Raw genomic sequence first — 134,569 nt, 5'->3', positions numbered from 1 at the left:
TTGAAGTCTTAAGCTGGAGCCCTGGGGAAAAAGACAGAGCTGTTTGCCTGATAGTCTTTAGCTGACCTTGTGGAGAGAGGCAAAGCCTAGAGAGCCTCACAGTCTATAGCTGTCCTTGTGGAGAAAACAGGAACTGAGTAGAGATACCCAGGAAGCCTGAACTCTTGCAGACATTGGCAGCCATCTTGCTCCAGCACGTGAAAATAGACTTTGGTGAGAGAAGTAACTTACAATTTATGGCCTGGTATCTGTAAGTTCCTACCCCAGATAAATACCCTGTATAAAAACCAACCAATTTCTGGTATTTTGCATCTGCACCCATTTGGCTGACTAACACACTCATTGATAGAAAATAATTTGATTTTTGAATATAGGTCTTTTATCCTGCAACTTTGATAAACCCACTACTTAGTGCTAATAGTTTTCTGTAGATGCCATCAAATTTTATTTTGTTTTTTGTTTTGGTTACATTTAAAAGGTCTTGTTTAGGAAATATTTTCTTGTCAAAAGAGATTCAAATGCTTTGTTTCAGAAACATTATTTTGCCTTTGTTTTTAAGTCAGCTGATCTGGAATACATTTTTATGTGTTGTATAATATAGGGGCCCAAATGTAGTTTTATATGGATACTCTACTTTTCTAGAACAACTTATTTAAGAGACAGCTCATTCCTCCAGCTCTGCAGTGCTATGTCATTAATAACATGTCCCTAGATGCATAGACCAATTTCTGAGATCCACTTTGGTACCATTAAATTTCCACTTGTACAATACCATACTGTATTACTATCTAAAAATTCATTTAAAACGTATCTTAATATCCTCCCACCTTGTTCTTTGCATTTCTACGTAAAATTTAAAACCAGCTGTTCAATTTAACAAAATAAAAAATTTTACATGGCATGCTAGGATATATAGTTCCATTTTATGGTAACTGGCACGCTTACAATATGGATATATTATTGTGGTATACATCTTACTTTACTTAGATCTTTTTAATTTTCCCTCAATATAATTTTGTACTTTTCTGTATTTCTTAAACATCTTATTGTATTTATTCCTATCAGATTATTTAATGATATTGTAAATGCTCTAACTTAAAATTTTCTTTTCTTTCTTTCCTCAAAGAGAAAACCAACAGAAGAACACTAGCATTTTGATGCAAACACAAGATCTCTTCCAAAGATCTACTTCCTATGTAATAAACAGCTTCTGGTTTGCTATTGGGACCTAGGAGATGAAATGAATCATCATGGGACAATGCATGACCATGAAAATTGATTTATCATGACATGGGTTTATGTGCCAATAATCTGGAATATGTGCAGAGCAGAAGTTCCTTATTAACTCCTAAAGATACAAATAGTTTCATGATCAATTGGCTCGGATTCCCATGGCATCTGTTCCATTATACTCTTGCTTAAGTCACTTCTTTGGTACTATGGCAACTGCAAACAGTTGACTAAGGAAGAACAAAATTGAGTGTGTTGTGCTTTGTCTAGCTGGTACTGGACTACTGTAGCATTACTTCTCTTCACAGGGGTGGTGCTGAAGGACCACAAAGAATTAAAATTCTTCCAGTGTCAGCACTTCTTGGAGGAAGTGATGGTCATATACCAGTGCATGGGCAATAAGCATGGGCTTACTTATATGAACTGAAATCTAGAAGGGGAAAGATTGGAGGGCTAGTGCCAAAGAGATAAAACATTTATGGACATAGACTGTGAGGATACTTGTGTTCCACATAAATGCTCATCAAAAGGCACTCATTTCAGCAAAGACTCTGTGGTAATTTCAAACTGCATATACCTCAGAAAATCATGTTCTTAAAGCTAATCCATTCCTGTTGGTGTAAGCCTATTGTAAGACCTTTTAATGAGGTTATTTCAGTTAAGGCATGGCCCAGAGTGGGTGTGAATGCTCTTACTGGAGTCCTTTATAAGAGAATGAAATTCAGGTAAAGAAAGGGAAATCCAGGAAAGCAAGAAGCTGAAATCAATGAAACCCAGAGGAGAAGGAAGAGACCAGCAGATGCAGCCATGTGTTTTGCCTTGTGGTAGAGGAGCCCAGGATCACTTTCAGGAAGAAAGCATTGCCTTGAAGATGACTTGATTTGCACATTTCTCTCAACCTCAAAACTGTAATCTTGTAAGCTGATAAATTCCCACTGGTAAAAGGCAACCCATTTGATGGTATCTGCTTTGAGCAGCTTGGCAAACTAAAACAGGCTTTAAATAAACAAGTTGACAGGATGGCACAAGCCTGTGGATGTCAGTCAATCTCTTTTCCCAGCTCCATCCTCATTTGCTCAAGGCTTTAATGAGCAGGGATAGAGGAATACATGAGACCAAGAATTTCCCTTCACCAAAACTAATCTGGCTATCTCACTACTGAGTGCCAAACCTGCAAAAGCTAAACAGAAGCCGGATGGCTCCTTTTTCTAGAACGGGCCAGAACCTTTCTGCTAGCATATGGACTACATGGAAAACTTTCATAATGGAGGGGACCATGATGGCCACAATGGAGGGAAACTAGCAATCAAGAGAAGGATTTTCATTATTGTCCAGCTTTGAGGAATGTACTGAATGCCTTTTTCCTTACAATCCCAGGCAATGGTGCTTCTAAATAAATAATCTTAAAGCAAATTAAATAAGGTAATAAACTCACACCCACAAGGTTTAATCATGGATCTTACCAAAGAAAAATAGCTGATCTTAATAGAATGTTAATCAGTTGTAGATTTACATAGTGCCAGGTGGCAGAAAAAACCTTGTGATGTTTGGGTATTGTACAATATGTTGCTGTTTCTCTAATAACCAGAACAGATGGGTCTGGGAAAAAAAAGGATGGTGTGGGTACTTTCAATACTTCATGTCATCAGGCTGGGTAGAAAACCCTCATACCAATTTCACATTTTTTGCTTTCTATTACCATAAATTTGGACTTGGCTCTTTTTAAACTTTTAGTTCCATTGGAAAGCTTCCACTAGGGGATAGAATGACTCCAGTGACCTTGTAATTGAATTTCCTACACTGCATGGTTATCAAAAAGCTGGGAGGAGTATGTTTGGAACTTAGAGGGATCTTCAACAATGGTTCTAGTATTTCCATGTCCACCTGTAAACCCGAATGAATTCCTACAGCAAACCCAAGGAGACAGGATGAATACTAATTTAGATTTTTCAGAAATTAAGGTTTGTGTTTACCTCAACTCCCAGCTGGGAGCAGAGTAAAATATAATAGTGTGGGCATATGTGTATTCACTGTAATATTCTTTCAGCTTTCCTGTTTGCCTGAAATTTCAGAGTAAAACATAGGACAAAAAAAAAAAAAAGTGGGGAATCCAAGCTGAGATAGTATATATGAGCAAAGGGAACTTGAAATAGTAATTAGTCTTATGATGAATTGCAATAAGAATTATAGCAGCTCTGCATACTTTCTTTTTTTTTATTCCTCCCCTTCTCTCACCCTACTGTGTTTGCTGTCTGTGTCCGTTCACTGTGTGATCTTCTGCATTTATTTCTGTTTTTTGTCTTCTCTTCTCATTTTTCAGCTCTAGGATTCACCAGGATTCGATCCTGGGGAACTCTGATATGGAGAAATGTTCCCTATCACTTGCATCACTTCAGTTCCTGGTTTCTGGTGTGCTTCACCTTGGCTCTCCCCTTCATCTCTCTTTTGTTGCACCATCATCTTGCTGTGTGAGTTACTTGCATGGGCACTGGCTCTCCACTTGGGTACATGGCTCATCATGTGGGCACTGGTTCACTGCACAGGCAAGCTTTCTCTTTTTGGTTTTTGTAAGAGGCCCCAGTGGTTGAACCTGGGTCCTCCCATATAGTAGGTGGAAGCCCTATCACTTGAGCCACACCTGCTCCCTATCTGCATACCTTCTTACCTATATATACATAAATTAATTTACTTTTGTCCCTCTTGTCTGTGACTTACATAAGGCATTTTGATGATGGTTAAAAATAAAATTTATAACAGGATAGAATAAACTAGACTGAAAATATTGACTATAGAAGAGGAAGCCCATTCACTAGTGACTGAAAGAACTTCACATTTCTTCTTTTGGGAGATGACTTTTTTTTTTAATTTAATATTTCATTATAGATGATTTAAAACCTGTGCTAATGTATAGAAAACAGAACCCTTAACTACAATTCTCAATTGCCTCTGGGTTCACTGTGTTATTCAGTGCCTAGATTATTCTTTAGCTTTCTTTCTATTGACATTTACTTCCCCAGACTACTTTTTTTTCAGCCACAATCCCATTTATAAACCAGTTGCTACTCACTATAATGTATTACTATCAACTCTATTCATCTGCACACTTTTACAGTCAAGTTAATTAAAACTTCTACATACATTAAGCATCCATAGTTGTTCTCAACCCTCCTCTTATCTCCTAATAACCTATACTTTAGGTTTTAATTCCATGTGTTTATTATTTATATTTAGTTCATATTAATGAGACCATGCAATACTTGTCCTTTTGTGTCTGGCTTACTTCACTTAGTATAATGTCTTCAAGACTCATCCATGTTATCACATATGTCCCAGTTTCATTTCTTCTTACTGCAGCATAGTATTCTATCATATGTCTATACCACATTATGTTTATCTTTTCATTGGTGGATGAACACTTGGGTTGTTTCCATCTTTTGGCAATTGTGAACAATGGTGCTATGAACATTGGTGTGCAGATGTCTGTTTGTGTCATGGTTTTTAGTTCTTCTGGATATATTCCTAGTAGAGGAATTGCTGGATCATATGGCAGTTCTATATTTAGCTTCCTGAGGAATGACCAAACTGTCTTCCATAGAGGCTGCACCATTTTATACTCCCACAACAGTGAAGGAGTGTTCCTATTTCTCCATATCCTCTCCAGCACTTATTGTTGTCTGTTTTTTTAATAACAGCCATTCTATGTGGTGTTAGATGATATCTCATTGTTGTTTTAATTTGTATTTCCCTAATAGCTAATGATATGGAGCATTTTTTTTATGTGCTTTTTGGCCATTTGTATTTCCTCTTTGGAGAAATGTCTATTTAAATCTTTTGCCCAGTTTTAAATTGGATTGCTTGCTCTTTTATTGTTGAGTTGTATGATCTCTTTATATAGAATGGAAATCAAACCCTTATTGGATAAGTGGTTTCCAAATATTTTCTCCCATCAACTGGGCCACCTTTTCACCTTCTTGATGAAGTCCTTTGAATCACGAAATGTTTACGTTTGAGGAGGTCCCATTTATTCATGTTTTCTTTCATTGCTCATGCTTTTGTTTTAAAGTTTAAGAATCTACCACCTATCACCAGGTCTTGAAGATGTTTCCCTACATTTTCTTCTAGGAGCTTTATTGTACTTCCTTTTATATTTAGGTCTTTGATCCATTTTGAGTTAATTTTTGTATAAGGTGTGTGATAGGGGTCTTCTTTCTTTCTTTTGGGTATGGATATCCAGTCCTCCCAACACCATTTGTTGAATAAACTGTTCTGCCCCAACTGGGAGGGCTTGACAGGCTTGTCAAAAATCACTTGGCCATAGATGTCAGGGTCTGTTTCTGAACCATCAATTCAGTTCCATTGGTCTATGTGTCTATCTTTATGCCAATACCATGCTGTTTTTACTGCTGTAGCTAGGTAATATCATTTAAAGTCTGGAAGTGAGAGTTCTCCAACTTCACTTTTCCTTTGTAAGATATTTCTGGCTATTCAGGTCCTCTTACCCTTCCAGATAAATTTGATAATTGTGTTTTCCATTTGTTTAAAAAGTGCTAGTGGAATTTTTAATGGGATTGCATTGAATCTGTATACCAATTTGGGTAGAATTGACATGTTGATGATATTTAGTCTTCCAATCCAGGAGCATGAATGTTCTTCCAATTATCTAGGTGTTTTAAAATTTTCTTTTAGCAGTGCATTATAGTTTTCTGAATACAAGTGCTTTGCATCCTTGGTTAATTTTATTCCTAAATATTTGATTCTTTTAGTTGCTATTGTAAATGGAATTTTTTTTCTTGACTTCTCCTCAGATTGTGCATTATTAGTGTATAGATTTTTGCATTTTGTTCTTTTATCCTGACACTCTACTGAAATCATTTATTAGCTCTAGCAGCTTTATTGTAGATTCTTCAGGACTTTCTAGATATACAATCATATCATCTGTGAATAGTGAAAGTTTTAATTCTTCCTTTCCAATTTGGATGTCTTTTATTTCTTTTTCTTGCCTGATTGCTCTAGCTAGAGCCTCTAGCACTATATTGGACAACAGTGGTGACAGTGGGCATCCTTGTCTTGTCCCTGATCTCAACAGGAAAGCTTATAGTCTTTCAGCATTGAGTACAATGTTAGCTGTGGGTTTTTCATATATGACCCTTACCATGTTGAGAAAATTTCCTTCAATTCCTAACTTTTGGAGTATTTTTACTAAGAAAGGTATTTTGACAAATGTCTTGTCTGCATCAATTGATAAGATCACGTGGATTTTCTTCTTTGATTTATTACTGTTGTGTATAATGCTGATTGATTTTCTTGTGTTGAACCAGCATTGCATGCCTGATCTAAAACCCACTTTATCATGATGGATAATTCTTTTAATGTGTCATTGGATTCATTAGCAAGTATTTTATTGAGAATTTTTGCATCTGTATTCATTAGAGAAATGGGTCTGTAATTTTCTTTTATGGTAATATCTTTATCTGGCTTTGGTATTAGGGTGATATTGGCTTCATAGAATGAGTTTGGTAGCATTCTTTCTTGCTCAATTTTTGGAAGAACTTCAGTAAGACTGGTATTAAATCTTTCAATGCTTGGTAGAACTCATCTGTGAACCCATCTGGTCCTGGGCTTTTCATTTTGGGGAGCTGTCTGATGACTGTTTCAATCTCTTTACATGTGATTGGTTTGCTGAGGTCTTCTATTTCTTCTAGTGTCAGTGTGGGATGTTTGTACATTCCTAGGAATTTTTCCATTTCATCTACATTGTCTAGTTTTTTACCATAAGGTTGTTCATAGTATCCTCTTATGATCTCTCTTATTTCTGTGGGGTCAGTATTAAGGTTCCCCTTTTCATTTTTTATTTCATTTATTTGCATCTTCTCTCTTTTTTCCTTAGTGAGTCTAGTTAAGGGTTTGTCAATTTTGTTAATCTTCTTGAAGAACCAACTTTTGGTTTTGTTAACTTTCTATTTTTCTTTTTGTTCTCAATTTCATTTATTTCTGCTCTTTGTTATTTCATTTCTTCTACTTGCTTTAGGATTAGCTTGCTATTATTTTTCTAGTTCCTCCAACTATGTAGTTAGGTCATGATTTTAGCTTCTTCTTTTTTAATGTAAGCATTGAGAGCTATAAATTTTCCTCTCAACACTGCCTTTGCAGCATCCCATAGGTTCTGATATGTTGTATTCTCATTGTCATTCATCTCGAGGTATTTGATTTCTCTTGATATTTCTTCTTTGACCCACTGATTATTTAAGAGTGTGTTGTTTAATCTCCATATATATGTGAATTTTCCCTTTATTTGCCACTTGTTGCATGGAATATCTTTTTCCAACTTTTCACTTTCAATTTATTGGTATCCTTGGGTCTAAGGTGAGTCTCTTGCAGACAACATATAGATGGCTTATATATTTTTTATCCATTCTGCCAGTCTGTGTCTTTTTTTTAATCCTCCACCCATTGTGGCTTTTTGTTCTCTGTGTCCATTTGCTGCATGCTCTTCTGTGTTTTTTGCTTGTCTCCCTTTTTGTTGTGATGCCTTGCTATGTGGGTTCTCCATGGCACATGGGGCAGTTATCACTCTGTGGCACTGGTGGGCTAGCAGCACTCTGCGGCACTTGGGTTGGTAGCTCTCCACAGCATGTGGGTGAGCCTGCCTTCACAGGACACGAACATAGGGCCTCCTATATGGTAGACAGGAGTCCAACTAATTGAGCCACAACCATTTCCCCAGTCTGTGTCTTTTGATTGGGGAGTTTAATCTATTAACATTCAATGTTATTACTGTAAAGGCAGTTCTTATTTCATCCATTTTGATTGTTGCATATTAACTGTCATTTTATATTTGACACTTTTAGTTACTGTTATTGATACAGTTGTCATTTCTAGACTCTCTTCCAGGCCTCTCTCTCCTGTCTTTTCTTTTCAGGCTGTAACATTCCCTTTAGTATTCCCTGCAAAGCTGGTCTTTTTGTTATAAATTCTCTCAGTTTCTGATTATCGGTGAATATTCTAATCTCACCCTCATTTTTAAAAGATAACTTTGCTGGGTATAAAATTATTGGCTGGCAGTTTTTCTTCTGCAGTATCTTAGATGCATCATACCACTGCCTTCTTACCTCCATGGTTTCTGATGAGAAATCGGCACTTAATCTTATTGAGTATCCCTTATATGTTATGCATTGCTTTTCTCTTGCTGCTCTCAGAATTCTCTCTTTGTCTTTGGCCTTTGACATTCTGATGAGTATGTGTCTTGGAGTTGATCTATTTGAATTTATTTGGATGGGAGTATGTTTTGCTTCTTGGACATGGCTATCTATGTCCTTCAGTAGGGGTGGGAAATTTTCTACCATTATTTCTTCAAATATTCCTTCTACTCCTTTTCCCTTCTCTTTTCCTTCTGGGACACACATGGCACATATGTTTGCATATCTCTTGCTATCTTTTAGTTCCCTGAGACCCTGCTCATTTTTTTCCATTCTTCTCTTCATCTGTTCTTTTGATTGTTTGCTTTTGGAGGCCATGTCTTTGAGCTCACTGATTCTTTCTTCTGCTTCTTCACATCTGCTGTTATATGTCTCCAGTGTATTTTTAATTTCATTTATTGCACCTTTCATTCCCATAGGTCTGCTATTTTTCTATGTATGCTTTCAAATTCTTCTTTGTGCTCATCCAATGTCTACTTAATATCCTTAATCTCTTTAGCCATCTCATTTAATTTATTAAGGAGATTTGTTTGAACATCTAAGATTAGTTGTCTCAACTCCTTTATGACATCTGCAGACTTATCTTGTTCCTTTAATTGGGCCATCTTTTCCTTTGTAGTGTGGAGTGTAATTTTTTGTTGGTCTTTCCACAGCTGGCTTGCTAGATGTATTTCTTCTGGGTGCAATTTCTCCCTTTAGTTTAGGGATTTCTTATCCTTTCTCCCTTGCTGGTTGTGTTGTAGGAGCCAAGGATGTAGTTGGTGCTGTGAACTATGGATGCTGAAGCTGCCCACGTTGCCCCAAGAAGTAATGAAGCTTCTCCCACCTTTCTACTCTGTTAAGGGTAGGGACAGAGCTGAAGCCATGTATAATAATCCAAGTTGGGCACAACAGGACTGTCTAGTCACATGGAGACACTGATGAAGCTTCACATCCCTTCCTCCCCTACCTTAGACAGGGATGGAGCTATAGTTTTGGTCAGTAATCTATACTGTGTGGGTCCAAAATGACTGAAGTTGCTCAGGTAAACTGATGTAGCACCAGACCCTCTCCCTGCCAGGGGTGGGAATGGACCATTGGGAGTGCCCAACAATCTAATCTATGTGGGCCAACTATGCCTGCAGTTGCCCTGAGAGACTGAGGGAGTACTGTCCCTGCTGCCCTTTAGGGGGTGGGAACAAAACCACAAATGCTCAACAGTTTAGTCCTGTAGGCTGAAAGTACCCACCATTGCCCAGAGAGACTGATGAAACACCCAGCCCCCTCTATCCTATTGGTATTGGGGCTGGTTCTATGGGTGCTCAACAGTTCAGTCCCTTTAGGCCGAGAATACCTGCCATTGCCCGGAGAGGCTAAGGAAACACCAGCCCTCTTGTATCCTCTTAAGGCATGGGGTTGGATCCACAGGCACCCAATAGTTCAGTCCCTGTTGGTTGAAAGTACCCACCATTGTCCAGAGAGGCTGTGGAAACACTGGACCCCTCCTATCCTATGGGGGGTAGGGGTGGATTGATAGCATCCAATAGTCCAGTCCATGCAGACCAGAGGTCTGCCATTGCCCAAAAAGGCTATGGAAAGACCAGTCCCCCTCTTTCCTATTGGGGTGAGAGTGGGTCTACAAGTACCCACCAGTCCAGGCTGTGTGGGCTAAAAGCATCTGCAGTTACTCAGAGAAGATGGGCAAACACAGTCTATCTCTTGTCCTGTTGGGGATGAAGGTGGAACCATAGGTGCCCAATAGTCAGACTTGTGCAGCTCAAAAATGTCTAAAGTTGCCCTGAGAGGTTGAGGCAACATCAGGCCCCTCCTATCCTGTGGGGGGACAGAGGTGGAGATGGACTCAAAGGCACTCAACAAACCTGAAAACTCCTGCCATTGCCAGGAGAGGCTGAGGATACCCAGTTCCTCTCTTATTCTCTTGGGATGCGGTGATGCAGCCCCAGATGTCTGACTCTTCAGCATGTGCCAGCAGAGAGCACTTGCAGTTGCCTGGAGAGCCTAGCAGTTCCCACCAGCTACCTCTCTGCTGGAGGTGGGGCTGGAGCCTAGGCTAGGGTTGCAATCCCATCTTGGTGGAAAGAAACCAGTCCCTAACTTCACTGGATTTCAGTCAGCCAGGCTTCCTCTCATGCTGGGGGTGGAGTTAAAATGGCGGCTACTGGACTCTTTCCCACTTGGACACACTCAGACCCTAGCTGTCTCTAAGACTATACTTTAGCCAGCCAAGAACACTAATCAGTAGCTGAGGTCAGTGGACATCTATCTCTTCCTCCACCATTTATGGGAAATGGAGCTTCCAACTCCAGCTATGGAATAGCTCCTGAGGCAGTATGCACCCCTAGAGAAGGATGGACACCAGCCTCTGTGGTGTGGCTTGTAGCTTCCCAGAGAGGTGGTGCAGGTCCCCCCAGCTTCCTTCCTGCTGGAGGTGGGACTGAGGTTTAGGCTAGAGCTGCAATCCAACCTGGGTGGAAAGAAGTTGGTCCTTACAAGCACTATGATTTGCAGTCAGTGCTGCTTCCCCTCATGCCTGGGGCACAGTCAAAATGGTGTCCATCAGCTTCCTTCTGACCTGGACAGGCTCAAAGTTTAGTTGTTCCTAGGATTCTACTTCAGCCTGCTGAATCCACTTATCAGTAGCTGAGGTCGGTGCCACATCGTGTTTTCCTCCTGTTTTTATTGGGGGAAAGAAAACTTCCAACTCCAACCACGGAATAGCTCCTGAGGCAGCTTGCACACTATGGGCACCGACTTCCATGCATGGAGTGCGCTACTCATGATTCCTCTGTGCAGATGGGTAGTCTCCTCCTTCCACACTCTCAAGGATGTTGCAGCATACTCCTATGGTCTCTTGGGTTCTCCAAACAGGTGATTTAGGTACCTCTGGGTGACCACCAACTGTCCTAATTCATGAGCTGACTCTAGGAGTTCCTTACTAGCCACCATCTTGACTCCACCCCCTTACCAATAGTATTTTAATACTTCTGGATTTTTGCTTATCTAATAGGTATGAAATAATATTTCAGTGTAGTTTAATTTTTCTCATGAGCAAATGGAGTACCAATTTATAGATTTAATTTAAGGGATGTTTGCTTTTCCTGTGAAATGTCTATTTATTGCTTTTGCTTTTTATTATACTAGGCTGTAGGGTTTTTATCATCTCAATTGTTCATTTTTATATACATTAAGGATATTAGTCTGATGTAAATAGCAAATTTCCCCAATTTGTCATTTTTATCTTGTTTATATTTATTCCTACAGAAATTTATGCAAATGTATTGATTTCCTCTTTCTTGTGGGTTTTTGAATCCTATTTATTGATGATCCCAGTCACAATTTTTAAAGGAATTTAACCATGCTTTCTTGTAGTACTTGTAAAGTTTGAGATTTTTGTTTGTTTTGCATTTAGAGCTCTTGATTTGTTAGGAATTTATTCTGATTTACATTACCAAGATTAAATCTAATTTAATCTTTCCAAAAGGCAATCCAGCTATACCAACAATTACTTAAAAGACCTTTTCCAAAATGGTCCCAGTGGAATGACTACTGCAGAAAAATGGGAGGGAAAAAAATAGGCTGCACCATGAGGTAGACTGTAGACTAGAGAATACATTAAAACCTTCTCCTCAGGCATTTAAAGAGATCTAGAAATGTACCATGAAGAAAATGGGAGCCACAGGCATGCACATTAATACCTAGCTCAACAAGGTAGCCTGGGCCAATAGAAAAAGGAATGTCCCATAGTTATCTGTATATGGATGCCCAGAAAATGTAATGTGGATAAAGGTTTACCAAAAGAGTTCCAAGTATTATTTTTTCCAGTATAATTGTTACCTTAAAAAAATGTAGTCAACATGAATGAAAATTAATTGGGTGTTTATTATAAAAGTTAAATAACAGGAAAAAAAAATCCTTTCCCCCACAAGATGTGAAATTCCATAGATGATATGATCTTGGGAAGGAACTATCTATTAAAGATCTGAATTATAAATGTGCTAAAAATGTGTGTACATATACTCATCATTTATCAGTACATGTAAAACTAAAAGGTACCAAGAAAATATGCATTTTAAGAAACTGGTCAAGTACTGAACTGACCAAGTACATTTTTAATCATTTATCTCTTGCTAAATCATAGTATTTATATCTAAATCATAGTATTATAATCCATCCAAATCAGAACTTCAACATTCTGGGTAAATATCCTCTATTATATTAATCTTTCATTAAATACTGTGTTTATGAACTATTGCACTATTTTTTTTTTTTTTCAGGTAAGTTCACATGTGAAATCACAAGTGAATCATTCTGGAATTTGTTCAAGGGCTGCATGCTCCCCCACCAAATCTTGTTTTAATATCAGAATTATAATAATCTTTTAGCATGACCTGACAAATTCTCTATAGGATTTTGTTCCTTTAAGTTGTAGCCAGCACAATTTTTTGGTACTACATGAATTTTTTAAATAAATAAATTTTTCCACTTAAATGTTTTAGCCTTTTCAGTTTTCATTTTTAATCTTTTCTAGAAAATAATCCATCCTCTATTTTAAGCATCTTGTCAGTTAAAGTTTTATATACATTTACAGTATTTAAAAATATATCCTCCAAATATATAGTTGTATCTTGTTTCTCCTTTCTTGTAATCTGATAGAAGCATTGCCAAAGCCTAGTAAAGAGTTTTCTTCAGAGAAAAAGATTTTGGTAAAACCTCTATGTAGATCTTTATTCCATGATCTCTGCTTATTTTCATTAAACCCTATCCATCAATTCATTTGGGGTATTTGTTCTCACTCTAGCTTGTTGAGTAATTAATTAATTCAACAAATATTTGAGAACTTACATTGTGACATGCACTGTTTTAAGCATTGGAAATACAGTGGTGACAAGAAACAAACCACCCTCAATATTCTTGGTTTTATATAGAGAGCAATTTCTGTTGAGAACTTCTTTGGTCACATTAGTAGGATTCAATACACAGGGGTTTCATTATCATTCATTTGTAAAGAATCTGTATTTCAGTTTTTAATTGCCTTTTAATTTGATAATTGCTTATATTGGTATTACTCAATTTCTAAGAGGTTAGAGTTCATTTGTCTATCCACTTACTAATTTCTAAATTTTGATTGTGGTTTTGAAAAAAGGGGTATTAGTAACTTTTGGCTTTAGAAATTTTTAAGAGACAAATCAGTTCAAATGCCTCAGTTTTTGATTGCTGAGTACTCAACAACCCCACTTTCACAAAAAATTTTAGGCTTTATTTATAGTGTTAATTATTTGGTGCTGCATACGAGATTAATATTGGAGCAAGGGTTTCCTACCCTCATTATATTCTATTTTTTCTTCAGGATTAACATTTGACTTCTCAAGACACAGATACAGATGGTGTGGTTGTCTATATTCATTATACTCTTAAGGTTCACTTCTCATAAAAATTGTGAAAATCATTAAGGTATTAAATGCTCAAATTCATTTAGCCCTTCTAATTTTCACAAGTCTGCAAACAAAGTTTTGGGTAGAATTGTGTTCCCCAAAATGATACACTGAAGCCCTGACACCCAATAATTGTGAATGAGACCTTATTTGGAGATAGGTTCTTTTTTGTAAATATGATCAAGTTAAGCTGAGGTCACACTGAATTGGGGCAGGCTCTAATTCAATATGATTGGTGTCCTTATAAGAAGATAAGAGATAAAGATATCAAAGGACAGCATGTGGTGACTGAGGCAGAGATTGAAGGCATATTGCTGCAGGCCAAGGAATACCAAGAGTTGCCAAAATACCACCAGAATCTAGGAATAGTCAAGGAAAGGTTCTCCCCTTCAGGTTTCAGAGGAAACATGCCCCCACTGACTGCTTAATTTCAGACTTCTAACCTCTAGTACTGTGAGACAATTTCTGTTATTTTAAGGCACCTACATTGGGGGTATTTTGCTATGGCAGCCCTAAGAAACTAATACAGACACATTTCAATTACTTAACCAAAAATAAAGATGTAAGATGTGGTGAAACCAAGATACAGGTATGCCAAATAAGCTGTATAACATGGTTCAAGGCTTTTGCAAATTAATTACAATATGAAAATTAGCCAATGGCATGACTTTATGGAAATGCAATAGGATTAGTGGTAAAGCTTTTCCTAATGAAGTAGATTTAAATTCCTTATATAGAACATCTTTGATGTGGCAAATGCTTTGAGAATGACTAAAAAGGGATTCACACTATTGTCATAACCATAAGGCTTTTTTAAAGAGGTACTGGGAATTGAACCTGGAACCTTATATATGGGAACCAGGCACTCAACCACTGAGGTACATCCACTTCCCTTCATAGGGCTTTATCCTAATATTCTGCCACTGATGACCAATCAGTAAATGCTTTCCTGTACTATATAAATTGCATTACGACTTCACTTATGGGATTTCTTGAGAATGAAATAACTGACACCAATTAATAAGTCATCAATAAAGGTTTCCTTACATTTATATTTAAAAGATTTCACAAGAATGGTATAAAGTGAGAATTCTGAGAAAAGATCTCAAAATCTTTATATTCATAGGGTTTCTGAAATGTGTAAAAAATCTGGGGTTGAGCAAAGTTTGAATCATGACTAACAGTATTATCATAATCTTTCCATACATAGAGATTCTCACCATTGTGAATTTTCTGTTCAGTAAAATATGAATGGCGGCTGAAGATCTGCCTACTTTCCTTACATTCATAGGGTTCTGTGCTAGTATGAATTTTCCTATGTCATGCAAGCTATGATCCCCAGATAAAGGATTTCCTACACTCTTGACATACATAAGGTTCTTCACCAAGTATGAATTCTCTGATGCTGAGTTAGCTGTGAACCCCAGAGAAAGGCTTTTTCACATTCTTGACATTCATATGGTTTCTTGCCAGTATGAACTTTTTATGTCGCTTAGGTTCTGATTCATGAAAAAAAGTTTTTCCACATTCCTTACATTCATAGTTTCTCTCATCAGTGTGAATTTTCTGATGTTGATTAAACTCTGAGCCATGAAGAAAGGTCTTTCCACATTCCTTACATTCATAGAGTTTCCTCTCACTATGAATTTTCTCGTGTTGGGCAAGATATGAAGGCCAAATAAAAGTCTTTCTGCATTTCTTACATTCATAAGATTTCCTACCAGAATGAATTTACTGATTTCAAGCAAGGTGTGAGCTCCATATATAGTCTTTCCCACATTTCTCACATTCATATGGTTTCCTGACAGTATGAATCCTCTGATGTGGGGCAAGATTTGATTATGAATAAAGGCTTTTCACATTCTTTACATTCATGGTTTTTCTCACTTGTATGAATTCTGTGATTTTAAGTGTGAGCCATGAGTAAAAGCTTTCCCACACTCCTTGCTTTCATAAGGTTTTTCATCAGTGTGAATTCTCTGATGTTGAGAAAGGTCTGAGCTACAACAGAAAGCCTTTCCATGTTCCTTACATTCATAAGATTGTGATGGAGTTGGACTCAGAAGTAACCTCTCTATACATGACTCTTCTGTCACTTTTACTGAACATGTGATTGACACTGAAGTTTGTGTATGCTCAGGAGACTTGAATCTCTGGACTGTCCATGTGCCAGCTGGGACCTGAGCCTCAGTAGAGTTGCAACACCTACTTTCTAGTTCATTGGACTTATCCAGATCAGCTGGTGTAGAGGTAGGAATGGACAACTACCTCACAAGGGAACTGAGAGTGTCTACAACTGCAAGCAGGAGAATCACATCCATCAGTTATGTGGGATCTAAGCCCATTATTCTATTTAGATGGTGGACATCACCATCCCAGGGTCCAAAGGATGGAAGAATATAATATGGATTGGAGTGGACTTGCTGATATTCTACTATAGAAGAGTGTTACTCTAGAAATGGAAGAAATTGTATCATTGATATGCAGATGGTGGCCATGGGAATTGCTGAGGACAGGGAGAAGGAGGAAAAGGTGTGATATGGGGCATTTTCAGGACTTAGAGTTGTCCTGAATGATATTGCAGGGACATTTGGAGGACATTGTATATCCTGCCATAAGCCACTAAATTTACTGGGGGAGAGTGTGTACTACAATGTAAACTATGGTCCATCCAGTGTGGCAGTGCTCCAGGGCGTATTTACCAAATGCAATGAATGTGCCTTACTGATGAAAGGGAATGTTGATGTGGGAGGAGTGGAGGTGGTGTGGGAAGTGGGGTATATAGGAACCTCTTATGTTTCTAATGTAACATTTTATGTGATCTATTTATCTTTTTTTAAAAAGACAATAAAAAAATAAAGCCAGGAAAAAAGAAAAAAAAAAGAAACCATGGAGGGGAGAAGACAGTAGAATGATACATTAAAAGTTGTGATAGAGAAAAACTGCCAGCCAAGAATTCTTTATCCAGCAAAACTATCCTTCAAAACTGAGGGTGAGTTTGAAGTCTTCACAGATATACAAAAACTAAGAGTATGTCATCAAGAAACTAGATTTAGAAGAAGTGCTAAAGGGAGTGCTGCAACCTGAAAATAGAAGACAGGAGAGAGAAGCAAGGCGAAGAGACTAAGTAAATAATGCCTTCACAGTTCAGTAATAATTGTTAATGGATTGAACTTCCCAAACAAAAGATAAAGGACAGGCAGAATGGATTTTTAAAAATCAGCTATCTGTATGCTGTCTACAAGAGAATCTCTTTACATTCAAGGAAACAAATAGACTGAATGTTAAAGATTGGAAAGAGATGTTCCACACAAACAGTAATAAAAAATGAGCTGGAATAGCAATAGTAATATCAGGCAAAATAGTCTTTAAATACAAAACTTCTATGAGAGATAAAGAAGGACATTTATATTAATAAAAAGAACAATTAACCAAGAAGAAATAACAATATTTATGCACCTAAGCAGGGTGTCCCCAAATACATGAGGCACACACTTGCAAAACTGAAAAGAGAAATAGATGTCTCCACAATAATAGTTGCAGCCTTCAATACAACACTCTCATCTTTGGATAGAACTGAACAAAGGATCAATATGGAAAAGGAGAACTTGAATAATATAATAAATGAACTAGACCTTACAGACATATATAAAACACTGAACTCTGAAACAACAGGATACACATTCTTCTCAAGTGCTCATGGATCTTTCTCCTGGATAGACTGTAGGTTGGATAAAAAAATAAGCCTCAAACTTTAAAAGACTGAAATTATACAAAACGCTATCTTTGATCATAATGGAATGAAGCTGGAACTCAACAACAGGCCGAGAAAGGAAAAATCTCACAAATATTTGGAGGTTAAACCACACACTACTAAGAGATTAGTGCCCACGTGAGAGTTTAACTGCACATGGATCCAGTCAGCTATTTCAGTGCAAGTCAGGATTGGAAGTGCAGTTATCCAAAAAGGATATGTGGAAAATTCTTTTGTCTTATGGCCTGGGCCCATGTATATTACCTGCTAAACTGGCAAGTTTTTTTACATGATTTATTTGAGCTAAAAGAGAAAGCCAGCCTGAGCTAAAAGTAGCAGATTGAAGGAAAAATTACTTCAAAGGTTTCATGGAAGCTGAGGTCTAGACCAAAGGCATCTTCTCAGGTCAAGAGAGCAAGCTTACCCATGTGGGTGGAATGTGTGTGTATGCCCTGGCACTTGCAGAGGGTGGGCCTTCTGCTCTTTTGTTCAAGACCAGTGTTATCACCCCGGGTTTTTTGGATAACTGGGGGATTGCAGAGAGTCTGGCTGCTACCTCAATATTTGTTGAAGGTGAAGCCTGGAGACTGGCTACCATCGCAATGCTTGATAAGGGTGGAACCTTCACCCCAGTATTTGGGGAGAGCAGCACCCTCATAACTGGGGAGAGCATGGCCACTATGCAAGTAGTTGGAAACGGTGGGGCTGAGGATCCACTAAACCCAGATGAAACAATGTTCTAGAATGACTGTGATTCTCAGGGCTTGAAATCTAATAGAACATGCCCTGCAGGGTTTTTATATACATATATATATTTTAAAGAAGCTTTAGATTACATAAATGTAACATTAAAAATGTAAGGGTTTCCCATATGCCCACTCTTCTCCCTCCCACAGTCTCCCACATTAACAACATCCTTCATTTTGTGGCACACTTGTTACAACTGATGAACCCATATTGAAGCATTTCTATTAACCATAGACTATAGTTTACATTGTAGATCACCCTTTGTCCCAAACAATTTGATAGATGCTTATAAAACATACAATGCCCTGTATCCATCATTGCAAAGTCATGAAGGACAATTCCAATGTCCCCAAAATCCCCCCATATTACACCTACTCTTCCTACTTCTTCCCCTCAGAACCTCTGGTGGATTCTGCCTTTATATCAATGATAAAAGTTCTTCCATTGCTAGAATAATAAGTATATAATAGAATAGTCTATTTAGTCCATTGTTCATTCCCCAATTTTGAGGATTTTGGGGTGGTGATACCCACTCTATTTCTAATTGAGCGGGGTCTTAAATCCCATGGGTCAGATGTTTGGAATTATCTTGCTTGCACTTGCAGACACTCTCTGTTCCTTGGGATGGGCTTTGTAATCTCCTGGTTAGTTGTCCTGGGTGAGTCCAATGAACAGGAGAGTAGGTTTTGCAACTCTGCTGAGATTCAGGGCTCAACTGAATGAAGAGGCAAATCTATGGGAGATATATTTAACAAGTATATTGCTAATTATAGGTTCAAAGAAAAGGGGCAGAAGAGTCATGTGGAGGGAAACTATAAATGAGTCTAACTCTGTCATACTGGGGAGCATAAATTCCAAAGTAAGGTCCACTGACATGGTGATGAATTCTTGAGCTTGTCTGCCTGCTTATAGTGTCTGGATGTCTCTTGAGAACAAAGGAGAACTGCTAATTGAGGCACTGTTTACTGTGGCAGTCAATGAGATCCTGCTGAGACATGCATAAGGATAACCTCTGGAATGACCGCCTGATTCACTTTGAAATCTCTTAGCCATAAAAACTCATTTGTATTTAATATTTCCCTCTTTTTCATCAAGGTCTTTTTCCAGATGCATAGCTACTTGGCCCTTGGTAATAATCCCTTGATGCCAGGGAGGCTCATCCCTGTCAGTCATGTCCCATGCTGAGGGGAAGGTAGAGTGTTTTTTTTTAATTTTTAATTTTTAAAAATTTTATGTTTATTTCTCTCCCTTCCTCCCCCCAGTTGTCTGCTCTCTGTGTCCATTCACTGTGTATTCTCTTTGTGTCCGCCTGTATTCTTGTCAGCGGCACAGGAATCTGTGTCTCTTTTTGTTGCATCATCTTGTTGTGTCAGCTCTCTGTGTGTGCAGTGCCACTCCTGAGCAGGCTGCACTTTCTTTTGTGCTGGGCAGCTCTCCTTACGGAGTGCACTCCTTGAGCATGGGGCTCCCCTATACGGGGGACACCCCTGTGTGGCACGGAACTCCTTGTGTGCATCAGCACTGCATGTGGGCCAGTCTACGCAGGTCAAGGAGGTCCTGGGTTTGAACTGCAGACCTCCCATGTGGTAGGCGGATGCCCTATCCATTGAGCCAAGGCGATTCCCTTGTTTTTGTTTTTATTTTTTTATGAGTTTTTTTAAAAGATTTATTATTTATTTATTTATCCCCCCCTCCCTTGCAACTTGTTTGCTGTCTGCTTTCTGTGTCCATTTGCTGTGCATTCTGTGTCTGCTTGTCTCCCTTTGTTGGGTCATCTTGCTGCACCAGCTTTCCATGGGTGCAGGCCATCAGCTCGTCACAAGGGGGCCCTGGGACGTGAACCCAGGGCCTCCCGTATATTAGACAGGAGCCCAATCAATTGAACCACAGCCACTTCCCAAGGCAGAGTGTTTTTATGTAGAGTTTGGCTTAGAGAGAGGCCACATTTGAGCAACGAGGCTTTCAGAAAGTAACTCTTAGGCAATATAATATTACTAGCTAAGTTTCAATTTCACAAGAAAGATTCGTAAGTACAATTATCAATACCAAGGACCTGGTATAATGGTCTGTTTTCCTTCACTAAGCACTGCCCTTGTACTCAGGGGATTTTGCTGTACTATTAGAGAATGTAGCAGAACTCCCCAGGATGGGAATTCAATATTCTTTCAGTTATTGTGTGGGCCTCCACCCACTGAGACTACACCCCTTGAACACTTGAATATATTCATATACCTTAGAGGCATGCTCCAGGTGCACCCTTCCCCATACATGTCCCATCACCAACATCCCAGACCAGTGATCCTCAGTTGTGACCTTTCTGTGATCCAAAAGCTCTCCAAAAATGAAGCCAACAAAATAACCAAAAAATCTAATAAGAAATTGAAATAACAATAATAGTTTGAAAAATAAACTAAATACAAAAAAAATATTTTGAAATAATATAAAAATTTTTTAGACATTGTGTCTTTCATCACTCTAAGATCTATTGTACTTTAAGTACAGTGACATTTTCTTCTGTATATTCCCCCAGTGTTTTATTTTTTTCATATTATCTTCAAACAAGCTTTAGGATACAGAAAAGTCACATAGAGAATATAGGGGATTTCCATATATCATTCTTCCCTATTAATAACATTTTACATGTGGATGGTGTATTTGTTACAACTGATGTACAAATATTGAAGCATTGCTATTAACCATGGTCAGTGGTTTGCTTTATGGTTTACATTTTGCATCATACACATTTATAGGTGTTGATGAAATTTAAAATGGCCTCTATCCATTTTGCAAGATCATGCAGAACAATTCTAATGCCCTAAAAATGCCCTATGTTCCATCTATTCTATTCTTCCATCCCTTTCCCCTTGGAACACCTATGGTACCCACTAAGTTTCACTTTTTGAGGAATAAGATTCATAGTTACTTGCAATAATATCAACAGTTTATATATTGGCTGTTTTCTTTTATTACGCACTGCTTCTGTTCTCAAGGAATTCTTTTTCCTCTAATTGAGAACATAGCAGGACTCCCCAGAATGGGAGTTTAAATATTTTCTTGTTTATTCTGTAAGTCTCAACCCACTGAGATAATACACTGTGACAAGATGAACACTTACTTATTCCACAGAAGCATGCCCCAGGTGAGTCCTAGCCCATATATCCCCCCACACTCGACGCACTACAGCACTAGCCCTTCCCTGCCATATTTGCCAAAAAAAAAAAAAAAAAAAATACAAACATTCCCAACATTGTAATTTTAACCACAGACTTGCAAATCCCGAGTTCATCTGCTGTTTCCCCCAACCCTCCCCCCAGTTCCACTGATAGTCCAACCCAATCCCCTCACCTTACTTCCCCTCACAGACCAGCACAGCTGAACCTAATCATCACATCACTGCACCACTCTCATGCCCATCCACACCCTTCCACCTTATTATAGATTTTACCCATTGGTGCATTAGCTCACCACCCTCTACTCCCTTTCTGCCTCCTGTAAACCTGTCTTCCAAATGCTAGCTCTGTAAATCTGCACAATTTGTTTAATTCATATCAGTTAGGTCATGTAATATTTGTCCTTTGATGCGTGGCTTACTTTACTCAACATAAGGTCTTCAAGATTCATCCATGTTATCTCATGTGTTAATACTGCATTCCTTCTTGCAGCTGAATAATAACTATTGCATGTATATACCAAGTTTACTTATCCATTCATCTTTTGATAGATATTTGAGCTGCTTCCAACTTCTGGCAATAGTGAATAATACCTCTATGAACTTTGGTGTGCATATATCTGTTTGTATCTGCCTGCAGGGTTTTGGAATTGTTTGGGACCTATTACCCCTGTTTTCTTTCCAGTTTCTCCCTAAGGAAATCTGAATGTTTAACCTATGCCATCTCTCCCTTGTATTTTGGAAGCAGGTAACTTGCTTTCTAGGTTTCATAGTCCACAGTTGCAGGGGAATTTTGCCCCAGGACAGACTATGCCTATGATCAATTTTGATGAAACTTCATACTTAGCATCACTAATGTAAGGACTTAAGGCTTTTAGGGTATTGTGATGGAATGAATGTATTTGTATGTGGAAACAACATGTGTTTTTGGGGCCCAGAGTGTGGAGTGTGGTGGTTTGAAACTGTATGTACCCCAGAAATCATGTTCTTAAAGCTAATCCATTCCTGTAGGTGTAAACCTATTGTAAGTAGGAACTTTTGATGAGGTAATGTCAGCTAAGGTGTGGCCCAGGGTGGGTCTTAATCCTCTTAGTAGAGGCCTTAAAAACAGAATGAATATACACATGGGAGGGGGCAGGGTGGAGAGAGAGAGTGAGAAAGTCATGGAAGCAAGGAGCTGAAATCAATGAAACTCAGAAGAGAAGGGAGATACCAGGAGATGCTGCCGTGTGGCTTGACATGTGGCACAGGAATGAAGGATCACCAGCACCCAGTCTTTGGGAAGAAAGCATTGCATTGATGATGACTTGATTTGCACATTTTCCCAGATTCTAACAGTAAGCAAATAAATTCCCATTGTTCACGCTCAACCGTTGCATGGTATATCTGATTTAAGTAGTGTGGGAAACTGCATACACCCAAAAGAATTGAGAGCAGGCACTTCAACAGATATTTGCATACCAATATTCAGAGCAGCATAATTGTTAAAAGTGGAAGCAAATCAAATGTCTGTCAACAGATGAATTGATAAATAAATGTGGTATATATATACGCTTTTAGTTTGCCAAAGGGCTGCCCATGCAAAGTACCAGAAATGTGTTGGTTTTTATAAAGGGCATTTATTTGGGGTAAAAGCTCACAGTTCCAAGGCTGTGAAAAGTCCAAACCGAGGCACCATAAGAGGTTCTTTCTCATCAAAGTCAGCTGCCATATGTTGAAGCAAGATAGCAGGTGATCTCTGCCTTTTCCCTTGGTCTTCCTTTCTTAGGCTCAGGACCTCTGCTTTCTTCCCAAGTTCAGCTGTAAGACACCAGATATATAGCAGGGTTGGTCTCCTCTTGAGCTGATCTGTGAGCCCAGCCTCTTGGGGGCTTTGTGCTTCAGCAATCTCTCACACTGCATAATCAAAATATGCTGGCTTGGGAAACAGATCTGGCTCAACCAGTTGGGTGCCTGCCTACCACATGGGAGGTCCTGGTTCAGGTCCTGGTGCCTCTTAGAAAGAAGATGAGCAGGCACTGCCCTCACCACAATAAGCTAGACACCGCTTATGCTGCAAGCCGATGTCACAAGCCAGCAGACACTGCATCTGCCAGGAGCAGATGCGGCTCAAACTATTGGGCACTCACCTCACATGTGGGAGGTCCCAGGTTTGGTTCCCAGTGCCTCCTGGAGAAGGCAAGCAAACAATGAGCAGACAGATGAGAGAACCATCTGTGTGAGGGGTGGATAAAAAAAAAAGAAAGTAAATATATAAATCTTTTAAAAGTATATGCTAGCTTACTTTGTCTTTCATTTCTGCATGTGTGAGTGCATTTATATCAGAACCCAGCAAGGGGGCTGGGGTTCAACCTGAGTCATGCCTCCCTGATGTAGTTCAATCCAAAGTCCTAAAGTGATCTTATCTAGTAATACTATCAAATGTCTCTCAAATGAATTTAATGCAATCAAAGGGTATCACACCCAGAGGAATAGATTAATTTTAAAAAAATCTTTCTCATTTTGGGATTCATAAAATAGTCCCAAACTCCATGTATACAATGGAATACTATTCATCTGTAAAAAAGAAATGAGGTTGTGATATATGAGATAACATGCATGAACCATGAAGACATTATGGTAACTGAAATAAGCAGACACAAAAAGACATATATATGATCTTACTTTCATGAAATAATCAGAATATGCAATTTCAGAATCAGAAAGTAGAATACAGATTACCAGAGCCAAGGGTGGAGGTGGAGAAAGGGAAGTTAATGCTTAATTGGTATAAGTGTTTGTTTGGGGTGATGGAAAAGTTTTGGTAATGGAGAGAAGAAAATTGTGGCATAACACTGTGAAGGTACTTAACACCATTCACTAGTATATTTGAAAGTGGTTAAAATGGTGAATTTTAGGTGGTATACATGTAACCAGATAAAACATTTTAAAACACTCACCAGGAAGCAGACATGGTTCAACTGATAGAGTGTCCACCTACCATATGGAGTGTCCAAGGGTTCAATACCAGGACCTCCTGACCCGTGTGGTAAGCTGGCCCATGCTCAGTGCTGCCATGCCCAAGGTGCTGTGCCATGCAGGGGTGCCCCCATGTAGGGGTGCCCCATGGGCAAGGAGTATGCTCCGCAAGGAGAACTGCCCCACATGAAAAAAGGGCAGCCTGCCCAGGAGTGGCGCTGCATACATGGGGAGCTGACGTAGCAAGATGACACAACAAAAAAGAGACACAGTTTCCCACTGCCGCCTGATGATGCAAGCACATGTAGAAGAACACACAGTGAATGGACACAGAGAGCAGACAAAGGGGGGAAGGAAGGGGAGAGAAATAAATAAATAAATAAATAAATCTTTAAAAATAAAAAAAATTAAAATAAAAAACTCACCATAGATCTGTAAAATATAAAGAGTGAAGCCTAATGTAAACTATGGTCTATAGTTAATTATGTAATTACATTATAACATTGATCATGAGTACCATGCTAACTCCAAATATTAATATTAAGGAAAACTATGTGTGAGAGGGGAGAGTATATGGCAACTCTATACTTTTGGCATGATTTTTCTGTGAACCTACAACTGCTGAAGAAGAAAAATAAAATCACATTGAGACCTATCAGTATTGCAAAATTGAAAAGTCTGATAATAACAAGTGTGCCAGAGTAGAAGGACAAAGAAGAATCTTTTATATTGTTGTTAGAAGTATAAATTGATACAACCATTTTGGAAAACTGTCTGGCAGTATCTATACAGGTAAGTATATTGCTTTCTATGATCCAGCAATTACACTTTTTGGTGCCCAACAGTAATTTTTTTTTCTTTTTAATTTATTTCTTTATTTTTAATGTCATTAAAAAAATATGAGGTCTGCATATACCCCCCCATTCCCCTCACCCCACTCCTCCCATAAACACAACCTCTTCCATCATCATGGGACATTCATTGCACTTGGTGAATACATCTCTGAGCACTGCTGCACCACATGGTCAATGGTCCACATTACAGTTTACACTCTCCCTCAGTCCACCCAGTGGGCCATGGGAGGACATACAATGTCCCGTAACTGTCCCTGCAGTACCACCCAGGACTCCTCCAAGGCCTGAAAATGCCCCCACATCACATCTCTTCTTCCCATTCCCACCCTCAGCTGCTACCATGTCCACTTTCTCCATCTCAGTGTTACATTTACTTCCACTACTAATCACATTAGTTCCACAACAGAGTATCAGTAAGTCCACTCTAATCCATACTCTATTCCTCCATTCTGTGGACCCTGGGATGGCTATGTCCACTCTACTCATCTATCGAGAGGGTGCCTCGACTCCACTTGGACGATGGATACAATTCTCCTGTTTGCAGTTGTAGGCACTCTTGGCTTCCTGGTGTGGTGGTTGACCTTCTTCACCTCCCTGTTAGCTGGCTGGGGTAAGTCCAATAAACCACAGGGTAGGAGTTGCAAGTCTGTTGAGGCTCAGGGCCTGGCTATCACATGGACAGTCCAGAGATTCAGGTCCCCCAAGTATACACTAAACCCCAGCGCCAACCACAGGTCCGGTAAAAGTGACGGGAGAGGCTTGTGAACAAAGATCACACCTGAGTCCAACTCTATCACACTCAGGACCACAAACTCCAAAGTAGGGCCAACTGACAGGGCACTGAAATCCATCTGCCATGACCATAGAACCTGTGGGTCTCTGTAGCCCTCAGAAGAACCAATACCTGGGGTTGTATCTACTTTAGCTGTCTCTGGGACTCTGCTGAGGTGTGCATAAGGGTGACCCCTCTGATGACCTCCCAGCTCTTTTTTGGAGACTCAAAGCCATATAAACTCATTTGTCCTTTCCATTCTCGCCTTTCATTCAGGATCAAAAAGCATTTTTAACTCCTGCTATTACATGTAGGCTGAGATATTCTGCTGGTCTGAGTTGACCCTTTTATTCAAGGTCGTTCTCCAGCCACATCATCAGCTGGTACTTGGTAGTAATCCCTCGGTGCCAGGGAGGCTCATCCCCAGGAGTCATGTCCCGTGCTGGGGGGAATTTACATGCTGAGTTTGGCTTCAAGACTGGCCACATTTGAGCAACATGGAGGCTCTCAGGAGGTAACTCTTAGGCACCCTGCAGCTCTAGGCCTAGTTCTTATTTCAGGCCCACAGGCCCACAAGCATAGTCATTAGCATCAAGGGCTCATTGTTTGGCCATCCTTCCTTATTGGTCTTAGCCATTGCACTCAGAGGATTGTTGCTATTCCACTGGGGAATGCAACAGAGCTCCCCCAGCCAGGAACTCAGCACTCTCCCAGCCATCATTCCCAACTGTAACCATTATGAAAATATCCAAACATTTTTATGCACCCCACACTATGCCCTGGAGAACTCCCTCCCAACAATGCGACCCCCCACCAATAATACCCCACACCAGTATTCTTCCCCCACCACCATCGAACCCCTTTGTGGTCCAAAACCTCCCTGAAAATGAAGCCCAATATATTGCCAGGCCCAACAGTAATTACTGCTACATCTACCAAAATATATTTGTAAGAATGTTCATAAGAGCTTTATTAGTAATAGCCAAAAACCTGAAAACCACACAAATGTTTACCAACAGAAAATGAATAAATCATGGCAAGGGTTGGCAAAGTACAACCCACAGGTTAAATACAGACCGCTATCTGTTTTTGTTCAGCCTAAGATCTAAGAAAGGTTTTACATTTCTAAATAATTGAAGAAAATAAAAAGAATAATAGTATTTTGTGACTCATATAAACCACATGTAATTTAAAAATCAGCGTCTATAAGTGTGCTGAAGCAGTGGTGAGACTCAGGGCAGATAACCAGTCTGGACTGCTGACCAGCAGAAGCTAGAACAGGTGGAGCCGCAATTGCCTTAGGTGGAAGTTTCCTGTGGAGTGAACTTCCTGCACTCGTTGCAGGAACCCTTCAAAGGGAGATAGTTCAGGTCCTTGTTAAGGTCTGTTTGTCCTGAGCCATAGGCTGCCAATATCAGAGTTGAGGAGAAATACAAACCTCTTCCACGAGGGGGACTTTGACCATAAGGAAGTCCTGCTCGTGGGTAAAATGGCAAACTTTCTTGTAGGCCTTTTCATGATTCTATTCCATTCTAATTGTGTTGTGTTGTCTAAAAAAATGAAGTTGAAGAGGATATCATTTCATAATAGTGAAATAGGCAGCAGGCAAATGAAACTGTTTACTGGGTTACACGTAAGACTTGGTTTATGGTACTGGCTAGTATCTGCTACACATATGAAGACTTAACTACTCAGTGATGCCTAGGCACAAACCCGCACAACATTTTGAGGTAAAAACATAGTATGTTAAAAAAAAAATCAGTGTCTATAAATAAAGCTTTATTGGAACACAGTTGCACTCATTTCTTTACATATTGTCTAAGACTGCTACAAGACAGAATCAGGTAGTTGTGATAAACTATTGGCCTACAAAGCCCAATAATATTTACTAACTGACCATGTACAGAAAAAGTTTTCTGGCCTGTGAATTATGGTATAATCACACAATAGAACACTATACAGCAATGAAAAAGAAGGGATTATTGCTGCATACAATAACGGGACTGAACTCAGAGTCATAATGTTGAGTGAAACAAGCCAGACACATGATTACATAAGATTACATTCCTATGAGTTTCAAGAACACACAAGACTAATCTATGGTAAAAATTAATTAGTGGTCACTTCTGGGTGAAGCCTGAGATTGGGAGGTAGGGTGCACCAGGGAACACTCTGTTGTCTTGGAAAGGTACTTTACCTTGATCCATGTGTGGTGATTGCCTGTATCTGTAAAAATCTATTGAGCTGTATATGCAATATTTGGGGCTCTACTATATGTAAATTAAACCCTAATAAAAAAAGAAAGACTGAATTTGTATTTTCTTTTTATCTCTATATTTCAATATAAAACTAACTCTTCAAATTATTTGCTAGATGAATTACTAAAGAACATTCTCTCCCAAATCAAGACACTAGGAATATGGAGCTGTATAAATTTAAATTAATTAAAACAAAAGAAAATTTAAAATTCAGTTCCTCAAACTAACCACATTTTAAGTGCTCAACAGCCACATGTATGTACGGCTCCTGTACTGTACAGTGAAGATACAGAACATGAAATCCCTTATTGCAGAAAGTTTTATTGGGCAGCACTAGCTTTCCTCAGTTTCCAGGTGAGAAAATTTATGTTTAAAAATATCAGTATTAAACAGAGCTACATACAATCATGCCTGTCCTCACAATCCTATGGTCACACATTTCTTTTCCTTTATTCACTGCCACAACATGCAGTTTATCATTCACTTAACAATTCCATGATTTCATAGGAATGTATTCTAAAATCATAACCATACTAACAAAAAAAGCGTTCTCTTACAAGTTGTAAGGTATTTAGTCACATACTAAACTTGACTGATAGCAGACATTATCCATAAAGCCATAAACCACACTGTGTTCCCCAGGCTCTCTCACACACAATCGCAAATGGATCACCTATTCATCCATTTACAAACCCTCTCAGTCTCAGACTAAGCCTGACGCATCTCACTGGCGCGGCCACAGTCTTCCTCCATCCCCTCCCCTTCCCGCAAAGGATTCTCGTGGGCGCGCGCGCACACACACACACACACACACACACACACACTGGTGCAGTAAATGTCACTCTCTCAAGCCCCTTGAGCAGCTAACAAGCTGTCACGGTCACTGCCTCCAGCTCAGAGCTCTGAAAAAAATCTGGACTCTGCCTCCCGTCCTTTCGCCCCGTTTCCAGCCCTGGACTACATTTCCCTGCAGGCATCAGGGCAAGACTCAACCTCTGGCGACTTCTCTGTAGAAGTACTCTCATTTCTGAAACCTGTGGGGAAATCACTCGAGTACAAGGGGACAGGTGGGCTTCGACCGTGGCAGTGTTAGATCCACACTGCGAGCAAGGAGCCGCCCAAGAGCCGCAAGGGCGCGCCCAACTCTGGCCCGCAGATTGAGTATTGGGCCCTGCTACTGGGCCTAAATTCTGCAGGATGCGACAGGTTTCTTGCTTTAGACTACATGTCCCGGAGGCCACTGCGGCCCTGCGCCACTTGGTTCACTTACGCCATTACATCTCGGTGCAAGGATAGGATCTGCAGCAGCCAGGTGAGCGACGACCTCGCCGGGACCCACCTGCCGCAACTGAGTTAGAACAGCCAGAAAGAAGTGCCATGCGTGTTGCTGGGAATGCCGGGGGGCCGGCCGGGACTCGGAGCTGACAGGAAAAAGGACCACCAGGGCTCTGAACTACCTTCCTCCGAGTTCCCAGCGCCTCAGGCTGTTTCCTTCTGGCAGTTGGCCATGCGGATGCGGGTTGGCGGCTCCCCTTCTCCGCCTGCAAAATCAGGACCTGCACTTTGGTTACCGGTAGAAGCTAGTGGGGATCGTGGAGCGTGTTGGTTTGTCTCTCTGTGTGTGAGGTGTGTGATTGCGTTTGTGTCGCCATTTCTGTGGCCGTGTCCTGGACTCACTTGCAGGTTTCTAATGCCTGTGGTCGCAGGGCCTTCCCACGCCTATGTACTCTTCCCTCCTCTGACAGGGACAGCGTGCGGCTAGCTGAGAATCATGCGATTCCAGCTGCTGCTGTGCCTCATCTTCTTGCACAGAGATCCATGCTCTTTAGAACCCCCTGATAATGAGAATTGACAACTGGAAGGGTCGTAGGAAAGGGAGAGAAGACTACCATAATAGGATGCCCCATTCTGCATTGAGAGCCTTGTTGGAAACGCTAATCCTTCTCTGGTTGAAGTTGTTGTGGTCTCTGAGAAAGGCCTTATGATTCTTCTTTCTTGCCTCAGTTCTGCATTTTTTAAAGGACGTACATAGAACAAAAGAAAAGTATATTGCTCATCTGATAGACTTGCCTAAAGTAAGTTGTCGTGTGTGTTTGTGTGTGTGTGTGTGTATACATTTTTCTTTCTCCAGTCAACCCATTGATCGACATTTGAGTTGTTAACGCCTCTTGGCTTTCGTAAATAATGCGTCTGTGAACATTAGTACGCAAGAATCTGTTTTGAACCCCTACTTTCACAGCTTTCCGTTCTTGGGCATATATTCTTAGGAAAGGAATTGCCAGGTCATGTAATATTGTATGTATAACTTTTTGAGGAACCACCAAACTTACCCACAATGACTGCACCTTTTTATATGCCCACCAGCAATACACAAGAATTCCAGTTTCTCTGCATGCCGGCCAATACTTGTTATTTACCTTTAAAAAATAACAGTCATCCTAGTGGGTGTGAAATGTTAAGTTTGTTTTGATTTGCATTTCTCTAATGGCTAATGATGTTGAGCATCTTTCAATTGGCTTATTGGCTTTTTTTATATATCTTTGGAGAAATACTTATTTGAATCCATTGCCCATGTACAGTTGAGTTGTTCATCTTTTTCTTGTTGAGTTTTAGGTGTTCTTTATATATTTTAAATAGTAAACGTTTATCAAGATATATGATTTTGTAATATTTTCCCCTATTCTATAGGTTGTCTTCGCACGTCCTCAAAACATCCTTAGATGCTCAGAAGTTTTTAATTTAGATGAACATCAGTTTATTTTTTCTTTTGTTCTGATGATTTTTGTCTCATCTATGAATCCATTCCTTAAGCAAGGTCTTGAAAAATTTTCCCTGTGTTTTCTTCTAAGAGTTTTATTTCCTAGTGCTTTAATTTAGGTCATTGACTCATTCATAATTATTTTTTGTATATGGTGTTAGGTAGTGGTCCAGTTTAATTCTTTGGCATATGAATATCATTTTTCCCAACACATTGTTGATACTATTTTTTCTCCACTGAATGAACTTGAAAAACTTACAAAATCAATTTGCCATTGAATTATGGGTTTATTTCTGGACCCTGATTTCTATTTTGTTGTCCCATATCTCTGTCCTTATGCCAGTATGACACAGTTTTGGTTACCATAGCTTTCTGATAAGTTTTGAAATTGCGAAGTGTGAATCCTCCAATTTTGTTCTTCATTTTCTAGATTGTTTTGGCTATTTAGGGTTTTTTAGTTTGCTAAAGGCTGCCAAGGCAATATACCAGAAATGGGTTGGCTTTTACATTTTACAATGGAGATGTATTAATTTATAAGCTTACAGTTCTGATGCTGTGAAAATGTCCAAGTCAAGGCTTCAACAGGCAATGTTTTTCTCCCCAAGGACCGCTGCTGGTAGTCCTGGATTCCTCTCTCATATGACAAGGCACATGGTGGCATGCGCTCATCTCTTCCCTTTACTCCAGGCCTGGTTGCTTTCACCTTCTGGTTTCAGTGACTTCCTCTCAGCTTCTGTGTTTCACGATCTCAGCTTCTGGCTCCCTGGGCCTTCTCTCAGCTTCTAGGAGTTTCTCTGTTTCTGTGGGCCTTCCTCTCCCTGTGTTTATCCCATTTATAAAGGATTCCATTAAGAGGATTAAGACCCTGGGCCACTCCCTACTGAAGTAATCTAATCAGATGCCCTTAATGGAAGCAATCTAATCAAAAGGACCCACCTGCAATAGGCTCACACCCAGAGGAATGGATTAATTTAAGAATGTAATTTTCTGGGGCCCCTTGCAATTCACTTGAATTTCAGGATTGGCTTTTCCATATCTACACAAAAGACAGTTGGGATTTAGAAGGGATTATGACGAATGTATAGAAGTCTTTGGGTAATTTTGATATCTTAATAGTATGAAGCCTTCTAATCTATGAAAATGTTAGTCCAGTAGGATTTTAATAATTTATAATTGGAAATCTTTTTGGTTTAGTTTCAGTTTGAATTCTCTTATTAAAGTAAGGTTGAAAATCTTTTCAAATGTTTAATGGCCATTAACTTTTCCTGTGAATTGTCTTTTTTGTTCTTTGTTCATATTTAATCTTGATTTTTTATGTTTCATATGATTGTTTTGTATAAAGCTCTTTTTATCTCAGGAAGAGTCATCCTTAGTGGTGTAAGTTGCAGATATTTCCTCTCAATTTTTCATTTGCCTGTATTTGTTTTCTTTCTCATATGCAAATTTTCATTGTAGTAATATTTATCCATTTGTTGTTTTATTGTTCTCTGAATGTAAGACACAGAAGGCTTTTCCCCTTTCCAGTTAGATCAGAGATTGTTTCATACACCTGTATGTCTTTATTTGCCAGTAGTAGTTTTCTAATGATCGGAACTTCATAGTATTTTTTAAATCGCAGCTATTTCTTTTGCAGGCATTTTCTGCCTATTCTTGTTCTTTGTTTTCTTAATTTTTGAATTTAGTTTTAATGTGTCTGTGTCCATACTTGTTAGTATTTATATTGGAATCACATTTAATTTCTATTTTAATGTACATAGTATATATCAAATATCCTAACAATTTTGGCAACATTATTATGATATATCATTTTACCCATTTTCAGTGGGGACAATATTTCTCCTAAAGAGGTAAATTTGGTTTTGGGGGGCAAAATCTTAAATACCACAGTGGTTTGTGGTCCTCCAAAGCTGACCTCTAATCTACAAAATCTTATTCTTCATTATTTACTTTTTGTCATTGGGTTTTCTTGAATGTCACGTGAGCAACATTGACATTGAGTTTATGGAATGTATATATAGCAAGATCAATGTTACAGTACTATGGCAAATTCTCTCAATTGTTCAATCTCAAAGTCGCATTACAAGTTTGCAAATTGTTGCTTTGCACATTGGCTGCCCTGTGGATGTGTGTGTTTTTTTGCTCCTAGATGTTTTTGTGTGTGACTTGGGTTTTGAGAATTAAATATTAATAGTTTATATTTTATTGTTCTACAAAAGTTAATGATTTCGCCAAATAAAAAACAATTCTGGACTTGTGTAAGGAGATCTTTATTCAAAGGGATTATTTCAGTTATGGTAGAGGCACTATTGCAGTAGGGAGAACACTCTGACCTTAAGATCTCTAAGTGTCCCTATGGTCAAGCAGAAAGGAATTTTCTTTTATAGGGAGGAGTAAACAAAGCTAGAAAGAATTGGATGTGAGAGATAAGTGGGTGGATAATTGAGCAGATGATGTTTTGTTTATCACCAGTCAGAGAGAGGCTTCTTGGGAGAGGCTATTATGAGTGCTGTTCTGCATTCTGATGCTGGCTCAGGCTCAAGGGTGGGCGAAAGTTCAAGAACCTGGGGGAAAGAGAGAAGTCTGGCTAAAGTTTGGTCAAGTTAGCAGGTAGTTTGTCCAGACTAGCCAGGAGAGTCAGTTAGTTCAGCTAATAATTTATGAATCAAAGAATGAGAATTTGGAGGGTCTGTGTCTGGCCTTCTCCATGATAAGCCGAGGGGGTCATCCTTGAGTGTTATCTAAGTCATATGGGGAAGGGTGGTTCTTTGTAGTGAGCCCTGTCCTGGGACACAAAGGGTGGGAGGATATCTTTAACCCTTGGTGTTTTCCACAGGGCTTATGTAAAGTTCAACATTGTTAAACTCATCATTAATGATATGAGGTGCTAAAAAGCCAAAATGGGGAGAATATCTGAATGAAGATCCATCAGCTAAAGTTTCTCCTATCTTGTGAAAGTTAAGAGCTGAGATGAAGAAAAATAAAATTAAAGATGTTAATTTTTCAATTAATTTAATTGTGCCAGAAAAATTGTTCTGAATATTTTAAAAAGTTGATTGCTTTGCTCTTATGTATTTCTATAAATTGCTAATTTATATTTGTAATATGATATAATTTATATAAATTACATTGAAAGCTACTTAGCAAATACAGTTATAAAGTTATGTTAAATGTTAATATTTCCAAAGAAAATTGTGCTAGAAATGTTAAAAAGGCAAGGATGACTATTTACGGACTACTATGGTAGGGGAGAAGTGAAACTGAAATTCAAGGTAGGCAGGAGTTGTTTGAGTTTTATTGTCAAATCACAGGCAGTGGAAAAGTACTAGAGGGCCATCTAGACATTTGGATCTAAAGTTGTGTTTCTTTGCAGGCTGAACTTTCTGACAGCTGTAAGATTAGTTTTAACAGATTTGGCCTAGTGGTTAGGGCGTCCACCTACCACATGGGAGGTCCGCGGTTCAAACTCCGGGCCTCCTTGACCTGTGTGGAGCTGGCCCATGCGCAGTTGATGCGTGCAAGGAGTACCCTGCCACGCAGGGGTGTCCCCGTGTAGGGGAGCCCCACACGCAAGGAATGTGCCCCGTAAGGAGAGCCGCCCAGCGCGAAAGAAAGTTCAGCCTGCCCAGGAATGGTGCTGCACACACAGAGAGTTGACAACAAGATGACACAACAAAAAGAAATAGATTCCTGTACCGCTGACAACAACAGAAGTGGACAAAGAAAAACACGCAGCAAATAGACACAGAGAACAGACAACTAGGGCGAGGGGGAAGGGGAGAGAAATAAATAAATAAATAAATCTTTAAAAAAAAAAAAAAGATCAGTTTTAAGGTAGACCAGTAGGAAGGGAGCAGGTAGGGTCAGGGCACAGCAGCTTTGTCAAGTAAAAAGCTGTTGTGCTCAGTTCCTCCTCCTCTTCAAGGGAAACATAATTTTTCAGTGAACAACTAGGAAGGCTTTTGTTTAGGTGTTTTTTGTTGATGGTGGAAAAGTTGAGCCATTATTGAGAAGTGGAGGCAAAAGGTCTGTTATTTTAGTGTCAGCCATCTTAAAAGAGGGATGTCTAAAAGGAAGAAGAGAAATATTAATATAAAAGGCTGAGATGGGTGGATGAAAATCCTTTTATTATGTAACATTATTTGTTGAGTTTTTTGAAGCTAAGATGTAGGTGTTTTTGGTGATGTTGTCCATGGTCATGGTTACCTCTCATATAAGGGCATGTATAAGCTGAGCATTTTCTAGACTTTTATGATGTGCCCGACATAGCTTGTCTAGGCGGAAATCCAGCCCATGCATCATCTTTTGAGGTGGTGAGTCTTGAGGTATATATCCTATCATTGGGCTTTATCTTGCAGTGTTATTTTTGGTCCTAGGGAGGAGGCCAGGGCAACCTACAGTCTCAATAAGGACCTGCGCAGTTAGATTTTAGTTTTAAATGATATAAAGACAAGAGTTTTGCTGGAAATTTTATAAGGAATCTCAGATTAGACTTTAAAAGCCTCTCAAGGCTATGAAGTCAAGTACTTGCTGTCATATTTTATCTGCAATTCTGTATAGATGAGGGAGAACACTTTTTTTCCTGAGGTCTCCAAGATATGGTTCCAGGCCTGTCAAGAGGCAACTTTTCTTAATCACTTATAAGACTGGGAACCGTGTTGGCCAGATACAAGGCCGGTTTTTCTAAGAAGGCTTTGCAAGCACTGACTCTATAAGGTCTACCTTCTTTTTTTCAACTAAACTTCTGGCCATATATCATTACAAGAGTATAATTTTAAAATATGACATATAGTCACAGCTTTTTTTATATAAACAATGTTTTAAATTATGTCTTTTTAAGGAGGACAGATTTTTTAAAATTTATGCAAATACATTGTCATGAAAATAGGAATATTTAGTAAGAGTTTCTGAATTTTGAAGGATCAGTCAGGGAGAAAATGACAAATCTTTTATTCTTGTTTATAAAAGAATAGTTTATTAAATGGTTGTGAGTTATGGTTTAAGGTAAATGAAAAGTTTTTTTTTAATCTAGAAAGCAGTACATTAAGGCATCAGATATATATATTTATATATGTATGTACATCTATCTATCTATCTATCTATCTATCTATCTATCTATCTATCTATCTATCTATCTATATCTTTTTATTTTAAGAGGTATCAGGGATTGAACCCAGTAACTTGCACATGGGAAGCAGGCACTCAACCACTGTGCTATATCTATTCCCCAATGAAATTTGTTTTCCTTTGTTTGTTTGTATTTAGGAGATACCAGAGATCTAACCCAGAACCCTATATGTGGGAAGCAGGTGCACAACCACCTGAGCCATATTCGCTCCTCAACAACAATATTTTAATCATAATCATCCTCTGTTAGGTCATGTAGTCTTACATAACTGATTTGGTTTTCATTTGATCTTGGGTGAGCAGTCCCATGAACTCATCAGTTTCTGTTTACTAGAAATCTTGGACTTAGTCTACTAGTATGGTCTCAAAGTTAGTTAAGCAATGTCATTAGAAGCATGAAGTGTGTACCCCAGAGTACCTAACATCGTTCTTTCTTGGGTCTCTGAGATTCTCTTTTGTTGACAATGAAGCACTTTGTCCTGCCTGTAGCTGATTATAAGCACTTTTAGGGAAGCATCAGTATAAAACAAAGAACTATCTGTAGATGTTTAAATAATAAATAAAATTTTTAAATGGCAGTGGTCATTCTTTTTCTATGAAACTTCTACCGCATAATCAGTCATTTTATGTTAGGACAAAATTATTCTTTTTTCCTTCACCAAAATACATCGCAGATACCTTGCTTGCTGACTTTAGTGTAAGCAATCTTGGAAGTTTAGGAAGAACATACCTGAGTGGATTAATATGTATGTTTGCATTGTTCTTTATGCCAGCCAGAAGATATAGCTGTTTTTACTAAAGTAACAATATCAAACTAGGCTCATTTGTCTAAGATTTATCTAAATTATGTAGCTTGACTTGAATTCTTATCTTTAAGCCAATTGAAATGAAGCTTTTTAAAGGAATTTTAAAAGTTAATTTGGTAGTGCCAACCAGAGATAGGAAAAATATCATACACAGAAACATACATGCAAATAAAGAGCTTATAACTTTAATTATAAAAATTTTTAGCCACAAGTCAGACATAAACACAGAAATATAAATGTCACTAATTTATATAAAAGAGCTGGCTTTTGACTTTGCCAAACTATATATTTTTACCAGGATTGTGCTCCTAGTAGATGGACAAGTTGAAATTACTAAGCTTCCCCACCAGTGTCCATGGAGGAGATTTTAAGATTTTTCCCCCTAAATGTGCAATATTACGGAGGCTGTGGACTAAATATTGGGTGAGGACTGAGAAGACACCTTGCTCTGAAGGGCACTGGAAGAGGACTAGCAGGACATCTGGTAGAAGAGGGGAGCGGAAGGTCAGGAATAAGTTTGATATTTGGGATTGTGAGGGTCTGAAGTTGTTTGTTTTTGCTATCTGAGCTGAGTTTTTTTCAACAGCTCTAGTATTAGTTTTAAGATAGTCGTGGCAGGGAAGGGAACAGATAGGGTCAGGGCCCTCAACTAAACTTAATATAATCAAAGGATATTGTCGTTCCTTCTTTGGTGCCGGGGCCCTTTGTCCCGCAAAGGTGCCTTAGCTATGTAGAGGGGTCCCTCTGCCGGTCCGAGAGAGGATGCCCGCGCCCTACGGATGGAGGCACAGGGGTAAGGCAGGGAGAGTTTAAGTCACACAGACACGAACAGTCACACAGACACTTGCAGACAGTCACAGAGACGTGCACACGGAATGAGATTCTGGAGACAGCTGGATGGGAGGAAGCAAGTCCGTTTATTGTAAAGGGGGGGAGGCTATTTTATACTCTTTTTTGAAGGATCGTGTAAAAGGTTGATTGGATGATATTGAGTGAAGTGAGATGCACATCAGAGCTCTAGTGCTGGTTGCCGTGCCCTTATTGGGTCTGTGCTCACTCGGTTTCAGTTGCCTTTTCCTGGAAATGGGCTGGTTTCTAGTATATGCTGAGTCATTGCCCCAGGCGCTCTTTTGTTACTTTAGCGCAGTTTGGTTGGGACTTCCCCGCTCTTTTGTTCTTCGAGCCATTTGGTTGCTCCAGGCGCCATTTTGATAGCTCTAGGTGCCATCTTCTGTTAGGGACTTTCCAGTGGGGGGAATTCCCACAATTTCTCCCTTTTGTTTTTAGGCAACTCGAGGAGGCTTATGTCAAGGTGACCGTGCCTGTGTTAGGTTGTCCTCCTCTGAGGATCTTACCCGTCATTGGCTACTGGCCAAGCTCTTCGACTTGGGGAAATTACTGAAGTGCTTTTGCTAGCACCAGATTATTTGCACATCCCATGGCTGTTACGCTTGCAATTTTCTTCGAAAGCACTGTCTGGCACAGGTGAAAATCATGAGCAACAGAACAAATATGATTAGCCCTATTCCTAAAGCTGACAGGAAATGCTGTGATTTCCACCAATTAACTGGGTTAAATTTTGTAATACATGAAATCATGTTTGAAAAAATATCCTTATCATTGGTCACATGAATTTGATTTTGAGATATTTCTAATATTTTTTTTTGTAATTCAATTATTTCCAAAGAGATATTACTTTTATGGCCTAGCAAATGATTCTCAATTTTTCTCCATTCTATATCAGATGAATTATAGGCAAGAGGAGTAATACAAAAGTTGCTTTCATTCTAATTACATTTCAATCCCCGTAAGTTTAAATTATATAATTGATCTCCAATATGCAAAATAGCTGATTCTAAATTATTAACTCGATTATTTAAAGCTACTACAGCAGTAGCAGCAGCTATAATGATTTCAATCAGTCCAAAATGCTTATAATAAGCAGTCCAATAAAGCATCTAGTCCGTTTCAAGAATTCTTGTACCATATGTAGCAAAAATTGACTTTTAGGAGACAACTGCCAAATCCGCATTATTCTCACAGGTATCCAGATGCCTTTTCTTCTTTTGGCCATCGCTATTTCTCCATCCTGCAACACACTTTCTGATAGACATGTATACATGGCACCATTTTCATAAAACAATGAGTCATTCTTAATAGTTATTTTACCAGTTATGAAAACAAATGGATCTTTAACACATGCTTTAAGATGATATGTTTGATTAAGGGTCAAATACTGTTTTGTCTTACTTATATTTCCTAACCATTCATAAGTAGGTGCAATCCCAAGAAATATATTCTACAAATTTTTTTGTAGGTTATGACTATGAGTGTCATTAGCCCAAGGGGCCGGTATCCATTTTTTTTGTAATGTTAACAGTTCCTGCCACAATAGTATAAGGAGAGGGCATACCGGCCTAAAGTCCATAGGCAGAAACAAGCTGCAAGTTCACAGTTCCAGGATTTGTAAAGTTAATGTGATGCATGGCTGCAATTGCCACAGGTCTCAGTGAAGTATTTTATCCTCTGGCAATATTTCTACTTTTCCCCCTTTTTGTTTTTGTAAAGTAAGGAATACAGTTTAGGTGGTTTTTTGTTGTATTATTCCCCAGAGCATTTGAATTGTGCATCTGAGGGCTCATTCTTCTCAAGAGCAGAAGAGATCTGATGTGACAGTCATTGGAGTAAGCATGAAGGAAGTTATGGGGGATGTCTATGAGCTGTTGGCCAGTAACAGACAGGTGGAACTGCTGGGCTACGCATCACAAGGTTTGGTACTCTCGATGTTTGTTTTTTCAGTGGAGCCACTTTGCCTTTTTTTAGATTCTAATGGTAGGGCCCTGGATCTTTACAAAGGCATCTGTGTTAACAGTTCTAAAAGGGATGTTAGCGGGGTGGGCAGGAACATGACAGTCACCTGTTACTACCAGCAGGTATCCCAGATGTTTTTTAATAGATCTGAGGGTGATTTACAGCAGTCCACCATTTCTGTCTTGTTTTTAGTATTTGCAATCCACCCCTGGATAGGGATGGCAGTTTTCAGAGTGACCAGACACTATTGGGTTAAATCTTTCACTTTTAGCAGGACCTCCTATGCTGCACACAATTGCTCTTTTATATTGTACTTTTGGCCTTCTTCCAGAATTGTGATTAAGACCCAAGGGGTTACTTGTTTAGATTTACCTTTGCCACAAACTCCACTCAAAGCCAATATTGGTGCTTGCCACATCCAATTCATAGGGTAAGTTAATGTCCACAATTTACTTTTATTTTATTATTATTTAAAGCAGCTTCCTGGAGGTTTTCCTACTTCTGTGAAGGACTTTTCTCAATTAACACATACAATGGTTTTAATATTTGAGTTAAATGAGGGATGAAAGATTTTTAGTATTTTAATAATATTATAGATTCTATTAACATGAGAAAACATTGTACTTTATTAATTACAGCAGAAAGTATTGTTTTATCTTACCCAACTAAACAACATATAAGAATTTGATAGAGGGAAACGGACTTTGGCCCAGTGGTTAGGGCGTCCGTCTACCACATGGGAGGCCCGCGGTTCAAGCCCCGGGCCTCCTTGACCCGTGTGGAGCTGGCCATGCGCAGTGCTGATGCGCGCAAGGAGTGCTGTGCCACGCAAGGGTGTCCCCCGCGTAGGGGAGCCCCACGCGCAAGGAGTGCACCCGTAAGGAGAGCCGCCCAGCGTGCAGGAGGGAGCAGCCTGCCGAGGAATGGCGCCGCCCACACTTCCCGTGCCGCTGACGACAACAGAAGCGGACAAAGAAACAAGACACAGCAAAAAGACACAGAAAACAGACAACCGGGGGAGGGGAATTAAATAAATAAATAAAAATAAATCTTTAAAAAAAAAAAAAGAATTTGATAGAGCAGCAGGGACTTTGCATCTTGTTCCAATTGTTTGCCTAGTTTAGGCTCTTAAGATAAAATATTATTGTCTCTGGTGTTTCTTTTAATTCTGAAAAAAAGGATTACTGGTTAATGTCATTTGTAGGGTTTCAGCCACAGATTTTTTCTACGCAGCTAGATTATTATCACCATACCAGGAGAGATGGTTTGGCTATGCACATAACCCTGAAAAGCACTGCAAAAGTCCATTGTTTGGTTTTCCACAGATAGAGGAATGCAGGCTGGCTTGACCTGTCTAAGAAGACACTAAAGAAAGTTTTAGCAAGTTTTAAAACAAAGTGATAGCAACACAGCTGGACATTAATATCTTAAAACAAACTAGCAGTATTTGGGATTGCTGCATTCTACAGTGTTGTTATTTTAATTTATGATAAGAGGTTGTTTCTGCAACACCTACCCTTTTATAATAATTAAAACCATAATTAACCACATTGTACTTCTCTTTAATATTATGCTGAAATATTGGTAACTTTATACACTCTTAAGCATTCATAGGAAACTTTTACTCATACAACTTTAATTAACAGAGGGTTAAAGAAAAAAATATCTGTTAATTTTATAACACTTTTAAACACCTTCCGTTCGACTTATATTAAATGAACTTAATTATTACTTTAATTTATTATTTCAAGGTAAAAGAACAAATCTCTTGTAATTAGTTTGGAATAAAAGGCTACTTTTCAGGATTTGATTTGAGAAAGCAGGTTTGAACATTATGTTCCTTTAAAAGAGGTAAGACCTTTCCTTTTTGGAACACCAAGGAAATGATGAGATTAAAGCATAAAAAGCTAATTTGATAAAACAGATTTTCTTTGTATACTGATTATTCAGGATAAACTCTTTTACCAAAATAGATTAATGACTTGAGAGATTTTGAGAAAGAACAAAATTTTAAATTTTGATTCATACTACTTGATGCTAAAGCTTTTAAAACTTTATAGATAGAACCATCAAATCTTACTCAACTTTAATCATAAAAATTTCTTTTCCACAAACTTTTTACACTTTCAGTATTCATTCAGGTTTTGTCGCACACTCTATTCTTTCCCAATAATCAATCATTTTATTTTAGGACAAAATCATCTCCTGTTTCCTTAACAATAAAAATACATTCCATACATTCCACATATGTAAGTTACCAGGCAAACGTCTTACAACGTATAATTATCATTAACACTAAACAAGCTTGTTAAAATAATTAATTTTTCTTCACTTTAAATACTTAGTAGCATGCAATACCAGAAACAGTCTCCTAGAAGCAAGTTGGCAGGGGAGGTTGGCGGCTGACATGTTTTCCTGTTATAAAATTACCTTTTATTATTATTATTATTATTATTAATTCAGGTTTGTTTAATAATGACTTTTTGGAATTAGCCATTTAAACACTTTAATTTAAACAATGCTTCATTAAACTTCTTAGAATTATTTATAACCATATAGACTATAATTATATTATTTTAAGACAATTTTTACCTTCACAGAACATATTTCCTTATTTAAAGTTATTACAATATTTTTTACAACTTGCTACATGCATTTAAGTTCCAAGAGTTTATGAAAATTAGCCATCCTACTTTAGGATAAAACACACCTTTTAGAAAATCTTATTAAATTTCGGTCAGCATTCCCACAAACTTTTAACCTTCTTTAATATTTATTTAAGTTTTACATCCTTCATTTTATCCTGTGAAGAGAAATAAACTATTTATTTTAATCTAGGCAAGAATAACTTTTTATGAAAAGATTTATAGTAATTTTGTTAATCAAGACTTACAATTTTTATCATTGTAGTGATCTTATTAACATTTAAACTTATGTATTAATATAAGTGCTTATTTAATTTTTGGCCATTTGAATAGAGCTCTTTAAAAATTTTTTTACTTATTTATATTACCATCCGGAGGTATCATAATATACACTGACATTGAACAAACAGACACAAAACAATTATAGCACATTAACAGAAACATACAGTTTACAATTAACTCATAATTCTTACTTTCTTGGTATAGCTGTTTTTAAGTTTTCCATTATATCACATCTTAGATTTCACTTTTTAAGATTTCTTCTGGAATCCATGTTGCCTGTAACATGCAAGCTTGTACTTGGAAACATTTTTATTAGTTATCAGCAATCAGTTAAGATAACTTGTGCAGCATAAATGTAGTTAGGCTCTAATTTAGCAGTTTAGACCGTTAACACACATTTTTGGATTATTACTCTGTAAGACTATACTGAGACTTGAAGTTCACGAGTAAACTACTGATTTAAAACTGAAAATTCCTTTTTAAATTTTGATAAAAATTTCGTACTAATTTTATTATCTTGGTTAAATAAGCCCAATCAGAATTAGCATGGAAACAAAACAGAACACCAATGTTGCCTTGTTTTTCTCTTTTTTCAGTGGCTTAATTCTGTTAACCCCCACTAGCCCACAGCTACATTGTCATGTAGAAAGCAGGGGGCTGAGAGGTTGGAAAGGGGGATAGCGGGGTCCTCAGTGGAAGGAGCGCCAGAGAGGGAACTGTATATAGCCAAGAGAGCAGGCATGAGGCCGAGGGGGATAACTTTGCCTTCATGCACTTCAGCTGAGAGCACGTGTTTAATTAATTTTGCCCAAGTAGAGGGTTCCCAGATGGCAGCAGTGGAGAGCCAGGGATTGAAGCGTACTACTATGTCCCAATATTGGTTCAATTCTTTTTCTGAGATTTTTTTACTTGGTGGCTAGCGAGGAGAGAGTGCAGAGCGTGAGCTTGAGGAGCATTTTCAGAGGAAGAAAGGTTTCCCATCATGATTTACCTTACCTGGAGACAGGAGAGACGGGTTCGTGCCCCATGTTGGGCGCCACTTGTCGTTGTTCCTTCTTTGGTGCCTGGGCCCTTTGTCCCGCAAAGGTGCCTTAGCCATGTAGAGGGGTCCCTCTGCCAGTCCGAGAGAGGATGCCCACTCCCTACGGACAGAGGTGCGGGGGTAAGGCAGGCAGAGTTTAAGTCACACAGACACGAACAGTTACACAGACACTTGCAGACAGTCACAGAGACGCACGCACGGAATGAGACTCTGGAGACATCTGGATGGGAGGAAGCAAGTCCGTTTATTGTAAAGGAGGAGGCTATTTTATACTCTTTTGAAGGATCGTGTAAAAGGTTGGATGATAATGAGTGAGGTAAGACACACGTCAGAGCTCTAGTGCTGGCTGCTGTGCCCTTATTGGATCTGTGCTCACTCAGTTTCAGTTGCCTTTTCCTGGAAACAGGCAGGTTTCTAGTATATGCTGAGTCATTGCCCCAGGCGCTCTTTTGTTACTTTATTGCCGTTTGGTTGGGACTTATGTGCTCTTTTGTTCTTTCCCACGGTTTGGTTACCCCAGGCACCATTTTGATAGCTCTAGGTGCCATCTTCCGTTAGGGACTTTCCAGTGGGGGGAATTCCCACAGGGTATCACACCCAAAAAAATAGATTAGTTAATAAACACAATCTTTCTCTTTTGGGGAGTCATAAAATAGTGTCAGACTGTCACACCATGCAATGGATTGGCTTAAACAATTGGAATTTATTGGCTCACAGTTTTGAGGCTGGGAGAAGTCCAAAATCAAGGTGTCATCAAGGTCACCTCCCAGAAGACTGTGGCATTCTAGGGCTGGCTGCTAGCAATCCATGGTCCTTGGCTTCTCTGCCATAGAGCAGTGCGCATGTCAGCTTCTCTTAGCTTCGTCTTCTGGGTTCCTTTCACTTTCAGCTTCTGGCTGCTCTCTCCAGGTTTCTCTGTCTCTGTGACCTTCCCTATAAGGCCTTCATTAGTAGGATTAACACCCATCCTGATTCAGCTGGGCCACACCTTAAGTGAAGTAAACTCACGAAAAGGGCCTATTTATAGGGCTCACACCCACAGAAATAGGTTAAGTTTAAAACATGTTTTTCTGGGGCTACTGAGATCCAAGCTTTACCCTTTTCCTGTGCTTATAGCTTTTATTAATTTCTCTTGTCATTTTACTAGGCTGACTAATCCATCTAATACAGGGGTAAGTAGTAGTGAAAATACTTCATTCTTGCCTTGATTCTATCATGTTAATAGGATAGTCATCAATTCCCGTTTTTGAATTGTTTTCATCGTTGATAATAATGATTATGGGAAATGTTTTTTGGTATTTATGTACATGGATTTCCTCCAGATATCCATTAGTATCAAGAATTTTATTAATGGTTGTCCTATGGTCAAACCATTTTTTTTTTTAAGATTTATTTATTTGTATTTATTTCTCTCTCCCCTTCCTCCCCCCACCAGTTGTCTGCTCTCTGTGTCCATTCGCTGTGTGTTTTTCTGTGACCGCTTCTATCCTTATCAGCCGCACTAGGAATCTGTGTTTCTTTTTGTTGTGTCAACTTGTTGTGTCAGTTCTCCGTGTGTGCAGCGCCGTTCTTGGGAGGCTACACTTTCTTTCCCACTGGGTGGCTTTCCTTATGGAGCACACTCCTTGCGCATGGGGCTCCCCTACGCGGGGGACACCCCTGCATGGCAGGGCACTTCTTGCGTGCATCGGCACTGTGCATGGGCCAGCTCCACATGGGTCAAGGAGGCCTGGGGTTTGAACCACGGACCTCCCATGTGGTAGGCAGACACCCTATCCATTGGGCCAAGTCTGCTTTTAAACCATTTTTATTTTACTTGAAAAGCCCCACTTAATCATGCCATTTTAAAAAATGTGCTATCAGATTCTGTTTGCAAATTTTCTCTTTTTTTCCTGGGCACTTGAATGGATTAAAATGGGTTGTGATTATCTCATTTTTGAAAAGTTGGTCGAATTTCCCTGCAAAATTTTCAGATTGGCACTTTTTATGGAAGATAGTTTTTTGATGTATGGTAATTGATCTCTTTGAACTTTTTAGCTTTGCTGGGGTCAGTTTTATATTTCTCCAGAAAATTACCCAGTAATATACTTTTTCTAATTTATTTGCATAAAGTTGTAAAAAGTAATTTCTTAAGGTTTAAAAAATCTTTTTCAAAAAGTAGCTAATTTCCCCCTGATATTTCTTATTTTGTGCATTCTTTCTCCTTGAAAAAAAATTAAGACAACTAATTTTTTTCTTTTGTGCTAATTTTAAACATGTATATATTAATTTTAATAGTTTTTCTCTTTCTGACTTCTCTTTGCATATTTATTATAAATTTTTGGTGTATATTGCTCTTTATCTTTTTTTTGAGCTAGGTATTTAATTTTTAAATTTTTCATTCTTTTATTTATATTGTTAAATATTAAGACTATGAACCTTACTTATATTTGAATTTTTTCCCTTAGTTTTTGATAGGTAGTATTGTCATTATCATTAATTTTCTAGAAAATCTTCAGTTTCAGTTCTATTTTCCAAGTCAAAAAGCCTTTAAAGTTTTACTAATTTCAATTTTTATTGCATTGTGATAAGAATATGGTAATATTTATATTTTATGAAAATTACTAATATTTTCCTTGTTACCTAATATAGAGTGAATATTCCATTTGCACTTAAAGAAAAGGTATATTTGCTATTTTTGGCATAAAAAACTAGATTTATATCTGTAAGATCTATGTCACTGATTATGCTATCCATGTCTTCTCTAGCCTTTCTTGTTTTAGGTTCACTTGAAAAATTCTGGCTTTTCTCCTCCTTTGCTTATTTTGGTTTGTTTGTATTAACTTTATTTAGGTTAGTTATATACCATGAAATTCACCAGTTTAAAGTATATAATCCAATCATGTTAGTAAACATACAGAATTGTGCTACATAAAGTTTTAACTCTTTAATGAGGGAAGCAGCAAGATAGACAAAATGGCTGCTGATTTTTATTTATATGCAGAAAGAGAGTGTGCACAGTATATGTGTTTGTACAAAATGAAAGGAATAAAATTCTTAGGATAGATAAAAATTGGATAATTTATTACACCTTTTGATTACCGTCTCTTTCTGGCTGTAAACCTAACATCAGTTTCTGGAGATTAATCTTTAATTTCACTGGGTTTTAAATTGTCTACATTGTTATCGTTTGTGGATTGATAATTAGACATACTGTAAAAAGAAAAGTAAATTCCCCAAGAGTGTCAGATAAAGGTCAATTAAGAAATATTAAGGATCTGCTTTTTTTTTTTTTTTCCAGTCTGGCTTCTTAGAAACTGCCCTACCAGAGAGGTCAGCAAACATTTTCTGTACAATGCCAATAATAAAAATATTTAGCTTTGTGACCCATATGGTCTCTTTCTTTTTTTTTTTTTTTTTTTGAGGTACTGGGGATTGAACCTGGGACCTTGTACATGTGAAGCAGGTGTTCAAGCACTGAGCTACACCTGCTTCTCCATATGGTCTCTATAGCTATTCAACTCTGCAATAGCACAACTGAATCATAGACATAGAATGAACGTGGTGATTGTTCAATAAAACTTTACTTACCAAAACAGGCAGTTTGCCTGTTCTAGCAAGCTGTTTTAAGAATTAAGCATTTCCACATTGGAACCGTTGTTTTCTTTCTTAGGACTGTGACCCAGTTTCTAGGAATAGCGGTCACCCTAGGGTAACTATGAGAGTCCCCCCAGAACAGAACTTAACCTGCTTTATCCTAACTTTCCTTTTATAATTCTGCCCCAGTCGTTCCCCACAACACCAGCTCAGAATAGACTTCCATGCCCACAGGGGTTTCTCTAGATTTTGCTTCCAGGAATCCATAATCAATGTTTCCCTCTATGGTTTCTCCAGGGTTGATTTTGGGGGAATGGGCCAGCAGCCCAGACTAATTCCTCATCTTGGCAGAATTTAAAATTCAGCTATGCCATTTCTGATTTGGAATATAGACAACTGACTTAACTTACCTGAGCTTGTTTCCTGGTCTATTGAAATGGGATCACAGGCATAACCTAATAATTAAATATTAATGTAAAGACCACGTTCTCAGCTCTTTCCAGCTCTCACACTGCCAGGCAAGAAAATGGTCGTGACTGGAACTACAGTATGCTACACAGGAGAATTCTGGGAATTGTAGATTAGGATGAGGCTGTGACTCCACATACTCAGGCATTTGTGTTCTGGTAGACACTGTTCTGGACCTTTTGACCCTGCCATGTCTGTCAAAGTTTCTGTGAGTCTGGCTAATGTCCATTATATCTGAAAGGAGGCTATATTTTGGTCTCTAAAGGCCCTTCCTGGATGAAAAGGTTGGAAGCAAAGTGCCTTACTTAGTGTGTGGAATCCGGTGGAAGCTGTGCTCCTGAGGATGCCCCGTCCTACGTGGAGATAAATATATCCTGGGTAAGTAGCACCCTCTGAGGTTTTGTTCAGCATCATGGGTTTGAGGGAAGGTCTGGCCTAAATCCCTTCCGCTGTAGCTGGCTTCCATTGGATTTGAGGGATGGTTGGGATTTGTCTGGGCAAAGTAAAGGTAATTCTGACCATCTCATTTTGTGAGCTCTGAAGCAAGCCTGATCTCATGGCTTCTCTTTCTTCTCCAGTTCTGACTTCTCAGGACTCTGCAAATCTCCAGGAAAGGAATCAGAAAATTGATCAGTTCCAACAATTATAAAAACCATGCCCCATGTGAGTTGCTCTTTGTTCTCTCCTTCCTGAAGTGCAGTCATTTTCTTATGAGGTGTGAGCACTGGATTTATTTATCCTAGAACTTTCTTTCCTTACCTACCTCCAAAGAGAACTGCTCCCAAATTTCCCCCATTCAAGTGAGTAATAAAAGCAAAGAGCTCTGTTCTTCTTTAAAGTGTTTTTCATCTCTCCAAAGCATTTGGATATTCATTCAGGAAGTCATTTTACATTTCCTAAATGCTCAGTCTTCTGCCAGGAGCCTTGAGGGAGCAGTATAAACCACTAGTACCATGGCGTGATGAAGCAGAGATGAACGGTTCAGTGGGACACCTGGAAAACTTTTTACCTACAGAACTAGGTTTGCCACTTGAAAGTAATAGTACATGAGACCGAGTTCCCAATCTCAGTGTGTGGTAAGATTTTCACTGAGACTTTTAACTTATGGTGGGTAACTAAGTACTGATAGGGGAGAAATCCTATTCCTTATATTAGTTTCCTACTGCTGCTGTAACAAATTACCACAAACATAGTGGCTTAAAACATTACAAATTTATTATCATACACTTCTGGAGGTCTTAAGTCTGAAATTAATTCCCATGGGGTTAAAACCAAGGTGTTGGCAAGACTGTGTTTCTTCTGGAGGCTCTAAAGAAGAGTCCATTTCCTTGCCTTTTCCAGCTTCTTGATGCTACCTACATTCCTTGGCTTGTGATCTCCATTTTCAAAGCCTGTAATCTCATCATTCCAACCTCTGCTTCTGTTGTCACATCTCCATTTTTTACTCTCCTGCCTCCCTCTTTTGCTTATAAAGACTCCTGTGATTACAGTGGGCCCACCTGGATAATCCAGGATGATCTTCCTATTTTGGTATTTTAAACTTAATCACATGTAGTCCCTTTTGACTTATAAGGTAAATAGTAAATAGTGACTTATAAGGTAAATAGGTTCCAGAGATTTGAATACAGAGATCTTTGGTGGGGGTGGAAGAGGGGCATTATTCCAGCACCATGCCACTCTTGCCCAGGAACCAATGAGAGGTGATCAGCAGTCAGGATCCCCTTAGAGTTGGCTGGGATTGACCACTCCTGATGATGTTTGTGTTCACATGGACTGACGTCCATTGACTTGCTGTAGCCTAGGAGCATGGAAAGTGTGAGCAAGTAAAACCTGCCAGTGCATACTCTCTTAAGGATTATAGGTCTTTAGAGCTCAAAGACATTAGAGACTTTGTCCAGTTTAAATACTCACAAGAAAGCAGATCATTAGAGCAATATAATGGCATTATCATACATCTATTATAGGCTTTGCTAAGATGAGAAAAATATTCAATGGTATAATACTATGACATGATGAATCTGAGCCTTCTAAAACTTATGTCCAAATTCTATTTTCTAGTCTAGAGATTTGGTAAAAATTATTTGGAAATATTCCATCAATTTTGTTTGTCTTTTTTCTTGAAAGAGAAAGGAGAAGGAAAGATGTCATATTTATTGACAACTTGACTATTTAGTTAATTTATTTATTATTTTTTAAGAATTTGAAAATGTGCTGTGTGGCTGTATACAGTGTTTCTTTTAATTGAGAAACTACAGTTATCCTGCCCTTTTTATTCCTGGAACTTTCTGGATAATGAAATTGTCCTGTTCTTCCTAGGATGTTTTGTCTGTGAGAATAGACATGCTCAAGGAGTGTGTTGATACCCTGATTCAGGCACCTCATTCCTTCACTGATTACTAATGTTATAGTTTCCAGCCATGGCCTATTGTTTATTGTATCATCCCCTTCATTCCATGCCCTCCTCTACCTTTTCTCCTTTGATCTCAAAATCGTTACCATATTGTCATGAATATTGAATGGGTTTGTCGTTGCAGTGGTTGATGACTTTCAGGGACGTGGCCGTAGACTTCTCTCAGGAGGAGTGGGAATGCCTCAACCATGCTCAGAAGGACTTGTACAGAGATGTAATGTTGGAGAACTACAGCAACCTAATCTCACTGGGTAAAGCCATTTTCAACAGAATTTGTCTGCTATAATTTCTGCTTCCTTCATTGTAAATTTCTGATTTCTGTTCCCTCAGGTAAGGTTTGTGTTTCTAGAGGTAGAAATAATAGCTGCACTGTATACCTTCTTCTCCATCCTTCAGACTTTCACACCTTCAAACTTTCACGCTTTCCTCTGTCACTTCCTATCAATGTCTGTCTTCTGTGATGATCAGTGTAGGAGATTTGAATCTAATATCATGCTGTCAGCATAGCATGACCATGTCACATTTATTTTCTCTTAAGCTGGATGTTCAGTCCCTAAGCCAGATGTGCTGTCTCTATTGGAGCAAGGCAAGGAGCCCTGGATGGTGGTGAGAGCCATGACAAGAAGACAGAGCTCAGGTGAATAAGGACTGATCACACAGGGGAGCTGCGAAGACATAGGATTGTTGACATGTTCATGTGAAGTTCCTCTCAAAGGCCTATGGAAAGAAGGCCTGAGAGCTAGGGAGATCAGGAAGGCTATATCAATTGAGTTCTCAAAGGAACTTCCCTCCCATTCCCATTTACCACTCTTCCTCTCTCTTACATTCCCCTTTTGTTTCAATGAAGAGCTACCTTTGCTGTCTTTCAGGGACAGTCTTTTTAATTATTCTTTGAATTGAGTTTTTCCCCATTTGCTCTTTTGCATGGAAACTTGGATATGTATCTATAGCCAGCAAAGGTTTATAGACCGTTTACTGTGGTTTTAGATTAGATTGTCAGGGATGGCCTCTCAGGGGAGGTAACATTTCAACTGAGACCTGAATAAAGGTAGCCATGCAAAAATCAGGATAGTTTTGTTCAGTCAGAGGAAAGAGAATGCAAAGGGTCTGAAGAGGTGCTGAGATTCATATGATGGTCAACAAGAAGGCATGCTAGCTAGAGCAGGGGAGTGAAAGTAGAAATAAGAGATGAGGACAGAGAAGTAGGGGGAAATCAGATCATTTAGAGTCTTGTAAGCCATTGCAAGAAGTGAAATTGTCTTCTAAGTATGATAGAAAGACATGACAGGATTTTGTACAGGTAAAGAAGGGATCTTGGTTTTAAGATCACCCTGGGTATATGAGAATGGGGACAGGAATGGAAACAGGGAGAGCGATTAGAGGAGTCTACATTAGAGATAACAGTGACTTGGAATGGGGTGTAGATTCTCGTTATACATTTTGAAGATTAGAACTAATTTGATTTGCTGATAGATTAGGAATAGGTTTGGAAGCCTACAGAAGGAAATCAAGAATTATGCCTTTTACATTTCCCTTAGATATCCATGTTGAGAAGTTTGATAAGCATTTGGAAACCTGGGGGAGAAGTCAGGACTGAAGAGATAAATACAGGATTAATCTATGTTAATTAATCAATGCTTTATGATATGGATGAAAACTCGGAGGGAGTTGGTTTACATGGAGGAGAGGTACAATTCAAGAACTAAACTAAATGTGGAGCATTCCCACATTTAGTTGGGAAGAAGAAAATGGTCTAGGAAAGAAAATTGAGAAGGAGTAACCTGTGATCTGGGAATTAATCAGGAATGCAGTATACTAGAAGCCAAATTGCATACAAAAAGTTGGGAGTGGTTAACTGTGAAAGATGTTGCTGAGAGGACAAGTAAAATGAAAGCTGAGAATTGACTCCTGGATTTGGCAAAATGGTGTTGGTTACTGAGACAAAGTAGATTTGGAAATGAGAAGAACATAAAATGATTGTAGAGGCTTAAAAAGAAATGGGAAGAAATAAATCAACATTAAAAACGAGGGTGAAACAGTGAAAGAGTTAACTCACCAGGCAGTGTTGAAGGTCCATCTGAAGAGTTTCGAAAGTTACAAATAGTTTAGAAATATTTTAGAAATTTTTTATTATAGTGCTATAATATTTATGGAGAGAAGTGTGACTCTAGTTTTTATATGCAGTACTATTTCAACTGCCTGAAAATGTGTGGAAGACAGCCTGAAGGAACTCTGGCTAGATGTTAATTATGGGCATGAGAGGGCAAACAATTATAGACAGGAAGTACAGGCACATGTTTGGAAGAGTTTTTCTAGGAACTGGAACTGAGAAATGGAATAGGAGCTGCAGGGTGAACTATAGGCTCAAAGGAGAGTTTTTCTGTTTGTTGTGTTTTTTCAACAGAGAGTCTTTAAGATGGAGATAAATGTTAGAGAGATGGTATAGGGGTAAGTAATCTAGAAAAATGGGTGGTAGTGGTCTAAAGGATAGCCTGAAATTTGGCTTTTTGGGAGAGCGTGGGTGGGGTAGGATGGAGGACAAATCGTGCCTCAGAGGAAGCAGTGTGCTCAACTTTTCAATGGGAGCAAGAAGGTGAAGAGAATAATCGGAGGGGCGGGTTGAGGCTAATAGAGAATTTTGCAGAAAGTATATGATGATTTTTAGAAGGCCTTCTGGTCAGAGGAGAGTAGGAAATGGGTTGGAGTAGGGAATGTCCAGACTTGTAATGGCATGAGAGTCCTAGAATGATCAAGGACTCAGGAAGGTAGGACTTCCTTCTGAGGGATTGGTCCTCAGTGATCTCTTTGGGAATGGTAATTGATTATTTCTGTTATAACTTCAGGGTGGTGGGGTTGTCACACTGAGGCTTATGAAAATTTAGCCCTCTTGAGCAAAGGCAGTCTTAATAGCAGGCTATGAAAGTCTTAAGAACACCCAGAGCTTGGGGGTCTCCTTTGTAGACTATGGTAGGTGAATGCCTTATCAGAAGAAAGAATTATAGGTGCTGCCCTGCTAGGAATCTGTGGGACTGGGGAGGCTTCTGCAAAGCAAAGATGTGTAAAGTTTTATGTGAGCCCTGAAAGGATGGAAGTGGGTAGGGAGGCCAGAGGTAGAGGGAGCAGCATTCCTGGCAGAGGTTACAGTGTAGCGAGGCTGTAGGTGGATGGAGCTTGGTGTGTGTGAAATATAAGAAGGCCCTGTAAGGACCTTGTGAGAAGCCTGGTGAGGGAGAGATGCCAAATGTGAGGGTGAGAGGCTGGCAGGAGCCAGCTACATAGCCTTCTAGGGGTTATGAAAACAACTAAATAGGTAGTAAGTAGCATTTGTTTTGTTGCTGTTGTTCAATAAAATAAAACAGAAGAGAAAATAAAATACCACAGAAGACATCACTTGTAGCAAGATAATACTTATGACATTTGTTTTTTTGTGTTTGTACATTCATTACCCCATAGTATGTATTTCTTACTGTGAGGTTGTTGTAGTCAAACAAAGTTTGAAAAATTTTGCTGAGAACTTTGGACTTTATCCCCAAAACATTGGCAAGCGATTGAAGAATCTTAAGCAGGACAGTGACATAATGTGATTTTTACATATTTAATATATCACTCTGATCACAAGGTTGCAAGATGGAGATTAGAACAAAAGGTCTCATGAAATTGTTGGATAGCTTGTTGTTGTACTGCAAATTTGGGCTTCCACAGAGTGTTGGCGGTAGAATGAGGAAGAAGAGAACAGGTTCAAAAACTGTTTAGCTAATAGAATCGGCAGGACTTCTTGGGGGCAAGAAGAAGATAGTCTTCCCAAAATGACTTACGCTTTTCAGACTCCCATTTTGTTTTCTTGCATCAACACCCCTTTTTATGTCCCAATACTGTCCTCTATTACATTGGACAGTCTATATAAAGTCTTGTCAGAGAGTCTGTGTCTGCTGCTCCAGTCACGTGGTAGCATTCCCTGCATTCGAAGATTACGCTTGTCTTCCAAGTTCTTTGTTCAGAATAATGTAAAATTTTCTTTTGTATAAACATCACTCTTTCTAGAGCATTACAGAAGTGCTTCCCCCAGAAACAAGAGAACATTTGGCCTTGGGTATAAGGTTTTGTAAAGGAATGTCTGAAAATAGGCATGAAGGGGGAAGCAAGCACTGTGTATGTAGGCTGTGTGCTAAAGATTAGTTATATGATAAAATAGGAATTATTTTGTGCTTAAGGAGCTTGAGTAAAGCGATTAACAGGTAAATAAGTGAAATATGTTACTGGAAGTGCAAAAATGAGGAATAAGATAAGATATAGAGAATAAAGACATGATCCTAATTTGTGTTATCAATGTCAGGCTTTCTGAGCAGCTGGCATTTAATGTAGGGCATTTCTGACAAGAAGGAGCTAGCCATGCAGAGGGCATTCCTGATAGATCAAACAGCATGTGGAAGAATCTGAAAGGGGATAGAAATTTGATGTTTCAGGAGATTCAATGAAACAAGGTTAAAGACTTGTTTCTCAATGTAGGAATGGCTGAAAATGAGGTTAGAAAGGTAATCAAGGATTGGATCATGCAGGGGTTTGTAGGGCATGAATAGGAATTTGGATTTTAGTCTATGTACAAGGGGTAAGCCACTGAAAGACTTTAAGCAGTATTTTCAAATTTTGTTTTATATCAGAAACATCTGGGGAGATTGAGAAATGAGTGAAGATTTGTATTTTTTAAATTATTAACAAATATTGAGTATCAACAGTGTGCAAGTAATGGTCCTAGGTACTAGAGATAAAACAGTGATTGAAACAATGTCCTAGCTTTGATGAACTTAACATTGTGCTTGGGAGAGACAGACAATATGCAAGCTTTACAAATAGTATATCCATTATTGATAAATGCAATATAAGTGCATTTATATATTGGATGTTTTTATAATGTGGCATTTGAGCAGAAAAAGAAATGAAGTGAGAGAGCAAACTATGCATATATCTGGGAGAGGAACATTCCACAAAGAGGGAATAGTTAGCACAGAGATATGAGCTTGGCATGTTCAAAAAATAAGGAGGCCATTGTGGGTAGAGCAAAATGAATAATTAGAGTAATAGGAGATGACATCAAAGTAGTGCCATGTAGAGTCTTGTGAGCCATAGTATGGATTTAGGATTTTATTCTCAAATGGTAAACCATAAGATTTTTAACTGGGAAGTAATATGATACGAGTTATGTTTTAAACTGATTCTTGTGGATGCTGTGTGAGGAATAGATGGTAAATGCAAGGGTGAAAGCAGGGAGACCAGTTAGGAAGTTACTGCAATAAGAGATGGATGGCTTGGTCTAGCACGGTAGTAGTGGAGGTGATCAGATTCTTGATAAATTTTGATGAGAAATATGATAGGACTTACTGATTGATTTATTTTCTGGCCAAACATCTCTTTGCTTGTTTGTTTCAGGGGAAGAGGAGTGGTGGGAGAAAAGGTTTTTTTGTTATTTTATAAGTTTCCTTTTTGATTGTAATCCATTCTGAAGTTTGAGAACCATTGATGTAATCTGCATTGCTAATTACCTATAAACTTTCCTCATTCTTTAAATGTTGCACAAAATATTGCGTCTGTTTAAGCTATTCTTTTCTTAAGGAAATTAGTTTAATTAAATCTACCATTTTTACCTTAGAAGTTTCATTTGTCTGAGGAATCTGAAACAGCAAGAACTTGTTTTCTTGTTATCTTACAGACTTTGAATCCAGGTGTGAGTCCAAGAAGTCATCTCCAAAAAAGGGAATTTATGAAATGGAGTCAACCTGGTGGAAGATAATGGGAAAATCTAACAGCCACAACCTTGAGTACAGTGGTCCTGGAGACAATATACAGTTCAAAGGTCCGTTTGAGAGTCAACAGAGAAATCAGGGACAGCTTTTCATGCATGTGAAAATTACCTGTGAAGAAAAGGCCCCTCAAAGCCACTCCACATCCCCTATGTTTCATGAGATAATTCCTATCAAGGAAAAATTGTATAAAAGTAAGGAATGTAAACAAACTTTCAGCAATCTGTCATGCCTTACTGAACATAAGAAAACTCATGAGAAAGAAAAACACCCTGAAGTTAAGAAAGGCAGGAAGACCTTTAATAAACCACCAAGCTATTTTCAACATCAAAAGATTCAGACCGATGAGAAACCATATGTGTGTATGGAATGTGGAAAGGCCTTTGGTCGTAGTTCTGACCTGATACAACATCAGAAAATTCATACTAATGAAAAACCCTATCAATGTGAAGTATGTGGGAAGTCCTTCATTCGTGGCTCACAGCTAACTGAACATCAGAGAGTTCATACAGGTGAGAAACCCTGTCAATGTAAAGTATGTGGGAAGGCCTTTATTCGAGGTTCACAGCTAACTGAACATCAGAGAGTTCATACAGGTGAGAAACCCTATGAATGTAAAAAATGTGGAAAAGCTTTTAGTTACAGATCACAGTATACTCTCCATCAGAGAATTCATAGTGGTGAAAAACCCTATGAATGTAAGGAATGTGGAAAGGACTTTATTGTTGGCTCTCAACTTGCTTACCATCAGAGAATTCATAGTGGTGAGAAACCCTATGAGTGTCAGGAATGTGGAAAGGCCTTCATTCGTGGTTCACACCTTACCTATCATCAAAGAGTTCACACTGGTGAAAAGCCATATAGATGTAAAGAATGTGGGAAGGCCTTTTTAAGTGCTTCCCAACTTAATGAACATCAGAGAATTCATACAGGTGAGAAACCCTATGAATGTAAACAATGTGGGAAGGCCTTTATTCGTGGGTCCCAACTTACTTACCACCTGAGAGTTCATACAGGTGAGAAACCCTATAATTGTAAAGAATGTGGGAAAGCTTTTACTCGTACTTCATATCTTACTAAACATCAGAGAATTCATACAGGTGAAAAACCCTACAAATGTAAGGAATGTGGGAAGGCCTTTATGTATGGCAAACAACTTAGTGAGCATCAGAGGATTCATACAGGTGAGAAACCCTTTGAATGCAAAGAATGTGGGATGGCTTTTATTCGGGATGCATATCTTACTCAGCATCAGAAAATTCATGGTGAGAAACATTATAAATGTCAGGAATGTGGGAAGACTTTCTTTCGTGCCACACAACTTACCTATCATCAGAGAATTCACACAGGCGAAAAACCCTACAAATGTAAGGAATGTGACAAGGCCTATACTTACGGCTCGAAACTTAGTGAACACCAGAGAATTCATAGAAGTGAAAAACCCTATGAATGTAAGCAGTGTGGGAAAGCTTTTATTCGTGGCTCACACCTTACTGAACACCAGAGAACTCATACTGGTGAGAAACCCTATGAATGTAATGAATGTGGGAAAGCCTTTAGTCATGGCTCAGAACTTACTCTACATCAAAGGATCCATACTGGTGAGAAACCCTATATTCATGTCCAGTGTGGGAAAGTCTTTAGACGTCATTCACAACTTACTCAACATGTGAAGCTTCATAATTGAGAAAGCCAGTGAATGTGATTTAGTATAAAAAAGATTTTACCTGTATCCTATTGTTCTGGAATATTAGAGAACCCATGCAATGATTGATTGTAATAAAAGTAGGACACACTTTTACTTCTGTATAGAATCTACCTAATTTTAGAAAGCCAGTGTTAACTTAATGAATACAGAAATGGCTTTTGGAAGCCCTTGAACATTTTTTTAAAAATTGCTGTACTGTGGGTTGTAATGCTGACACACATCCTTTATTAAGTATCATCTCCATTTCATCACTTCCTAAGTGTGAAATTGGATAAATTACTTAACCTCTCAGTTTCTTTATTTGTAAAATAGCATAAAGGTATTTTGAGGATTGAGGTAATAAATGTTAATCCCTTTGAACTGTATCTACTACTCAATGTCACTATCATCATTGCTGTCTACATCATTATTATATGGTATTAGAGAAGTGAAATGGCTGGAATATTTTATGTGTACAGTAAATATATGTAAGCATTCTATTGCCATTTTTCCCTATTTGAACACAACATAATTCATTTTGGAATAAAAATTTTAGAATTAAATAAAAATGTGATGGCCTCCGTTCAGAGCTAAGAAATTTGGCCTCCCTGGAACATTCATACTGGAAAGAAGTGCTGTGATAGAAATGACTTTAGGATTGTTGAGCTTTTATTAAAAATAAAAAAGAGATGATTTTTCTACAACAGATTCCAAAAGCAGACGTCATGTAATCCACATTTTCCATTTATATCTTTATGACAAAAGTAGTTGTGAACAAAATGTTAGCCAATATAGCTCCACTTTTTTATAATGGTATGAATTATTTTCTTAAGAAATAAAAACCAAATTTACCAACTACAATTATTCCTCATTATCCTCATCTATTCTGTTCCTGAAAATATGTTTAATAGTGGATTTATCAAATTTGCTGTATTTCAGAACCTATATTCCATTATTTTAAGTGGAATTAATGTGTTCCCTGCTCAACCCTAATCGATTTTCCCAAATATAACTTAACTTAAACTACCTACATGACTTTGGTCAAGGATTTCTGAATAATATTAAGCATTTAAAAAACCCATTTAACAGTTAATAGTAGATTCATTTTTAGGCCTTTTACGATGATTTTGATCAATGTGAATTATGAACTTTTCTTATACACTTTGAGGAATAGTGAATTATGTTAGATACATAATGAACATACATGCATTACAGTAAAAGAAAAGAAACTTTTAAATAATGAAGACTTCCATTTAAACTAAAGAGTTGTTTATCATGTTTGGTGGTCAGAAGAGAATTGGTATTTAGTTGGTATTTAGTGGGCAAAGGTGAGTGAGAATGAGCTGGGAAGCAGTAAATGTCTAAGGTTCTTCCAGATCTTGTTCTAAGGATCTGGTGGACAATATTTGCCAAACTTAAGACTTTTGAATGGAGCAGCTATGAACCACATCCAAAGCCACTGATAGAAGTACTGAAACAAACGTTTCCCAAAACAATACCTAACTTTTCTACATGCAGTACTTCTGCTGTTTTCTATTATATTGTTTTTGATAAATACTGTACCTCAATCAGTCTTCACAGTTTAAAACAGGCCATGACTTCTGCTTTGAATAACACTAATTTTAGATATATATTGCAAATTATAATCCAATTGTTAATTCACCATTTTAAAAACTATAGCAAAAAACAATAGGATGACTAAGTACCATTAGAATTCCATAGTAGTGACCCCTGTGATGCCACTGTAGCCAAGCATTCTTCATCTCTGAAGTACATTTCAGTCATATTGGATGACTGTTATCACAGCTCAGTCACTCGTGATTCAGGAGTTAATATTATTACCAAACTTAAGTTTTAAAAATTTAGAGGAAATTTAAGTAATGAAATGTAAATAGACTCTTAGGTGTTATAGTAAAATAAGTCATTGCTAATCTCTACCAGGTAATATTTTGCATGTTAAAAGCCTTTTGTAGACAATACCCTGAGCCAGCTTCTCACAAATACCGAAGTAATAATAAACTCCTACCTACTATTGGAGAGAGAGTTCTGCCTTATTGTATATGAGGCAGTACATAATCAGATTTCCTTACTGGCACTATGAAACCTGCTTGGAAAAAATCAAGCAAAAAGATTGTGATTAGACTGGCAATTAAGGAAAAAAAATTACATTTGTTATTGCTTTGCAGTCTTTTTTTTTTTAAGATTTATTTTTATTTCTCCTCCCCCCCCGCCCCCATAGTCTGTTCTTTGTGTCTATTTGCTGTGTGTTCTTCTTTGTCCGTTTCTGTTGTTGTCAGTGGCACAGGAATCTGTGTTTCTTTTTGTTGCGTCATCTTGCTGTGTCAGCTCTCCGTGTGTGTGGCGCCATCCCTGGGCACTTTCTTTTACGCTGGGTGGCTCTCCTTACAGGGCACACTCCTTGTGCGTGGGGCTCCCCTACGTGGGGACACCCCTGCATGGCACGGCACTTCTTGCTTGCATCAGCACTGCGTGTGGGCCAGCTCCACACGGGTCAAGGAGGCCTGGGGTCTGAACTGTGGACCTCCCATGTGGTAGACGGATGCCCTAACCACTGGGCCAAGTCCGCTTCCCTGCTTCACAGTCTTGACCATCAATTCCTTGTCTTCTATAATAATTAATATTCTTGAATTTTGAGCACACTTTGAGAAACACTTTTTAACCAAAATGAATATTAGTGGAAATTTCAGGTATTTGTGATAATAACAATAGAACTGAGGATCTGGTGTGATCTTTTCATTTCTTTTTTTTTTCATTTCCAAAGTCTTTGTATATATATTTATGTTTATTATAAGTACTTCATTTTCTCTACATTTCACCAAATATGGGCACCACTGTTACTTCACATTTATTGTGTGTTGAAGCTGTAAATAAACACCACAGAAAAGCATGTCCTTAAATCTAATCCCATCCTGTAGGTGTGAACTCATTGCAAGTCATAATTTTTACTGAGGCTTTCAAGTTAAGGTGTGATCCTGCTCAATCAGGATGGGTCTTAATCCTATTACTTGATTCCTTTTCTTATTTAAAATATTTTTTATTTATTTTTAAAAGATATGTAGATTACATAAAATGTTATATAAAAAATATATAGGGAATTCCCATATGCCCCACTCCCCACACCTCCCACTTTTCCCACATTAACACCTTCTTTCATTTGTGTGGTGCATTCATTGCAATTGCTGAATACATTTTGGGGCATTGCCACACAGCATGGATTATAGTTTACATTGTAATTTATACTCCCTCCCACTCCATTCTGTAGGTTACGGCAGGATATATAATGCCCTGTATCTGTCTTTGCAATGTCGTTCAGGACAATTTCAAGTCCCAAAAATGCCCCCACATTACACCTCTTTTTCCCTCTCCCTGACTTTAGCAACTCAAGTGGCCACTATCTCCACAACAATGATATAATTTCTTCCCTTGCTAGAATCACAGTAAGTCAAAGTAGAATACCAGTAAGTCCACTCTAGTCCGTATTTTATTCCCCAATCCTGAGGACTCTGGGATGGTGATACCCACTCCACCTCTAATTCAGAGGGGGTCTTCAATCCCATATGGCTGATGGATGGGATGCTTTTGTTTGCAGTTGTAGACCCTTGGTTCCTTGGTGTGCTGGTTGTCCATCTGTTTTCTGTTCTTAATTCAGTCATTGAAATAGGGAAATTCTCTGTAGCTCAAGTTTCTGCAATACTCCTTCCCCATTCTGTCATAATCTAGTTCACTTTAATGAGCTTTGTTATTAGATTTTTTAAAGGGAAACTTGAGTAAATACTATTTCAGTAATTTATATTTATTTCAAAATCAAGTTTTCAAAGTTGAAGTTTCCCTTGTAAGGTGGTGGAAAACAGGAAATACATTAAGCAAAGAATTATTAAAGGCAGACAAAAGAAACCACATTTATTGCAATATTGTTTTAGTTTCTCCTTTTAATATTTTATGAGTTGCAATCTTAGGAAATATTATAAATTTTTTTTTTGAAAGTCATTACTTTTCTCTTGCAAAATTACATAACAAAATGTACCATATACCAGGGGAAATAGTGCAGTGATTTAAACAAAAAGTTACAGGAACTACCCCCAACTACTGTTAAAACTTTGTGTGTATTTTTGATTTTATCTCTATGCTGAACTATGGTCTGCATTTGAGTCTAAAATTGCATGTTTTAATGGGATAATATATATTAATCTGTAACTTGCTCTTTTTTTGTTTTAACTTTTATTGTAGAATCTTTCAAATATATACAAAATTGGAGTAGTAAAATGAACAGCCATGTACCCATCATTTATCTTTATGAACCACTCTCTTTTTTTTTTTTTTTTGCCTTCTTTCATCTTCCACTTTATGTTGGAATATTTGAAAGCCAACCTATTTCATATTTCCCCTACCTATTTCAGTATGTATCTTGAACAGGTAAGGAATTATTTAATACCCAGTCTATTCTTAACTTTCCTTGATTTTAGTTGGTTTCTTTGAATCACGATTTAAATAAGGTCTACATAGTGCATTTGTGTAGTATATCTCTTATACACCTTGCTTTTCTAAGTGCAGAATAAAACATAGGAACATAATAATAGCAATGCCATGATATACTGCCGATTGTTCCCATGTGAGTTTTCAGATTGCTTCTTTACTGTTGCGAGATAGTGAAATAAATTTTGTTATACACTTACATGTTGGTGCTTTTAGTTCTACAGAATATGATTACTACAAATTAGACTGCTGAGTAAAAATCTTTTAACGGGTTATGTCCAACTACTTTTGGAAAGAAATAATTCTCATTCTTATCAATAGTGTACAAGAAGAGTGTTCATTCGCCATGACATCACTAGGCCCTGAATTAAAGGGGTGGTGGGGAACGATGGAGTAATAGGTTTCGATCCTTGACAGTAGAGAAACAAATGAAGTTAGCCCTTTGATCACACCAGCTTTCTACCTGGAGGCACATTCGGGATGATGGAGTGGAGAAATGTCCTAAGCAGAGCACACAGGTCCTACTGTCTTAAGGAGATGTATACTGAGGGGGGTGGAAGATGCAGGACAGAGTCCTTGAAGAGCAAGCTATACAGAAAACAGTCCCAGAAATCAGCCCAGCAGTCATGTGGAGTCTGCTGAATATTCATTGCACATGCATAAGGTCAAATTTCACAGGATTGTATAAAGAGAATTCAGGAAGCTGAAACTTGATAAATGCCCAGAGCTAACATGGCCCTAGGACATGTGCAAATTCTTGTCCTGATGATCATCTAAGGCATTCTACAGAAACCCTGGAAAGGTCACACATTAACAGCAGAACCATATTATTTCTGGATTAAAGACTTCAGATCTGCCTTAAAGAGTTTTAAAAACTACAAAAGAAGACAATTTTCAAGTAATTTAACTGCCTGCTAGAACAAAGTTCAACACTTAGAAAAAAATTAAAAGTAAAACTATTCAGCACTCAACCATGTAAATTTCACAGTGTGCGGTATGGTTTTAGTTTGCTAGACTGCCAAAATGCAATATACCAGTAATGGGCTGACTTTTAACAATGAGAACAAGTTTAACAGCTCTGAAACATGAAAATGTCCAAATCAAGGAATCACTAGGTCATGCTTTCTCCCCGAAGACCAGCTGCTGGTGATCCTGGAGTCCTTTGTCATATGGCAAGACATGTGGAGGAGTCTGCTGGTCTCTCCCTTCTCTTTTGGGTTGCTTTCAGCTTCTGGCTTCTAAGACTTGCTCTGTTTCTGTGGATTTCTCTGTGTGTCTATATTAATTCTGTTTATAAAAGACTCCATTAAGAGGGTTAATACCCACTAGGGCTATGCCTTATTGAAGTAACCTAATCAAATGGGCCCTTAGTGAAAGTAACCAAATTCAAAGTTACCACCCACAGGAATGGATTAATGTTAGTTAGGTAGATAGAGATAGAAAACAGATGATAGATATAGATTATTTTAAAAGGGCTTTTATATCCTTCCACTCAAAACAGACCTACCATTTGAGAAAAATGTTACTTTGAGAGAAAGTCAAATTTTAGTTTTGCATCAGTATACCATTCAGTAAACAAATCTTAGCATAGATAACAGGTTGAGATGTTAGCCAACAGGTATTTCTGCTATAAAGTTACTTTTTGTTATCAATATCAACATAGATTTTAATTTACAATCTGCCAATTGGATTATTAAGTACTCTCATCCCAAGACTATTAAAAAAGTTTTGAATTGGGGATTATAGGACAAACTATAGAAACTAAGATTTATTCTATAGTAATTCCTCTGTCCCTATCATTCTTAATTTTCAAATATAATAAAGTTCTAAGCTAAACTTAAATTTTCCTATCTTATTGCACCTAGCCCTTCCCCCATAGCTCTCAAAGAATAGGCTGGGGGGGGGGGGCCGCGCAGGGTATGTCAAGGAGTCTAGGAAAAAACCCCACCCCTCCCCAGTAGTTTCTATACTCAGATTTCTATATGACTGTGGCATTTTTAGATTATTTTTGAGAATCCCCAAAACAGAAACATTATGTTTGCAAATGAATCTGTTCCTCTGGGTGTGATACCACTTTGATTGTATTAAATTCAGTGAGGGGGCCTCTGATTAAGTTTACTTGATAAAATCATTTTAGGGCTTCTGATTGGGTTACATCAGTAAGGTGTAACTCAGGTTAAGTCCCTGCTCCCTTGGTGGGCTGATATAAGGACAATCAAGAAGACACATGGGAAGAGTAGAGAACTTTGTCATTTTGGTTCTGCCATGTGAGAAAAAGGAGAATGCTCAAACAGCTAAAAGCCATTTGCATGATAATAATAGCTGACATTGGGAAGAGAGTCCAGACTGATTTAGAAAGCCATGAGAATCAAGTCCTATGCCAGCTCATAGGCAAGACTGGGAAGAAGCTGGACCAATGGAGCCTCAAGAGGAAGAGGAAGCCCAGGAAGGAGAAACCAGGCAGAGCTCGGCGACCATCTTCAACATGTGATAACTGACTTTGGTAAGAAAGCAACCTTGAGTTGGATGCTTTAGGGACTGTAAGCTTTTACCCCAAATAAATGCCCTTTATGAAAGCCAACAGATTTCTGGTACATTGCATCAGCACCCCTTTAGCCAGATTAATACAATGAACTTTTCACCCTGCTTGGCTGTTTTTTAGAGAGGTATGTGTATATGAACAAAAGAGGTCAGGGTTTTGATGTAATGCCATGAAGGCCTGAATATAAGGCACCTTGGTCCACTTCTCCTGTTGCTTACAGAAAGAGTAATTGGAGTATGGTATTGTAATTAAGGGATCCATTTTTGGGCCATGATTCTCTGATTTATATTGTGGCCATGCAATATTACAGAAAATGAGAGTTTTTTCCACTTTAAACTGCCCAGCTTAAAAGCACTCCAGTGTTTCAAGAGGCACCCAAGGGAGGAGTCTGTAAGTATAAAGGGGTTATTACACATGTCCTGGTCTTTTGCTAGGCCCAAATTGTCTTCTCCTGTCCATCGGTCATCAAAAGCTGATGTCAGGTCCTGCGAGGTCTTGGAGAAAGACCTCAAACTATGGTAGGAGGGTTCTTGACACAGGTGTGGGAAAGAATTCAAGGACTACTCATATAGTAGCAAGAAAATTTTAAGTAAATGTGCACACTCAAATTGTGAGTGTGGTGTACTCTTAAGAATTGCACAAGATACCAGGAATGGATTAACTTTAGGAACAGTCTTCTGGGATCCCTCCAACTCCAAACCATCACACTCCACCCTCCGGACCCAGAAAGACATGTTCTTTCCATAAGCAAATTCATTCATACCATCACAATATTGCACAAAGCCTTTTAATTGTATTAAATACAAAGTCTCATCAAAGTCAGTAATAGGTATGATTGGTCCTGCAGCACAATTCCACACAGGTTGTGGACTTGTGAAACTGAGAAAGGGCAGTCAAATGTTCCCATTTCCATAGGGAGGAAAACAGGAGGCACAGTTCTCAAACAATTCCATAATCATGCAGGGCATACTCTATTAGGTTTCAAGATCTGAGAGTCTTCTATGGAATGATGTCCTCAGGGCCTGATGGAGCAGCAGTCCCAATCTTTGCAAGTGTTTACACAGTGAACATGCTCTCAGTCCCACCCTCATCAAGTACTGGCCCAACTCTAATCCTCACCCCAAGAATACTGGAGTGGTGGCAAACTCTCCCCAATTCTTGGAGAATAGGCTCCACCTTCTGAGAAAATAGGTGGGAACCAGACTCTCCACAATCTCTGGGGTACAACTCAACCATTTTAGAACAGTGGGGTGGTGGCCAGACTCTTGAATCCCTGGGGAATGTCCTCCACCCTCTCTGAAAATAGAGGTGACAGCACTCCTCCTGAACAACAGGGCAGAAGACCCACCCTTTTCAGACTCTGGGGGCATACTCACCCCTTCCACACACATGGGTGGGCTTGCTCTCTTGGCCCAAGAAGATTTCTTCAATCCCTACCTCAGTTTCCAAGGTTCTGCCTTTGAAGATATTTTTCCTTTAATCTGTCCCTTTAAGTCCATATTGGCAGTGGTTATATCCATACAGATCTTACAAAAAAACTTGTTGGTTTTACATGTAATGCACAGGGGTCCCAACTGTCTTCAGACCTTCAGACCTTCCACAAATCCTTCCTGGATAGATGCATTTCCAATCCCACTTTGCACTGAAATGACTGAGTAGTTCCATATTCAGTTAAATCCTCACATGGGGCACTATTCTCCTGTGACTTGCTTTTCAGATACTCAGAATTTTCCAAACCATCCATTTCTGGTTTCTTTATGTCCAGGATTTCAGTTCCTAGCTTATCCTTTTCCTATCACATTTAACTCTAAGCTGCAAGGAGAAATCAGGCTGCATTTTCCACATTTAGTTTGGAACTCTCCTCAGCTAAATATTCAAACTCATCATTTCCAAATCCTGTTGTCCATCCAAGACCAGGACTCAATTTTGCCCAATTCTTTGCCAGTTTAAAACAAAGACCACCTATTTCACAATTTGCAATGATACATTCCTTATTTCTGTCTAAGCCTCACAGGAAGTACCTTTAGTATCCGTATTTCCATGAACAGTCTCTTTTTTCTTTTTAAAATCAATTTTATTTATATATATTCATAAAGCATACAATCATTCTCTTTACAATCAATAGTAATCATAGCTGTGCCTTCATCACCCCATTATTATTTTCTTTTGTGTGTATTATATTAGCAGTAATAATATTAGTGGAGTACCAAAAGTCTCTTCAAAGCACGCTAGGTCTTTTCAATCAAGCATCTCACAGTTCTTCCTGCATATACAATCAATAAGCCACTACCATCATTTTTGGTATTTGCAATAGCAGCACCCCACTTACCTGGTACCAAAATCTGTTTTAGTTTGCTAGGATGCCAAAATGCAATATACCAGAAATGGGCTGGTTTATAACAAAGGGGGTTTATTAATTTACAAGTTTACAGTCCTGAGATCATGAAGATGTCCAAATCAAGGCATCATCAGGTGATGTTTTCTCTTTGAAGACTGGCTGCCAGCAATCCTGGATTCTTTTGTCACATGGCAAGGCACATGGTGGTATATGTTCATCTTTCCCTTCTCTTCAGGATTGCTTTCAGTTTCTGGATTCAAGGGCTTTCTCTCTGCTTCTGTGGGTTTCTCTCTATGTCACTTTCTGTATTTATCCCATTTATAAAGGACTCTTGTAAGAGGATTAAGACCCATCCAAGGCCATACTTTACTTACCTTAATGGAAGAAACCTAATCAAATGGTTCCACCTACAATAGTTTCACACACACAGGAATGGGTTTACTTTGAGGACATAATCTTCTGGGGTTCATCTAGCTTCAAACCGTCATAAGCATCTATGTATAAAAGCAGAAAAATGCAAGGCAAAACTAGGACAAATCAATCAAAACAAATAGACTCAAATGACAGAGAAAATGAAAATGAAATTATCATGCAAGAATTTTATAGACGCTATAAAAAATATGCTCAATATTCTGAATAATTTCTTCAAAAGCATGAACATAACAAGAGACAGGGAAGATACACAAAGAATCAAATGGAGGGAAGTGGATTTGGCTCAACAGAGCATCCACCTACCACATAGGAGGTCTAGTGTTCAAACCCAGGGCCTCCTGACCCTTGTGATGAGCTGGCTAATGCGTAGTGCTGATGAATGCAAGGAGTGCTGTGCCACATAGGGATGTCTCCCGTGCAGGGGAGCCCCACACGCAAGGAGTGTGCCCTGTAAGGAGAGCTGCCCAGCATGAAAAAAAAAGTGCAGCCTGCCCAGGAGTGGCTCTGCATACATGGAGAGCTGATGCAGCAAGATGATGCAACAAAAGGAGACACAGATTCCCAGTGCCATGACAAGAATCCAAGTGGACACAGAAGAACACACAGCGAATGGACAAAGAAAGCAGACAACTGGGGAGGGGTGAAGGAGAGAGAAATAAATAAATAATAGATCTTTTTTAAAAAAAGAATCGAATGGAACTTCTAGAAAACTAAGTAAAAATATCTAAAAAATTATTTTCACTGGAGATTAAAGACCATAGAAAATTAGTGAGTTTGAAAACATTCCAGGAAAAACTATGACAAATGAAGCACAGAGGGGAAAATATTGAAAGAAAGAAAGTCTCAGTAAACTGTGGGGTAAATATAAAGCATTTAATGAGAATCATTTAATGAATAATGAGAGGATGAGGGAAGAAAAAGGTAAGAGCCAAAGTCTGGAAATAATCCAAACTTGATGAAACTTATAAATTCATAAATCCAAGATATTTTTGGAAGCACAAAAATTTTTTTCTGTTATCCTTAAATATAAAGAAAGCCAAGGTACATCATATACAAATACCTAAAAAAATACAGTGTAATAGAAAATCTTGAAATCAGCAAGAGAGGAAAAAAGGCAAATTATGTACATAAGAATGGAGAATAAGGTGTACAAATTTATTATCAGAAAATATGTAAGCCAGAATACAAAGGAATGGCATTTATATAATGACATGGAAAAAAACCTGTCAACTTAAAATTCTATACTTAGCAATAATATCCTTCAAAAAGTAAAATGAATCAAAGTATTTTGTAAACAAACAAAAGCTAACAGAATTGATTCATCACCAACAGACCTACAAAAAAACATCAAAAGAAAATTTCCAGGCAGAAGGAAAAACAGATGGAAATTTGAATCTATACAAAGGGATGAAAAGCAGCAGAAAAGTTAAATATGAGTATGTATAATCAACAATTTTTTCTCTTCAAAAAGACAACTGACCTTTTAAATCAAAATTAATAACAATGTATCATGGGATTATATTTATAGAAGTTGAACATATGTAAACAACAGCAGAAAAGATGGTGGGGTAAATAAAATGGAAGCATACTGTCTTAAAGTTCCCACAATACACACAACATATAATAATGTATGAAGATATACTTTGTAAATTAAAGAAAGTGGGGTGGAATTATATTCAATTAGCCAATGATGAAAATAAAATGGAATGTAAAAGTTAATCCAAAGAAGGCAAGAAGAAGAAAATAAAGGAACAAAAAGCACAAATGTTTCAAACATAAACAATGTACAAGATGGTAAATACATACCCAAACATATCTGTAATTACAAAAGATATTAATACTCTAAACACTCCAGTAAAAGACATACTGTCAGATTCGGTAAAAGACATGACACAATTTCAAGAAAGACGTTAAAAGTAGAAAGTATATACCTATATATACTTAAACTTACAAAAAATATGCCATGAAAACATGAATCATAGTAACACTGAAATGGCTATGTTGGTGTAAAACAAATTGACTTCAAAACAAGAATTTACCATGGATATAAAATGATATCTTATGATAATTGTATTAGCCAAAGGGGGTTAATGCAAAGTACCATAACTCTGTTGGCTTTTATAGAGAGTATTTATTAGGGGTAGAAGCTTATAGTTACCAGGCCCTAAAAAGTACAACTCAAGGTACCATAAGAGATACTTTCTCACTCAAAGTCTGCGCCCATGTGTTGATACAAAATGGCAGGCAATGGCTGCAAGGGTTCAGTCTTCCTCCTTCCTCTTAAGGCTGTGTGGGCCCAGCTCTGATCTCAGCTGTAGGCTGGCATAAGTCTCATCTTTTCCCAGGGCCATCTGTTTTCAGGCTCAGCCGCTTTCTCTCCACAAGGCCAGCTGTAAACTATCAGGTGAGCAGCTCCATCTCTCCTTGGGGCTCTAGCATCAAAACTAAAACACTCTCCTCTGCCATGTCATTTTCTCTGTGAGACCTTGCCTCCTTGGTGGACATCCTATTGACGTAGCTGAATCAAAGCCCTAATCACAATTTAATCAAGTAATGTGAAACCCCTGAATCTAATACAATCTAATACACCCAGTGGAACAGATGAGTTTACAAACACAATCCAATATTTATTTTTGGAATTTATAAACAATGCCAAACTGCCACAAAAATAAAAGGGTCAATTCACCAAGAAGACATAACAATTGTCCCAGTATATGCACCCATTTACAGGGCTTAAAAATACATTAAATAACAACTGATAGAACTGAAGAAAAATAGGCAAACCCACAAGTATATTTGGAGTTGTAAACACTGTTCTCCCTGTGATTTATAAAACAAGAATATATAATATCAGCAAAGAGAGAGAACACTTGAAAAACACTATCAACCAACTTCCCCTAATTTATATTGATAAATCAATTACCAAACAGCAGCAGAATACACATTATTTTCACACTACTAAGAATATTCCCCCTGTATAAGTCAGGGTTCTCTACGCAAACAGAACTGACAGAAAATGTTTGTAAATACTATGAGAATTTATAAAATTGTTTCATGTGACTGTCGGTATGCACAAGCCCAAATTCCATAGGGCAGGCTGTAAGCTGGGGATTCCAATGAAAGCTTTCAATGATTTCCCCATGAAAAGCTTTCTGGCTGAAGTAGAAATGAAAATTTTCTTCTGGCTGCTGAAATCATCACTTCTCCTTTGAAAGCCTTCAGCTGATTGGATGAGACATCTCATATTGTTGGAGGCAATTTCAGTTTATTGTAGATGCAATCATCCATAGAGGCAATGAACTTAATAATGATTTAGTCCACAAAATGTCATTACAGTAACACCTAGGCCAGTGCTTTATTTTTTTATTTTTTTATTTTTTTTCTTCTTTATTTTCTTTTAAATGTTACATTAAAGAAATATGAGGTCCCCATATACTCCCACCCCACCCACACCACCCCTCCCACATCAACAAACTCTTCCATCATTGTGGCACATCCACTGCACCCAGCAAATACATTCTGGAGAACCGCTGCAGCACATGGACAGTGGTCCACATTGAAGTCCACACTCTCCCCCAGTCCACCCAGTGGATCATGACAGGACACACAATGTCCAGCATCCATCCCTGCAGCACCTCCTAGGACAACTCCAAATCCTGAAAATGCCCCCACACCATATCTCTTCTTCCCTCTCCCAACCAGCAGCAGCCACCGTGGCCACCCTCTCCACATCACTACTGCAATGTCTTCCCTTACTAATCACAATAGTTCTCCAGCAGAACACTGGTAAGTCCATTCTAATCCATACTCTATTCCTCCATCTTGTGGACCTGGGATGGCTATGTCCAGTCCCCCTCTACATCAAGAGGGGGTTTAGATTTGACATGGATGATGGATGCAATTCTCCTGCTTGCAGCTGTAGGCACTCTTGGCTCCCTGGTGTGGTGGTTGACCCTCTTCACCTCCCTGTCAGCTGGCCAGGGTAAGTCCAAGAAACCAGAGGGTAGAAGCTGCAACTCTGCTGAGGCCCAGGGCGTGTAGGCTAGTGCTTTTTTGACCAAACCAATGGACACTACTACCTGGACAGGTTGGCATGTGAACCTAACTATCACATCCCCAAGACTCATTATACGCGAGCCATAAAACAAGTGTCAATAAATTGATAAGAATTAAAGGAATATGGAATATGATCTCCAACCATAATGGAATTAAAGTAGAAGTAAATAACAAAATCTGAGATTATTTGGAAATTAAGGTACAAAATTCTAGCCCCTGGGCCAAAGAAAACAATCAAAAAAGAAATTAGAATGTGTTTGGAATTGAATGAAAATGAAAGTACAGAATGCCAAAGTTTGTGGGATCTAACTAAACCAGTGCTCACAGATATATAGCTTTAAATACTTATATTAGAAAAAAAAAAGGAAGGCCAAATCAATGAATTAAGCTTTCACCTTAAGAAGGTAGAAAAAGAAGAAAATAATCAAACTGGAATTCAGTATGAGAAAGGAAAGAAGAAAGGTAAGAATAAAAATCAATGAAATAAGATATCAGTAAAAATGGTGGATTAAGATCATTTTAAAAGAGGCTGAATACCAGTAAGAATCATGAGATTTGTGGGGTTTTAACTTGCCCTATTCATTTACAGCAAATGAATAACAGAAGTTCCAGAGTGATAAAAGAGAGGAGGGCTGAAATGTTACTTCAAGAAATAATGTTTGAAAACTTCACAAATTTGTTGACAAGCTTTTATCTACATGCCCAAGAAGCTCAATGAATAAGTAGGATAAACTCATAGAATATCATAGGATAAACTCAATAATATCAGCAGGGGATTTTTTAAAATCAGAAACATGGATATCAGAAGTCAATGGATTAATATATTCAAAGTGCTTAAAAGAAATGTCAACCAAGAATTCCTGATCTGGCAAAGCTCTCAGAAATGAAGGATAAATTAATACATTCCTAGATAAACAAAAAACGAGAGATTTCATTGCTAATAGAACTGCCCTACAAGTTGAAATGAAAGGACATGAGACAGTAACTTGAATCCATAAGAAGAAATAAAGATAACACCAATAAAAGTATTTACATAGGTAAACATCAAAGATAGTATAAATGTAGGTTTTGTTTGCAGCTCCTTTTTCCTCCTACCTCATTCAGAAGACAACTGCAAAAATCAATAAGTATAAACATGTATGCTGGGTATATAATGAAAAAAGATATTTGTATGGCAATAATATTACAAAAGAAAGAGGAGGGACTAGATCTACACAGAAACAAATTTTTGCATAGAATTGTAATTAAGTTAGTATTAATCCAAACTAGATATTTATAAATTAAGATATCTAATGTAATGCTCAGGGAAACCAATAAGAAAATAAGTGTATATATAAAGAAATGTCAGTATTGTATATTTGTTACAGTTCATGAGAGAATGTTTTCACATTTGTTATATGGTTCTCTGCCTTGTTCAGTCAATCCAAAGTGTACACTCAGTGGATCTCAGTTTCATTGCAGAGTTGTGCTGTCATCAGCTCAGTTCACTTAAGAATGTTTTCATTAATCCAAATATTCCTTAAGTTTTTAGAAAGCTAGAGGATATGACAGAGCTTTCTTTGGGTTGCAGAAGCTAACAAAAGCAAACACCTTTCTTATCTTTGCAAATTGGCTCTGCTTTTGGCTGGTGCTCTGCTTCAGAGTTAGCCCTCCTATCAAGATCAGCCTCAACCAAAGTGCAGCGCAGGATCCTTTCTATCTTTCCTGAGACTGCATCCTGTCCTGGGCTTTTGTTTGTTCCTGGCCTTAGGAATTCCCCTATTTACAGGATTCCAAATGTCTCCTCTATTCCCTATGAAATAGACTTTCTCTCCCTCCCGGGAGCTTTATTGTGTGTCTTAAAAGCAGGTAATCCTTTGTCCCAGGCAGCTCTGACTTGTTGCTTACACTGCTTTGGCCGTCTACAAGCTGTTTTTGCCGAAAGGGTAAATTCTTGAAGGATGAGCCAGAAAAGAGTTTTTTTGGTTCATTCTCTCAGTCTGTCATCCAACAGATTGATACCAACGTACAAACACCCCAGTATGTGCATAGGGGTTCCTGTTCTCCCTCTGGAACAGGATCTTAGACCAACAATGGGAGTGCCGGCTGGCTCCACACTGTGCTAGGAAAGAACTATTAGAAAGAACAGTAAGGGCACCACATGCTTCTCCTAGAATTTTTAAAGTTGCATTTTCTTGATTTGGCACTTACCTAGCTACAACTCTTTAACTGTTTTCCTTAGTTTTTAAGGAATATGACTCTGCCAAAGTTAGGTAGTTGTTCAAAGACTTTGTGGGCAAAATGACACTTTAGATTGTCTTAAGCCACTACCTTAGTTGACCAGAACTCCTCCTCCATTTATTTTTTTATGCTTTTGGCTTTTTGCTCTATTTTCTAGTAAATTTGCTTAACTTTATCTGCCAACACTTAGTCTTAGTTTTTAATCTTTGCTAAAATATTCTTGATTTCTGAGTAATGTTTCTGTTCTTAGAATTTTCCAGTTGTGTATGATCTGTTTTTTCCAACTCTTCTGAGACTATTGATGATAAATTATTTTTCTGTTTATTTTAGCCTAAATCTGTTATATTAGAAATTTTGCTTAAATATCCAGTAATCCTTTGAAATCTATTCATATTTAGAATTGGGGCATGCAGACGTTAACCAAAGCTCCAAGTGTAGGGTTGTGGCAGTACACTGTGGTTTCCTGTATAATTGGACTATTTGTTGTGAAAATTCTGTTATCTCCATCTTAAGACTATGTTATCCTACTGTTCAAATTGTTCAAAGAATTCTCTGAAAATTTCCTGCATAGAAGACATAGATTTAGCTTCTGATTTCTGCAAGTTGACTGGAAAAGCTTGTTGAGGGTGATTGTATCTCAGCATTTGGCATTAAATGAATACTCTTTTAACTATATTGCCCTACCCTGGAATTTTCCTGTTAACCTGCAGTCCACAAATTATCTTTTTCCCCTCTTAATGAATAATCTTATTCTCTTTGGTTTGGGTCGGGGAGAAGCAGTTCACCAGATATATTTAAAAGGGATTGGCTCTGGAGATCTAATAGGGTCTTAAAGTATTTTAACCAGTTATTACTACCTTTACTCTCACTTTAAACAGCATCCAGTAATCCCTTTTCTTGTATCTTTTTGGGGTTTTGAAGTATTCCACTTTTTTCCCACTTCTCATTTAGAATTCAGCTTTTTGTATTGGTGAAGATAGTTATCACTCATTCATTTACTTTCCATTTTTCAAAATGTTGTTGCAATTGTCTCCTAACTCATTCTCTTTTTTCCTTTTGAATTTATGCCATTTTGTACCATGTATGTCATTTATATGGGCAGGGAAAGAAAAGAACCACTTGTGTCCAATCTGACATCTTTAAACAAAGTCTCAGCTAGATTTTCTTACAATCAAAATCAACTTTCCAACTCCAAGACTTACTTCATCCACTTCATGCTGATTACATTCAGTTTCCTTTAAGTTCTTAAGATTTTAAGACTCAATGGCTTAAAGTACCATTCACACTCTGTTTGCATTTTCCCCCTGTTATTCTGTTCCACACTTTTTGACATGTTATTTTCCTTGTTGTCTCAGGAAATGTTTCTTTCTCCTTGAAATCTTCTCAATTCCTACTAATGAGAATTAAATGCCTGTTCAGAGCCATTCAAAAATATTTGTCTGGAATACTATTACACATGTTACAGTATTCTGTCTTGCATTATGCTTAGTATTTATGTATCAATATCTGGAAACACTTTGTAGGTCTCTAAAGCACAGGGATAGTTTTACTCTCTCACTCTCTATAATATGTATCTCATATTTTAGCCATAATGAATGAGAGATGTTCAGATGTGTCGTAGGGTCATATTCTCTCATATTTTTCCATTCCTGTAAACTTTCTGGTCCCTCTGTTTAAAATGGCCTTCTACCCAATACTCAGTATATCCTCTTCCTCAAATATATTTATTTAAGTAACATATTTCATTAACTCCCTCAAGAATGGTGAGATACACTTAAACTTTTACCAATTCTATTATGGCACTTAACATACTATGATATTGTAGTTTAATCTTCCCCTGCAGCAGAATCCAGCCTACTTACCACTTTAGGTTTCTACAGCACAAGAAGGTACACTAAAATGTTTGCTGATTTGAACTTCTTGACCTATTCCATTTGGATAACCATCCAAAATCACCTGGAATTTTGGATGTCACCCAAATTATCTGTGAATCTTGTCACTTTCAATTATAATTACACATTTATTTATGAGCATTCTTTGAATTTAAATAAGTGTTTTGGACCAAAAATGATAATTGTGATCAAGGAAATATAAGGTCAATTCCTATTTGAATGATAATGAATCTTGATTGTCATTTAAACATAATGATGTCTATTGTCATTTATAATACCATTCTTTATTTTATTAATTTGGTTTTATGAATATAGTTCATTTTCAGTGACATTTTGAAAGAAATTTTCTTCAACAGAATTTTCAATGTGCACAGATATAATTGATTATAAGAAACACAACATATTTTATATTTTTACCATAGTTTCACCTCATTTCATGTGTATTATATATGGAATACACTTGTATTGAGTGTATATTTATTTATTATTAGTAATTCTAATACCCCTATATGCACTCCTAATTTACCTACATTTGCATAGATATTTCAAAATAATTTGCTGGTTCTAAAGGATTCTGTACGTTATTGCTACTGACATGGGCTAGTTGCTAAAATGAAGATGTGATGATGAAGAACCAAACTATCACAAAATAGAGAAAATGATGACTCCTATTGCCCTTGGATCATGTAAGAAAAGAATGCAGAGTCTCTATTTTTCCTTTGCAATTTGTCTAAACATGACAAGTTGAGCTAAAGATCTCTGCCTTGCTCATCAGTCAGCAAATATATCTTAAAGAAGAAATAGTTTTCATCAGAGCTGACTGATGAGTAGAAGAAGCTAGGAATAGAGTACTGCAAGGAGGACTAAAGTAAATGGTAAAGATAATGCCATGTGAAATTGAATAAAATGAGAAAAAGTGAAGTAGATTGAATAAAATTAACTAGAAGATTGGACAGGAGAAGATTACACTAGACCACAAAGAGATGTAAAGAGACAGAAATGTAGGAGCAGGGAAAATCAAGAATCTTATGGTCAGAAATTTTATAGTTGCAAATAAGAGAAATACAACTGAAGCTGACAACAATATCAATTTAAGAGTGTGTGTGTGTGCATGTATGTGTTTGGGAAGAGGAGCTGTTATGTAAATGAAATATCTGTAATATAAATCATGTTGGATCAAAATGTTTAACTATAAAGAAAATGAACAACAAGGATACTATAATGGTACATTATAAAAGATCTATTTAAGTCAAAGGAAGGCCATAATGGAAGAAAGGAGCAACAAAAAAGATATTAAATATAGAAACAAATATGAAATATAGAAACAAATAACAGAAGTCCTTTTTCAATAATTTCATTAAATATAAATGAAATAAACACTCCAGTAAGAAGGCAGAACTTGGCAGAAGGATTAAAAATGATTTAAAAAGGATTAAAATGATTCAAATAAATATTTTTAGTTGACCCATTTTAGATTTAAAGAGATATAATCTAAAAGCAAAAATTTGGAAGAAAATATGCTATACAAAGAACAAACACAATAGATCTCAAATTGATATATACTAATATCAGATAAAATGGAAATTAACACAAAATTACCAAAGATGGATATTTTATAACCTGATAAAAGAGTAAATCCATCAAGAAGAGATAATGATTATAAATATATATGCACCAAACAATACAGCCCTACTTTCAAAATAGAAAAAAAACTTCTAAACAGAAGATCAATAAGGAAATAGAAGACATGAATAACAGTATATAGACCAATTAGAACTAGCAGACACATACACAAGACTCCACCCAATATGTCAGAAAACACACTGTTCTCCAATGCACAAGGAGCATTAGGACACTTAACAAGTTTGAATAAATCTTGAAAGACTGAAATCATGTAAAATATTTTCTCCAACCATAATGGAATGAGGCTAGAAATGAATAGTAGAAGTACTGGAAAATAAGCAAATATGTCGAAATTAAACACACATTTAAGGAACAAATTTGTCAAAGAGATAAACACAAGAAAATAAGAAAATACTTTCAATATAATCCAAAAACACACATATCAAATCTAATGGGATGCAGCAAAAGTTTTGTTCAATGTGAAATGTAAACCTGTAAACACCTACATTAAGGAAAAAACAGGTCTCAAATCAGTAATGTAATTTTAAACTTTAAGGAATGAGAATAAGAAGAGCAAACAAAAATTAATGGAAAGGAAAGAAATAAATACTCATGGGAAAATAAGCAAAATAGAGTAATTGAAACCAAAAGTTGGTCCTTTGAAATGATCAGCAGAATTGACAGACCTTTAGCTAGACTAAGAAAGAGAGAGAAGATGCAAATAACTAAAATCAGAAATGAAGGTGGAAACATTACTGCTAATCATACCAAAATAAAAAAGAATATAAGAGAGTACTATACTATAAAATTGTATGCCAGCAAATTGTTAACCTAGACAAAATGGGCAAATACCTAGAAACTCATAAATATCTAAACTGACTAAAAAGAAATAGGAAATCTGAAAACACCTGAAACAAGTAAAAGCAAATAAGTAATTGAAAACCTTCCAGCAAAGAAAGTCCAGCACCAGAAGCATCACTGTTAAATTCTACCAAAGATTTAAGGAACAATTAACACCAAACATTCTCAAACTATTCCAAAATTAACACCAAACATTCTCAAACTATTCCAAAATAGAAGAGGAGGGAAATATTCCAAACTTATTTAATGAAGCCAGCATTATTCTGTTACCAAAGCCAGATCAAGACATTGCTTTAAGAAAATAACTGACTGGTACCCTGTAACATAGATGCAAAAGTCCTCCACATAATATTGTGAACCAATTCAATAGGATATTAAACTGGTATACGCCATGACCAAATAGGATTTATCCCAGGATGCAAGGATGGTTCAACATAAGAATATCAATGTAAAACACCATTTTAATAGAATGAAGGAAGAAACGAACATGATCAACTTAATTGATGCCCATAAAGATGTCTGCCAAAACGAAACACTTTCAAGATCAAAATACTCAGAAAACTAGGGTTAGATGGGAACTTCCTTAACATAAAGGCATTTAGAAAAACCCTACAACTCATACTTAATGGAGGAAGACTTCAAGCATTCTCCCATAAAATCAGAAACAAGACAGGGATTCCATTCTTGCCACTTCTATTCAAAATTTTACTGAATTTCTAAGTAGAGCAATTAGGCAAGAGAAAAAATTGAAAGGTGAGGTTAAAGTAGAGAAGTGGGAAGTTTACTCATCATTCTCTCCACTGTGACAATGAATGAGTTCAAAAGAGATTAGAATTAACTAAGTGGTAAACCTGGAACCAGAATGAACATCTAGAACAAATCCAGGATGCCAAAAGAAACAACAACAAACTGCCAAGAATTCAGCCTTTGTAAGTAGAAGAGGAAAACAGTGACCAGTCCTCATTCCTCAGCCTGGCAGCAGCTCTGGAAACATTGACAGCTGCAGCATTGTGTCCCAGATTCCAAGAGCAACTGACTTGGATCAGGGCAGTCAGTAGAAGTTTTATCTTCCAAAAATAGGAGTTTTGATTGAGGTTTGTCTGGAGAATCCCTGAAAGACTTGCATTAGAAACTGGCCTGACTACTGGCCCTCTGGGTAGCAGCAGCTTCCAGACTCCTACCAGCATCCACCAAGACATAATGGGCCAGTGGACCATTTTTTTCCATTGGTGTTTGATCTTTTGTGTGGGGATATTTGCTGGTCTGGAAGATCCCTGAGGGCCTAGCTCAGATGCTGGCCTCAGTTTTGGACTCATTGGAAGCCGTGAATTTTGGCATCACACAAGCCTCCACTGGATTTAAAGAACCAGTGCACTTTGTTGTTGTTATTGTTGTTGTGTTCCTTCTTTCTCTTTCTCTTGAAGTCTGGTCTGGTGTATCCCTGAGGCCCAATATGAAATGAGCATCTACTGAGAAATAAAGAGCCAGGGACCTATTTTGTTTTATGTTTTTGTCTCTGGTTGTTTGTTTTCTTACTGCTTTTGTGTTTTTTGGTTTGATGGGTCCTTGAAGGATGAAAAAGGATGTTGGCATATGTTTCAGCCTTGACAATAGCTTCCAGCACGTAATGACAGACTTGGAGAGGCGCCTTTTATATTATTTATTTTCTATGGTTGTATTAATCAGCCAAAGGGGTGCTGATGCAAAATACCAGAAATTGGTTGGTTTTTATAAAGGTTATTTATTTGGGGTAGGTGCTTACAAATACCAGGCCATAAAGCATAAGTTACTTCCCTCACTGAGGCTATTTTCATGTGTTTGAGCCAGATGGCTGCCAACGTCTGTGAGGGTTCAGCCTTCCTGGGTTCCTCTCTTCCAGGGTCTGCTTCTTGGTAATAATCCTTCAGTGCCATGGAGGCTAATCCCCAGGCACAATGTCCCACAGAAGGGGGAAGGTAATGCATTTATATGTTGAATTTGGCTTAGAGACAGCCCACACTTGAGCAGCAAGGAGGGTTTTAAGAGGTAACTCTTAGGCAGCATATAATACCAGGCTAAGTTTCAATTTCAAAAGAAAAGGTTCATAAGTACAGTCATCAATATCAAGGGCCTGTTGTGATGGTCCATCATCTTTCACTAGGTACTGCCCCTGTACTCAGGGGCTTGTTGCAGTCACATTAGAGAATGTGGCAGAGTTCCCCAGGATGGAATTTTATATTCATTTAGTTATTGTGGATTTGGTTATTGTGGATTCACACCCACCATGACAATGTCCCATGACCACTTGAAAACATTCATATGCCCTAGCGGTATGCCCCAGGTGAGCCTCCTCCCATCCATCCCCCTTCAGTGACCCGGACAACAATAACCTTCCTCTGCCACAGTTGTGAATCTTCTGTGACCCAAAACTTCTTCAAAAATGGAACCAGAAAAATAACCAACTAAAATTAATGAAACAATAATAATAATTTTTAAAAAAATACAATACCAAGCATCTACTAGAAATGCACCTGGACAAAGACCTTCACCAAAAAGGTGAAAGGGTAAATACAAGTGAGTTTTTGTGGCTAAGAGATTTTAAAGTGAGTCATGAGGTCATTCCAGAGGTTATGCTTATACATGTCTCAGCAGGATCTCATTGACTGCCAAAGTAAATATTGCCTCAAAAGCAGAGCTTCTGAGGACTCTGGAGACTATAGACAGGTCAGACAGCTCAGGAGTTTGGCTCCCTGGCAGTGTGACAGAGCTGGATTCATCTGTGGTTTCCATACACAAGGCTTTTCTACCCCTTCCATCTGAACCTGTATTTAGTGCTTGTGATGGTTAGGCTATTGTGTCAACTCGGCCAGATAATTGTGCCCAGTGGCTTGGTCAAGCAAGCACTGGGCTAACTGTAATACAAGGGCATTTATGAACTTTAGTGACCATTGACTTTACTGCAGTGGAAAATCTTAGATAGCTGGTTATAATTACATCAGTTAGGGAGACTGCCATCAGGAAGAGTGATGCTTAACCCAATGAGCTGAATGCCTTAAAAGGGGAAGTGATTCCAGGATTGAGAGAGAATTTCCCAGCTCATCTTTGGACAGCCAGCATCTCCCAGAACTCATCGAGAATCCTCACTGGACTTTCATTGGAGCTCCTGGTTGCAACCTGCCTGTGGAACCTGGACTTGTGGATCCCCATGGTTGCATAAAAGACTCTTAAAAATCTCTTACAGTCAACATATATTCCTTGTTGGTTCTGTTTCCCTAGAGAACCCTGACTAATACAGTACTAGACTTCATAGGTGTATGGTCAAGAGACTTAACTCTTTGGGCTGTCCATGTGTCAGTTGGTTCCTGAATCTCAACAGAGTTGAATCACCTACTCTCCAATTTATTAGACTCATCCAGGAGAACTAACAAGGAAATGATGAAGGACAATGCCCATCCCAAGGAACCGACACAGTCTGTAACTACAAGCAAGTTAGTCTCATCCATCAGCCCCATGGGACTAAGCCCCTTCTCAATTAGAGGCAGAGTGGGCATCACCATCCCAGCATCCTCAAGACTCGGGAATGAATGATGGACTAGAGTAGACTTACTGTTATTCTACTATAGACTTATTATTCTAGAAATAGAAGAATTTTTTATCAGAGATGTGGAGGCAGTGGCCACCAGAGGTTCTGAGGTGAAGGAAAGTGAAAAACAGGTGTAATATGTGGGCATTTTTCAGACATGGAATTGTCCTGAATGACATTGGAATTAAGAATACAGACCATTACATATTTTGTCTGGAACAGAGTGTAAACTCTAATGTATGCTATGTAAACTGTAATCCGTGCCTAGTGGCAACTGCACCAATGTGTGTTCAGTAATGAAGGATATTGTTAATGAAGGGTAGAGAGTGGGGCATATATGAATCCCATTTATTTTTTATGTAACATTTATGTAATCTAAAGTATTTTTAAACAATTTAAATGTATTTTAAAAAGAGATCTGAGGTAGCTATATTAAAATCAGACAAAATAGACTTTGATTCAAAAACTGTTACAAAAGAAAAATAAGTAATATTATGTATCAACTAAAATGTCAATACAACAAGAAGTTCTAGTAATTATAAACATATATGCACTTAACAAGAGACACCACAATTTATGAAGTAAACATTAATAGAATTGATGAGAAAAATATAAATATACCACTTTCACTAATGGATAAAAAATCTAGAAAGAAGATAAACAAAGAAATCAGGGACTTAATAGATGTAACAAACATATATAGAAGACTTTACCCAACAAGATCAGAATACACATTCTTTTCAAGTGCACATGGACCATTCTCTGGGATAGAACACAGAATATACACCAAAAAATCTCAGTAAATTTAAACATATTGAAATCATATAAAGTAACTTCTCCAAACACATCATAATGAAGCTGGAAATCAACAACAGATGGAACACTGGAAAATTTACAAATATATGGAAATTAAACAGTACACACTTAAATGACCAACAGGTTAAAGAATAAATTACAAGGGAAATTATAAAATACTTAGGGATGAATGAAAATGAAGACACAACGTATTAAATTAAAGGATACAGACAAGGCAGTGATCAGAGGGAAATTTATAACCATGAATAATTATATTTTAAAAGAAAAAAGATCTCAAATTGAGAGAAAGTAGAAAGAGAACAAACACAATTTAGCAGAGGAAAGGAAATAATTGAGATTAGAGGAGAGAAAATGAAATAGAGAAGAGAAAAACAATTGAATGAATCAGCAAAACAGAGTGAAGTTTTTGAAAAATCAATGAAATTGCCAAAACTTTAGCTATACTAAACAAAGGTAAAATAAACACATAACTAAAGTCATAAAGGAAAATGGGGATATAATACTGACCTTCCAGAAATAAAAAGTTTTATAAGAGAATTCTATGTCCAATTGTATGCCAATAAATTAATCTTGAAGAAATGGAAAAATTTCTAGAAATGCAACAATTACCTATATTGACTCATGAAGAAATAGAAAACATAAAACAAATACAGAGATTGAATCAATAATAAAAATTTTCCACCTAAGAAAAGTCCAGAAATAGATGGCTTCACTGATAAATTCTACCAAGCCTTTAAAGAAAAATTAATACAAATCTTTCTCAAACTCTTCCAAAATATTCAAGAGGAAGGAACACTCCCTAATTCATTCTATTAGGTCAATATTATTCTGATACTGAAGCTTAGGAAGACAAAACAAGAAAGGCAAATTACAGACCAATTTCTCTTAAGAATATAGATACAAAAATCCTTAACAGCATATTTGCAAACTGAATCCAACAGCATATTAAAAAGATTACCAAGTGGGATTTATCCTAGGAATGCAAAGGTAGTGTTTGTGAAAATAAATCATATAAGTACAATGAAGGGAAAAAACCCACATGATTTATTTCTTTAGATGTAGAAAAGGTGTCCAGAGAAGGCAGGCCCATCCTGGCATTTTGGCTGCAATGCTAGTGCTTGTAGAGGGGGGAGCTGCTGCTCCAATAGACCAGGAAAACAAAATGTCATGCCATAGATTACTCTCACTCATTGAAATCTAATGAAATTTGCTTATAGGATTTGGACTTGCTGGGAACCCATGACTTCTTTTTTCCTTGTAATTTCTCCTTTCTGAAATGGAAACTTTGTAAGTAGATAACTTATTTTCTAGGTTTTCTGGGTCTACAGATGGAGAACTATGCCCCAGGATGGACCACAACCATGACTGACTTAATGATATTTTGGTTTTAGCATTGTTACAGAAATGGGTTAATGCTTTTGGGATGTTGGGATGGGGTGAACATATTTTGGGAAGGACATGGCTTTGGGGTCCAGATGGCAGACTATTATGCATTGAATCATTTCCCCCACAAAGACATGTTCAGGTCTCAACCCCCAGTTCTATGGATATGAACACATTTGTAGACAGGACCTTTAAAGATGTCATTAGTTAAGGTGAGGCCAAACTGAATCAGGTTGAGCCTTAATCCAAAATGACTAAAAGCTGTTTAAGTTGAGGGAAATTAGAGACAGCAGTGGAAGACAGGAGACAGATGGTCATGCAATGGAGGTAGAGAATGAGTAAGGATTTCCAGAAAGCCACCACCACAATGCTACAGACTTCAGAGAATGTATGATCCTGCTGCCTTTTATTTTGAACTTCTATTCTCCAAAACTGTGAGACAAATTCCTGTTGTCTGAAACCAACCAGTCCGTAGTTATTTGTTATAGCATACCGAGAAAACTAAGACAAGCAGTACTTGGTTTATTTCTTGGAGGCCTTTTATAAACATGGCAAATGGGAAGTGGTCAAGTGTTCTGATCTACCAGCAAGATTCTAAGATCATTTTTACGGCCCCTTTTAAAAAACTCTGGGAGAATTACAGAGGCAAAAACTTGTATCAACCAAAAAGTTAAGCCAAATCCTTGATGCAAATAGTACCATGCATTAGGATTTATATCAGGGGTATGGAGTTGAAAGGAACAAAGTAGAAATATTTCATCATTAATACATTCTCTTCCTCCCCTGTTTTTGGGAAGTGGAGCTTTCAATTCCAGCCCATGTAAACTCATGTGTCTTTACCATTTCCCCCTTTTAGTTAAGGTCTTTTTCTAGTTACATCACCAGCTTGTGATGGTAGTAATCCCTCAGCACCAGGGAGGCTCATCCCCAGGAGTCATGCCCCACGCTGGGAGGAAGGTAATGCATTTACATGCTGCGTTTGGCTTAGAGAGTGGCTACATTTGAGCAACATGGAGACCCTCAGGTGGTAAATCTTAGGCACCCTGCAGCTCTAGGCATAGTTGAAATTTCAAGCACAGGCTCATAAGCATAGTCATCAGTTTTGAGGGCCCTTCATTGGACCATCTGTCTTCACTGGTCTTTGTCCTTGCTTTTGGGGGATTGTTGCTGTTCCACTGGGGAATGCGACAGAGCTCCCCAGGGTGGGAACTCAGCACTTCCTCAGTTGTCATGTATAACTGTATCCATTATGACTATACCAAATGAACATCTGAACATAGCTATATATTCTATATGCATGCCTGGAGAACTCCCTTGAGAATTCTGTTTATACTCAGGACATAAGGCCTGTATAATATATATGAGTGCAAAATTTTTATTAAATCCAATTTATCAATTTATTCTTCAAGGATCATACTTTCAGTGCCAAATCTAAGAAATCTTTGCCTACCTAATTGATTGTCCTAGAAATTTTATCGCTTTAGAATTTATATTAGGTTTATGATACATTTTCAGTTCATTTTTTGGTAATATGGTGTGAAGTATAAATCAAAGTAATTTTTTATGCATTTTCATAGCACTATTGGAAAGGCTATCCTTCTGCACTGATTTTCTTTTGCACCTTTGTCAAATTCAGTTGTCTAAGTGCATGAGTTTATTTCTGGACTCTCTCTTCTGTTCCACTCATCTAGATGTCTAACATGATCCTAGTACTACAGTCTTGAATACTGGGGTTGTATAATAGGGCAGTGTATGTGTACACCTTCCAACTTTGTTCTTTTTCTCTAAAGTTGTTTTGACTATTTTAGGTTCTTTGCATGTCTATGTGAATTTTAGAATCAATTTTTCAATTTTCACAAAGAACATCTGTTATTCTGATTGTTATTTCATTGACTCTGTGTAGATCAATTCAGAAAGAATTTGCATCTTAACAGTATTGAATCTTCTAATCTCTCTCTCTTTTTTTTAAAAGATTTATTTATTTATTTAATTCCCCACCCTCCCCCGGTTGTCTGTTCTGTGTCTATTTGCTGCGTCTTGTTCCTTTGTCCGCTTCTGTTGTCATCAGTGGCACGGGAAGTGTATGCGGCGCCATTCCTGGGCAGGCTGCACTTTCTTTCGCGCTGGGCGGCTCTCCTTACAGGGCGTACTCCTTGCACGTGGGGCTCTCCGACGCGGGGGACACCCCTGCGTGGCAGGGCACTCCTTGCGCAAATCAGCACTGCGCACGGGCCAGCTCCACACGGGTCAAGGAGGTCCGGGGTTTGAACCACGGACCTCCATGTGGTAGATGGACGCCCTAACCACTGGGCCAAGTCCGTTTCCCAGAATCTTCTAATCTCTTAACATGGTATACTCCTACATTTTTAAAGTCTTTAGTTTCTCTCAGTAGTGATTTTTAGTTTCCATGGCATATATCTGGCAACTTTATTCGGGTAATCACTATGTATTTCATCTTTTTAATGGTGGTATGAATGGCATTTAAATTGCTAATTGTTTATTGCTCATATATAGAAAATAATTTGATTTTTGAATATAGTTCTTTTATTCTGCAACTTTGATAAACTCACTTTTTAATGCTAATAGTTTTTTGTAGATTCCATCAGATTTTATATTGTTTTTTATTTTGGTTACATTTAAAATGTCTTGTTTAGGAAATATTTCCTTATCAAAACAGATTCAGATGCTTTGTTTCAGAAAAGTCATGTTGCCTTTGTTTTTAAGTCAACTGATCTGGCCCGAATGTAATTTTATATACATACTCTATTTTTCTAGAACAACATGTTTAAGAGATTGCTCATTCCTCCAGTTCTGCAGTGCTTTGTCATTAATGACATGTCCCTAGATGCATAGACCAATTTCTGAGATCCACTTTGGTACCATTCAACTTCCACTCGTACAATACCATACTGTATTACTATCTAAAAATTCATTTAAAACCTGTCTTAATATCCTCCCACCTTGTTCTTTGCATTTCTACATAAAATTTAAAATCAGCTATTTAAGTTTAACAAAATCAAAAATTTTACATGGCATGCTAGGATATATAGTTCCATTTTATGGTAACTGGCACCTTTACAATATTGATACATTATTGTAGTATACATCTTACTTTATTTAGATCTTTTTAATCTTCCCTCAATATAATTTTACTTTTCTGTATTTTTCTTAAACATCTTGTTGTATTTATTCCTATCAGATTATTTAATGATATTATAAATGCTCTAACTTAAAATTTTCATTTTCTTTCTATCCTCAATGGGAAAACCACTAGAAGAACACTAGTATTTTGATGCAAACACAAAATCTCTTCCAAAGATCTATTTCCTATGTAATAAACAGCTCCTGGTTTGCTACTGGGACCTAGGAGATTAAATGAATCATCATGAGACAATACATGTCCATGAAAGTTGAGTTATCTGTCATGAACTGGGTGTTATGTGCCCAGTAATCTGGTGTATGTGCAGAAATTCATGATTAACTCCTGAAGATACAAATAGTTTCAGGATCAATTGTCTCAGATTCCCATGGCATCTATTCCGTTATACTTCTTGCTCAAGTCACTTCTTTGGTCCTATGGGCAACTACAGTTGACTAAGGGAGAACAAAATTGAGCATATTGTGCTTTGCCTAGCTGGTACTGGACTACTGCAACATTACTTCTCTTCACAGGGGTGGTGCTGAAGGACCACAAAGAATTAAAATCCTTCCAGTGTCAGCACTTCTTGGAGGAAGCGATGTCCATATACCAGGGCATGGGTAATAGCTTTGGGCTTACTTTTATGAACTGAAATCTAGAAGGGGCAAGATTGGAGGCTAGTGACAAGGAGATAGTACATTTAAGGACACAGAATGTGAGGATATTTGTGATCTACAAAAGGCATGCATTTCAGAAAAGACTCTGTGGTGATTTCAAACTCTATGTACCCCAGAAAATCATGTTCTTAAAGCTCATCTATTTCTGTTAGTGTAAGCCTGTTGTAAAACTTTTAATGAGATTTCTTCAGTTAAGGCATGGCCCTGAGTGGGTGTTAATCCTCTTACTGGAGTCCTTTATAAGAGAGTGAAATTCAGACAAAGAAAGGGAAAGCCAGGAAAGCAAGAAGGTGAAATCAGTGAAACCCAGAGGAGAATGGAGACCAGCAGGTGCAGCCATGTGTTTTGCCTTGTAGCAGAGGAGCCCAGGATCACTTTCAGGAAGAAAGCATTGCCTTGAGGATGACTTGATTTGCACACTTTTCTCAGCCTCAAAATTGTCAGCTTGTAAACTAATAAATTCCCACTGGTAAAAGCCAACCCTTTTTATGGTATCTGCTTTGAGCAGCTTGGCAAACTAAAACAGGCTTCAAATAAACAAGTTGACAGGATGGCACAAGCCTGTGTATGTCTGCCAATCTCTTTTCCCAGCTCCATCCACATTTGCTTAAGGCTTAATGAGCAGGGAGAGAGGTATATATGGAACCAAGAATTTCCCTTCACCAAAACTAATCTGGCTATTCTAACTTCTGAGTGCCAAACCTGCAAAAGCTAAACAGAAGCCTAATGGCCTCTTCTAGAGAGAGCCAGAACCTTTCTGCTAGCATATGGATAACATGGGAAACTTTCATAATGGAGGGGATTGTGATGACCACAATGGAGGGAAATAGGCAATTAAGATAAGGATTTTCCATAATTTTCCAGGATTGAGGAATGACTTTTCCCTTATAATCCCATGCAATGGTGCTTCTAAATAAATGATCTTAAAGCAAATTAAATAAAGTAATAACCTCACACCCATGAGATTTAATCATGGATCTTACCAATGAAAAATAGCTGGTCTTAATGGAATGTTAATCATTTGTAGATTTATATAGTGCCAGGTGGCAGAAAAAAACCTTGTGAAGTTTGGGTATTGTACACTATGTTGCTGTTTCTCTAATAACCAGAACAGATGGGTCTGGAAAAAAAAAAGGATGGTGTGGCTACTTTCACTACTTCATTTCGTCAGGCTGAGTAGCAAGCCCTCATATCAATCTTAAATTTTTTGCTCTCTATTCCCATTAATTTAGACATTGCTCATTTTAAATTTTTAGTCCCATTGAAGGAAAGCTTCCACCAGGGGATAGAATGATTCCAGCGACCTTGTAATTGAATTTTCTACTTTTCATGGTTACCAAAAAGAAGGCTGGGAGGAGTGTGTTTGGAACTCAGAGGAATCCTCAACAATGCTTCTAGTGTTTCCATGAATGAATTACTATAGCAAATCCCAAAGGCAGGATGAATACTAATTCAGATTCTTCAGAAATTAAGGTTTGTGTTACCCAGCTAGTAGAACCCCCAGCTGAGAGTAGAGTAAAATGTAATAGTGTGGGTTTATGGGTGTTCACAGTAATATTCTTTAAGGTTTCCTGTTTGCTTGAAATTTCAGAATAAAACATGGGACAAAAAAAAAAAAAGTGGGGAAATCCAAAATGAGGTGGTATATATGAGCAAAGGGAACTTTAAATAGCTATTAATTAGTCTTATGATGACTTGCAATAGGAATTATAGCAGCTCTGCATACTTTTTTTATTTCCCCCCCTACTGCTGCCCCATTGTTTTTGCTGTCTGTGTCCATTTGCTATGTGATCTTCTGTATCTATTTCTCTTTTTTTTTTTTGTCTTCTCTTCTTGTTTTCCTCCTCTAGGATTCACTGGGATTTGATCCTGGGGTCCTCTGATGTGGAGAGAGGTTCCCTATCACTTATTCTACCTTAGTTCCTGGTTTCTGCTGCACTTCACCTTGACTCTTCCCTTCATCTCTCTTTTGTTGCATCATCATCTTGCTGCATGACTCACTTGCGCAGGCTCTGGCTCTCCGCATGGGCACTCAGCTCGCCACATGGGCACTCGCATGGACACTCAGCTTACCATGTGGGCACTGGTTCACTGCATAGGCAAGCTTTCTCTTTTTCTTTTCTACAAGAGGCCCCAGGGATCGAACCTGGGTCCTCCCATATAGTCAGTGGAAACCCTATCACTTGAGCCACATCTGCTTCCCATCTGCCAACTTTCTTACCTACATATACATAAATTAATTTACTTTTGTCCCTCTTGTCTGTGACTTACATAAGGCATTTTGATAATGGTTAAGAATAAAGTTTATAACAGGGTAGAATAAACTAGAGTGGAAATGTTGACTATAGAAAAGGAATCCCATCCACTAGTGACTGAAAGAACTTCACACTTCCTCTTTTGGGAGATAAACTTTTTTTTTAATTTAATGTTTCATTATAGATGATTTAAAACATGTACTAACGTATAGAAAACAGAACAAATAGCTCATCACACAGGTTTAACACTTATCTTTGCCATTCTTTTTCATCTTTCCTCTACCCACTTATTTTTCATTAGAATATACAAAAGTGCCATTTTACTCACAAATAACTAATGTATCTCTGATAAAAAGGATCTTCACTTTAAACAGAACTGCAATATATCACATCCAACCAAAATTAACAAAAATCATTAATAAATAAAAAGCCCATTTTACTTTTCCATGATTTCCTCAAAAATATATTTTTATGGTTAACTGTTCAAATCTGGACCTAAGGATGTTCCACACTTTACATCTGGTGGATGTTTCTTGAAGTCTCTTTGGTCTGTAGCAGTACCCTTTCACACACCCCCATTTTTCATGTTATTTATTTATTGAAGAAATTTGGTCGTTTGCCCTGTAAAATTTCTCACTTTCTGAATCTGGTCAATTATTTCTTTACTAAATCACTTAAGTACTTTTCCATTCACTTTAACTTCTATAAATTGGTAGATCTACAGGCTAAATTAGATTAAGGTTTTACATTTTAGGCAATAACATATGTAATAGTTTGTACCTCCCAATGGCATCATATCTGGAAGCATAAAAATGCCAGGTTGTTCCAATTTAGTATTGCTAAGATTGGCCAGAAGGTTCAGCTGTTGTCAGCTTAAAGATGACTTTTGAAGTTCCTTAGCATTCGTTTACTAATGGCTTTAGTAACCCTGGATTGCTGCCAGTTGCATTATTTTATTACCAAATGTGATTTTCTAAGTCTGTCATTCTTTCTAAATAGAGGAGATGACTCTTTTATAATGAATTTCCCCCTCATTACCTATTTGATTAGAACTTGTACAGGAAAATCATGGTAAATGCTTGCCTCTTTTATCAATTATCAGAAAGAGCTGGTATTATGGCAAGCCCCAAAAGGGTGCTATCACGTTTTAAAAGTTTCAAGTTTAGGAAGTGTTATCTACATATACTGTTTCAATCCTTTGTAATACATACCTTTTTAATGCTCAGATGATCTCATCTTTGGCCAGTAGTTCCCTCAGTTTGACACGATCCTATATCTTTGGTAGCTTCCTTGTTTTTAACACTAAAATGTTACAGGATAGTCTTATGCAATTCCCTTCCCTTGACTTGCCTTATGCTATTTTCCCATGGAACCTTTATTTCTTTTAGTGGGAACTGGAATTTAGTGACCATAGACCCTAAATATTTGGGGTGCACATTGCTTGTAGGTCAAGAATGCTTCTAATCCATAACAGTGGACAGAGCTAAGGAATATGTATTTCCAGTTCAAATTAAAGATGACAGTGCTTTTTATTTGATTTTCTATTTATGTATTTCTTCTGCAAAAAAAAGAGACATCTTGAAAAATTAAAATAATTTTGAACCCACCTTAAATAATACCAGTATTATGATTAATGAAAGATGAGGGTATGCTGTGTAGATTTCTTTGTGGTTCTCACTGTCCTTGAGCTATAGATCCCAATATTTATACTCAAAATTATTTTAATGTCATTTGAAATTATTCTCTATGTTATTATGCCATCAACTGATATAGAATCAAATTATTTGGCTTTGGTTTGTTTTCAATATTGTGGATTGTATTTTTCCCTATTTGATTTTAAAATATATGCCAATATGTAAAATATTCCAAAGTCCAAATATAAAGCAAAATATTTTAAAAAATGACTAGCTTCTATTTTTGCCCTCTCTCACCTGCTATTTCTTCATTTTGACTGGGTTTTGGCTTATTCTCTATTATTTTTGAAAGCATGACCTTCTTCTCTTCCTTTCACAAAAGCTAGCATAATATGCATATCACTCGATAGGGTCCTGTTTTTGATTTAAGATATGCTGACGATCACTCCATAATAGTATACAACTGCACAATACCCCATTGTGGAGATGTATTATCATCAGTGCAGTCAGTCTCCTGTTGTGGAACAGGTGGGTTGTTTCCAGTCTTTTGCACTTATGAATATTAAAACAAATTCTTTCGTGTATATTCCTCTTGTAATTTTACCAGTGTATCTTTGGAATAGAAGGGTTCTAGGTCATAAGATATATGCATATGAGATTATATATGAACATTCCAAAATTCCTTGAGTTGTACTACTTTGCATTCTCACCAAAAATGTAGGAGAGTTCCTTTTCTTCATTCTTGCCAATAGTATTTTAATACTTTTAGATTTTTGCTTATATGATAGGTATGAAATAATATTTCAGTGTAGCTTAATTTTTCCTATCAGCAAATGGACTATGAATTTATGGGTTTAATTTAAGGGATGTTTGTTTTTCCTGTGAAATATCTATTTATTGCTTTTCCTTATTTTATATTAGGCTGTAGGGTCTTTATCATCTCAATTTTTAGTTTTTATACATATGAAACATAGTAGTCTGACATAAATTGCAAATTTCCCCAATTTGTCATTTTTATCTTTATATATATTTACTCCTACAGAAATTCATGCAAATTTATTGATTTCCTTTCTTCTGTGTTTTTGAGTCCTAGTTATCAATGACCCCATTCAAAATTTTTAAAGGAATTTACCCATGATTTGTTGTAGTATTTGTAATAATTGTGATTTCTGTTTGTTTTGCATTTAGAGCTCTTGATTTGTTAGAAATTTATTCTGTTTTACATTGCCAATAATAAATCTAACTTAATCTTTTCCAAAAGGCAATCCAGCTATAGCAACAGCAATTACTTAAAGGCCTTTTCCAAAATGGTCCCAGTAGAATGACTACTGCAGAGAAAGGGGAGGGGAGAAAATAGCCTGCTCCATGAGGTAGACTGTAGACTAGAGAATACAGTAAAACATTCTCCTCAGGCATTCATAGAGATCCAGAAATGTACCATGAAGGAAATGGGAGCAGCAGACATGTACATTAATACCAAGCTCAACAAGGTAGCACAGGCCAAAAGAAAAAGGAATGTCCCGTACATATCTGCATATGGATGCCCAGAAAATATAATGTACATAAATGTTTACCAAAAACTTACAAGTATTGTTTTTCCAGTATAATTGTTACCTTAAAAAAATTCTAGGCAAGATGAATGAAAATTAATGGAGCACTTATTATAAAAGTTATATAACAGGAAAAAAAATCCTTTCCCCCCACAAGTTGTGAAATTCCATAGATGATATGATCTTGGGAAGGAACTACCTATTAAAGATCTGAATTATAAATGTGCTAAATATGTGTACATATACTCTTCATTCTTCAGCACATGTAAAACTAAAAGTACCAAGAAAATATGGGAAGTGGACTTGGCCCAGTGGTTGGGGCGTCCGTCTACCACATGGGAGGTCCACAGTTCAGGTCCAGGCCTCCTTGACCGGTGTGCAGCTGGCCCACGCGCAGTGCTGATGCGTGCAGGGAGCGCCGTGCCACACAGGGGTGTCCCCAGTGTAGGGGAGCCCCACGCGCAAGGAGTGCACCCCGTAAGGAGAGCCGCCCAGCATGAAAAAAGCTCAGCCTACCCAGGAATGGCGCTGCACACACGCAGAGCTGACACGGCAAGATGAGGCAACAAAAAGAAACACAGATTCCCATGCCGCTGACAACAGCAGAAGCAGACAAAGAAGAACACACAGCAAATGGACACAGAGAACAGACAACTGGGGTGGGTGGGGTGGAAGGGGAGTGAAATAAATAAAATAAATCTTTAAAAAAAAAAGTACCAAGAAAATATACTTTTCGAGGAACTGGTCAAGTACTGAATTGACCAAGTACATTTTTAATCATTTATCTCTTGCTGCCATGTCTAAATCATAGTGTTATAATCCATCCAGATCAGAACTTCAACATTCTGGGTAAATATCCTCTATTATATTAATCTTTCATTAAATACTGTGTTTATGAACTTTTGCACTATTTTTTTTTTCAGGTATGTTCACATGTGAAATCACAAGTGAATCATTCTGGAATTTGTTCAAGGGCTGCATGCTCCCCCACCAAATCCTGTTTTAATATCATAATTATAATAATCTTTTAGCATAACCTGACAAATTCTCTATAGCATTTTGTTCCTTTAGGATATAACCAGTACAATTTTTTGGTACTATATGAATTTTTAAAATAAATCTTTTTTCCACTTAAATTTTTAGCCTTTTTCAGTTTTCAGTTCTCATTTACAGAATTTAAAAATATATCCTCCAAATATATAGTTATATCTTGTTTCTCCTTTCTTGTAATCTGATAGAAGCATTGCCAAAGCCTAGTAAAGAGTTTTCTTCAGAGAAAAAGATTTTGGTAAAACCATTATGTAGATCTTTATTCCGTGATCTCTGCTTATTTTCATTAAACCCTACCCATCAGTTCATTTGGGGTATTTGTTCTTATTCTAGTTTGTTGAGTAATTACTTAATTCAACAAGTATTTGAGAACTTACAATGTGATATGCACTGTAAGGATTGGAAATACAGTGGGGACAAGAAACAAATCACCCTCAATATTCTTGGTTTTATATAGAGAGCAATTTCTCTTGAGAACTGCTTTGGTCACATTAGCATGACTCAGTTAATAGGGGTTCATTATCATTCATTTGTAAAGAAGGTATATTTCAATTTTTAATATCTTTTTAATTTGATAATTGTTCATATTGGTATTACTACATTTCTAAGAGGTTAGAATTCATTTGTCTATCTACTTACTTATTTCTAAATTTTGATTGTGGTTTAAAAAAAGGGTTAATAGTGACTACAGGGACAATTACTGGACATTGTAGGTCCTCCCATGGCCCGCTGGATGGAACGTGGGAGAGTGTGGGCTATGATGTGGACTATTGACCATGAGGTGCAGCGATGCTCAGATATGTATTCACAAATGCAATGAATGTGTCATGATGATGGAGGAGAATGTTGCTATGGGGGGAGTAGTGGCGTGAGGGGTGTGGGGGGTACATGGGGGCCTCATATTTTTTGAATGTAATATTTTAAAAATGAATTTAAAAATTTTTAAAAAATAGTGACTTTTTGCTTTAGAAATTTTTTAGAGACAAATCAGTTCAAATGCCTCCGTTTTTAATTGCTGAATCCTCAACAACCCCACTTTCACAAAAAGTTTTAGGCTTTCTTTATAGTGTTAATTATTTGGTGCTGCATATGAGGTTAATATTTGAGCAAGGTTTTCCTACCCTCATTATATTCTGTTTTTTCTTCAGAATTAACATTCTACTTCTCAAGACACAGATACAGATGGTGTGATTGTTTATATTCATTGTACTTAAGGTCCTCTTCTCATAAAAATTGTGAAAATCATTAAGGCATTTAAATGCTCAAACTCATTTACCCTTCTAATCTTCACAAGTCTGCAAACAGAATGTTTTGGGTTGAATTGTGTTCCCCAAAATGATACATTGATACCCAATACCTGTGAATGAGGCCTTATTTGGAGATAGGGTCTTTTTTTTGCAAATATGATAAAATTAAGATGAGGTCACACTGAATTGGGGCAGGCTCTGTTCCAGTATGATTGGTGTCCTTATAAGGAGAGAAGAGATACAGATATCAAAGAACATCATGTGGTGAGTGAGGCAGAGATTGAAGGCCTATAGCTGCAAGCCAAAGAATGCAAAGGGTTACCAAAAAGCCACCAGAATCTAGGAATAGTCAAGGAAAGGTTCTCCCCTACAGTTTTCAGAAGCATGCCCTGCTAATTCCTTGATTTCAGACTTCTAGCCTCTAGTACTGAGACAATTTCTGTTATTTTAAGGCACCTAATCTGGGGGTACTTTGCTATGGCAGCCCTAAGAAACTAATACACAGACACAGATTTCAGTTAACCAAAAATAAAGACGTAAGATGTGGTGAAACCAAGATACAGGTATGCCAAAAAAGCTGTAGGACATAGTTCAAGGCTTTTCCAAATTAATCACAATACAAAATTAGTCTCTGATATGACTTTGTGGAGATGCAATAGGATATAATTAGGGGTAAAAGTTTTCCTAAATGAAGTATATTTCCTTACGTAGTGATCTCTGATGTGGAGAATGTTTTGAGAATGACTAAAAAGGGATTCACACTATTGTCATATTCATAGGGTTTTTTAAAAAGAGGTAGTGGAGATTGAACCTGGGACCTTATATATGGGAACCAGGCATTCAACCACTGAGCTACATCCACTCCCCTTCATAGGGTTTTATACTAATATTCCACACATGATGACCAATCAATAAATGCTTTCCTGTACTATATAAATTTCATTATGACTTCACTTATGGGATTTTTTGAGAAGGAATTAACTGACACCAACTAATAAGTCAGGAATAAATGCTTCCCTACATTTATATTGAAAAAATTTCACAAGAATGAAATAAAGTGAGAGTTCTGAGAAAATGTCTCAAAATCTTTATATTCATAGGGTTTCAGAAATGTGTAAATATTCTGGGGTTGAGTAAAGTTTGAATCATGACTAAAGGCATTCTCGTAATCTTTCCATTCATAGAGGTTCTCACCATTGTGAATTTTCTGTTTGGTAAAATATGAATGGTAACTGAAGATCTGCCTACTTTCCTTACATTCATAGGATTCTGCACTAGCATGTCGTGCAAGCTGTGGTCCCCAGATAAAGGATTTCCCACACTCTTGGCGTACATAAGGTTCTTCTCCAGCATGAATTCTCTGATGCCGATTAAGCTGTGAACCCCAGGGAAGGGCTTTTCCACTTTTTCACTTTCATATGGTATCTTGCCAGTATGAATTTTTTTATGTCAAATAAGTTCTGATCCATGAAAAAAAGTTTTTCCACATTCCTTACATTTATAATTTCTCTCACCAGTATGAGTTTTCTGATATCAATTAAAATCTGAGCCATGAAGATAGGTCTTGCCCACCCTGGGGATGGGCTGTGGGCCAATTGATCAGAAAACTTAGATCTAAGGGACTGGTAGCTGTGCAACAGTTTTACTCCTGGTAGGCTGGCAACCTCAACCTCAACCACGTCCTCACCAAGTGCTAAGTCAGCTGAGAATTAAGAGCAAAGAATAATCTTAGAGCAGCAGGGAAAAACTGGAAAAAATGCTGCTTTAGGGAAGCTTCAATTGGGGGAGACATCAAAGAGAAGATTGGAGGCCTTCAGGGTTTCTTCTCCAGAGCACATTGGAATTGATATAGTCTCTTCATAGGTCCCCTGAGCCTATTTTGACTGGGAAACCACAGCTGGAGAGGTTGTCTCCAGGGGGACACATCTACCAAAATTACCCCTCCAGGAAACAGTAGCGAGAGAAAACAAACGTAGTAAAATTATACAAAGGGAAATAAAAAACAAACAGAAGAGAATAACATTCACAGGGGAGGAACAGAGGAAGCTTTAGGAAAAAGCCAACCAATAAGAAAGACATAGGCTAAAGAAAGAAAATGATTTAAAAAATCAGATGACAAGACACCAGCAAAAAATTACAAACCAGACTAAGAAATAGGAAGATATGGCCCAGCCAAAAGAACAAATTAAACCATCGGATGAAACACAGAATTTGAGACATCTAATCACAGATATCCAAACAAATCCCCTTAATAAATTCAATGAGATGGCTAAGAGAGTAAGGATATTAAGAACAAGCTAGTTGAATACAAAAAGAATTAGAAAGTTTCCAAAGAAAAGTAACAGATCCTATTGGAATGAAAGACAAAATAGAAGAGATTAGACAGCTTGATTTGCTTAATTCATATCAGAGAGGTCATGTAGTATTTGTCCTTCAATGCTTAGCTTGCTTGACTCAACATAAGGTCCTCAAGATTCATCCATGTTACACCATATGTTAGTACTGTATTCCTTCTTACAGCTGAATAGTATTCCCCAATGGAACAGCAACAATCCCCCAAATGCAAGGGCAAAGACCACTGAAGAAAGATGATCCAATTATCATCCTTGAAACTGATGACTATGCTTATGAGCCTGGGTGCTTGAAATTATAATTATAACTAGAGCTGTAGGGTGCCTGAGAGTTATCTCCTGAGAACCTCCATGTTACTCAAATGTGGCCACTCTCTAAGTCAAGCTCAGTATGTAAATGCATTACCTTCCCCCTAGCATGGGACATGACTCCTGAGGATGAGCCTACCTGGTGCTGAGGGATTACTACCATCACAACTCGTGATGCAAGTAGAAAAAGACCTTGAGGGGGAAATGGTAAAGACAAATGAGTTTATATGGCTAAGAGACTTCAAAATAAGATAGAAGGTCATCAGATAGGTTACACTTACACACATCTTAGCAGGATTCCAGAGACAGCCAGAGTAAACACAACCCCAGGTACTGGTGCTCCTGAGGGCTATGTAGATAAACAGGTTCTACGGTCATGACAGATGGCTCTGGAGTTCATTGCCTCACCAGTGGGCCCTACTTTGGAATTTGTGCTCCTGATTGTGATGGAGTTGGACTCAGATGTGACTTCTCCATACATGCCTCTTCTGTGACTTGAATGTCACTTCTGAAACTTGAATCTCTGGACTGTCTATGTGCCAGTCTATGGGCCCTGAGGCCCAGCAGTGTTGCAACACCTACTCTCCAGTTCATTGGACTTACCCAGGTCAGTTGACGGGGAGGTGAGAATGGCGACCCACCACACCAGGGAACTGAGAGTGTCTACAACGGCAAGCAGGAGAATCACATCCATCAGCCATGTGAGATCTAAGCCCCTTCTCAATTTAGAGGTGGAGTGGACATCACGATCCCAGGGTCCACAGGATGGAAGAATATAATATGGATTGGAGTGGACTTGCTGGTATTCTACTATAGAACTGTTGTAACTCTAGCAATGAAAGAAATTGTATCATTGATATGGAGATGGTGACCATGTGAGTTGCAGATGGCAGGGAGAGCAAGGATGAGGTGTGATATGGGGCATTTTTGGGACTTGGAGTTGTCCTGAATGATATTGCAGGGACAGATGCAGGACACTGTATATCCTGCCCTAACCCACTGGATGGACTGGGGGAGAGTGTGAACTATGATGTAAACCATGGTCCATGCAGTGTGGCAGTGCTCCAGGGTGTATTCAACAAATGCAATGAATGTGCCTTACTGATAAAAGGGAATGTTGATGTTGGGAGGAATGGGGCTGGAGGGGGGGGGGGGGAGGGGTGGTATATGGGAACCTCTTATGCTTTTTAATGTAATGTTTTAAGTGATCTATTTATCTTTTTTTTTTTAAAGACAATAAAATAATAAACCCATTAAAAAAAAAAAAAAAAAGAAACCATGGAGGGGAGAAGACAGTGGTATGATATATTAAAGGTTGTGATAGAGAAAAACTGCCAGCCAAGAATTCTTTATCCAGCAAAACTGTCCTTCAAAACTAAGGGTGAGTTTGAAGTTTTCACAGATAAACAAAAACTAAGAGTATGTAAAAAAGAAACAGGATTTAGAAGAGATGCTAAAGGGAGTGCTGCAACCTGAAAATAAAAAACAGGAGAGAGAGGCCTGGAGAAGAATATAGGAATGAAGATTATTAGTAAGGTAACAAAAAGGGTAAGAAGACAGATAATAGTAAGATAGATCAATGTAAAGTCAAAAGATACAACAGATGAAGTAAGTAATGCCTTTACAGTAACAGCAATAATTGTTAATGAATTGAACTTCCCAATCAAAAGACAGACAGCAGAATGGATTTTTAAAAATCAGCTATCTATATGCTGTCTACAAGAGAATCTCTTTATATGTAAGGACACAACTAGACTGAATGTAAAAGGTTGGAAAAAGATATTCCACACAAACAGCAATCAAAAATGAGCTGGAGTAGCAATACTAATATCAGACAAAATAGACTTTAAATACAAAACTGCTATCAGAGGTGAAGAAGGACATTATATATTAATAAAAGGAACAATTAACCAAGAAGAAATAACAATAATAAATATTTATGTACCTAATTAGGTGCCCCAAAATACATGAGGCACACACTTGCAAAACTGAAGAGAGAAATAGATGTCTCTACAATAATAGTTGCAGCCTTTGATACAACACTCTCATATTTGGATAGAATGGGACAAAGGATAAATATGAAAACAGAGAAGATGAGAAATATGATAAATGAACTAGACCTTACAGACATATATAAAACACTGAACTACAAAACAGCAGGAAACACATTCTTCTCAAGTGCTCGTGGATCTTTCTCTTGGATAGATCGAGTATATATTGGATCACAAAACAAGTCTCAATAAATTTTAAAAGACTGAAAATATATAAAGCACTATCTTTGATCATAATGGAATGAAGCTGGAACTCAACAACAGGTCAAGAAAGGAAAAATCTCACAATTACATGGAGGTTAAACAACACACTATTATGAGAATAGTGCCCATGTGAGGGTTTAACTGAACATGGATCCAGTCTGCTATTTCAGGGCAAGTTGGAATTGGAAATACAATTATGCAGAAAGATTTGTGGAAAGATCTTTTTTCTCATAGCTTGGGTCCACGTATATTACCTGCTCAACTGACAAGTTTTTTACATGATTTATTTGAGCTAAAAGAAGCACACTAAAGGAAAAATTACATCAAAGGCAGAACCTGGGAAGCTGAGATCTAGACCAAAGGCATCTTCTCAGGCCAAGAGAGAAACCTCACCCATGTGGGTGGAAAGGGTGAGTATGCCCTGGCACTTGGAGAGGGTGGGCCTTCTGCTCTTTTGTTCAAGAACAGTGTTATCACCCCAGTTTTTTCAGGTACCTGGGGGATTGCAGAGAGTCTGGCTGCCACCTCAATATTCGTTGAGGGTGGAGCCTAGAGCCTTGCCACCATCCCAATGCTTGATAAGGGTGGAACCTTCACCCCAGTATTTGCGGGGAGCAGCACCCTCGTGTTTGGGTACAGCATGGTCACTAAGCAAGTACTTGGAAAAGGTGGGGCTGATGCACCATCAGACCAAGAGGATGAAACATTGTTCTAGAAATGACTCTGTGACTCTCAGGGCTTGAAATCAAATAGAACATGCCCTGCAGGGTTTATATATATATATATAATTCACCCACTTCCTCTGATAGTGCAACCCAATCCCCTCACCCTACTTCCCCTCACAGACCAGCACTGCTGAACCTAATCACATCACTGTACCACTCTCATGCCCATCCACTGCCCAACCACACCCTTCCTCCTTATTATAGATTTTGCCCATATGTGAATGGGCTCACCACCATCTACTCCCTTTTTGTTTCCTATAAACCTATCTTCCAGACTCTAGCTCTGTAAATCTGTTCAATTTGCTTAATTCGTGTCAGTTAGGTCATGTAATATTTGTCCTTCAGTGCCTGGCTTACTTTACTCAACATAAAGTCTTCAAGATTAATCCATGGTATCCCATGTATTAATACTGCCTTCCTTCTTACAGCTGAGTAATAACCATTGCATGTATATAAGTTTACTTATCCATTCATCTATTGACATTTGGGCTGCTTCCAACTTTTGGCAATAGTGAATAATACCACTATGAACTTTGGTGTGAATATATCTGTTCATATCTGCCTGCAGGGTTTTGGAATTATTTGGGACCCATTACCCCTGTTTTCTTTCCAGTTTCTCCCTATGGAATCTGAATGTTTATCCTATGCTGACCTCTCCCTTGTATTTTGGAAGCAGGTAACTTGCTTTCTAGGTTTCACAGTCCACAGATGGAGGGGAATTATGCCCCAGGAAAAACTATGAAACTTTGTACTTAGCATCACTAATGTAAGGACTTAAGGCTTTTAGGGTATTGTGATGGAATTAATGTATTTGTATGTGGAAACAACATGTCTTTTTGGGGCCCTGAGTGTGGAATGTGGTGGTTTGAAACTGTATGTACCCCCAGAAATCATGTTCTTAAAGCTAATCCATTCCTGTAGGTGTAAACCTATTGTAAGTAGGAACTTTTGATGAGGTAATGTCAGCTGAGGTGTGGCCCAGGGTGGGTCTTAATCCTCTTAGTAGAGCCCTTTATAAATAGGATGAATACACACACAGGAGGGGGCAGCGTGGAGAGAGAGAGAGTGAGAGAGAAAGTCATGGAAGCAAGGAGCTAAAACCAATGAAACCTAAAAGAGAAGGGAGACAGCAGGAGATGCTGCCATGTGCCTTGCCATGTGACAGAGGAATGAAGGGTCACCAGCAACCAGTCTTTGGGAAGAAGCATTGCATTGATGATGCCGATGATGCCTTGATTTGGACATTTTCCCAGACTCTAACCATAAGCAATAAATTCCCATTGTTCAAGCCAAACCATTTCATGTTATATCTGGTTTAAGCAATCTAGGAAACTAAAACACCATATGACCCCACAATTCCACTGCTAGGCATACACCCAAAAGAATTGAGAGCAGGCACTTTAACAGATTTTTGCATACCAGTACTCAGAGCAGCATAATTGTTAAAAGTGGAAGCAAATCAAATGTCTGTCAACAGATGAATGGATAAACAAATGTGATATATACATACAATTTTAGTTTGCCAAAGGGCTGCCCATGCAAAGTACCAGAAATGTGTTGGTTTTTATAAAGGGTATTTATTTGCTGTAAAAGTTACAGTTCTAAGACTGTGAAAAGTCCACACTGAGGCACCATAAGAGGTTCTTTCTCACCAAAGTCAGCTGCCACATGTTGAAGTAAGATGGCAGGTGATCTCTGCCTTCTCCTTCGGTCTTCCTCTCTCAGGCTCAGGACCCCTGCTTTCTTCCCAAGTTCAGCTCTAAGCTATCAAGTATATAGCAGGGCTGGTCTCCTCTTGAGATGGTCTGTGATCCCAGCCTCTTGGGAACTTTGTGCTTAAGCAATCTTCTCTCTCACACTACATAATCAAAATATGCTGGCTCGGGAAGCAGATCTGGCTCAACGAGTTGGGTGCCTGCCTATCACATGGGAAGTTCCAGGTTCAGGTACTGGTGCCTCTTAGAAAGAAGATGAGCAGATGCTGCCCCCCACCATAATGAGCTAGACACTGCTCCATCTGCAAGCAGATGTCACAAGCCAGCAGCCACTGCAGCCACTGGGAGTGCATGTGGCTCAGGCTGTTGGGCACTATGTGGGAGGCCCCAGGTTTGCTTCCTGGTGCCTCCTGGAGAAGGCAAGCAAACAATGAGCAGACAGATGAGAGAACCATCAGTGGGAGGGGTGGATAAATTAAGAAAAAAAGAAGTAAATAAATAAATGTTTTTAAAAAACTATGCTGGCTCCCTTTGTCCTCCGTCTCTGCCTGTGTAAGTCCATTTATATCAGACCCAGCAAGGGGGTAGGCACTAAGTCTGAGTCACGCCTCCCTGATGTAGTCCAATCCAAAGGCCTAAAGTGAGCTTATCAAGTAATCTTATGAAATGTCTCTCAACTGAATTTAATGCAACCAAAGGGTATTAAACCCAGAGGAATACATTAATTTATAATCTTTCTCATTTTGGGCTTCATAAAATAGTCCCAAACTCCATGTATACAATGGAATACTATTCATCTGTAAAAAAGGAATGAAGTTGTGATATATGGGATAACATGCATGAACCATGAAGACATTATGGTGAGCTAAATAAGCAGACACAAAAAGACATATATATGATCTTACTTTTTTGAAATAATTAGAATACGCAATTTCAGAATCAGAAAGTAGAATACAGATTACCAGAGCCCAAGGTGGGGGTGGGGAAAGGGAAGTTAATGCTCAACTAGTTTAAGCGTTTGTTTGGGGTGATGGAAAAGTTTTGGTAATGGAGGGTAAGAGGATTGCAGCTCAGCACTGTGAATGTAATTAACACCAGTTACTAGTATATTTGAAAGTGGTCAAAACGGTAAATTTTAGGTGGTATATATGTTACCGGAAAAAAATATTTTTAAAAACTCACCATAGACCTGTACAACATAAAGAGTGAACCTTGGGAAGCAGACTTGGCCCAGTGGTTAGGGTGTCCATCTACCACATGGGAGGTCCGTAGTTCAAACCCCGGGCCTCCTTGACCCCTGTGGAGCTGGCCCATGCACAGTGCTGATGCGTGCAAGGACTGCCCTGCCACGCGGGGGTGTCCCCCGCGTACGGGAGCCCCAAGTGCAAAGAGTGCACCCTGTAGGAGAGCTGCCCAGCATGAAAGAAAGTGCAGCCTGCCCAGGAATGGTGCTGCACACACGGAGAGCCGACACACAAGATGACGCAACAAAAAGAAACACAGATTCCTGTGCCGCTGACAACAAAAGCGGACAGAGAAGAACACGCAGCAAATAGACACAGAGAAGAGACAACTGGGGATAAAGGGAGAGAAATAAATAAAATAAATGAGTCTTTAAAAAAAAAAAAGTAAACCTTAATGTAAACTACAGTCTATAGTCAATAATGTAATTATAATATAACATTGATCATGAGTACCATGCTGTCAGCCAAAGGGGTGCTGATGCAAAATGTCAGAAATTGGTTAGTTTTTATCAAGAGTATTTATTTGGGGTAGGAGCTTACAGATACCAGGCCATAAAGCATAAGTTATTTCCCTTACCAAAGTCTATTTCCACGTGTTGGCGCCAAGATGGCTGCTGATGTCTGCAAGGGTTCAGACTTTCTGAGTTCCTCCCTTCCAGGGTCTTGCTTCTCTCTGGGTTCAGGTTTCATCTCTTCCCAGGGCTTTCTCCTTCCTGGGCTCAGGGTTCCTCTCTTCCTGGGGTTTGCTTCTCTTTCCTTTGTGAGCTTACTTCCCAGCGCTCCAGCTTCAGCCTTCGGCGTCAAACTCCAAATCCAAACTCTGACATAAAAAACCCTGAACTCTGTCCTTTGCCATGCCTTGCTGAGGGTGGGGACTCAACGCCCTAATGATGTGGCCCAATCAAAGCCCTAATTGTAACTTAATCATGCACAGCTACAGACCAGATTACAAACATAATCCTATATCTATTTTTGGAATTCATAACCATATCAAACAGCTACACATCGTAATCAAAATACTAATATTAAGGAAAACTGTGTGTGAGAGGGGACAGTATATGGGAATCTACACTTCCTGCAATATTTTTCTATAAACCTACAACTGCTGAAGAAGAAAAATAAAATCACATTGAGACCTACCAGTATTGCAAAATAGAAAAGTCTGGTAATAACAAGTGTGCAAGAGTAGAAGGACCAACTGGAAACCTTTTATGTTGTTGGTAGAAGTGTAAATTGAAACAACCATTTTGGAAAACTGTTTGGTGGTATATATACAGGTAAGTATATTGCTTTCCATGATACAGCAATTATACTTTTGGGTGCCCAATAAAAATTAATGCTATGTCTATCCAAAATATATTTGTAAGAACGTTCATAACAGCTATATTAATAATAGCCAAAAACACAAATGTTTACAAACATAAAATGAATATATCATGGCAAGGGTCAGCAAACTACAGTCCTCAGGCTAAGTGCAGACTGCCATCTATTTTTGTACAGCCTCGAATCTAAGAAAGGTTTTACATTTCTAAATAGTTGAAGAAAATCAAAAGAATAATAGTATTTTGTGATGCATAGAAATCATATGGAATTTTAAAATCAGCGTCTTATATATAAGAGTGCTGAAGCAGTGGTGAAGCTCTGGGCAGATACCCCGGCCCGGTGCTGACGAGCAGGAGCTAGAACACATGGAGCTGCACTCACCTCAGGCAGAAGTTTCAAGTGGCATGAACCTGTGCACTCATTGCAGCCCTAGGCTGCCAATTGTTCTGGTAAACAATCTCCCAAGTCAGTGAAGGTCCATCAGATTCGTATCAGACTTGAGGAGAAATACCTGCCTCATCCAGGAGCAGGCCTTTAACAATAAGGGAGGCCTGCTTGTGGGTAAAATGGCAAACTTTCTTGTAGGCCTTTTCATCATTCTATTCCACTCTAATCCTGTTGTGCTGTCTAAAAAGATCAATGTGGGAAGCAGACGTGGCTCAAGTGATTGGGCTTCGACCTACCATATGGGAGGACCCAAGTTCGATTCTTGTGGTAGGACAGTGAAAAAGAAGAGAAAACATGACTGCACAGTGAGCCAGTGCCCTTGTGGTGAGCCAGTGCCCAGGTGCGTGGCGAGCTGAGTGCCCACGTGGCAAGAGTGCCTGCGCGGTAAGCCAGTGCCCGTGCATGTGAGTCATGCATCAGGATGATGACGCAACAGAAGACAGACAAAGGGGAGAGTCAAAATGAAGCACAGCAGAGACCAGGAACTGAAGTGGTGGCAGCCAAAAGGGAAACTGTCCGCAAATCAGGGGTCCCCAGGATCGAATCCTGATGAATCCTAGAGGAGAAAAAATGAAAAGAGATAAAAGAGAAAGAGATACAGAAGATCACACAGCAAATGGATACAGACAGCAAAAACAGCAAAGTGGGGGCAGGGTAAGGGAAGGAGGCAATAACATAAACAAACAAACAAATAATAAATAAACAAATCTTTAAAAAATAAAAAAATAAAAAGATGAAGGTGAAGAGGATATCAGTGCTTAATAGTGAAATAGGCATCAGGCAAATGAAATTGTTCACTGGGTTATGGGTAAGACTTGGTTTACAGTATTGGCTCGTATCTGTTAAACATATGAGACTTAATTATTCAGTGTTGCCTATGCACAAACCCACACAACATTTTGAGGTAAAAATATAGTGTATTTAAAAAAAAATCTATGTCTATAAATAAAGCTTTATTGGAACACAGTAACACTCATCTGTTTACATATTGTCTATGACTGAGACAAGACAAAATCAAGTAGTTGTGGTAGAAACTATTTGGACTACAAAGTCTAATAATATTTACTAGCTGACAGTATACAGAAAAAGCTTTCCAGCCTGTGAGTTATGGTATAATCACACAATAAAACACCACACAGCAATGAAAAAGAAGGGATTATTGCTGCATACAATAACAGGGACTCATCTCAGAGTCATAATGTTCAGTGAAACAAGCCAGATGCATGATTACATAAGATTACATTCCTATGAAGTTCAAGAGCACACAAAAGTAATCTATGGTGAAAATTAATTAATGGTCACTTCTAGGCGAGGCCTGAGATTGGCGGGTGGGGTGCACAAGGGAACATTCTCTTGCCTTGGAAAGGTTCCTTATCTTGATTCATGTGTGGTGACTGCCTGTATACGTAGAAATCTATTGAGCTGTATATGTAATATCTGGAGGTGCTACTGTATGTAAATTACACCCTAGTAAAAAAAGAAAGACTGAATTTGTATTTTCTTTTTATCTCTTTATATTTCAATATAAAACTCACTCTTCAAATTATTTGCTAGATGAATTACTAAAAAACATTCTCTCCCAAATCAAGAGGCCACTAGGCATATAGAGCTGTTTAAATTTAAATTAATTAAAGTCGAAAAAAATTTAAAATTCAGTTCCTCAAACTAACCACATTTTAAGTGCTCAACAGCTGCATGTAGCTAGGGCTCCTGTAGTGTACAGTGAAGATACAGAACATGAAATCCCTTATTGTAGAAAGTTCTTCCGGGCAGCACTAGCTTTCCAGTTTCCAGGTGAGGAAAACGGCCGTTTAGAAATATTATTAAACAGAGCTTCACACAATCATACCCATCTTCACAATTCTATGCTCACACACTTCTTTTCCCACATACACTGTCACAACTTACAGTTTATCATTCACTTAACGATTTCATGATTTCATAGGAATGTATTCTAAAATCACAACCATACACACAAAAAAGCATTCTCTTTACAAGTTGTAAGATATTTAGTCACATACTAAATTTGACTGATAGCAGACATTATCCACAAAGCAATAAACCACACTGTGTTCCCCAGGCTCTCTCACACACAATCGCAAATGGATCACCTATTCATCCATTTACAAACCCTCTCAGTCTCAGACTCAGCCTGATGCATCTCACTGGCGCGGCCACAGTCTTCCTCCATCCCCTCCCCTTCCCGTAGAGGATGCTTGGGCGCGCGCGCGCGCGCGCACACACACACACACACACGTGCAGTAAGTGTCAATCTCTCAAACCCAAAGAGCAGCTACCAGGCTGTCACCGCCACTGCGTCCAGCTCAGAGTTCTGAAAGAATTCTGGACTCTGCCTCCCGTCCTTTCGCAGCGTTTCCAGCCCTGGACTGCATTTCCCTGCAGGCATCAGGGCAAGACTCAACCTCTGGCGACTTCTCTGTAGAAGTACTCTCATTTCTGAAACCTGTGGGGAAATCACTCGAGTACAAGGGGACAGGTGGGCTTCGACCGTGGCGGTGTTAGATCCACACTGCAAGGAGCCGCCCAAGAGCCGCAAGGGCGCGCCCAACTCTGGCCCGCAGATTGAGTATTGGGCCCTGCTACTGGGCCTAAATTCTGCAGGATGCGACAGGTTTCTTGCTTTAGACTACATGTCCCGGAGGCCACTGCGGCCCTGCGCCACTTGGTTCACTTACGCCATTACATCTCGGTGCAAGGATAGGATCTGCAGCAGCCAGGTGAGCGACGACCTCGCCGGGACCCACCTGCGCAACTGAGTTAGAACAGCCAGAAAGAAGTGCCATGCGTGTTGCTGGGAATGCCGGGGGGCCGGCCGGGGCCCGGAGCGGACAGGAAAAAGGACCACCAGGGCTCTGAACTACCTTCCTCCGAGTTCCTAGCGCCTCAGGCTGTTTCCTTCTGGCAGTTGGCCATGCGGATGCGGGTTGGCGGCTCCCCTTCTCCGCCTGCAAAATCACGACCTGCACTTTGGTTACCGGTAGAAGCTAGTGGGGATCGTGGAGCGTGTTGGTTTGTCTCTCTGTGTGTGAGGTGTGTGAGTGCGTTTGTGTGGGCATTTCTGTGGCCGTGTCGTGGACTCACTTGCAGGTTTCTAATGCCCGTGGTCGCAGGGCCTTCCCACGCCTATGTACTCTTCCCTCCTCTGACAGGGACAGCGTGCGGCTAGCTGAGAATCAAGCGATTCCAGCTGCTGCTGTGCCTCATCTTCTTGCACAGAGATCCATGCCCTTAGAACCCCCTGATAATGAGAATTGACAACTGGAAGGGTCGTAGGAAAGGGAGAGAAGACTACCATAATAGGATGCCCCATTCTGCCTTGAGAGCGTTGTGGGAACACTAACCCTTCTCTGGTTGAGGTTGTTGTGGTCTCTGAGAAAGGCCCTATGATTCTTCTTTCTTGCCTCAGTTCTGCATTTTTTAAAGGACATACATAGAACCAAGGAAAAGTATATTGCTCATCTGAAAGACTTGCCTAAAGTAAGTTGCCATATGTGTCTGTGTGTGTGTATATACATTTTTCTTTCTCCTATCAACCCGTTGATCGACATTTGAGTTGTTAACGTCTCCTGGCTTTCGGTAAATAATGCGTCTATGAACATTAGTACACAAGTATCTGTTTTGAGCCCCTACTTTCACTGCTTTCCGTTCTTTGGCCTATATTCCTAGGAATGGAATTGCCAGGTCATATAGTATTGTATGTACGTAACTTTGAGGAACCGCCAAAGTTATCCACAGCGGGTGCACCTTTTTATATTCCCACCAGCAATGCACAAGAGTTATAATTTCTCTGTATGCGGGCCAGTACTTGTTATTTACCTTTTAAAAGTAACAGTCTTCCTAGTGGGTGTGAAATGTTATCATTGTTTTGATTTGCATTCTCTAATGGCTAATGATGTTGAGCACCTTTAAATGGCTTATTGGCTTTTTTTTAGATATCTTTGGAGAAATATTTTGAATCCATTGCCCATGTACAGTTGAGTTGTTCACCTTTTTCTTGTTGTGTTTTAGGTGTTCTATATATATTCTGAATATGAAACGCTTATCAAGATAAATGATTTTGAAATATTTCCCCCATTCTGTAGGTTGTCTTCTCACTTACCGGAAACATTCTTAGATGCACAAAAGTTTTTACTTTAGATGAATTCCAGTTTATCTATTTTTTCTTTTGTTGCTGATGATTTTTGTCTCATCTAGGAATCCATTGCCAAAAGCAAGGTCTTGAAGATTTTTCCCTGGTTTTCTTCTAAGAGTTTTATGCTTAGTGCTTTAATTTAGGTCATTGATTCATTCATAATTAATTTTTGTATATGGTGTTAGGTTAGTGGTTGAGTAATTCTTTGGCATGTGATATCACACCCACAGGAATGGATTAATTTAAGAACATAATTTTCTTGGGCCCCTTGCAATTCAGTTGAATTTCAGGATTGGCTTTTCCATGTCTACACAAAAGAGAGTTGGGATTTAGAAGAAATTATGACGAATGTATAGAAGGCTTGGTAATTTTGATATCTTAATAGTATGAAGTCGAGGCAAAAGGTCAATTATTTTAGCGTTGGCCATCTTGAAAAAGGAATGTCTAAAAGGCAGAAGAGAATTACTAATATAAAAGGCTGTATTAAAGTCTAAAAGATGGGTGGATGAAATCTTTTTATTATGTAACATTATTTGTTGAGTTTTTTGAAGCTAAGATGTAGGTGTTCTTGGTGATGTTGTCCATGGTCATGGTTACCTCTCATATAAGGGCATGTATAAGCTGAGCATTTTCTAGACTTTTATGATGTGCCCGACATAACTTGTCTAGGCAGAAATCCAGCCCATGCATCATCTTTTGAGGTGGCAAGGCTTTTGAGGTATATATCCAATCATTGGGCTTTATCTTGCAGTGTTATTTTAGATTCTAGGGAGGAGGCCAGGGCAACCTAGAGTCTCAAAAAGGACCTGGGCAGTCAGGTTTTAGTTTTAAATGACACCAAGTCAAGAGTTTTGCTGGAAGTTTTCATACGGAATCTCAGATTAGACTTTTAAAAGTCTCTCAAGGTATGAAGTAAGTCATGCATTTGCTGTCAGATTTTACCTGCAGTTCTGTATAGATTAGCGTGAACTCCCTTTTTCTTGAGGTCTCCAAAATACGGTTCCAGGCCTGTCAAGAAGCAACTTTTCTTATTCACTTATAAGGCTGGGAACCCTGTTAGACAGATACAAGGGTGTTTTTCTAAGAGGGCTTTGTAAGCATTGGTTCTATGAGGTCTACCTTTTTTTTGGTTAGTCTGGTCATATCTGATTAAAAGAGCATAATTTCAAAATATGACATTCTAGTCAAAGCTGTGGTTATATAACCAATATTTTTAATTATGTCTTGTGAAGGAAGACAGATTTTCATTAAACTTATGCAAATATTTATATTGTCATGAAAATAGGAATATTTAGTAAGAGTTTTTGAATTTTGAAGTGATCAGTCAGGGAGAAAATGACAAATATTTTATTTTTGTTTATAAAAGCATAGTTTATTATATTGTTATGAGTTATAGTTTAAGGGAAATGAAGAGTTTTTTCCTTAATCTAGAAAACAGAACATTAAGGCATCAGATGTATCTCTCAGCTTCTGGGGAGATATCTGATGCATTAATGTTCTGCTTTCTAGATTATGTGTGTGTGTGTGTGTTTGTGTGTGTGTGTCTATTTTTTAGGAGGTATCAGGGATTGAACCCAGTACCTCGTACATGGGAAGCAGGTACTCAACCATTGAGCTATATCCATTCCACAATGAACGATGGTTTTTTATTTGTTTGTTTGTATTTAGGAGATACCAGGGTTTGAATCCAGGATCCCATATGTGAGAAGCAGATGCATAATCCCTTGAGCTATATCCACTTGAGCTATATCCACCGCTTCCTTGTATTTTAAAGAAAACTCATGATCATCCTTTATTAAGTCATGTACTCTTATATAACTGATTTGGTTTTCACTTGATCTTGGGTGAGCAGTCCCATGAACCCATCAGTTTGTTTACTAGAAAATTTGGACTTAGTCTACTGGTACGGACTCAAAGTTAGTTGATCAACGTCATTAGAAGCGTGAGGTATGTACCCCAGAGTACCTGACATGGTTCTTTTCTTGGGTCTCTGTTGGAGATTTGGACCGGAAGGGTATCAGGAATGAAAGAAAAAGAAAAGGGAGAAGGAAACAAAGAGAAAGAACAAGAGAGCTGGGATCAGGGGGTCTGCGAGTAATGACTCCTCAGACAACTTTATTGTTTACAAGGGGCTCTCTATATACCCCAGTGTACGTGACAAGAAGCAGGCTTACGTAGCCTACGTGCCAATAAGCATAAACACATAGCCTACGTGTCATCAAGCAGCAACACAGTGTCATCAAGCAGCAACACATATTAACTATCAGCATTACCCATAGTCTAAGGAATTTAAAAAGTCTTATCTCAAGGTACAAAGTCTAAGTGTTCTATTCACTACAAAAGGTATGTGCTCGTCTTTTCTTTCAGCCTTTAACAGCTTCATCCCATTTGCCGGGAACTCTTTTTTTTTTTTTTTTTAATTTATTTATTTATTTTTAAAAATTACATTAAAAAAATATGAGGTCCCATTTAACCCCACCGCCCCCACCCCCCACTCCCCCCACAGCAACACTTGCTCCCATCATCGTGACACATCCATTGCACCTGGTAAGAACATCTCTGAGCATCACTGCACCCCATAGTCAACGATCCACATCATAGCCCACACTCTCCCACATTCCATCCAGTGGGCCCTGGGGGGATCTACAGTGTCCCGTAATTGTCCGTGAAACACCACCCAGGACAACTCGACATCCGGAAACCAGCTCCACCTCTCATCTCTTCCTCCCATTCCCCAAACCCAGCAGCCACCATGGCTACCCTTCCCACACCCATTCCACATTTTCTCTGTGGACATTGGATTAGTTGTGTCCATTGCACATCCAGGACAAGTGGGGGCTTAGATTCCACATGGATACTGGATGCACTCCTCCTGCTTTCAGTTGTAGACACTCTAGGCTCCATGGTGTGGTGGTTGACCCTCTTCAACTCCATGTCAGCTGAGTGGGGTAAGTCCAGTAAATCAAAGTGTAGGAGCTGAAGTCTGTTGAGGCTCTGGGCCTGGGTGTCATATTATCAGTCCAGAGATTCAAATCCCCTAACTATATCTTAAACCCCAGCACCTATTACAATTCCTATAAAGTAGCATGGAAGTCTTATGAAAAGAGGTCCCCTCTGAGTCCAATTCCATCACGCAGAAACACAGGCTCCAAAGAAGGGCCATCTGCCATGGCAGTGAACCCCATCTGCCATGACCATAGAACCCGTGGGTCTCTTTATCCCTCAAAAGAACCAATACCTGGGGTTGTATCTACTTTCTCTGTCTCTCAGACTCTGCTCAGTTGTGCATAAGGGCATTCCTTCTGACAACCTCCAGACTCTTTTTTAGAGACTCATAGCCTTATAATCTCATTTCTCCTTTCCATTTCCCCATTACATTAGGTCAATCAGCATTTTGAAGTCATGTTATTATATGTAGACAGGAATATTCTGCTGTTCTGTATTGAACCTTTAATTCAAGGTCATTTTCTGGTTGTATCTTCAGCTGGTATGTAGTAGTGGTCCCTCGGTGCCAGGGAGGCTCATCCCCGGGTGTCATGTCCCTCGCTGGGGGGAATGCACTGCATCTACATGATGAATTTGGCTGTGAGAGTGGCCACATTTGAGTAACATGAAGGCTGTCAGGAGGAAACTCCCAGGCACAGTGCTACTCTAGGCCTTGTTCTTATTGCAGGTGTACAGGCTCAAAAGCATAGCCATTAGTATCAGGAGCCCACTGTTGGGCCCTCCTTCCTTCCTGGTTCTTGCCGTTGCACCTGGGGGCTCTTAATTACTGCATTCCTTAGGTTGCAAGCATACCGTGGGGACAGCACTAGCATAGTCAGACAGCACGTCTCTCCTTGAGAGGCCACTGTGCCTCAGTTTCTAACAGGTCTCTGAGATTCTCTTTTGTTGAAAATGAAGCACTTTGTCCTGCCTGCAGCTGAGTGTAAGCACTTTTAGGGAAGTATCAGTGTAAAACAAAGATCTGTAGATGATTGAAAAATAAATAAAATTTAGAAATGGCAGTGGTCATTCTTTTTCTAGAAACCTTCTACAGCATAAGCAGTCATTTTATGTTAGGACAGAACTATTCTTTCTTCCTTCACCAAAATACATCCCAGTTATTTTGCATGCTGACTTTAGTGTAAGCCTAAGATTTTAAGTCATCAAACAATCTTGGAAACTATTTTTAAGTTACATATTACAAAACTTAATCATTTAAATAAAATTTATCAAAATAATGACTCAATTCGGTTAAATGTAGACATATATTTTTTCATTTTAAACATTTAGTAGATGTAATGTTAGTTTATTTGATCAGTAAACCTGTATAAGTTTAGGAAGAACATACCCAGTAGAATAAAGTGTAAGTTTGTATTGTTCTTAATGCCAGCCAGAAGACATAGCTGTTTTTACTAAAGTAACAATATTAAACTAGGCTCATTTGTCTAAGATTTATCTAAATTATGTGAACTTGACTTGAATTCTTATCTTTAAGACAATTAAAATGAAGCTCTTTTAAGGAATTTTAAGTTAATTTGGTAGTACCACCCATGATAGGAAAAGTATCATGGGTACAAATATACATGCAAATATATTTTTATTTATATATATTTACATATATATATAAAGTTATATTTATATATAACTTTAATTATAAAAAATTTTAGCCACAAGTCAGATATAAACACAGAAATATAAAAGTCACTAGTTTATATGGAAGAGCTGGCTTTTGACTTTGCTGCCTTATATATATTTACCACGATTGTGCTCCTAGCATATGGGACACGTTGAAGTTACTAAAGCTTCCCCACTAATGTCCCCACTAAGATTTTTTCCCCTAATGTGCAATATTAAGGAGGCTGTGGACTAAATATTGGGTGAAGACTGAGAAGACACCTTGCTCTGAAGGGCACTGGAAGAGGACTAGCAGGACATCTGGTAGAAGAGGGGAGCAGAAGGTCAGGAATAAGTTTGGTATTTGGGATTGTGAGGGTCTGAAGTTGTTTGTCTTTGCTATCTGAGTTGAGTTTTTTTCTACAGCTCTAGTATTAGTTTTAAGATAGTCGTGGCAGGGAAGGGAACAGATAGGGTCAGGGCCCTCAACTAAACTCAAAGGGTATCACACCCAAAGAAATAGATTAGTTAATAAACACAATCTTTCTCTTTTGGGGAGTCATAAAATAGTGTCAGACTGTCACACCATGCAATGGATTGACTTAAACAATTGGAATTTATTGGCTCACAGTTTTGAGGCTGGGAGAAGTCCAAAATCAAGGTGTCATCAAGGTCACCTCCCAGAAGACTGTGGCATTCTAGGGCTGGCTGCTAGCGATCCATGGTCTTTGGCTTCTCTGCCATAGAGCAGTGCGCATGTCAGCTTCTCTTAGCTTCGTCTTCTGGGTTCCTTTCACTTTCATCTTCTGGCTGCCCTCTCCAGGTTTCTCTATCTCTGTGACCTTCCCTATAAAGCCTTCATTAGTAGGATTAACACCCATCCTGATTCAGTTGGGCCACACCTTAAGTGAAGTAACTTCATGAAAAGGGCCTGTTTATAGGGCTCACACCCACCAAAATAGGTTAAATTTAAGAACATGGTTTTCTGGGGCTACAGAGCTCCAAGCCACCACACTTACCCTTTTCCTGTGCTTATAGCTTTTATTGATTTCTCTTGTCAGTTTACTAGGCTGGCTAATACATCTAATACAGTGGTAAGTAGTGGTGAAAGTAGTGGGCATTCTTGCCTTGTTTCTGTCATCTTAAAATAGTCATCAATTCCCATTTTTTAATTGTTTTCATCATTGATGAATAATGATTATGGCAAGTGTTTTTTGGTATTTATGTACATGTGATTTCCTCCAGAAATCCGTTCGTATCAGGAATTTTATTAATGGTTGTCCTATGGTCAAACCATCTTTATTTTACTCAAAAAACCCCACTTAATCATGACATTTTAAAAAATGTGCTATTGGATTCTGTTTGCTAATACTTAGCGTTCTGGCATCAGTTTTAATAAGTGAGAATAGTTCAGAGTTTGTGTAGATTTCACTTTTGGTATCAATATTATATTCACCTTTTAAAAGGAATTTGCAAATTTTCTGTTTTTTTCCGGGTACTTCAGTGGATTAAAATGTCATATGATCATCTCATTTTTGAAAGGTTGGTAGAATTCCCCTGCAAAATTTTCAGACTGGTGCTTTCTATGGAGGATAGTTTTTTGATGTCTGTGGTAACTGATCTTTTTGAACTTTTTAGCATTACTGGGGTCAGTTTTATATTTCTCCAGAAAATTACCCAGTAATAGTTATTCAAATTTATTTCCATAAAGTTGTAAAAAGTAATTTCTTAAGATTTCAAAAATCTTCTTTTCAAAACGTGGCTAATTTCCCCCTGATATTTCTTATTTTGTGCATTCTTTCTCCTGAAAAAAAATTAAACCAACTAATTTTTTTTCTTTGTGCTAACTTAAAAATGTATATATTAATTTTAATAATTTTTCTCTCACTTCTCTTTTTATATTTATTATATATGTTGATATATATTGCTCTATCTGTATTTTTGAGTTAGGTGTTTATTTTTTATTTTTTCATTCTTTTATTTATATTGTTAAATATTAAAGCTAGGCACTGTACTTATATTTGGATTTTTTCCCATAGATTTTGATATGCAATATTGTCATTATCCTTAATTTTCTAGAAAAATCTGCAGTTTCAGTTCTGTTTTCCGAGTCAAAAAGCCTTTAAAGCTTTACTAATTTCAATTTTTATTGCATTGTGATGAGAATATGGTAATAATTCTATTTTATGGAAATTACTAATATTTTCCTTGTGACCTAATATAGAGTGAATATTCCATGTGCATTTAAGAGAAGGTATATTTGCTATTTTTGGCATAAAAAGATAGATTTATATTTGTAAGATCTGTATCATTGATTATGTTTTCTAAGTCTTCTCTAACCCTTCTTGTTTTAGGTTTACATAAAAAATTCTGGTTTTTTCCTCCTTTGCTTATTTTTGGTTTGTTTGTATTGACTTTATTTAAGTATAATTATATACCATAAAATTCACCAGTTTAAAATATATAATCCAATCATTTTAGTAAATATGCAGAATCATGCTATATAAAGTTTTATTTAACTCTAATGAGAGAAGCACCAAGATAGACAGAAATGGCTGCTGATTTTTATTTAAATGCAAAAAGGGAGTGTGCACAGTGTATGTGTGTGTGTACAAAACGAAAGGAATAAACTTCTTGGGATAGATAAAACTTGGGTCATTTCATTACACCTTTAGATTACCTTCTCTCTCTGACTGTAAAACTAACATCAATTTCTGGAGGTTAATCTTTAACTTCAGTGGATTCTAAATTGTCTACATCTTTATCGATTGTGGATTGAGAATTAGAGATACTGTTAAAAAAAAAAGTAAATTCCCAAAGTGTCAAGTAAGGGTCAATTAAAAAATATTAAGGATCTGTTTTTTTTCTTCAATCTGGCTTCTTAGAAACTGCTCTGTCAGAGGTCAGCAAACTTTTTCTATACAAAGCCACATAATAAATATTTTTGGCTTTGTAGCCCATATGGTCTCTTTCTTTTTTTTTTTAAGGAGATATCAGGGATTGAATCTGGGACCTTGCACATGCGAAGCAGGTATTCAACCACTGAGCTACACCTGCTTTACCATGTTGTGTCTTTACAACTATTCAACTCTACAGTAGCACACCTTAATCACAGACTTAGATTGAATGTGGTGATTGTTCAAATGAAACTTTACTTACCAAAACAGGCAGTTTGCCTGTTCTAGCAAGCTGTTTTAAGAATTAAGCATTTCCACATTGGAACCTTTGTTTTCTTTCTTAGGACTGTGACCCAGTTTCTAGGAACAGTGGTCACGCTAAGGTAACTATGAGAGTCTCCCTAGAACAGAACTTACCTGCTTTATCCAAACTTTCCTCTTATAATTCTGCCCCAGTCATACCCCACAACACCAGCTCAGAATAGACTTCCATGCCCACAGGGGTTTCTCTAGATTTTGCTTCCAGGAATCTATAATCAATGTTTCCCTCTATGGTTTCTCCAGGGTTGATTTTGGGGGAATGGGCCAGCAGCCCAGACTAATTCCTCATCTTGGCAGAATTTAAAATTCAGCTATGCCATTTCTGATTTGGAATATAGACAACTGACTTAACTTACCTGAGCTTGTTTCCTGGTCTATTGAAATGGGATCACAGGCATAACCTAATAATTAAATATTAATGTAAAGACCACGTTCTCAGCTCTTTCCAGCTCTCACACTGCCAGGCAAGAAAATGGTCATGACTGGAACTACAGTATGCTGCACAGGAGAATTCTGGGAATCATAGATTAGGATGAGGCTGTGACTCCACATACTCAGGCATTTGTGTTCTGGTAGAGACTGTTCCGGACCTTTTGAGCCTGCCATGTCTGTCAAAGTTTCTGTGAGTCTGGCTAATGTCCATAATGTCTGAAAGGAGGCTGTATTTTGGTCTCTGAAGGCCCTTCCTGGATGAAAAGGCTGGAAGCAAAGTACCTTACTTAGTGTGAAACCTGGTGGAAGCTGTGCTCCTGAGGATGCCCCTGTCCTACTGTGGAGATAAATATGTCCTGGGTAAGTAGCACCCTCTGAATTTTGCTCAGCATCGTGGTTTTGAGGGAAGGTCTGGCCTAAATCCCTTCCGCTGTAGCTGGCTTCCATTGGATTTGAGGGATGGCTGAGATTTGTCTGGGCAAAGTAAAGGTAATTCTGACCATCTCATTTTGTGAGCTCTGAAGCAAGCCTGATCTCATGGCTTCTCTTTCTTCTCCAGTTCTGACTTCTCAGGACTCTGCAAATCTCCAGGAAAGGAACCAGAAAATTGATCATTTCTGACAATTGTTAAAACCATGCCCCATGTGAGTTGCTCTTTGTTCTCTCCTTCCTGAAGTGCAGTCATTTTGTTATCCAGTGTGAGCACTGGATTTATTTATCCTAGAACTTTCTTGCCTTACCTACCTCCAAATAGAATTGCTCCTAAATTTCCCCCATTCCAGTGAGTAATAATAGCAGAGAGCTCCATTCTTCTTTAAAGTGTTTTTCACCTCTCCAAATCATTTAGATATTCATTCAGGAGGTCATTCTGCACTTCCTAAATGCTCAGTCTTCTGCCAGGAGCCTTGAGGGAGGAGTACAAACCACTAGTACCATGGCGTGATAAAGTAGAGATGAGTGGTTCAGTGGGACACATGGAAAACTTTTCTTTTACCTGCAGACCTAGGTTTGCCACTTGAAAGTGATAGCACGTAAGACTGACTTCCCAGTCTCAGTGTGTGGTAAGATTTTCATTGAGACTTTTAAGGTATCTTATTCCTTATATTAGTTTCCTACTGCTGCTGTAACAAATTACCACAAACATGGTGGCTCAAAACATTACAAATTTATTATCATACACTTTTGGAGGTCTTAAGTCTGAAATTAATTCTCATGGGGCTAAAACGAAGGTGTTGGCAGGGCTGTGTTTCTTCTGGAGGCTCTAAAGAAGAATCTGTTTCCTTGCTTTTTCCAGCTTCTGGAGGCTACCCACATTCCTTGCCTTGTGATCCCCCTGCATTTTCAAAGCCTGCAATGTTATCATTCCAACCTCTGCTTCTGTTGTCACATCTCCGTCTTTGACTCTCCTGCCTCCCTCTTTCACTTATAAAGACTCCTGTGATTACATTGGACCCACCAGGATAATCCAGGATAATCTTCCCATTTTGGTAGTCTTAATCACATGTAGTCCCTTTTGCCATGTAAGGTAAATAGTAACAGTTTCAAGAGATTTGGATACAGAGATCGTTGGGGGTGGGGGGTGGCCGAGGGGCATTATTCCAGCACCACGCCACTCTTGCCCAGAAACCAATGAGAGATGATCAGCAGTCAGGTTCTCCTTAGAGTTGTCTGGGTTTCACCACTCCTGAAGATGTTTGTGTGCGCCTGTACTGGCGTCCTTTGACTTACTGTAGCCTAGGAACATGGAAATTGGGACCAAGTAAAACCTGCCAGTACATACTGTCTTAAGAATTATAGGTCCTTAGAGCTGAAAGACATTAGAAACTTTGTCCAGTTTAAAAACTCACAATAAAGCAGATCATTAGAGCAATATAATGGGATTCTCATACATCTATTATAGGCTTTGCTAAGATGAGGAAAATATTCAATAGCATAATACTGTGACATGATGAATCGGAGCCTTCTAAAACTTAAGTTATGTCCAAATTCTATTTTCTAGCCTAGAGATTTGGTAAAAATTATTTGGAAATATTCCATCAATTTTGTTTGTCTTTTTTCTTGAAAGAGAAAGGAGAAGGGAAGAAGTCATATTTATTGACAGTTTATTTATTTAATTAATTTATTTATTATTGGTTGAGAATTTGAAAATGTGCTGTGTGGCTGTATACAGTAGTTCTTTTAATTGAAAAATTGCAGTTATCCTGCCCTTTTTATTCCTGGAACTTTCTGGATAATGAAATTGTCCTGTTCTTCCAAGGATGTTTTGTCTGTGAGAATAGACATGCTCAAGGAGTGTGTTGTTACCATGGTTCAGGCACCCCATTCCTTCACTGATTACTAATGTTATAGTTTCCAGCCATGGCCTATTGTTTATTGTATCATCCCCTTCATTCCATGCCCTCCTCTATCTTTTCTCCTTTGATCTCAAAATCATTACCATATTTTCATGAATATTGAATGGGTTTGTTGTTGCAGTGGTTGGTGACTTTCAGGGACGTGGCCGTAGACTTCTCTCAGGAGGAGTGGGAATGCCTCAACCATGCTCAGAAGGACTTGTACAGAGATGTAATGTTGGAGAACTACAGCAACCTAATCTCACTGGGTAAAGCCATTTTCTACAGTATTCAGAATTTGTCTCCTATAATTTCTACTTCCTTCATTGTAGATTTCTAATTTCTGTTCCCTAAGGAAAGGTTTGTGTCTGTAGAGGTACAAATAATAGCTGCACTGTATACCTTCTTCTCCATCCTTCAGACTTTCATACCTTCAAACTTTCACACCTTCCTCTCTCACTTCCTATCAATGTCTGTCTTCTGTGATGATCAGTGTAGGAGATTTGAATCTAATATGCTGTCGGGATAGCATGACCATGCCCCATTTCTTTCCTCTTAAGCTGGATGTTCAGTCCCTAAGCCAGATGTGCTGTCCCTATTGGAGCAAGGCAAGGAGCCCTGGATGGTGGTGAGAGCCATGACAAGAAGACAGAGCTCAGGTGAATAAGGACTGATCACACAGGGGAGCTGTGAAGACATAGGATTGTTGACATGTTTGTGTGAAGTTCCTCTCAAAGGCCTATGGAAAGAAGGCCTGAGAGCTAGGGAGAGCAGGAAGGCTTTATCAATTTGAATTCCCAAACGAACTTCCCTCGCATTCCCATTTACACTCTTCCTCTCTCTTAACATTCCCCTTTTGTTACAATGAAGAGCTACCTTTGCTGTCTTTCGGGACAGTTCTTTTAAGTATTCTGTGAATTGAGTTTTTCCCCATTTGCTCCTTTGCATGGAAACTTAGATATGTATCTCTAGCCAGCAAAGGTGTATAGAACAGTTTACTGTGTTTTTAGATTAGATTGTCAGGGATGGCCTCTCAGGGGAGGTAACATTTCAACTGAGACCTGAATAAAGGTAGCCATGCAAAAATCAGGGTAGTTTGTGTTCAGGCAGAGGAAGAGAATGCGAAGGGTCTGAGGAGGTGCTGAGCTTTAATTTGAAGGTCAGGGTAGCCAGAACAGGGGAGTGAAAGTGGAAATAAGATTTGGGACAGAGAAGTAGGGAGAAATCAGATCATTTAGAATCTCGTAGGCCTTTGCAAGTGAGATTGTCTTCTGAGTATGATAGAAAGACATTAGAGGGTTTTGTACAGGTCAATAGGGATCTTGGTTTAAAGATCATGCTGGGTATTATATGAGACTGGGGACAGGAATGGAAACAGGAAGAGCAATTAGAGGAGTCTACATTAGAGATAACAGTGACTTGGAATGGGGTGTAGATTTTGGTTATATTGAATGTTAGAACTAATTGGATTTGCTAATAGATTAGGAATAGGTTTGGAAGCCTACAGAAGGAAATCAAGAATTATGCATTTTACATTTCCCTTAGATATCCATGTTGAGAAGTTTGATAAGCATTTGGAAACCTGGGGGAGAAGTCAGGACTGAAGAGATAAATATGGGATTAATCTTTGTTAATTAATCAATGTTTTGTGAGATGGATGAAAACACGGAGGGAGTTGATTTACATGGAGGAGAGATACAGTTCAAGGACTAAACCAGTGGGTCATTCTCACATTTAGTTGGGAAGAGGAAAATGATCTAGCAAAGAAAATCAAAAAGGAGTGACCTGTGATTTGGGAATTAATCAGGAATGCACTGTACTGGAAGCCAAGTTACATACAAAAAGTTGGGAGTGGTTAAGTGTGAAAGATGTTGCTGGGAGGTCAGGTAAGATGAAGGCTGAGAATTCATTCTTGGATTTGGCAAAATGGTGTTGGTGACTAAGAAAGTGGATTTGGAAATGAGAGGAGCAAAAACCTGATTGTAGAGGCTTAAAAAGAAATGAAAAGAAATAAACCAACTGTAAAAACTAGAGTGAGACAGGGAGTTAACTCACCAGGCAGTGTTGAAGGTCCATTTGAGGAGCTTTGAAAGGTACAGATAGAGTTTTAAAATATTTTGGAAATTTTTTATTACACTGCTATAATATTTATGGATAGAAGTGTGATTCTAGTTTTTATATGCAGTACTATTTCAACTGCCTAAAAAATGTGTGGGAAGAAAGCCTAGAAGCAACTTTGGCTAGATGTTAATTATGGGTATGAGAGGGCAGACAAGTATAGACAGAAAGTACAGGCACATGTTTGGAAGAGTTTTTCCAGGAACAGGAACTGAGAAATGGAATAGGAGCTGCAGGGTGAACTACATGCTCAAAGGAGAGTTTTTTTGTTTATTGTCTTTTTTCAACAGAGAGTCTTTAAAATGGAGATAAATGTTAGAGAGATGGTATAGGTGTAAGTAATCAGGAAAAATGAGTGGTAGTGGTAAAAAGGACAGCCTGAAATTGGGCTTTGTGCGAGAGGGTGGATGGTGTGGGGTGGAGGGAAAATTGTGCCTCAGGGGAAGCAGTGTGCTCAACTTTTCACTGGGAGCAAGAAAGTGAAGAGAATAATCGGAGGGTTGGGCTGAGGTTAATAGAGGATTTTGCAGAAAGCTTACGATGATTTTCAGAAGGCCTCCTGGTCAGACGAGAGTAGGAAAGGGTCGGAATAGGGGAGTGTCCAGACTTGTAATGGCATGAGAGTCCTAGAATGATCAAGGACTCAGGAAGGTAGGACTTCTCAGGTATAATGGGATTGTCCTCAGTGGTCTCTTCGGTAAAGGTAGTTGATTATTTCTGTTATAACATCAGGGTGGTGGGGTTGTCACACTGAGGCTTATGAAAATTTAGCCCTCTTGAGTGAAGGCAGTCTTAATAGCAGGCTATGAAAGTCTTAAGAACACCCAGAGCTTGGGGGTCTCCTTTGTAGTCTATGGTAGGTGAATGCCTTATCAGAAGAAAGAATTATAGGTGCTGCCCTGCTAGGGGTCTGTGGGACTGGAGAAGCCTTCTGCAAAGCAAAAATGTGTAAAGTTTGACGTGAGCCCTGAAAGGATGGAAGTGAATAGGGAGGCCAGAGGTAAAGGGAGCAGCATTCCTGGCAGAGGTTACAGTGTAGTGAGGCTGTAGGTGGATGGAGCTTGGTGTGTGTGAAATATAAGAAGGCCCTGTAAGGACCTTGTGAGGAGCCTGGTGAGGGAGAGATGCCAAATGTGAGGGTGAGAGGCTCGCAAGAGCCAGCTACATAGCCTTCTAGGGGTTATGAAAACAACTAAGTAGGTAGTAAGCAGCATTTGTTTTGTTGCTGATGTTTATTAAAACAAAACAGAAGAGAAAATAAAATACCATCAGAATACATCACTTCATGACATTTGTTTTTTAGTGTTTGTATATTCGGTTACTCTATAATATGTATTTCTTATTATGCGGTTGCAGGCAACAAAGTTTAAAAAATACTGCTGAGGACTTTGGACTTTATCCCGAAAACAGGCAAATGATTGAAGAATCTTAAGCAGGACAGTGACATAATGTGATTTTTACATATTTAATATATCACTCTGACCACAAGGTTTCAAGATGGAGATTAGAATAAAGGGTCTCATGAAATTACTGGGTAGCTTATTGTCATTTTTCAAATGAGACATGATTTGCACCTCCTCAGAGTGTTGGCAGTAGAATGAGGAAGAAGGGAACAGGTTCAAAAACTGTTTAGCTAATAGAGACAGCAGGACTTCTTGAGGGCAAGAAGAAGATAGTCTTCCCAAAATGACTTATGCTTTTCAGACTCCCATTTTGTTTTCTTGCATCAACACCCCTTTTTACGTCTCAATACTGTCCTCTATTACATTGGACAGTCTAAATATAGTCTTATCAGAGAGTCTGTGCCTCCTGCTCCAGTCACCTGATAGCGTTCCCTGCATTTGAAGATTATGTTTGTCTCCCAACTTCTTTGTTCAGAATAATGTAAAATTTTCTTTATTGTATAAACTTATCACTATTTCTAGAACATTATAGAAGTGCTTTTCTGTGAAAGAAGAGAACATTTGGCCTTGGGTATAAGGTTCTGTAAAGGAGCTTCTGAAAAATAGCCATGAAGAGGGAAAGCAAGCACTGTGTATGTATGCTGTGTGCAGAGGATTAGTTATATGACAAAATAGGAATTATTTTTTTATACTTAAGGAGCTTGAGTAAAGTGATCAACTGGTAAATAAGTGAAATATAATACTAGAATTGCAAAAATTATAATAAAAATGAGGAATAAAGTAAGATATAGAGAATAAAGACATGATCCTAATTTGTGTTATCAATGTCAGGCTTTCTGAGCAACTGACATTTAAGGTAGGGCATTTCCAACAAAATGGATCTAGCCATGTAGAGCACATTCCTGATAGATCAAACAGTATGTGGAAGAATCTGAAAGGGCAAAGAAATTTGATGTTTCGGGAATTTCAGTGAAACAAGGTTAAAGCCTTGTTCCTGAATATAGGAATGGCTCAAAATGAGGTCAGAAAGGTAATCGAGGATTGGATCATGGAGCCAAGAGTGCCTACAACTGAAAGGAGGAGGATTGCATCCACCATCCATGTGGAATCTAAGCCCCTCTTGATATAGATGTGGAGTGGACACAATCATTCCAAGGTCCACAGGATGGAGGAATAGAGTATGGATTAGAGTGGACTTACTGATAATCTATTCATGAACTATTGTGATTAGTAATCGAAGAAAATGTAGCATTGGTGTGGAGAAATTGGCCATGGTGGCTGCTGGGGGTAGGGAATGGGAGGAAGAGATGAGACGTGGAGGCATTTTCGGGACTTGGAGTTGTCCTGGGTAGTGCAGCAGGGACAGTTACCGGACATTGTATGTCCTCCCATGGCCCACTGGGTGGAACGTGGGAGAGTGTGGGCTATGATGTGGACCATTGACCATGAGGTGCAGCGGTGCTCAGAGATGTATTCACCAAATGCAATGAATGTCTCATGATGATGGAGGAGATTGTTGTTATGGGGGGAGGAGTGGGGTTAGGGGGATGGGGGTATAAGGAGACCTCATATTTTTTTTAACATAATATTAAAAAAATAAATAAAGACAAAAAAAACAAAAACAAACAAAACAACAACAACAAAAAAAGGATTGGATCATGAAGGGGTTTGTAGGGCATGAATAGGAATTTGGATTTTATTCTATTTACAAGGGTAAGCCACTGAAAGACTTTAAGCAGTATTCTCAAATTTTGTTTTATATCAGAAACATCTGGGAAGATTGAGAAATGAGTGAAGATTTGTATTTTTTAAATTATTAACAAATATTGAGTGTCAACAGTGTGCAAGTAATGGTGCTAGGCACTAGAGATAAATCAGTGATTAAAACAATGTCCTAGCTTTGATGAACTTAACATTATGCTTTGAGAGACAGACAATACACAAGCTTTACAAATTGTATATCCATTATTGATAAATGCAATATAAGTGCATTCATATATTGGATGTGTTGATAATGTGGCATTTGAGCAGAAAAAGAAATGAAGTGAGAGAGCAAACTATGCGTATATCTGGGAGAGGAACATTCCACAAAGAGGGAATAGCTAGCACAGAGATATGAGCTTGGCATGTTCGAACAATAAGGAGGCCATTGTGGGTACAGCAAAATGAATAATTAGAGTAATAGGAGATGACATCAAATAGTGCCATGTAGAGTCTTGTGAGCCATAGTATGGATTTAGGATTTTATTCTCAAATGGTAAACCATAAGATTTTTAACTGGGAAGTAATATGGTACAAATTATGTTTTAAATTGATTCTTGTGGATGCTGTGTGAGGAATAGATGGTAAATGCAAGGGTGAAAGCAGGGAGACCAGTTAGGAAGTTACTGCAATAAGAGATGGATGGCTTGGTCTAGCATGGTAGTAGTGGAGGTGATCAGTTTCTTGATAAATTTTGATGAGAAATCTGATAGGATTTACTGATAGATTTGTTTTCTGGCCAAACATCTGTTTGCTTGTTTGTTTCAGGGGAAGAGGAGTGATGGGAGGAAGGGTTTTTTTTGTGATTTTATGAGTTTCCTTGTTGATTGTAATTCATTCTGAAGTTTGAGAACCATTGATTTTATCTATATTCCTAATTACCTATAAGCTTTACTCATTCTTTAAAAATTGTACAAAATATTAAGTGCAGTTTAAGGTATTCTTTTCTTATGGAAATTAGTTTAATTTAATCTGTCGTTTTTACCTTGGAAGTTTCATTTCTCTGAGAAATCAGAAACAGCAAGAACTTGTTTTCTTGTCTCTTACAGATTTGGAATCTTGGTGTGAGTCCAAGAAGTCATCTGCAGAAAACAGAATTTATGAAATGGAATCAATCTGTTGGAAGATAATGGGAAAACCTCTCAGCCACAACCTTGAACACAGTGGTCCTCGAGACAATATAGAGTACAAAGGTCCATTTGAGAGTCAACAGAGAAATCAGGGACAGCTTTTCATGCATATGAAAATTACCTGTGAAGGAAAACCTCCTCAAAACCACTCTACATCACCTACATTTCATGAGATAATTCCTATCAAGGAAAAACTGTATAAATGTAAGGAATGTAAACAAACTTTCAGCTATCTATCATGCCTTACCGAACATGAGAAAACGCATAAGAAAGAAAAACACTCTGAAATTAAGAAAAGCAGGAAGACCTTTAGTAAACCGCCAAGGTATTTTCAACATCAAAAGATTCAGACTGATGAGAAACCGTATGAGTGTATGGAATGTGGAAAGGCCTTTGTTCATAGTTCTGACCTGATACAACATCAGAAAATTCATACTAATGAAAAACCCTATCAATGTAAAGCATGTGGGAAGGCTTTTATTCGTGGCTCACAGCTAACTGAACATCAGAGAGTTCATACAGGTGAGAAACCCTATCAATGTAAAGCATGTGGGAAGGCCTTTATTCGTGGCTTTCAGCTAACTGAACATCAGAGAATTCATACAGGTGAGAAACCCTATGAATGTAAAAAATGTGGAAAAGCTTTTAGTTACAGGTCACACTATGCTCTCCATCAGAGAATGCATAGTGGTGAAAAACCCTATGAATGTAAGGAATGTGGAAAGGCCTTTTTCCTTGGCTCTCAACTTGCTTACCATCAGAGAATTCATAGTGGTGAGAAACCCTATGAGTGTCAGGAATGTGGAAAGGCCTTCATTCGTGGTTCACACCTTACCTATCATCAAAGAGTTCACACTGGTGAAAAGCCATATAGATGTAAAGAATGTGGGAAGGCCTTTTTAAGTGCTTCCCAACTTAGTGAACATCAGAGAATTCATACAGGTGAGAAACCCTATGAATGTAAACAATGTGGGAAGGCCTTTATTCGTGGGTCCCAACTTACTTACCACCTGAGAGTTCATACAGGTGAGAAACCCTATAAATGTAAAGAATGTGGGAAAGCTTTTACTCGTACTTCATATCTTACTAAACATCAGAGAATTCATACAGGTGAAAAACCCTACAAATGTAAGGAATGTGGGAAGGCCTTTATGTGTGGCAAACAACTTAGTGAGCATCAGAGGATTCATACAGGTGAGAAACCCTTTGAATGCAAAGAATGTGGAATGGCTTTTATTCGTGGTGCGTATCTTATTCAGCATCAGAAAATTCATGGTGAGAAACATTATAAATGTCAGGAATGTGGGAAGACTTTCTTTCGTGCCACACAACTTACCTATCATCAGAGAATTCACACAGGTGAAAAACCCTACAAATGTAAGGAATGTGACAAGGCCTATACTTACGGCTCGAAACTTAGTGAACACCAGAGAATTCATAGAAGTGAAAAACCCTATGAATGTAAGCAGTGTGGGAAAGCTTTTATTCGTGGTTCACACCTTACTGAACACCAGAGAACTCATACTGGTGAGAAACCCTATGAATGTAATGAATGTGGGAAGGCCTTTAGTTGTGGCTCAGAACTTTCTACATCAAAGGATCCATACTGGTGAGAAAACCTATATTCGTGTCCAGTGTGGGAAAGACTTTAGATGTCATTCACAACTTACTCAACATGTGAAGCTTCATAATTGAGAAAGCCAGTGTATGTGATTTTGTACAAGAAAGACCACCTGTCTCCTATTGCTCTGAAATATTAGAGAACTCATGTGATGATTGATTGTAATAAATGTAGGACACACTTTTACTTCTGTACAGAATCGACCTAATTTTAGAAAGCCTGTGTTAATTTAATGAATGCAGAAATGACTTTTTGAAGCCCTTCAACATTTTTTTTAAATCTCTGTACTGTGGACTGTAATGCTGAGACATGTCCTTTATTAAGTATCATCTCCATTTCACCACTTCCTAAGTGTGAAATTGGATGTTACTTAACCTCTCATTTTCTTTATTTGTAAAATGCCATAATGGTATTATGATAATTAAGTGAGTTAATAAATGTTAATCCCTTTGGACAGTATCTACTACTCAATGTTATTATCATCATTGCTGTCAATGTCATTTTTATATGCTATTGGAGAAGTCAAATGGTTAGAATATTTTATGTGTACAGTAAAAATATATAAGCATTCTATTGCCATTTTTCCCTATTTCAACACAACATAATTCATTTTTGAACAAAATCTTTAGAATTACAAAAAAGTGTGGCCTCCATTCAGTGGTAGGAAATTTGGCTTCCCTGGAAAATTCATACTGGAAAGAAACGCTGTGATAGAAATGACTTTAGGATTGTTGGGCTTTTTTTTAAATCAAAAAGACATGATTTTTCTACAACAAATTCCAAAAGCAGATGTCATGTAATCCACATTTTCCATTAACTTCTTTATCACAAAAGTGCCTGTCTAAAAATGATAGCGAATATAGCTCCACTCTTTCACAAATGGTATAAATTATTTTCTTAAGAAATAAAAACCAAATTTACCAACTATAATTATTCCTCATTATTCTCATCTATTCTGTTCCTGAAAACATGTTTAATAGTGGATTTATCAGATGCCCTATATTTCAGAATCTATATTCCATTGTTTTAACTGGGAACAATGTGTTCCCTGCTCAACCTTAACTGATTTCACAAATATAACTTACACTCAAACTACCTACAAGGCTTCTGTCAAGGATTTCTGAATAATATTAAACATTTTAAAAACCATTTAACAGTTAATAGTAGATATGTTTTTAGGCCTTTTACAGTGATTTTGAACAACGTGAATTATGAATTTTCCTTATACACTTCCAGGAATAGTTGCTATAATGACTAAACGGTGAAATATGTTAGATACATAATTAACATATATGCATTACAGTAAAAGAAAAGAAACTTTTAAATAATGAAGACTTACTATTTAACTGAAGAGTTGTTGAATCGTGTTTGGTAGTGAAAGGAGAATAATGGTGCCTTTGGTTGGTATTTAGTGGGCGAAGATGAGTGAGAATGAGTTGGGAAGCAGTGAATGTCTGAGGTACTTCCAGATTTGGTTCTAAGGACCTGGTGGACAGTATTCACCAGACTTAAGACTTTTGAATGGAGTGGCTATGAACCACATCCAAAGGCACTGATAGAAGAACTGAAACAAAAGTTTCCCAAAACAATACCTAACTTTTCTATATGCAATGCATTCTGCTGTTTCCTATATATTGGTTTTTTTTTAAAGATATTGAGAATTGTTTTTTTTTTTTAAGATTTATTTATTTTTATTTATTTAATTCCCCCCCTCCCCTGGTTGTTGGTTCTCTGAGTCTATTTGCTGTGTCTTGTTTCTTTGTCCGCTTCTGTTGTCGTCAGCGGCACGGCAAGTGTGGGCGGCGCCATTCCTGGGCAGGCTGCACTTTCTTTCGCGCTGGGTGACTCTCCTTATGGGGCACACTCTTGCGCATGGGGCTCCCCTACGCGGGGGACACCCCTGCATGGCAGGGCACTCTTTGCGCGCATCAGCACTGCGCATGGGCCAGTTCCACACGGGTCAAGGAGGCCCGGGGTTTGAACCGTGGACCTCCCATGTGGTAGACGGACGCCCTAACCACTGGGCCAAGTCCGTTTCCCTATATTGTTTTTGATAAATACTGTATCTCAGTCAATATTCACAGCTAAAACAGGCCATGATTTCTGTTTTGAATAATACTAATTTTAGATGTATATTGCAAATTATAATCCAATTGTTAGTTCACCATTTTAAAAACTACTGCAAAAAACAATAGGATGACTAAGTACCATTAGAATTCCATAGTAGTGACCACTGTGATGCCACTGTAGCCAAGCATTTTTCATCTCTGAAGTACGCTTCACTCATATTAGATGAACTGTGCCAACACAACTCGGTCATGTGTGATTCAGGAGTTAATATTATTACCAACTTAAGTTTTACAAATTTAAAGGAAATTCAATAATGAAGTGTAAATAGACTCTTAGGTGCTATAGTAAAATAAGTCATTGCTAATCTCTACCAGGTAATATGTTTGCATGTTAAAAGCTTTTTGTAGACAGTACCCTGAGCCAGGTTCTCACAAATGTGCAAGTAATAATCTCTAAACTATTGTTGAAGGAAGAGTTCTGCATTACTGTATATGAGGCAGTGTATAACCAAATTTTCTTACTGGCACTATGAAACCTGCTTGGAAAAGTTCAAGTAAAAAGGTTTTGATTAGACTGGCAATAAGGACGAAAAAATTTCCTCTTTTATGCTTTGCAGTCTTGACCATCAATTCCTTACCTTCTATAATAATTAATATTCTTGAATTTTGAACACACTTTAAGAAACTTTTTAACCAAAATGAATATTAATGAAAATTTCAGGCATTTGTTATATTAATAGTTAATTAAACTGGGGATCTGGTATGGCCTTTTCTATTTTTTTTTCCATTTCCAAAATCTTTATGTTTTATATATATGTGTGTGTTTATTATAGGTACTTTATTTTCTCTACATTTTGCCAAATATGGGCACCACTGTTAATTCACATTTGTTGTGTGTTCAAGTTGTAAATACCACAGAAAAGCATCCTCTTAAATCTAATCCAATCATATGAGTATGAACCCACTGTAAGTCATAATTTTTACTGAGGCTATTCAATTAAGATGTGATCCTGCCCAATCAGGGTGGCTCTTACTCCTATTACTTGATCCCTTTTTAAAAATATATATATTTTTTCATTTATTTTTAAAAGATACATAGATTACATAAAATGTTACAGTAAAAAAATATTGGGAATTCTCATATACCCCACTCTCTACCCCTCCCACTTTTCCCACATTAACACCTTCTTTCATTAGTGTGGTACATTCATTGCAATTGATTAATACATTTTGGAGCATTGCCACACACCATGGCTTATAGTTTACATTGTAATTTACACTCTCTTCCACTCCATTCTGTAGGTTATGGCAGGATATATAGTGTCCTTTATCTGTCTTTGCAATGTCATTCCGGACAATTTCAAGTCCTGAGAATGCCCCCTTATTACACCTCTTTTTCTTTCTCCCTGCCTTCAGCAACTTCAATGGCTACTGCCTCCACATCAATGATATAATTTCTTACATTGCTAGAATCACAATAAGTCCATAGTAGAATACCAGTAAGTCTACTCTAGTCCATATTTTATTCCCCAATCCTGGGGATTCCGGGATGGTGATACTCTACCTCTAAGTGAGAGAAGGGCTTCAATCCCATGTGGCTGATGGATGGGACTCTCTTTTTGCAATTTTGGACTCTCAGTTCCTTGGTGTGGTGGTTATCCATCTGTTTTTTGTTTTTAAGTAAGTCACTGCAAAAGAGAGAAATTCTCTGTAACTCAAGTTTCTGCAATACTCTTTCCCCATTCCTTCATAATCTAGTTCAATTAAATGAGTTTTGTTGTTACAAGATTTTTTAAAGGGAAACTTGAATAAATATTTTTTTTTAATTTTTTTATTTTTTATTGACTTTGTAATAATATTACATTAAAAATATATATGTGAGGTCCCATTCAACCCCACCCCCCCACCCCCCCTCTCCCCCCCCCAACAACACTCGTTCCCATCATCATGACACATCCATTGGATTTGGTAAGTACATCTTTGGGCACCTCTGCACCTCATATACATTGGTTCACATCATGGCCCATACTCTCCTCTATTCCATCATGTAGGCCCTGTGAGGATTTACAATGTCCGGTGATTACCTCTGAAGCACCATCCAGGGCAGCTCCATGTCCCGAAGACGCCTCCACCTCTCATCTCTTCCTGCCTTTCCCCATACCCTTTGTCCATTATGTCCCCTTTTCCCAATCCAATGCCACCTCTTCTATGTGGACACTGGATTGGTTGTGTCCATTGCACCTTTATGTCAAGAGGAGGCTCAGATTCCACCTGGATGCTGGATGCAATCCTCCCATTTTCAGTTGTAATCACTCTAGGCTCCATGGTGTGGTGGTTGTCCTTCTTCACCTCCATCTTAGCTGAGTGTGGTAAGTCCAATAAATCAGATTGTAGGTGCTGGAGTCTGTTGAGGCTCAGGATCTGGCTATCACATTGTCAGTCCAGAGATTCAAATCCCCTAAATATATCTTAAACCCCAACATTAACTGCACCTCCAGCACATTAGCATGAAAGTCTTATGAAGGGAGATCCCATCTGAGTCCAGATTCATCACACATAAACACCATTTCCAAAGAGGGGCCATCTGCCCTGGTAGTTAACCCCATCGGCCATGACCATAACTCCCATGGGTCTCTTTAGCCCTCAAAGGAACCAATATCTGGGGGTTGTATCTGCTTTATCTGTCTCTCTGACTCTGCTCAGTTGTGCATGAGGGCAAACCTTCTGCCAGCCTCCAGACTCTTTTTTTAGAAACTCGTAGCCATATAAACTCATTTCTCCTTTCCATTTCCCCCTTACTTTAGGTCAAACAGCATTTTAAAGTCATGGTATTTTATGTAGACATGGATATTCTGCTGATCCGCATTGAACCTTCCGTATAAGGTCATTTTCCAGTTGCATCATCAGTTGGTAGTTGATAGTGGTCCCTCGTTGCCAGGGAGGCTCATCCCCGGGTGTCATGTCCCACGCTGGGGGGAAGGCTGAATAAATATTAATTATGTCAATATTGTTATATTTTATGAATCAAGTTTTCAAAGTTGCAGTATCCCTTTTGAGGTAGTGGGGAAATGGGATGTACATTAAGCAAAGAATTATTAAAGAAAGGCAAAAGATGCCACATTTGTTGCAATATCGTTTTTGTTTCTTCTAATATTTCATGAGTTGGCAATTTTAAGAAATATTCTAAATGAAGCATTTTCCATATGTGCATATTTTTCTTTTCCAATATCATTATATTGCTCTTGCAAAATTACATAACAAAATATACCCTATACCAGGGAAATTATGCAATGGTTTAAACAAAAAGTTACAGGCACTACCCCCATCTACTCTTAAAACTTTAGTGCATATCTTTTGATTTTTTCTCTATGCTGAACTATGGTCTGCATTTGAGTCTAAAATTGCATGTTTTAATGGGATAATATATATAATCTGTAACTTGCATTTTTTTTTGTTTTAACTGTTATTGTAGAACCTTTAAAATATATACAAAATTAGAGTAGTAAAATGAACAGCCATGTACCCATCATCTGTCTTTATACTAGTCATCTTTTTTTATTTTCCTATGTACATTTTTCATCTTCAACTTTATGCTGGAATACTTGAAAGCCAACTTATTTTGTATTTCCCCCCTACCTATTTCAGCATGTATCTTGAACAGATAAGGAATTATTTAGTATCCAGTCTATTCTCAATTTTCCTTGATTTTAGTTGGTTTTTTTGAATCACAATTTAAATGAGGTCTACATAGTGCATTTGTGTAGTATATCTCTTATACAACTTGCTTTTCGAAGTGCAGAATAAAACATAGGAACATA

The 134,569-nt window shown here is 38.2% G+C and overlaps 1 protein-coding gene across 1 annotated transcript; it reads left to right on the top strand.

Moving 5' to 3' along the window:
- The first annotated feature begins 29,198 nt into the window (after positions 1–29,198).
- On the top strand, positions 29,199–128,856 carry LOC101414375 (zinc finger protein 571). Its single transcript, XM_071209237.1, is given in 10 exon segments — positions 29,199–29,996; positions 48,148–48,260; positions 48,461–48,545; positions 50,417–50,543; positions 50,831–50,929; positions 55,997–57,756; positions 59,765–59,782; positions 127,250–127,313; positions 127,398–128,649; positions 128,651–128,856. Coding segments are annotated over 8 exon segments (3,435 nt in total). The 5' UTR covers positions 29,199–29,996; positions 48,148–48,260; positions 48,461–48,536; the 3' UTR covers positions 128,757–128,856.
- The last annotated feature ends 5,713 nt before the right edge of the window (positions 128,857–134,569 follow it).

The sequence above is a fragment of the Dasypus novemcinctus genome, chromosome 18 (genome assembly GCF_030445035.2).
Source record: "Dasypus novemcinctus isolate mDasNov1 chromosome 18, mDasNov1.1.hap2, whole genome shotgun sequence".
Classification (NCBI taxonomy): Eukaryota; Metazoa; Chordata; class Mammalia; order Cingulata; family Dasypodidae; genus Dasypus; species Dasypus novemcinctus.
Note: the sequence above shows the minus strand (reverse complement) of the source record. Positions and strands in the feature narration are given on the sequence as shown.